Source organism: Mus caroli, unplaced genomic scaffold (assembly GCF_978045245.1).
Source record: "Mus caroli unplaced genomic scaffold, Mus_caroli_1 scaffold_20, whole genome shotgun sequence".
NCBI lineage: Eukaryota > Metazoa > Chordata > Mammalia > Rodentia > Muridae > Mus > Mus caroli.
In genome coordinates, this window is record NW_028227275.1 from 54,285,617 (window position 1) to 54,390,450 (window position 104,834).

Consider the following 104,834-nt stretch of genomic DNA (forward strand, 5'->3'; position numbering starts at 1 on the left):
ACAGAGAAACCCTGTCTCGAAAAAAAAAAAAAAAAAAGCTAAAGTAAGACCTTACTAAGTCAGGCTCCGGGTGGCACTCTGGTAATCCCAGTACTGGAGACCAGGGGAGGTGGATCAGGTGTTCAATACCTTCCTGAACTACATAGTGAGTCTCTGTCTCATTTTCGCGCGACCTCTGCTAGACTTTCTCTATTCTGAGCCATGACCCACCTTTTGTAAACTTTAGACTTCTAGGACCGTGATTCAAAGTTACTTTACAAAAGGAAGTTGTTGGGAAATGCTTTTATTCATACTTGACATATTGTGAAAATACAATTTGCCACAACTAAATACTGTTTTCTAACAAAGCCTATAGATGGAGGTAGTGTCACCCCAGTGACCTTGATTTTTCCTCATCATTGTTTCGTTCATTCAGCAAATGTTTTCTTTCTTCCTTTGGCCTACCCTGAACTTCCCTCTATCACTAGACCCTGCCAAGCCTTTCAGCTATCTTTACTTCCTGAGCAATTAAGCCAGAGGTTATGAGGTAAAAATTATTCATAGCCTACCTAAAGAAATCCTGTTTACGTGGTGGCGCACGCCTTTAATCCCAGCACTTGGGAGGCAGAGACAGGCGGATCTCTGAGTTCGAGGCCAGCCAGTTCCAGGACAGCTGGGCTACACAGAGAAACCCTGTCTCGAAAAACCAAAAAAAAAAAAAAAAACACTACCAATAATTTAGGCCGGGCGTGGTGGCGCACGCCTTTAGTCCCAGCACTCGGGAGGCAGAGGCAGGTGGATTTCTGAGTTCGAGGCCAGCCTGGTCTACAAAGTGAGTTCCAGGACAGCCAGGGCTATACAGAGAAACCCTGTCTCGAAAAACCAAAAAAAAAAAAAAAAAAAAAAAAAGAAATCCTGTTTACACTTCTTTAACCCCTCTTTGAACCCCTTTACCCCCCAAACTCTCAAGACTGTTGGGAAATTCTCTTCTAGCTTTTAGATTTAAACCAAATTAGATCTTCTAGGCTATTGTGTACTTGTTTCTTCTAAGGTGGACGTGACCCTTGCTGTCTTGAATCAGCCACAGGAGACTCATGGGAGGAAGGTGTATATCCAAGAGCAAGTTGACCAGAAGGGCTCTTCCATTACTGAAGCTGCCCATGGAACTCATCAGGAGTGCAGGTTCTTTGTGAATCACCCACGCTTCAGGTGAGATTTTTAATTTGTATAGTTGCCCATAAACTGCCCAAGGGACTTCCTGGTGATGTAACTGCCTTTGAGTCACCCGTGTACCTATAAGTGGCCTCAATAAACTCAATGGTTCACCAAGCTGAACTTGGATAGAATTTTTTCTTTGGTCTGTCAGTGCCCTTACCCCAAGAATGACTAGGCCTTTCTTTCTCTCTCCCAAGAAAAAGTAACACAGCATAGGCCAACCTGGTCCAGCAAGAAACTAGAAGTAAACATCAGGGGAAGAGATTAGTTCAGAAGACATGACACAAACCCATTTTGCTACATGCTCAAAGAGGAGAGCCAAAGGGCAATGACTTTGTCACAACTGCAAACATTATTGTGTAAGAATTTAAAATCGCCCACACATCCTAGCATTCTCCAGTCCCCTTTTCTAAAATATTGTTTTTTAATTTTTATTTTTTATTTGGTTTTTTGGGTTTTTTTGTTTGGTTGTTTGTTTTTGTTTTTGTTTTTTTCGAGACAGGGTTTCTCTGTATAGCCCTGGCTGTCCTGGAACTCACTCTGTAGACCAGGCTGGCCTCGAACTCAGAAATCCGCCTGTCTCTGCCTCCCAAGTGCTGGGATTAAAGGCGTGCGCCACCACCGCCCGGCCTATTTCTATCTTTCTTTTTTTTTATTTTTTAAATTCTTTTAATCATTTATTTATTTATTCATTGGGGTTTTGTTTGTTTTGTTTTGTCTGGTTGTGGTTGTTGTTGTTTGTTGAAACAAGGTTTCTCTGTGTATCCTCCACTGTCCTGGGAAACCACCATCAAACATGCTTTTCCTTGGCAGAAGTTGTTTTCTAAGCTGTGACCAATCCTAAAATCTACCAATAATTTGTACCATGTTGTTTCAAAAGTCAAAATCTTCAAGTGTGAGGAAGGCCAATATACTTGTATTGACTTCAGTGATTTGCACAGCTCTAACTCTAACAGGAAGTACTCACTTCCTGACAAGATATATTTCAGTACATTTTTATTGGAAGCTCTTAAAATCAAACAGGGTATTGTGTCCTGTAGCAAAACTATGTATGTAATATTAAAAGAAGCAGAAAGTTCTCCAGGGGTTAGTGTAACATACACCTTCCTCACTCCTTAATACAACCTTTTTGGTTTCTACTTACTATCTGTGTCAGGCACTGATGCTATAGCTATTTTGTTCAAAACAAAGTTCTCCATTTGGAATTTATATTATAACAGAAAGAAAGAAATGTTCACGTCTGTGATCCCTGCACACACTTGGGAGGCAGAGGCAGTACGATCCCCGTGAGTTCAAGGCCGGTCTTGTCTACACATTGAATTCCAGGATAGCCAGAACTACTTAGAGAGACCTTGTCTCAAAGAGAAATAAAAAAACAGCCAAAGTTCAAAATACCGATTCTCGTGGTAGCCTGCCTTCAGTCTTCTCACTTAGGACTAGGGCATATGGCATGACTTGTGTTTTTTTAGAAGAAAGTGACAGGTTACATGTAGACACTTTTGAGTGGTTAAGGCCATTGGATCTGGGGCCAGCCTGAGTGGCATTAAATTTGGCACTCATGCTCACTAACTGCAAACTCAGGGAAGTTAATCTCTCTGAATCTGTTTTATCGGTTACAAACTCATTCTATTGCCAACAGAGTTTTGGATTAAATGTGTTTGTCCCTGATGACTGCTCTATGGTTAGTCTGGAACTGGTCATTATATTCATTCTGGAAAAGCAAAGCAAAGTCATAAATACTCAAGGTACTTACATATGTTATGAAGCATTAAAAATAGCAAAATTGTTGTCCAAAATGACATCCACTCTGAGTCAGATTTCAAAGCTTTCCCAAAACAGGATATTGGTTATGCTTCAGACACAGTGAGAGGCAATAATGCTGCATAAGACACATTCCTGTGTTCCACAGACTCACAGTCCTATGAGGTACACAGGGTAAACAGCTAAGTATTGTTCTCTACTGATGATATATATGACAGCATTTGGCCTCTCACCTCCTACTTACAGGACTAATGGCTAAGCAACTTCAAAATGATAGACTACTACCTGCCTTGAAATCATTACAAAACAAAAATAAATAAATAAACACCTCGATTAGGCATAGAGCTCAGTGGTAAAACACTTGCCTACCATGCTCAAAGCCCTAGTTTAGATCTCATTTTGGAACACAAAAATAAGTGCCTATTCTGGGATCAAGATATAGCTTAGTGGTAGAACGTGTGTTTAACATGTAGCAGACCCTGGATTTGATTCCCAAGCACCACAAAGAGACAGAGAAAGCACGTTAGTGACTCAGCTGGCAAAAGCACTTGCTTTGAAAGACTAATGACGTGAGTTCAAATGGAACCCAGGGACCCACATTTAAAAAGTTGCATGCAGTAGCTCATGCCTTGTAATCCCAACAATACTACAGGGTGATGGGAGGCAGAGATAGGAGAAGAAGAACACAGAACACAGCTGGGAGGAGCTAGCAAAGTGTCAGGACCATTAAGCATGATCACACTTCAAAACAAAACAGAAAGTAAGAATAGACTCCCAAAAGTTGTCTACACAGGAGAGCCATGGCCTTCATATGCCCACCCTGCCATGCATAAACACACACAAAATACATAATAAAAATTATAAATAACTATAAAAAAAAACAAGAAGCAGCACTCAGAAGGAAGGCATAGCAGGATTATGGAATGTTACAGGTCAGTCTGGCCAAAGTAGCAAGTTCCAGGCCAATCAGAGTTGGCCTGACTCTAACAATAATGACATGAACAATAAATGTTGAGTAGTAGGATTTAGCATGGTAATATAGTCAAAGTTTAAGGCTTTATTGCTTCATTATTTGTAGTTCAGCAAATAATATAGCCATCAAACATTTCAAAAACAATCTACAGAAGATTCTAGAAGAGTGTCACGTGCACAGCAGTGCATAAAGCACAGTATCTCTTGTGTTAAAAAAGGAGGATGTGAGCCGGGCGTGGTGGTGCACGCCTTTGATCCCAGCACTTGGGAGGCAGAGACAGGTGGATTTCTGAGTTCTAGGCCAGCCTGGTCTACAAAGTGAGTTCCAGGACAGCCAGGGCTACACAGAGAAACCCTGTCTCGAAAAACCAAAAAGGAGGATGTGGGCCAAGTGTGGTGGTGCACGCCTTTAATTTCAGCATGGAAGCTGAAGGAGTATCTCTGAGTTTGAGGCCAGCCTGGTCTACAAAGTGAGTTCCAGGACAGCCAGGGCTATATAAAGAGACCTTGTCTCAAACAACAACAAAGGGTGGGTGTGCAAGGCTGAAGAGATGGCTCGGTGGTTAAGAGCAACTCTAGCTCTTCTAGAGGTTCCAAGCTTGGTTCCCAGCACCGCTCATGTAACTCCAGCTCCATAGGATGCAATGCCCCTGGCCTCTTAGAGCCCCTGTACTCACATGTGCGTCCCCTTCCCCCAACATATATATATAATTTAAAATGATAAAAATACTTTTGTAAACTGGGCATAGTGGTTCACACTTTAAATAATGCCAGCACTTAGGAGGCAGAGGCAGGTGGTGGATCTCTGAGTTCAAGGCCAGCCTGGTCTTATATATTGAATTCCAGGACAGCCAGAGACCTGTCCTAAGAAAGCAAACAAAAAGAAAAAAAAATGCTTGTTTAAAGGTAGATGTAAGTAAAGATTAGCCATACCTACTGTTGCTTAAGCTAGAAGACATAAGTCATGGTTACCTGCTGTGTGTAGCAATGTGGAGGAGGAGGTCAATGATGAAAGAAATTTTACAATACAGTCATGTACCACATAAGAACATTTTGGTCAACAACAGCCAAAAAATTCTTATCATTTAGTGATGTCAGCATTGTCGTCCGTAACCTCTCACGTGATTGTGTTGGAGGCCTGTCAATCACGTGAAAAGATTGTTCGTCCAAGTGTGTATAGCTAATAATGCCTGGTCCTGGCAAGCAACATGCTGATGATGCATGGCCTTACTGTATTTAACATTTCTTATAAAATGAAAGCAGTCTACATGTGATACCGGAAGCAGCTTTGCATATCTTGTGTTCTTTGAATCAGTTGATTGCATCAGAAACCACATAGACCATTCCGTGGAGATTTCTGAAAATGCACTCTCTAATGTTCTCACAAGAATGAACTTCCTAATGCCATTCTCACAGCACACCCCCATTGTCAAACAACTCATGAGCATATGTAATTTTTTCAGTTCTGGGGATAAACTCCAGGACTCAGCTCTGTTCATAGTTGGGTTTGGAGTTTGGTTTGGTTTGGTTTGGGTTTTTTTTGGTTTTTTTAGGACGGGTAGGATTTAGAGAGAGTTTCTCCTTGACTGTCCTGGAGTTCACTATGAAGACCAGATATTGGTCTCCTGTGTTGGGATTAAACGTATACACACCACCACTCTGATCCATGGTTTTTAATATGCATGTACATATATGTGTGCATAATATATACATGCATATATTAATGACAGATAGATGTTTATAACCTAGCCTGGTAGCACGGACCTGTAATTCCTGATTTTCAAGAGGCTGAGGCAGGAGGATAAAGAATTTGAGGCCAACTTGAGTAACATAGTAAGCCTCTGTTTCAACACACACAGAGACTCAAAAGTTGAGATTAATAAGGGCTGTGGAAGTGCATGACTTTCAACCCAGCACTTGAAGGCAGAGGCAGGCAGATATCCAAGTTTGAGGCCAGCCTGGTCTACAGAGTGAGTTGCAGAACAGCCAGGACTACACAGAGAAACCCTGTCTCAAAAACACCAACACTAAAACCAAAACCAAACCAAACCAACCAAACAAAAAAAGCCTGTGGAAATGGCTTAGTGGTAGAAGACCTGTATACCACGTAAGGGGCTCGGGGTTCAATTCCTAGTACCAAAAACAAACAAATGAGGGGTGTGGAGGAAGGGGAATGTGTATGCACTTGGTATAGGTGCAGCTTAGTCCAGGCATATGAAAAAAACAATATGAAGTACTTCAGAATACTCCGAGCAGAGCTACAGTATGACCCTGCAACCCCCATCAGGGTATATATCTGATGAAAGGAAAATCGTTGCATCTCAGATGCCCATATTGTGTTTTGTTCTGTTTGAGACAGGGTCTCAGTATATTTTTCAGGCTGGCCTCAAATTCTCTATCCTCCTATCTCAGCCTCTTGAGTGCAGGAGTATGTCATGACTTCTGGCTCTCCATGTTTCTTTCAGCATTATGCATAATAGCTAGAATACAAATTCAGCCACCATGTCAATCAGTGAATGAATGAATAGATAAGGAAGATGTGGTATATATGCACAATATACTTCTGGATAAAAGAATGAAATTTTGTGATTTGCAGCAGCAACTGGCAGTCATTATGTGTTGAGTAAAATCAGTCAGTCACAGAAAAGACAAATCCCACAGGATCACCTTTAAAAACAGTTGTTATTGGGCGATCGGAATGGCTCAGTGGTTAAGAGCATGTCCTGTTCCTGCAGAGGACCTGAGTTCACTTCTCAGCACACACAGGGCGGCTTACAACCACCCGCTACTTCATCTTCAGAGGATTCAGTGCCCTCCTCTGGCCTCTGCAGGCGTGTGGTGGTATGTATGAACTCACACAAGGACATACATACACATGAAAATAAGCATAATTTTTTAGTCTCTGACCTGGACAAGATGGTGTGGGCCTGTAATTTAATTGTAAGTCCAGGTATGATAGCATTTGCCTTTAATCCCAACTCTTAGAAAGGCAGATGCAGGTAGATGTCTTTGAATTCAAAGCCAGCCTCATGTACATAGGAAGTGCAGGCCAGCCAGGGCCACAGACATTTCTTCTGAGGCATTCCCCAACCAAAAAAATTTTTTACTGAATTCCTGTTAGTCCTAAAATAAGGCCTCAAGCCCCCTTCTCCTCCTTACACTTCAGCTGCCAGAATGCTGGGATGATAGGCCTGTGCTGCCACACCTGATGTTTTAGGATATCCAACACAACTGACCCCTAGTCAACTTGACACACAAATCACTGTAAAGTCACAACCTTTCCTTTCTTCCCCAAGATCACACATTAATATAAACATCACAGGATGAAACATTTTACAAACTTAAAAAGTCCCATAGGCTGGGCAGTGGTGGCAGATTTCTAAGTTCGAGGCCAGCCTGGTCTACAGAGTGAGTTCCAGGACAGCCAGGGCTATTCAGAGAAACCCTGTCCCGAAAAACAAAAACAAAAAAAAAAAGTCCCACAGCCTTACAAATTCACTCTTTAAGTTTCAGTCTTTAAAAAAAAAATACCCAGTCTCTTTTAAAATCCAAACTCTCTGTAAAACTCTAAAATCTCTTTTTTTTTTTTTTTTTTTTTTGGTTTTTCGAGACAGGGTTTCTCTTTATAGCTCTGGCTGTCCTGGAGCTCACTTTGTAGACCAGGCTGGCCTCGAACTCAGAAATCCGCCTGCCTCTGCCTCCCGAGTGCTGGGATTAAAGGCGTGCGCCACCACGCCCGGCTTAAAATCTCTTTTTTAAAACGTTTTTAAAATCTCTCAACTGTGGGCTCCTGTAACATCAAAAATAAGCACTTTCATACTCCAAGAGGGAAGAGCTAGGGCACATGATCCAGTCTGTCATAACAAGACCCCACTACACTGGTACAACTTTGTTAGGGTTCCTGTTGCTGCATCAAAACAGTGACCAAAAAAAAAAAAACAAAACAAAAAAAAAAAAAATGGGAAGGAAAAGGTTTATTCTACTTACTTCTGAAGGAAGTCAGAACTGGAACTCAAACAGGGCAGGAACTTGGAGGCAGGAGCTGATGCAGAGGCCGTGGAGAGTGCTGTTTACTGGCTTGCTCTCTAGCTTGTTCAGCCTGCTATGTTATAGAGCCCAGAATCTTCAGCCCAGGGATGCCCCTACACACAATGGGCTGGGCCCTCTCCCATTGATTACTAATTAAGAAAAATATCCTTTAGGCTTGCTCACTACCTGATCTTATGGAGTCATTTTCTTTTTCTTTTCTTTTTTTTTTTTAAGATTTATTTATTTTATTTATATGAGTACACTGTAACAGTCTTCAAACACACACCAGAAGAGTACATCAGATCCCAGTACAGATGGTTGTGAGCCACCATGTGGTTGCTGGGATTTGAACTCAGGACCTCTGGAAGAGCAGCAATCAGTGCTCTTAACCACTGAACCATCTCACCAGCCCTGGAGTCTTTTTTTTTTTTCCAGAGACAGGGTTTCTCTGTGTAGCCCTGGCTGTTCTGGAACTCACTCTGTAGACCAGGCTGGCCTTGAACTCAGAAATCCGCCTTCCTCTACCTCCCAAGTGCTGGGACCACTGCCTGGCTGGAGTCATTTTCTTAATCATGGTTCCGTCTTCTTAGAATTCAAGGTAACAGAACTATCCAGCATGCCTGACTTTAACATAGACTTTAAGAAAAAAATACTTAAGCATTCACCAAAATAAGTAATTAGATTCCTGATTACTGGCATACAGTTCCCTTTGCCATCGTTCGCTGGCACTCAACAGCATCGGGGACAGTTTGCTGCACTATCAATTGATGCCTGCCGTTGAGTGACAGAGTAAGATATTTTCCAGAGTCATTTTGGGAAATATCCTGGGTGGTTTTCAGAACACTGCAACAACCAGGATGCTATCTGAGCTTTATTTGACCTTGAAAAACTGTCTAGGACAGATGCGGTCCACAGCTTGTTCCCCATCTGCAGCAGCCTGCTTGCCTAGCTCTCGCTCCGTGAGTTAGCATCTTTACAGAATTTGCTGAATCTGCAATTGCACTTTGGGTCATAGATTGCTACTTAACATCAAATCCCACAGCTTTATCATCATTATGTACTTAAAATTTTAAAAACAAAATTTGACATAAATTGATGTTCAGTTTCAAATGTCATTTTTGGGGGGACTCATCTTAGGACATGAATAAAATTCAGTATTATGAGTATCTGTGCCTCATTTTTAATACCTCATTTCATGTCCACTCCACTCCCCCAGTCCCAACCAAGACGTTTTCTCCTGGTTTTTCTTTCCTCGGCAGCTTCTTTTTTATTTTCCAAAGTATGTTTTTTGTAGCTCAGAACATACTCAGAGAAAAGACAACCTGAAGCCTCTTTGGGAAGAAAAACAAGATAAAAATATGAAGCCAATTCTGTGCCTGCATTGCAATGTGATTGGAATGAGTAATAGTTTCTCATTCTGTTTAGCATCTTTCTCCACCTATCAAACATGGGACTGTACCATACCTGCCTCGGTGGGGCGATATTACGACACGACCAGATAATTCAAAAAGAATATTACAGAGTGTGGGGGGGTCTCTAAATATTGTACTCTTTGGAGTCACAGGCTGGTACGCATCAGGCAAAGACATCAATTAGGATTTATAATAAAAAATATTTGTAGCTTATGAAGGCATAAAGAAACAATCTGCCAGCTAGAAAACATTCATATAAACAAGAGGAAGGTGGGGAGACTGGGCACGGTTAATCTGTAGCAGGGGCTGCAGTGGCGGGCGGGTTCTAGCGCTTAGCCACGCCCCTTACGTCAGGCTTTCCCCCATCCCCCCATCCCCTACCCCTCACCCCCGAGAGGCCTGCCCCACCCGCGGGCCCAGTCACTCTGGGTCCTTTCCTGCAGGAGCGCAGAGGGACAGTTCTTGCGCCTGCGCATTGCGTCGCTGCGCGCCTCCGAGGCCGCCGCCCGCGCGCTCAGGCTCTTTGTGCGCATGCGCGCTCGTACTCCTCCTCTCCCTGCGGAGCACGGCTGAGTCAGTCAGTCTGTCGGAGTCAGTCTTCGGAACAGGCGACGCCGGGAACTTCGGAGAGCCAGCTGCTGGATTATTCTGTGTCCCCTCCCACTCTCCCGCCCTACGTCTCTCTTCATCCTTCTCCCGCCCTTGCTCGTGCAGCCATGGCGGAGTCGTCAGCGGCCACTCAGTCCCCGTCAGTCTCCTCGTCGTCCTCCGGGGCCGAGCCGTCAGCTCTCGGCGGCGGCGGCGGGAGCCCTGGAGCCTGCCCCGCCCTGGGGGCGAAGAGCTGCGGCTCCTCGTGTGCGGGTGAGGCGCGCGGGGGGCTCGGTCCCTGGGGAGCGCGAGCTACTGGGTCTCCGGGAAGGGGCGAGCGACCTGTCCGGGCCGTGGGCGGCTTTAGTCTCTTGGCGGGCATTTGAGGAACAGGCTAAGGGGGAGGGGAGCGAAAGACCGAGGTGAGGAAATAACGGGGTGTGAAGAAAACAGGTTGGGGGCGGGGTGGTGAACTAGAGTGGGCGTTGACGCTGACCCCCTGCAAGGGAGGGCACCCGCAGTGGGGTGAAACGGAGAAAGGCTGTGTGCACGCAATGGATCGAGTGCTAGAGGCCCGAGAGCCCTAGGGTGGGTCGCGGGGTGGGGGTGACTTAGAGAAGGATTAGCGAGCCTCAGGGGATTGTGACAGGTGGGAGGTAGGAGAAATGAAGTCGCTAGGATTTTGAGAGGGGTGGTGGTGGAAAAGGTGGCGTTGCAGGTTTGCAGACCGATTGACACAATCTTAAATGGGTGATACAGCCTTCCAGAAAAAAAAATTTTTTTTTTTCGCCAGAAGGATCAGGAAGTTATATTACTGTTTTTGGCTAAACTGAATGCCAGATTTTTTTTTTTTTTCTGAGACTCTGAGGTAGATGAGGCGTGATGAAAATAGCATGGGAAGATTTGGGAGGGAGCTGCTGATAGTCCAAGATGGATCCTTGGCTGCATCTGCAACACAGCCGGCTCTTCACCGGTGGTGCATCGTGGGGGTGGGGACACGCAGTCAGTTGCTATATTCTAGAAGATAATAAATAAATAGTCTTGCCAAGCCATCACCATGTTTTGATTTCTTGTTTTCGATGGCCTATTCTCAATAGCAGCATAACAAAAGGGAACGATTGCTGCAGGGGAAAGAATTCAGACAAAGCCTGGGCTGCTTGAACCCCCTTCTCTCTTGTGTATGAAAAGACTAGGAGAGACGCTGCCGGCCTCCTTTAGTTTCTTTTGTATACAAGTCTGCCTGCTGGTGGGAGCTGACTAGCAAGCTCCACTCAGATCAGAGAGATCTGCAGTGCAGATGCCTTCTTGAGGAAAAATATGCACCACTGGCAGGTGGTGGTTCTTAAAAGAACTGAGTCTTTGGCGAAAAATTCGGTTTGTCAAAGGAAGGATTTTAAGAGGTTTAGAAAATGCTTTATTGACTCCAGTGCAGTCTTGAATTATGAACACAATATTCCTGATCTTAGCATTAAATATATTCTCTCATGTTTCCTAATACTGGCCTTCCACCTGTCTGAGAGCTTTGGTGTCCTGCAGAATTCTCCAGTGTGGTAATGGCCATTTGGATAAATGGTATAAATGGGAGGAAGTTTTCTGCAGATAAAGGGAATGAGGCAGCATATTTTGTACCCTGGTTCTGTTCAAACCACCAGCATTTCTCTTCCAAATTTTTGCATTTTGGGCTAATTTCCAGATGAACGTGGCTTTTCTACAACTTAGTGACTTGGCTTTAATCACTGCTTACTGTTTGGTTGGGCCTAGTCCTAATTTCCAAAGGTTTCAGAAGTTGGCCTTTTGTGCTGAAGATCAAATGTTAAGTATTGAGGAGTCAGTCTAGCTATCACTCAGAGAATTAAATTTTTAGCTATGGTTGTGATCAAATAGTGAAAAAAAATTTTTTAATACAAAGTAGCCCAGGCTAGCCTTGAATGCAAGATGATTCTGCCTCAACCTCCATGGGAACTACAGGTGCATGCCACCACACCCATCACGAATCAACATTTTTATTCTTTTAATGCACTGTCAGAGGGATCGGCTCCCTTGGTGTGCCAGAGGAATGCAAGTATGTACTGCCACCCTGTGAATTTTATATTAGCAGTACTGATATATTAACATGCAGTATTTTTGTTTAGCTTGTGTTTCTGGTATCATTCCCTCATGTCACATGCCACATTGTCACAGTTTTATTATTGCAATTTCCCTGTGTTTTTTAATAAAGAGTCGTCTTCTGGAATTCATTACACATCCTAGCAGGCTTTGAAATCTCTCCTATCTCATCATCTCAAATCCTGAGATAATAGCTGTGAGCCACTGTGCCAAGCTACCTTACTTGGGATGTTGTTGTTGTTAACATAACTCTTTGTTTCGTTTGTTTCAATTTTTTTTGAGAGAGAGAGACAAAGCCAAAACAAAAAGAGGTAGCCCTGTGTAGCCCTGGCTGACCTGAAACTGGCTCTGTAGACCTGGCTAGTCTGGAACTCAGAGATCCACCTGTCTGTGCCTTCTGAGTGCTGGGGTTAAAGGTGTGTGCCACCACCACTGCCTTTTAAAATACCCCTTTTGGTAGTGGGAAAGATTCTAAAATGGGGCATTTTGCTAACAGAAAAATTTATATCTTGAAATAGTATTCTGTGTAGATGTGTTTGCCTTGTACTTTCCTAACAGTATAAATCGCCTAGTATAACCATTTTTCTTAATTTTTGTATAAAATTGCTTCTGTGACATCAACTGTAGACATTTTGTCACTGTTGACTCGGAGGGTTTTGTTTTTGTTTTGTTTTCTTTGTCTTACAGTGTTATAGATGGAATCTAGGGCCATTTTGCTGCTAGGTAAACTTCTGAGACACATCCCTAGCCCACTATTGGCACTTGAAACAGTGTCTATCTGTAACTACAGAAGTACTCAATGGGTTTTTGTTGAATGATTCATCAGGTTTACAAGCTGAAAAGGAATACCTGAAATACACGCTAAATGTCCTATCATAAACTACTGCTCATTGTTAATTAACTGATTATCAGAAAGTAGTAATAGGGGTGCTGGCAAGATGGCTCAGTGGGTAAGAGCGCTGACTGCTCTTCCAAAGGTCCTGAGTTCAAATCCCAGCAACCACATGGTGGCTCACAACCATCCTTAATGAGATCTGACACGTACTCTTCAGAGCCAGCTACAGTGTACTTATGTAAATAAATCTTTAAAAACAAAAAAAAAGAAAAAGAAAAGAAAGTAGTAATAGTTCAGTAGCCCCAGTGGATTCTTGTTGGTCAAGTGACTACTTGAATATAAAAGTCTGTCCGTTGTCGTATGGGGTAGCAAGATGTCCCAGTGGGTAGGACACTTGCAGTTAAGCCTAACAACCTGAGTTAGAACTCTTGGACCCACATGATAAAAGAAGAAAATTGACTCCCACCATTGTTCTGACCTCCGTAATAAGCACAACTCTCTGTCTCCCACTTAAGTTAAAAAAAAAAAAAAAAAAGTCCTATGTCCTGGTGGATTACATTTATATTCTAAACTAAACATATTATTTTAAAAGCTGAGCAGGTTGGGAAGGCAGAGGCAGGTAGATCTCTTGAGTTGGAGGCCAGCCTGGTTACAGAGTAAGTTCTGGGACGGCCATGGCTACACAGAGAAATTCTGTCTCAAACAAACAAACAAATCATTTTTTAAAAAGCTGGGTTTGGTAGCATATATCTTCAACCTCAGCACTCAGGATGCAGAGGCAGATGGATCTCTAAGTTAAGAGGCCAGCCTGCTCTATATAGAAAGCTTCAGACCAGTCAAGGCTTCATAATGAGGTACTGTCTCCAAAAAGCAACAACAGAAAACAAAGAGTCTTCATAAAGGTATTCCAATAGAGCTGAATGGGTACCTATCACCTCTGTATTTCTGACACTGAGGCAGGAGGTTCACCAGTCTGAGAAACCCTGCCTCAAAACCAAAAATACTGCAGGGAAGTCACCATTCCCCTTCTTCCATGCTTCCCTCTCTCAGAGAAGATGCTCAAGGTTTGGCAAGAGGAAAATAAGATGTATTTTATTATTCTAAAATTTAACACATTTTAAATGATCCCTAAAAATTCTGCTGTGGTTGTCAGGTCCTGATTACATGGAAATGCTAATCAGCAGATCATATGAGCTGTGGTTGTAGGAAAAACATGCAAACATTGCTGTCAGTCTTACTTCGTGTTCTTTACTAAGTTCAATTTTGACTGACCTGTCCAGTAAGTTTAGAAATAGTGATTTCTTTAGAAACAAGTAACAGCACTCTGTAGCCCAGTGTGGCAGGTGTTAAAGCAATAGTAAACTGTGCTACTCTGAGAGAAGGAGAGGGCCAGGATGCTTTCCTAGATTTCCTCCTTTGAAGGAGATGAGAGTTTCAGAGGCAGACATTTGAGGGTAAGGTTTAAAAAAAAAAAAAAAAAGGGCAGAAATATGTAATATTCTTTACAGAGTAAGAATTGCCCTATACCTATTTTGTCTGAATTTATTTTGTTTTATGTTTATGGTTGTTTGCTTGAGTGTGTGTGTGTGTACCACATGTGTGTCTAGTGTCCTTACAGGCCACACATCAGGTTGCTGATGGTCAGGGAGTGGACTCACAATTATGAACCACCATGTAGGTGCCAGGACTAGAATCCAGTCCTCTGGGAAGACATCCAGTGCTCTTAATTGATGGCCTATCTCTTCAGCACTATGTTTGAATTTTAAATATGGTTTTAATACTTATAACATTGAAATTTTACAATTTGCCAAAGACTAACTACTTTTATGAAAATCATGATGTCAAAATAAAGCTACATTTTACTTCATGATACTTGCTCAAACAATAGCAATGGGCAATTGAAAAATATTTTGCTGTAACTATTTCTTTTGTCTCTCTCTAAACTTAGTTCTGTGTTCTATTCATGGCCTCATTTCATGCTTTGTTCTAACAGTCAGTCAAACATTAACTATGTAATTTGGATTTACCGTATTAACCCTTAAATTACAAGGATCCTACCACTTGTTTTTATTAATGTCAGTATTACATTCATTCCTGACTATATCCATGGTAGCATCATACATTTACCAACAAACATGTGAGCACCAAAAATTACCTGATTTCAATTCTGGCTAACTCTTTTTAATTAATGATTAAATTTTATTTGTTTAAGACAGGGGATTGGAACTGGAGAGATGGCTCAGAGGTTAAGAGCAATGGCTGCTTTTCCAGAGGTCCTGAGTTCAATTCCCAGCAACCACATAGTGGCTCATAACCATCTGAAATGAGATCTGGTGCCCTCTTCTGGCTTGCAGGCATACATACAGGCAGGCCACTGCATACATAATACATAAATCTAAAAAAGAAAAAAAGACAAAGGGCTTCACTGGTTAGCCTTGGCTGGCCTAGAACTCACTCTGTAGATCAGACAGACCATGCTTGAACTTGCAGAGATCCTCCTACCTCTGTCTCTGGAGTGCTGGGATTAAAGGCGAGTGCCTTTTGGGTCTCTCTCTCTCTCTCTTCAGTAGTTATTTTAAGTGCATTGGGCTTTTGCCTGCATGTGTGTCTGTAGAGTGTGTCGGACCTTGAAACTGGAATCACGGATAGTTGTGAGCTGTTATGTTGGTCTGGGAATTGAACCTAGGCCCTCTCCCGCCAGTGTTCTTAACCACCGAAAGACGCCTCCAGCCCTTGCGTTTATCTCTAATAATTGCTGTTGTGCAAATTCTGTGCCTTAGTTTCCTCTTCATAAAAATGATAGTAATAGTTATGAAAATTAAGCACACATACTTTGCCTATAGTGAATGTTAGCAAGTAATAGTGATTAATGTGAAGGGCTAAAGTACACATCATCTGTATGAACTAGATGCTTTTGTTTTGTGTCCTTGAAAGCAAACTACTTCAAACTAGTTCAAAATATTTATTAACAATATTTGATGCATTGGACAGTTACAAATTATCTACACGTAGAATAGTAATTGAATTACAGGTGAAAAATCCTACTCTTCCTTAACAATAAAAGAAAATTGGTGATGTTGTTTTTTCCACTAGTACTGAAGTGTGAATATAGGGCCTGGCCTATATGGTTGACATGAAGTTCACCAATGAGCTATGTATTCCCAGCCACTCTTTTAAATACATATTTAAATTTTTTTAATTATGTGTATGTGTGTAGGTATGTGTATATACAAGTGCAGGTTCCTAGAGAAGCCAGAGGTGTCAGATTCCCCCTGGAACTAGAATTACAAGTGGTTGTGAGCCATCCAGTATGAATTCTGGGAACTGAACCCCAGTCTTCTGTAAAAGCTGTATCTTCTTAACTGCTGAGCCATCTATCCAGACATCTATTCATTTAAAAAAAAACAGTTTTAATAATTCTAGGCTTGGTGGTGCTCATTGTTAATTCCAGCACTTATAGTCAGGCAATTTTCTGTGAATTCAAGGTTAACCTGATCTATATATCAGGTTCTAGCCTGCCAAAGCTATTTTGAGAAACCCTATCTCAAAAACAAAAAAAATAAGGAGGGGGGCAACTTGTTTCCTAGGTGGCTTGGCATAACATTAGTATGTGTTAAGTATTTTTGTACCCTTCTGGCCATAGTAAATATAATTATGATACATTATAAAATGCTTGCCACAGCAGATGTGTTTAAGAGAAACACCTATTTACTCAATTTGTTTTGTTTTTGTTTTTCAAGACAGGGTTTCCTTGTAGCCCTGGCTGGCCTAGAACTTGCTCTTTAGACTAGTCTGTCCCTAGAACTCAGATTCACCTACTTCTGCTGCCCAAGTGCTGGAATTAAAGGCGTGAGCCAGCACTGTCCAGCGACTTGATTTTATTTGTGGATGCACCTTAACTCTAACTTGAGGTCACCAGGTGATTATTTACATAGTTTAAGGTAAGAATTCTAGTGTTTTTATTTTGTTGCTGTTCATTTATTCTTTGCACTGCTTTTGTGTTGAACCCTTTTTGCCTTTTAGTATTTTAAAGATGGTCTGAAAATAGTAGCAGGAAAATGTTGCTTTATTAAATTCTTCTGTGAGGAAACTGTTCTTATAATGTCAGTCATCTATTCTACTCAGGTGACTGTTGCAAGCACTTGTAAGGTGAAGTTTGGTAATGAATGAATTGTGACGTGTTGTTAGAGGAAAGAGGAAATTAAGTTTATCAGTTCTGTTTGAGCCAAGCATTATTTCTCTTGAAAGACATTTCTCTTTAAAGTAGTGATAGTCCTAGAACAAGCATTTCCTAGTTCTTGGCAGAATTACATTGTCTCCAAATAAGTGTTATGTTTGTTTGTTTGTTTGTTTGTTTGTTTTTTCCTGCCGGGCGTGGTGTGGCACGCCTTTAATCCCAGCACTTGGGAGGCAGAGGCAGGAGGATTTCTGAGTTCGAGGCCAGCCTGATCTACAAAGTGAGTTCCAGGACAGCCAGAGCTACACAGAGAAACCCTGTCTCGAAAAACCAAATAAACAAACAAACAAAACCTTTCTGGCTAGTGGAGGTGGCACACATCTTTAATCCTAGTACTTGGAGGTAAAGGTTGGTGGACTTCTGTGAGTACAAGGCCAACTGGGGCTATATACGGAGACCTTGTTTCAAAAAAAGAAAGGATGTTGCCTTAAAAATTGCCTAACAGTTATTGAGTATAATTCTACAGTTGTTTCAATTATGGCTTATTGTAGATGTTTTGAAAGACATGAGCATGCTAACTCTGCTTAAGTTATAACATTATTGCTTCTGATTGCATCATGGAAGTCTTTTTACTGTGTATCTGTAACTTACAGAAGCCAATGGCTCTCCTATTGCAGCTCCAGGGAGAGCCACCGCTGCTGCTGCTGCTGCTGCTGCTACCTCACTATACTCCTGGCTGTTCTGAACTCTCTGTGTATACCATGCTGGCCTTGAGTTTATAGATATCCACCTGCCTCTGCCTCCCACGTGCTAGGATTAAAGGCGTGTGTTACCACACCTGGCTCAGAGAGAACTTTTTTGATTGCTATGTAAGATTTTCACTCAGGGAAGGTTAGTCATTAGCAGGTGGACCATTTTAATGGTAGTTTTTTGTTGGTGATTTTTGTTTTTGTTTTTAATTTCAAAGAATATTCTTACCTCTTTTCTGAAATCAACTGACTTAATATTCCTGTAAAAACATCTTTGAAACATAACCAGGAGGGATACATGTGGGTTCTTGGCATTCATCATTAGCAGCTCTTCCTTCAGGATACATGGAAAGGTATTCTGGAAAACCTCTTAAGCAAAATTAATACATAATCTTTTTGTTCTGTTACGGCAAAGTTTTTCAACAATGGGCACTGATTTTGTACATCTTATTTTTAGTCAAGGTCTCACCAAGTTGCCCAGGCTGTTCTTGAACTCACTTGTGGCAGAGGCTGTTCTCAAACCTTCATTCCACAAGCAGCTGGGATTACAGGTGTGTGGCAACCCGGGCTGGTAATAATTTTGATACATTAATATTTGCCTATTGGTTTAAGTCATGCCCACATATAATAATTAAACGGCTGAGCATATTAAGGCTCTTTCTATTGCTATTCCTTTGGAGGCTATATTCAATAGAAGGAAGACTTGTATTGTTTATCTGTGAGTTGAGAACACACCCTAGGTGGAGACACAGGCTCAGAGAAATTAAGCCATGCCACAAAGTTAGCAATAGTTAAGTTAGGAGACTGGCTAGCATCAAGGAGTTTAAGGCTCAGATCTCTTTCACATAAACATATATACTGCCTCTATGGTTAGAATTTGAAGCAGCTTATACTAAAAATACTCCACAGTCACCCAACCAAGCAAACAAAGAAAAAATACAATAGTCAGTGTTAGCTATAGATAAATAAATAAAAAGCTCAACCTGCTGGTTTAGGGCTGGCAAAGTGGATCAGTAAAAGTGCTTGCCACAAAGCTTGATGATTTGAGTTCCATACCTGGGACTCACATAGTAGAAAGAAGGAAGTGACTTAAGTGCCTGGTGCACACAAACCCCTAGACCCACATTAGGCACCAATATGTTGTGGAAATTAACTAAATCCGACCTGGGGTTTCATTTAGTTCCCAGATAAAAATAACACACAACCTTTATATTTACAATAAGCCTTAAGCAGCACAACAAATGAGCAGATACCTACCCTCTGTATTATTAGAACCTACTTTCCTGTTGATAATCCTAAATTATTACTTACTACTTACTATTACTTCATCTGGACTGCTCTTAACTCCAATTGGTCAGCCCTCAAGTGTATGTTCTTGCCGCCTAACCTATGGCAACTTCTTCTTTCTCCTGCACCTTCCTTTCCTTGCCTTCTTTCTTCCTTTCTTTCTTTCTTTCTTTCTTTCTTTCTTTCTTTCTTTCTTTTTCCTCCTCCAAACCCAAGCCTGAGAAACCTAAACCCTACCTATGTCTCTTTTGCCCAGCTATTGGCATCTTTATTTACCAATTAGAAATAACTTGGGGCCATGGTCTACATGTAGAATCTCCTCTCTGGGACAACCAAATCGTGGGAGCCTACACTTAGCATTACAATAGATAATAAAAGACCAAACTCAATAAATAAGTAAAAATTTATTTATATATATATATGTGTGTGTGTACACACACACACACAACATGCATGTACATACATATTGAGGGAGTTGTATTTTGTTTTTGTGTTCCTAAAACTCTTTGAAGACTAGGCTAGCCTCAGATTTACAGAGTTTCACCTTTCTCTGCCTCCTGAATGTTGAGATTAAAAGAATGCTCACCACACCTGACAAGTAATACATTGTTTAAGAAAAACCTGGACTGGTGAGATGGCTTAACACAGCAGTCCTCCATCTTCCTAATGCTGTAACTCTTTAAAACAGTTCTTCAAGTTGTGATGACCTCAGACTATAAAATTATTTTCATTGCAACTTCATAACTATAATTCTGCTACTGCTAGGAATTGTGATGTAAATACCTGTTTTTGGATGGTCTTAGGTGACCCTTATGAAAGAGTCATTGTAACTCCAGAGTGTTCTCCACCTACAGGTTGAGAACCACTGGTTTAACAGGTAAAGGTACTTAATAACAAACCCATTGTCATAGTCGGGTCCCCAGAACCCATGTGGTAGAAACAACCAACTCCTGCAAGTTGTCCAACCTCCACACTTACGTGTTCGTGATTTGGATGTTGGATGGAGAGCAGAACTGTCCTGGAGAAACTTAGCAAACAGCCTAAGTTAGGCTTTCATCACCACTGCAAATCTTACTAGTACTAATCCTTCAAAGGTTAAGATAACCCTTCATCTCTGTGGTATTCTTGCTCTAAACCCATCATTTCAATCCAACCAGAAAGAAAAAAAAGTCAGACCTTAATTGGAAGATATTCTGTAAAAATGTATTGATTGGTATTCCTCAAAACTGTCAAGATCACCTTGACTCCTGTTTTCCTTCCTCCTGCACTTTTTTTGTTTTTTTGTTTGTTTTTTGTGGTCCTCCTCCAAACCCAAGCCTGGGGAATTTACAATAATCAATGTTAACAATATAGATAAATAAAATAAAAGGCCAACCTGCTGGGGAGATGACTCAGTTGGGTACAAGCACAGGAACTAGAGTCCAGATCCCTATCATTCAAGTAAAAGATGGGTTTGGCACACATTTCTGTAACCCCAGCATCTGGGAGGAAGCAGCTTTGTAGACAAGCAGATCCTGGGGTTCCTTGGAGGAAAAATAGTGGAGAACAGAGGAAGATACCTGATGTCTGCTTCTGGCCCCACAACCGTGCCTATGGGCAGGTATACCTCGAATTTGCACATTTACACATACCAACACCACACACACACACATTAAAGATCATAAAGCCAGAAAAGTCTGAGAAGCTGTCATCTTCTGCAAGTTAAAGGAGTGATAACAGCAGTATGTGATGATACCCTGCACGTCTCTGAGGCTGGTGAAAGGGCATTGGTCTGGGAATGTAGCTCAGTTGGTAAAATGCTTGGCTAGGATGACAAAGCCCTGTCTGTGTTCAGTCCCCAGCACCATATAAACCAGTAGTTGTGACACATGCCTATAATCCCAGCACTTGAGAGGCTGAGTCAGGAGGATTACTAGTTTGAATCTAGTCTTAACATACTGATTTCCGAACTAAACCAAGTCCCAGGCTAACCTGAGATGCACAGTGAGATCCTGTTCTAAACCTTGAAAGAGACAGAATATAAGCTATCCCTTGTGTTCATTACTGGCATTGAGTCCTTCAGTTTTTTTCTTTTCCTTCTTTGCTTCCTTTCTTTTTTATTTTTCCTCCTTCTCTTTCTAAACAAGGTCACATTGTGTCATCCTGGTTGGCCTCAAACTTAACAGTGATTTGCCTATTTCTGCTTTCCAGCATTACAGGTGTGTACCATTATCATTTCCTCCGTTATCTTTATTATTTCTCTAGTTTCTAGCATCCAATCAGGAGATTCCAAGTTGTCTTCATTCTGCCTTGATAAAGTAGTTATTGTCTTGGGTTTTTGTTTTTGTTTTTTTGTTTTTGTTTTTTTTTTTTTGGTACTGGAATTACAGGTATGTACTATCTTGTGTCTGACTTATGCAGGAGATTTCCAATTTAGATCTGAGTTCTTCTTCTTAAAACATGTGTGAAAATTGGGTATGGTGCACATGGTTGGGATTCCAACACTCTCAGAAGATGCATAGTGGGGCCTAGCAAACACAGGAGTGGATGCTCACAGTCAGCTATTGGATGTATCACAGGGCTCCCAATCAAGAAGCTAGAGAAAGTACCCAAGGAGCTAAAGGGATCTGCAACCCTATAGTTGGAACAACATTATGAACTAACCAGTACCCCGGAGCTCTTGTCTCTAGCTGCATATATATCGAAAGATGGCCTAGTCGGCCATCACTGGAAAGAGAGGCCCATTGGACTTGCAAACTTTATATGCCCCAATATAGGGGAATGCCAGGGCCAAAAGAATGGGAATGGGTGGGTAGGGAAGTGGAGGGGGGGAGTATGGGGGACTTTTGGGATAGCATTGGAAATGTAATTGAGGAAAATACATAATAAAAAAATTGTGATTTAAAAAAAAAAAAAAAAAAAGAAGATGCATAGTGAGACCCTGTCTCCAAACACATACACGCCCAAAAAAAAAAAAAAAAAAAAAAAACAAACAAACCATATGTGACAGTGTCCTCTATGTACAAGGTATCATTTAGATATTTAAAGGCATTCGGAATCTGTTCAGTTCCTTCCTTCCAGAAGAATGCTTGTCTCCACTCCCTCCCCTGGCCCTGGTTCACCTAATACTGTAAAGTCTCTTCTGGAGTGATCTTTTGGCTGTCCCTGCTGCATTCCAACAACTCACACTATGGAAGTTCGATGTCTCTAACTGCATTAGTCTAGCTACTGTATTTTTTTTAGCTCTGACTGGCTATTACAGGAAGTTACCCCATTAGTATCTGAGGATTAAGGTTGCATTCTCAAGTTCACTTACCTGTAGGGTAGATTTGAATAGGAATATAATGTGATTTTGTAAGTTAGAAACCTTTTGCAATATTGTTGCAGACTGCTGGTTATCTCTGTTCTCTATCAGAACAGATGTTATGCATACAAATTGGCAGGGTGGAATTTTCCACTGGGTGGGGGTTATAATAGAAATGAACCGGCATATGACTGCCAGGTTCATAGGCTTTTTATTTTTTGCATTGGGCTTACTTAAAGCTTAAAGACCTACCCCCCAGCCCCCAGCCAGGTCTATCACATTTATTTTTTGTTTGGGGTATTCTTCAAGAAATCCAGGCTGCCCTTAAGCCCACAATCTCCTACCTCAGCCTTCTGAATTCTGGGATTATAGGTGTGTTCCAACACAACTGTTTGTTTGTTTAGATTTAAACTGATCAGTTAAAATTTAATGTTAACAGTAATTGCATATAGAAATGGACCTATTTGGAAACATTGAACAAGAGATAGTAAACATTTTCCTCTAAAAAGAGGAGAGAGCCTTGAAGAAGTACATTTTGCCCTTGCAGAGTTGGTTCCCAGCACCCCACACTAGGTGGCTCACAACTGCTAAGGAATCTAATGGCCTCTTCAAGAGTCTGCAGGCTCCTGAATTCATGTGTACATGCCCATATGTAGATATACATAATTTAAAGTAACAGTAAGTTATTTAAAAAGAGAATGTATGTGATAATTTATCTTAAAGCAATTGGAAGTGAATTTCAAACTTCTGGTCTTGAATTAATGAGTAACTATCTGGTCACCACCAAATTCTGGCTTGATTTTAATACTCTCTATATTTGTTACAAAATAATTTTCCTTGATTAAAACTTACAGGTACTTCTATGGCTTAGTTATTTAAAGCAGTCTTCTGTTTTTTTGGGTTTTTTTTTTTTTTTTTTTTTTTTTTGGTTTTTTGAGACAGGGTTTCTCTGTATAGCCCTGGCTGTCCTGGAACTCACTTTGTAGACCAGGCTGGCCTTGAACTCAGAAATCCGCCTGCCTCTGCCTCCCAAGTGCTGGGATTAAAGGCGTGCGCCACCACCGCCCGGCCAGTCTTCTGTTTTTAAGTATAACTTTAATATTTGTGAAAACTTTTATAATTGAAAGAAAAAAGAATTCATGCATAATTTTTTGTATATTTAGTACATTTGCGGGGAGTGTTTTGTGTGTATGTCTGTATTTATGTGGGTGCATGTATGACCCAGAGCATATGGAGATCAGAGGACAAAAGTTATCTAGTATCATGTGAGCTCTAATGTTAAATTTGGATTGTCAAGCACCTTTACTGCTGAGCGGTTTTGGTATCTCTCTCTCTCTCTCCCTCTCTCTCTCTGTGTACCCTTGGCTGTCCTGAACCTTGCTTTGTAGACCAGGCTAGCCTCAAACTCAGAGAGATGGACTGCCTCTGCCTCCCGAGTGCTGAGATTAGTGTGTGCCACCACCATTCAGCCAGATTTTTTTTTTTTACTTTTTGCTGAAAAGATCATGTTTTCTTAAGTACCAAAAGCAAAAATCTTCCTTCTATCCCAAACAACAACTTCTCCTCTTTCACTTTTTTTTTTTTTAAATGGGGCCTCATGTAACTCCAGTGGCCTGGAACTCTATATAGATCAGACTAACCTGAACTCACAAAGATCTGCCTGCCTTTGCCTCTGCCTCTGCCTCTTGAGCACTGGGATTCAAAAGTATGTTCCATCATTCATGGTTTGTGTGAGAGAGACGCAGAGACAGAGGTGCCAGAATCTCAGGTATCCCAGTCTTTATTGAACTGATCCTCCTACATTTAGTTCCCAAGTGCTGGGGTTACAGACCTTCATACAGGTTTCACCTCAGACTTTTTTCTTTTAAAGATTTATTTATTTGCTTATTTATTTATTTAATGTATATGAGTACACACTGTAGCTGTACAGATAGTTGTGAGCCTTCATCTCGTTGTTGGGAATTGAATTTAAGACCTCTGCTTACTCTGGTCAACTCTGCTCGCTCCAGCCCAAAGATTTATTTATAAGTACACTGAAACTGTTTTCAGACAGCACTGAAGAGGGCCTCAAATCTCATTACGGATGGTTGCTGGGATTTGAACTCAGGACCTTCAGAAGAGCAGTCAGTGCTCTTACCCGCTGAGCCATCTTACAAGCCCCTCACCTCAGACTTTTAATCCCTTTTGTTGCACTGAACACATGGGAGCACAGTGAATGTATTTTTATATTTTATATGCTGGCTATATCAGTATACACAGCCTCACCTGTTTTTTTGGCAAGAGGAAACAGGGCAAACTTTTGTTTCCTGTCCTGGTCCCTGTGAACTTAGATGATCTCCATCTTAGGATCCTGTGCTCCTGAGCAGGCATCACCACATAAAGCTTGTACCTCACTCTTTTCCAGATCACTAAGTTAATTGTTTAGATGTTTTTTTTAACTAGTCATTTATTGGTGGTCATTTACATTATTTCTGCTTAAAAGTGCCCTTACTGAATGTCCCTGTACACATCTGTACTTTGTAGGAGGATTCCTGGAAGCATTCACTACTTAGTTAATGAGTATGTTTATGGAGCAGATAAAACAGATGTTATACATGTATATGTTACTTTTTTTATATGTTGACAGATTAGAGGAGTGTGATTTTCATTCTCAGCCCTATTTAACCAGTGAATTGTGGATTTTTTTTTTTTTTTTTTAAGTATTGAGGTTCAGGTTTTGCCAATTAAATATTTTTAAGTACTAATCTTAGTGATTCAATGCTTCTGGATGTGGTTGGAAGTTATGTAAAGCAAGTGGCAGCCAGTTCTTAGAAACCAGAGGACAGCAGAGGGAATCTGTTCTTGAGGTTGTGGCTGTTGTGGAATGGTAGGGCTTCCTCTTTCCTCCTGAAGGTGATAATGGTTGTCTAAAGAGATTGACTTGGTGAACTTGTAGAAGTGCATCCTGGGAGTGAAATGAGGTGCCCCTGGCAGGTGAGTGAAAACAGTCACTAGATAAAGTTTGAGTCTTCCTTGGCCAGGAAGCCCAGTTAAAATGACAATGTTTGACCCTCCAGGAAAAAGAAGGTTAGCATGAAGATTCCGGGGTGGGCTTGTCAAATTCTCATTCTCTATATTTTCTTTCAGATTCCTTTGTTTCTTCCTCTTCCTCTCAGCCTGTATCTATAGTTTCGACCTCACAAGGCAAGTCTATAACTTTTTTTGCACATTAATAAAAAGAAAAATGTTAAGAAAGAGGCTGTAGCTGAGGATGAGGTGGAAATCTTTCATTGCCCCACATTTCTTAAACTGAAAACCAACTACTAGTCCATCCTTTCTCTACTGAAGATTAATATACTTGAATGAAGCTGGGTGAACCATTTATACCGAAGGTTTAAATGTAGCATTGACTATTACTTAAAAATTAAAAACTTGACCAGTGAGATGCCTTCTCAAGTTAAGATGCCTGTCACCTAGCCTAATAAGCTTAGTTCAGTCCTTAGGACCACGGGGTAGGAGGAGGGAATCAACTCCCATAAGTTGTCCTCTGGTCTCCATCCATGAATTATCATCTCACACATACAGTTTAAAGTGTATTGGGAATGGTAGTGCAGCAATGAAGAGCTCTTGTTGCTTTTCTAGAGGCCTTAGTTTAATTACCAGCACTTATGTTAGATAACTTACTGTATTTCTAGCTTCATGGATCAGTGCCCCCTTTAGGCCTCTACAGGAACTGAATTCTACACATACATTACCCCACACACACACACACACATACACATATGCAATTAAAAATAAAATAAATCTTGTTGATTATAATGTGCTAGTAAAATGCATTCTATTTGTACTGTGGTACTAAACCCGAATACAGGTCAATGGGAAACTTACTTTTTAAAGATAAAATGATTAGACTGTAATAGCTCAATAATAGAACACTTGCCTTCCATGCACAAATCCTTGGATTTAGTCCCAGCATCACCTACGCATTGGGGGAATCACATATAATTACGGTCACTAGATAGATCTCAAAAGTTCTATGAAAAATATTCATTGTTCTAGCTGGGATTTTCTGCAGTTTGGATGCTGGTTCATAAGAAAGACTTTGAGCTTATAATAATAAAAACACAGTACTGAGGATGTAATTCAAGTTAGAGCACTTGCCTAGTATACATGAGGCCCTGAGTTAGATATCTAACAATGCAAAAATTAAAACTTAAGGTTTGAAGAGAGATAGCTCAGTGGTTAAGAGTACTAGCTGTTCTTGCAGAGGAGCTAGGTTCAGTTCCCAGTACCCGTGTGACAACTTATAACTATAAATCTAGTTTGAGGGGATCCAGTGACAATTTCTGTCCCCTTAGGCACAAAGTGCACTTAGCATGTAAAACTTGTACCCACAAAATAAATAGAAATCTTTTTAAAATTATAAAAAGAAAGGATGAAAACTTTATGAAATGGTTTCATTTAGACTGATAACTTAGCATCCCTAACTCCACTATAATATCCTTAATTGTATGATTTTAAGATTGTAAAATATCAGAATCATAACTCTGCTATCTTATGAGCCAAGTGTCTTATGTGCTTACTTTCAAAGATAGAAGCTTTGTAAGCTCATAAGTAATTCACATTTATAAAAGTAGTTATATTGTTCTGATAATTTTAAATCTAACCAGGTGGCTATTTTTAAGCTATTGCCCAATCGTTAGTTGATAATTGAAACAAATAGATGTTGAATTTATTCTAATCTGGAAGAAAAATAACTTATTATAAGTAAAACAAATAATTTTTTTCCTTCAGCTGTAAATATTTCGGATTTTGAAAAATACATCCTGCATTTGAGTCACTTTTCACCCAGAAAGGGAATAGTTGATGTCCTAGACAGTGAGTGGTGTAACTCAAGGCAGTTCCTAGTAAACAGGGTTAGAAACACAGTGTCACACTGAAATAGCTCTTTTAGCCCCTGCTTGCAAACAGCACACATGCACCACAGTAGAACAAAGATAAGGAAAAGGAATCAAAGCCTCCCTTTTAAGTAGCTTCAGTGTTAACAGTACATTCTAGTCTTCATAAGAGCATGTTGATCATTCTTACTTTTTGCTTACCAAAGCATTTTATTTTGATGCATGCAGATTCAGAGCATCCTTATGTAAAGGCAGTTAATAGTGCTTGTATCCCAGCCTCTTTGGTAGCATTTCCCTTTCAAACAACAAAAAAAGTTTTAAAAAAGGATATAGGGCTGGAGAGATGGCTCAGCAGTTAAGAGCGCACTGACTGTCCTTCCAGAGGTCCTGAGTTCAATTCCCAGCAACCACATGGTGGCTCACAACCATCTGTAATAGGATCCAATGCCCTCTTCTGCTGTGTGTGAAGACAGCTACAGTGTACATATACATAAAATAAATAATAATCCTTTTCTTTAAAAAAGGATTTAAAAGTCAGTTTAGGGAGCTCTGTAGTCTGGAAGTCAGCTCATTCATTGTGTGAAGAAACCTCTTGGCAGATGATTAATTGTACTTTAGGGTCGCCAATAATGGAAGTTTCTAGACTGCCTTTAAAAATAAGTATATTTGGTTATATTCAGTTAACAATTAAAACCCTGGGACTAAAGCAGTCAGATTTCACAGAAGCCTTTTTGGATGTTGCCACCAGCAGGGAACTTGACTCCCTATTACTACTAAGCCAACTAATCTTTTCTGTGTCCCTTAACCCTTTAGTCTTGTTGCAAACATGCTACTTTTTATCTATCCAGACCATAGCATACAATACAGAGCAGTCATTAATTAGAACATTTTTAGATTTAAAAATGATTTGTGGGCTGGGACTATAACTCAGTGGTTAAGGTTTTACCTTGTCATGCAGAAAGACCAGGCTCAGTCCATGAACAGCACAAATTATTTTATATTTTTAATGCTGAAATATAGATTATTTACCATTATCAGGTTTCAGGGAGATATGCATGTATCAAGGAAGGAAGGAAGATGTCATTAATTTGGATTGAGTAAAACTCATATTTTTACAAAATAAATTATATTAATTAACTTATTTCTATGACATATTATATAAACCAGGAATTCAAGTTTTTTTAGTAAATATATTTATAGTTAATATACCAATGGAATCCTTAGTTAACTTGTGCTTGGGAGTAGGCCCTGCCTCTGGGTTCCATTTTCCATCAAGTAGAGTTAAACTTCAGGCACTTCGTAAGTGTTTCAGAATTGAATGACTTTTGATGGTGTCTTCCGATATAAGACTCATAAAGATATTGGCGAGACATACTGTATGTAGATAATTTTTAGGGACTCTTTAGCATGCTAGTACTTGAAGATGAAGATCATTAACTCTCACAGCCAGTGGTGAAGGAAAGGCACTAGCTCAGTGGAACAACTTGGCTTTAGAATGGTGAGGTGCCTGGCTCAGAGTCACACAGACCAAAGACTCCAGAGTCCCTTCATATATAACTACGGCACCTGTGATACAGATGATCATTTAAGTAGCTCCATTTAGGACTTAGAAACTTTTTACAGGATGTAATGTTGAAGTTGATATTAGATCCATGAGAGCAAAGAGGTAGAACTTGGACCAGATTCCTATTTTATTAGTTATATAATATGCTATTATTTGGAGAAGAAGCCTTCCATTAAACACAAAATCAAATTGAAATTTGGTTTCAGCTTTAAAGAGAGTGGAGTCTGGAAAATACTTTTATTTTCTTTAGAAAACTTTTTTGTTGTTGTTGTTTTTAAGTAGATGGAAAGACAGGCTCCATCCACCATTGAGAATTAGAAGTGGAGCAGCATCAGGGGCATTCATGCTCAGTCTGACTGATGCAGTGGGTGTCTGGAATAGGAAGTTGCAACACTGAACTTTGGGGCAAAGCATTGAGAAAAACATTTTGCCAGTTACAGCCTTTTTCTTAAAAACAATTTTTTTTAAGCCAAAACATTTTTCTTTGTACAAAAGAAACTTTTTGTTTAGGACTTGCTTGGCTGCAAAGTTGTCTGCTGGCTAACTTCCTATTTGGATGCTATGGCTGAAAGTTGCTGGTACTGTTGTGCACGGTAATGTGTCTTGCCTTCTTGTTCTGTGAACATAAGAAAATTCAAGTGTAGGAAAACCTACACCTGAATATTCCACGCTCCCCTTGTATTGATATACATACTGTTTATGTGAAAGTGGCTTAATGGCATCTACAGGCTGGCACCCCTTTGCTAATGTGTGTAGTCTTCCATGTTTAGAGTGTCCCTTTAATTAAAACAGTAGAATTCCTAAGTAAAAGGAGAATTAACTAAGTGGTAATCATGTTAGTCTAAGCTAATTCATTCTTTGTAGGAAGAATGACTCTTTTCAACAGTTGAGTTAATGTGCTTCTTGGATCTAGATCACATGTTTTCAGTGATTATGGTAGGAATATTTACATAAATAGTAAGCTTTCACTCTTTCTTAGAGATTGTTTAAGTGGGAAAATGTAGAGAAGATAATTTGAAAAGTAGGGTAAACTATAAGGGATTTTACAATTCAAATATGTTCATTTGATATATATGTTTAATTCACTTGAAGTTTTTTTTTTAATTATGTCACTTTTTAATCCTCTTCTTACATAATATTCTAATTCTTGAAAACTTCCTCAGTCAATTCCCACGCCAGATTTCTAGTCAAGTGCTGCTTGGTCTTATTCCACACAAATTTAATGTTACTGTATTTTTCAAAATAGGCTTAAGATTGTCCTGGTTTGGTTTTTATTGCCATTTATTGTTGTTTGTTTGTTTGTTTGTTTGTTTAAATTATTTTTATTTTATGTAATTGGTGCTTTACCTACGTGTATATCTAAATGATGGTGTTGGGTCCCCAAGAACAGAACTTACAGACAGGTGTGAGCTGCCATATGGGTGCTGAATTGAAGAGCAGCCCGTGCTTTTAACTGATGAGCCATCTCTCCAGCTCATGGTTTGGTTTAGTTTTGTGTGTGATTGTGGGAATGGGACCCAGAGCCCCTCCCCAGCCCTATGGGAGTAAAGTAAACAGAGATCCCCCCCTGCAACTCATTGTGCTCCTGGACATGTGATGGACGGTGAAGAGAGTAGCCACCATCTGTGACTTACAAAACTAGAGCTCTGAACTGCAGCTCTGGTCATTCTGCCTTCTAAAATTTACCAGATGTGCTGAATTAGATGTGTCAGGGAAACTAGAGCCTTGAGCTCTATCCTTGGAGATTCTGAGTTAATGAACAGTAGATTCAGCTCCATAAATACAAGATGGTACACACTTTAATGCTGGTACTTTACAGGGGGCGAGGGGGTAGTGCCGAGACAAGTGGCTATTTGTTAGTTCAAGACAAGCCTTGTCTACATAGTGAGTTTCAGGCCAGCCATGTCTATGTAGAGTGAGAGACTCTGTCTCAAAAGAGGTTTAAAACATTTTTTTTAAAGCTCCTATAGCCAAGCCATGGTGGTATATGCTTTTAACCCCAGCCTAGTCTATAGAGTGAGATCCAGGGCTACATAGAAAAACCTTAAAATTAATGTGGAATTGAATCCCAGTGTTGGAAAAAAACTTAATTTAGAAACTACTTGCAGTGACTTATTTTATTTTATTTTATTTGATACAGTCTCACTTTGTTACCCTACCTTCCTGGAATTCACAGTAGACCAGGCCAGCCTTGAATTCAGAGATCTACATTCCTTTGCTTATCCCTAGATAAGCTGGGATTAAGGGTAACTGCCACCATGCCTATTACTATTTTAATGTGTGTGGATGTTTGCTTATATGTATACCTGATGCCCAGAGAAGACAGAAAAGAGCATTAGATCAAACTCCTGAAATTGGAGTTTTAGATGGCTAGCATGTGAGTGCTAGGAACTGAACCAAGTCCTCTGCCAACAAAGTGCTCTTGACCACAGAGCCATCTTTCCAGCCTCCTCTTTAGTTTTTTGTTAGCCGGGTGTGGTGGCTCACACCTTTAAATCCCAGCACTTGGGAGGCAGAGGTAGGAGGATTTCTGAGTTCGAGGCCAGCCTAGTCTACAAAGTGAATTCCAGGACAGCCAGGGCTACACAGAGAAACCCTGTCTCGGAAAAAAAAAAAAGTTTTTTGTTGTTGTTGGTTGTGGTGGTGGCAGTAATGTTTTATAGTTTTGTTGTTTGCTTGTTTTGAGACAAGGTATCATATAACACAAGCTGGCCTCAAACTTCTAATCTTACTGCTCCCAAGTACTTGCTTAATGATCTTACATCTCCCAAGTGTGGGATCACAGTTGAGTGCACCATACCCTACTCAGAGATTTTTCCATAGAGATTTAAGTACATGTGAAACATTGCAAGGTATATGTTTGTGTTTTGTTTTGTTTTTGAGACAGGGTAACTGTAGCCCTGGCTGTCCTGAACTCTCAGAGATATGCCTGCCTCTGCCTCCTGGGTGCTCTGGTCAAATACATGAGACACCATGGCTGAGTGTTTGAAAAAAGAAAGCTAGTAGACATTTTCTTATTTATACAATAACCCAAACCTGTTTGATCAGCAAGTCGTGTAGTGTATATTATTTTAGTAAGTAACAACTTTCAGGTTCTCTGGAGTTTTCTACTGTATTGTAAGGTGCTGATTTGTGAAACACTAATGGCTATTAAATGCCATGCTGTCTACTAATTGGAGAGTTCTTGTTTAGAGCTTTTGTAAAAGGCTTGTTATTTCTGCTTAATGTTTTCACACTATAAACCTTTTACTTCCAGCCTAATTTTTTTTCATTGTGTTAGTACATGTCCACTCTGCTAAAGTTTGTTAGGATTACAGTTAGCCAGAATGTCTTCATTTTCCAAAATTCTAATGGAGATCATTAAAATTAAAACACTGATGAAGATGTTGCCTTCTTTGGCTACACGAGGGAAAGTCTGTTAGTAATGAGAGCTCTAACATCCTATATCTCAGGCTCACCAAAGAATGAACAAGGCAGTGTTCTGTTTACCCTCAAAACTTCACAAAACACTGTCCTCCACAGATGGTTATGAAATTATTATTAGGGAACATGCGTGTGCCTCTGTGTGTGTGTGTGTGTGTGTGTGTGTGTGTGTGTGTACGTGTGCATGCGCTCGAGTGCACAAATTTATCAGGCTCTTGGTTTTTTAAGACAGGGTTTTTTTCTATGTAACTGGCTGTCCTGGAACTCTGTAGACCAGGCTGGTTTTGAACTCACAGAGATCTGCCTCCCAAGTACTGGGGTTAAAGGCGTGTGCTACCATGCCTGGCATATCAAGGGCTTTAATAAGGAGCTGAGGCTGTAGTTCTGTTGGTTGAGTACCTGGCATACTAGAGGAGGTAGAGGCAAGAGAATAGAGTAGTTCATGAATATTCTGATCTACATAATAAGTTTGAGGCCAGCCTGGAACACAGAAGACTTTACATCAAGAAAAGTATGTATTTAATAAAATATTTTCAGTCTGTCAGGTAGTCATAATGCTCATAAGAAAACCCACTAGCATTCTGACAGTAAGACTTCTAGCCTAACCTCACAGTTTTGCCTTAGATTGTTCTATACCCAGTTCAAAACTATTGGAGTGCTCAGAGTTCAGGGGAAATTGGAGAGAAACAGGGCATAAGAAACTGGCAAATTCACTTCCTACCAAAGCACACAGTGTCCTCACTGTTATCCTAGTAATTACATATTTTGTGATCATCTTTTCTTTCTATTGTGGTTTCTTTTTCTTTTTATGGAATATATCAGTTCCATTATTTTATTTGTTTATTGATTTTGTGTATTTTGGTCTTTCTTCCCTGTATTAGCTCCATAAAGAACAGGGTTTCTTCGTTTCGTTTACTGCATTAAATCCAGTTTCTGAAATGGTGTCTGGCATTTGATAGACATAATTAATTTACTTTGCTGACAGTCTCATCTGCGAGTCTTTCTTCTGAATCATCTGAAATTCCATGTCTATAAAATGGTAGGCTATGCTGTCTTTGTAAGGTCAGTTTTGCTTGCCTCAGGGTTACATTCCTATTGGGAAAGATTCAGCATTTTAACCTAGGTACAGGGGTTTGTTTACCTTACACCTCTTTCATGCTGAGGATCTCAGGTATGTAGTGATGGGTATACACAGTTTATGACATCTATGTCATCATTTTTTTTGGTCAGTTTTATAATCAGACTTAATTCTATGACCACCCAACCCTATCTTTGAAGGGGTTCCCACTGCCTAGGTTACAGCTTTACTGTTCTAAAGCTCAAATCCTATGACATAAAATTTATTGATGTGACAGAATAAAACAACTCCTGTTTTTCTTTTTGGAGACAGGGTCTCTCTACATAGCCCTGGCTGTCCTGGAACTTAATATGTAAACCAGGCTAGCTTCTCACTGACAGAGATCTTCCTCCCTCTGGTGCCCCCAACCCCACCCAGTGTGCTAAAGGCATGCACCACTGCTCCTGGCTAATGAGGCAACAACTCTTTTATATGGCATTTGGAAACATCTGATAATAGTATGATTTTATTTATTGTACTAAAATATTTGATTCTTATTTTAATTTTTAATGATTTGCATGATGTCATAAATTTCCTTTTATCTGCTACAACTAGAAGGAAAGAGAGCCTAGGCTGTGTGTAGAGAGAAAGAAATTTTTCTTTCATGTCTGCCCAATTACTCATTTGTGCTCAAGGCATTGCTGTCCTGAACCTACTTAGGCCTCACCTGACCCGAGTTGTGCCTTGGATTCATTTAGAACTATTTTAGGGTCTACTTTCTTCCAGCTGCAGAGATGTAGCAGTGTGTGAAAAGGGCAGTGCCTTCTTTTCTGTGTAGGACAGACAGTGCTCACTCTCAGGATGGTTCTTTTCATCCTTCCTTAGATTAGAGAGGATCAGAGTAAATGGATGGTTGCTGTGAGATTACTAACCAGTAAGATTTAGTACATTACTCCTGTTTTTAAAAGAACTCTGTTTTTACCCAAAGAAACCAACTTATACCATTTAGTATTTTTGAAAGAAGAAAGATTTATTTTAGATTATGAGTTCAGAATATTCACTAGGTTGGGAAGCAAAGAACAGGGTGCTGCTGCTCAACTGGCCACCTCATTTCTTGTTTATTTTGTTTGAGCCCCTAGAGAGTAGGCATGGGGTGATGCCAGCCACATTCAGTTAACCTCTTTGAAGCATCGTCCTAGACAGTTATTGAAGTGACAATGAAGAGGAACTACCACAAGTCTACCCTTGTCAAGTTACACCCAGATGTCTCACTATAACACTATACACCTGGCCAACTGCAAGATTGTGTCCATCTCCATGATCCCCATAGCCTTAACAGGTCCAACACTGTGTACAAGTCAAGTCCTGAGCCGCCTCTGAAGCTCAGGGAGACTCTGTTATACACTGTGTGATTGGGTTAAAATGGCCAGTTAGACAGGAGATTTGGTAGCAGGCTGAGCTTTTCAACACTCTAGAACATCAGGCAATTTGCATCCCTTTGTTGAATGATGGAATGGAATGTTTTTAGTCTGATTTTCAGACTCAAGAAAGACCTGCTGCCTTTCTAAATCAAGAACAACTTGAGTCAAGCTGCTTACTCTTCCTTCTCAGATTGTGAGGACTGTAACAGGGGATCTGTAGAGCCAGTGTGTTCTGAATTGTTCAACTTACAAAGGAAGACATAACATAACAGCAAGCTGTATTGTATAGATTACATTGTTCCTATAGAATAACTACCCCCCCTAAAAAGAAAGGAAAAACTCCCCAAATCTCCCAGTACCATCACCCCTTTATTATGGGTTGGAGGGGGGGAATAAACTAATTAAAAAATAGTTGTCCTGAAAATAAATGGTTTGTCATTCGCAATTTGTAGCATGATACTGGCTTTTGTTTTATTGTTGGCACTTTTATGCATGTTTTGTAGGATAACCATTGATCTTTGGTTTGTTATGTACTTTTGTGTGTATGCATCTGTTCATACACTCTGTGTGTGTGTGTGTGTGTGTGTGTGTGTGTGTGTGTGTGTATATGTGCGTGTGTGTGAGAGAGAGAGATTTTTAAAAATAAAAAGCATGCTGCTTGGCCTGACTAGCTAATGTGTGTACTTGCATCTGGTAAATGATCTTTTTCCTTTTAAATTCTGACCATAGCGGGATTGAGCTCTCTTTGCTCTGATGAGCCACCTTCAAAAAGTATGACTTCCTCCTTTCTTTCATCTTCTGAAATACATAACCCTGACCCTACAACACCGCTTGGAGAAAAGAGTGAAACATTAGGCAGCCAGTTTGTTCTAGCTAAAGAAAAAGACCCCTTGGTTCTTCTAGATAAGAAAAAGCTGGACTCTCCTCAGGGGACCAACTTGGACAGAGTAGACGCTCCGGTTTCTCTTGCAGCTGGCATTCCTTGCAGCCACCCTTCTATTCCAGACAGTTTCCCAGAGCAACCTGCTTTTCTGTCAAAAGAAATTGGTCCAGCAGAAGAGTGGGTAGTTAAAGACCAAGAACCCAAGAACCCAAACAAGATTCCAGATGGGGAGGACAGAAGTGCACTGGATTTTGGGCAATCTAAGGCAGAACACATTTGTACATATTCCTTGTCCCCATCTGAACTTCCAGTAGCCAGTGTAGAAAAAGATTCTCCTGAGTCACCGTTTGAAGTAATTATTGACAAAGCAACATTTGACAGAGAATATAAAGATTTGTATAAGGAAAACCCAAATGATTTGTGTGGCTGGGCAGCTCATGGTGATAGAGAATCCCCTGCAGACTTGTTGGAAATGAATGACAAACTCTTTCCACTAAGAAATAAAGAGGCAGGGCGTTACCCATCCTCTGCACTACTCGGTAGACAGTTCTCACACACTACAGCAGCACTGGAAGAGGTGTCTAGATGTGTGAATGATATGCATAACTTTACTAATGAAATACTGACTTGGGACTTAGATCCCCAAGCAAAACAACAGGCCAAAAAAACATCTTGCACCACAGAAAGTACAGGACTAGACAGGAGTGAACATCGCTCAGAAATTCCAGTTATAAATCTTAAAACAAATCCTCAACAGAAAATGCCTGTATGTTCTTTTAATGGGAGCACTCCCATTACCAAATCCACAGGTGACTGGACAGAAGAAAAACCTGTAAGAGACTACCTCAGTTCCACAAAAGAAGCTGGTGGCAACGGTGTGCCAGGCAGTTCTCAGCTTTATTCCGAGCTGCCTGGTTCTATGCCTGAGAAATGGGTCTCAGGCTCTGGAGCAGCCACAGTGGAAGTAACTTTACCTAACCTGAGGGGTGCCTGGCCTAACTCTGTGATGGGGGAAGTCACAGAGGTTGATAGTTCTGGGGAATCTGATGACACAGTAATAGAGGACATCACAGAAAATCCCTCAGTTAAGAGCATCAAAGTTTTGCCAGAAAAACCTGACTCCCTTCCAAGTGCTGCTGCAAAAACAAGTGAAAGGGAAATCAAAGAGCCTCCCAGTCTTGAAACTGTGAAGAGTGAAGTGTATGAAAACTCTGAGCAGCAGCAGGCCCAGCCAGAAACTCCTGCTCAGAGGAGTCTGGAAGGTGAGGTGTCTTCACAAGTACCTGATACCCTGAATGAAGTCACACCTGAAAAGCTTGATATGACTAACAACCCCAAAGTTTGCTCAGCAGCACCTCCAAGTGTTCTTAATGAGACAGGATTCTCACTAACTGTGCCAGCTTCTGCCAAGTTGGAATCTTTGCTTGGAAAATATGTTGAAGATACAGATGGTTCCTCCCCAGAGGACTTGATGGCTGTCCTCACAGGAGCCGAGGAGAAGGGGATAGTGGATAAAGAGGAAGGTGATGTTTTGGAAGCAGTGTTAGAGAAGATAGCAGACTTTAAAAATATTTTGCCTGTGGAACTCTTGCATGAAAGTGAGCTAAGTGGTTCTGAAACCAAAAATATTAAAAGCAAATACAGTGAAGACAGCAGAGAAACAAATGGAAGTGCCCCTACGATGTCTCCCGACTTAGAGCAGGAGCAGCTCACCATCAGAGCCATTAAAGAGTTAGGAGAAAGGCAAGCTGAGAAGGTGCAGGATGAAGGGATATCTTCTGGAGGAAAATTCAAGCAAGCCTTTGCTCCACAGTCTGGGCCACAGAGTTCATCTGACATCCTAGAACACACAGATGTCAAAACTGGATCTGATCTTGGAATTCCCAAAAATCCTACTATCATCAAAAACACTAGAATAGATTCTATTTCCAGCCTTACCAAGACTGAAATGGTTAACAAGAATGTTCTAGCAAGACTTCTCAGTGATTTCCCAGGTAACCATTTACAACAGAAATTCTGCATGTGGCTGATGCTGCTGTGATTATGAGACTACCACTTTTTCATTTTGCTTTATGGCCTGTAAGAAAAGGCAGACTTCCCACACACACTTAGTGGTCACTTAACTTGGTTTCTCTGTATCTGTAGTTCCTAAAGCCACAGACTTTGGGAACTAACCTTCTGAGTTCTCTTCTGTTTCAAGGTCCTTCTTTGTAAGTGGCCTGAATGTGGCTATTGCCTTTAAGAATATCACCACGTTCATATTTGTTTACCGATTTGTGATTTTGCTGCTGTTTGTTTTGAAACAAGGTTACCCCGAGCTGGCCTGGAACTCACTATGTAGCCCAAGCTATTGTTGAGCGCATAGTATCCTTCTTCAGCCTCTCAAGGGCTGAGATTATAGGCCCAGTCTGTATTCTTATTTATTTTCAAAGTTCAGTTTTTAAATCTCCATGATAGTGAACATTGATAGGTACTTGGATTTTTTTTTTTTTTTTAAAAGAGTGGACTTGTAAATTTTAATTAGTTATCAAAGATAAAAGAATTCCTGCAGGGAAACTCAGTAAATGTAACTTTTAATTAATTTACTGTATTCCACAGGGTTTATGCTTTGAAAGTAGGTGACCATTATTACACTGCTCTTTTGGAGTAATACTTAAGAAAAACTCATTCATTCTTATACTTCAGGCCAACTGAACAGTCTCCAGACAACAGTGCACTGAATAGCGCCAGAAGATCTTCATGTTTCTTTTTTATTTGAAATGATCTTTTTCCTAGTAGATGGCTTGCAGTAAAATGGCTTTAAATGCTGTTTATCTTGCAAAGTGTATTAGTTACTTTTTATTGCTGTGAGAAACACCATGACCAAGGCAACTTAAAAAAGAAAGTATTCACCAAAAAAAAAAAACGGGCATGGTGGCACATGCCTTTAATCCCAGCACTCGGGAAGCAGAGGCAGGCGGATTTCTGAGTTCGAGGCCAGCCTGGTCTACAAAGTGAGTTCCAGGACAACCAGGGCTACACAGACAAACCCTGTCTTGAAAAACCAAAAGAAAAGAAAAGAAAGTATTCAAAAGGGGCTTACTTAGCACCATAGTCATGGCACACACCTTTAATTCCAGCACTCAGGAAGGCAGAGGCAGATGGATCTCTGAGCCTAGTCTACAGAGGGAGTTCTAGAACAGCTGGGCTAAAGGGGTTAGGGACTCGCTTATAGTTTCAGAGAGAATGACTTCATGACAATCATGGTGGGGATCATAGCAGCAGGCAGGCAGAGCTCTGGAGCACTAACTGTGAGCTTGTATTTGATGCACAATTAGTGTACAGCCAATTGGCATGGGCTTTTGAAATTTCAAAGCCCACTCCCAGTGACACACCTTCCCCAACAGTATCTATTTGTCCTTACCAAAACTGTTCCACCGACTAGGGACCAAGCATTCAAATATATACACCTATTCGGGCCATTCTCATTCAAACCACCACAGTTAAGGGGTAAAAAAAAGATTCTTAAAGCTCTACATACAGCCAGTGTTAAATTAGATTACTACTCCAGTGATACATCAGTACCTTTTGAATTCCTGGGTTGCATTGGTTCTCATTGCAACCATTTTGAGTGATGAAGCATATAGAAATTAGGTCATAAAGCCTCCTGTCTAATTCTGGCATTTTCAGACTTCAGTGTGACCTTAGACAGCAAGCCTAGCTAGTTCATCATCTTCCTTTGGTACTGGGACAATGGTAGTTATTTTACAATGTTGTATAGTGTTATAAGTAAAGAACTTTGTAAGTAGTAATTACTAGTAATTCCCAGCTGAGCTATTTTCGCCTAGAATGAGAAATGAAAAGAGATGTAGAAGTTAAGGATATTTCACTGACCAGATTCTGTTATTGGTAAATATTTTTAGGTGGTAGTTAAGGCAGATTGACATAGTTAGAAGCTTAAAAGTCACCCTTTACACGTGGTGACTTACATCTATCTGTAGCTCCAGTTGCAGGGGATTCAGTGTCCTTTCCTGGCTTCCTCAGACACTGTACACACATAGTACACTTACATACTTGCAGGTAAAATATCAGTACACATAAAACTAATACTAAAATTTTTTAAAAGGTTATTCTTTACAAATTTCAAAATTAAAAACCTTAGCAGTTATTTTATGACCAAATCTTTAAAGATGTAAAACATTTCTGTTAAATGCATCAACTTGTTTTCACACAGTGTGGACACATGACATGTACATACACATAAGTAGAAATCTTTAAATAAAAAATTTTTAAATAAGAGCCAGGTGTGGTGACGCACGTCTTTAATCCCAGCACTTAGGAGGCAGAGGCAGGCGGATTTCTGAGTTCGAGGCCAGCCTGGTCTACAAAGTGAATTCCAGGACAGCCAGGGCTATACAGAGAAACCCAGTCTGGAAAAAATAAAATAAAATAAAATCATGAGACTGAAGAAATGGTTCAGTGCTTAGAAGCACTTGACTACTTTCAGAGGTCCTGAGTTCAAGTCCCAGCAACCACATGGCAGCTCACGAACATCTGTAATGAGATCTGACGCCCTCTCCTAGTGTGAATAATGACCAAGCCCACTCAGTCAGTCAACAGCGCAGGAGTGAGGATTAAAAGGAAAACAAGACAGACAACATTGTAGCGTGACCCCAGTCAATTCGGAGACTGAAGGCAAATTTTTATTTTCCAATCCACTTTTTATACCATTTTTAATTACATGCAAGTATTTTGGGCAAAGCAGGACAATAAGGAACTAACAAAGCAGCAAGCGATTACTCCCATGACAGTTGTTTAAAAGGGCTTGTTATACTGACCGAAATACTTGAGCCCACTTCCTCATCCAAGCCCAAAATCTTGCCTGAAGCCTAGTTCTTCTGTTCCACCCTAAGACTAAAATTCCTGCCATACCCTACTTCCCTATTACAGCCTAAAGTTAGATTCTTGCTGAAACTTACTTATTTTGCCCTAATATTAGATTTCTGCCTGAAGCCCATTTCCTTGTCCTTGACCAATGTCAGACTTCTGAAAGAGTTAACATGGAATACATTTGAACAATTAAATTTAATCTATTTTTCATGCTTTTAACCAGAAAAACAGGCTGAAGTTGGGACCTGACCAGTTGAGAAGACTAAGAGAAAAAGGTTTTTTGTTGCTTTGGGCTGTTTATTTTGAGACAGGGTTATCTATGTAGCCCCCCAAGTGTGGGTTAAAGGTGTGCTACCACCACCCATTGAAAGAAGATAAATTAAGTCATTCTCAATGAGGAGATATTAAAAGGGAGGAAGTATCCTGAAAAGGAGAGATCCAGAGGACAAAAGCCTAAATTCTATAAAATAATCTCTGTGTAAACTTTTTCTGATCCCTGACCTACATGTGTACATGAGAGAATCCAGGCAATCCAGCTAAAGATGGAAGAACTGAGCCAGTGATCTGCACCAGTGACAAGAGTTTGCAAATTGTGTTTAACAAAATGTAATGGCATGCTTAAAACAACCCCCAAAATCAATACTCTCCAAGGTTCAGTGGTTGTAAACACTTGCTGATATTGCAAGAAGGCTCAGGTTCAGCTTCTAGCCTCCTTAGGCTAGGCATCTGCACTCACTTAGTGCACATACAGACAAGCAGGCACCCACATGTACATATGAAATAAATACAATCATTTATTTGCATGTGGGAAAGTGTTGACTCAGGGTCTGTCTGTATAGCCCTGACTGTTTTGTAGCAGTCTGTGCTCAAGCTCAAAGAAATCCATCTGCCTCTGCCTCCCAAGTGCTGGGACTAAAGGAGTTAAATAATTTCTTAATGCATGCTATATGGAGAACTATAACAGAGTAGTTACATTAAGCTGTAAAAACATTTTAGTTATAGTGTCTAGAATGGAAATCAAAACTAACTTTGTTAAAACCAGAAAAATATAATTCAGTTTGGAAAAGGATCTCATATATTAGAATTAAATCAAGGCCAACCTAGTCTATATATATGAGTTCCAGGACAGCCAGTTGCATAATGAGGCCCTGGGGGTTGGGGGGGGGAGGTAATTTATTATAGTCACTCAACAAAGTGAAGGAAAAAATGTTTGTATTGAATGAAAATAAAGGGAATCTCAGCCTAAAAATAGAAACAGAAATTGCCTAGAGGAAACCCTAGAACTACAGACATCTGGAATTTGAAACTCACTAAGTGACCACAATAGCAAAATGGGAAAAAGAAAATCTGTGAGTTTGATGAGTAGGGAATTATACAACCTGAAATACAAGGGAGGAAGAAAATTACCTTCAAAACTTCAGGAATCTGTGGAATAATCAAAAGATTGTGTAATCAAAGTCCCACAGCAAACTAGAGAAGAGCTTTTTGAAGATAAAATGATCACAGACTTCCTAGTCAACGAAGTACACATGCTGGCTAAAGCTCAGCTGTCACCTACTAGGATAAATCCAAAGACAACTCTCAGGCTGAGGGACTGGCTAGGACTCGGTGGGTTCAGAAACTGATAGCATTGTTCACACAGAGGAAGATACCAGGCAAGCTTTCAGCTGTCAACACTCTCAATGCAGGGAAGTATCCAATTCTTCTACAACTATGATGACAAAACCTAAGAGTTGTCATCCAGAATTGTTTGTTAAGTCCTTGGTATCCAGGATAACAAGCAGTATGTCCTTAAGTGCTACATGACTACTCAGACTCCAGCATCACCAAGCCAAAATAGGCATTTGCCATAAATCATATTACCGGGCTATGCTTAATCTGATCATTATGAAATAGCATAGCCCTGAGGTCTCAGGCACATAAAATGTTTTTTTAAAAAATCATCATCAAATAACCAAAGGGAGATAATTTATCCTTCTCTCTTGCTTCCACCTCCAGAGTGCTGGGATGTGCTACCATGTCCAGCTTTAACCCAGATTTCTATAGTAAATAATAGGAGAATAAAAAGCAAGGGGCTGGAGAAGTGGCTTAGCAATTAAGAGCCCTAGTAGTTCTTTCAGAGGACGCTCTCTTCTGGCCTCTGGGCACTGCGTATATGCAGTACAAATACACATAGGCAAATACTCTTGTACATGGGATAAAAATGATCTTTAATATATAATAAAGGTTTCTTAAATGTGAAAAAAAGAGAATTTGTTATAGATGACCTGGACTACAAGAGATGCTAAAGGAAGTTTTCCAGATTAAAGAAGAATGACATCAATCCCATTAAGCACTAAATACAATAGGATCAAGAATTCAAGGTAAAGGCTGGCAAGATAACTCAGTGGGTAAAGACACTTGTTGGCAAGCCTGACACCCTGAGTTCAGTTCCCCAGAACCTACATGGTAGGAGAGAACCAGTTTCCACAAGTTTTATGTATGATAGCTCAATCCCAGCCTGGACTACATAAAGAAAACCTATTTAAAAAAACAAACAAGAACAGTGGACTTAAAGACCCTTGCTGCTCCTACAGAAGATCTAAGTTTGATTCCCAGTACCCACGTCAGGGAGACGGTAACAGCCTAGAGATTCAACTCCATGGGGATCCAGCTCTGGCCTCCACAGGTAACTTGCACTCACTTGGAGCACACATAGAAAATACACTTAAAATAACTCTTTTTAAAATGTGTGAAAGGAATCTATCCTCCGTAATTTATAAAACAATCACTAGCGGGCTGGTGAGATGGCTCAGTGGGTAAGAGCACCCGACTGCTCTTCCGAAGGTCCAGAGTTCAAATCCCAGCAACCACATGGTGGCTCACAACCATCTATAATGAGATCTGGCGCCCTCTTCTGGTCTGTCTTAAGACAGCTACAGTGTACTTACATATAATAATAAATAAATAAATCTTTTTTAAAAAAACAATCACTAGCACTGATTAATGAATGTAGCAAAATTTAAGAAGACATACTGGCTAATGCTCAAAACATAAGTAATAGAAAATATGTCTAATGTACATGAGGCCCTGGGTTTGAACCCCAGAACTACAATAAAATAAAGTACTCAAGGGCTGGAGAGATAAGTCAGCAATCACCTATGATTGTAGCTCCAGGAGCTCTTTTCTACCTTCTATGGGGAAATGCACACACACATAGTTTGAAAAATTTAAAAAAAAACCTGGGACTGGAAAGGTGGCTCAGTGGGTAGGAGCATTGACTGCTCTTCCGGAGGTCCTGAGTTCAATTCCCAGCCACCACATGGTGGCTCACAACCATCTGTGATCCGATGCCCTCTTCTGGTGTGTCTGAAGACAGCAACAGTGTACTTATAATAAATAAATAAATAAATACTTTTAAAAATAAATTAAATTTGAGATAAGACCTTGAAAAAAAAGAAAATACCTAAAACTGTATTGTTATACACTAATAGCAAATAATTTTTTAAAACTTTGAAGCAGGGTGGCGAGTTGCAAGTCGGGTAAGGTGGTACATGCATGAAGTCCAACACTTAGGAAGCTAAAAGAGGAAGATCTTGAGTTGAGAGGATCCTGGGCAACAGAGAACCTGCAGCCCTGTCTCCTGCCCCCTGCCTCCTCTCCCTTCCCCCCAGTACATAATACATTTTCATTTAAACATCACAATTAACAAAAAAGGGGGAGGCTGGACAGTACAGCTTGGTGGCTTAGAGACTTGTTACAGAAGACCAAGGTTTGATTCTCAACATCCACATTGTTTTTTAATTAAGATGTGCTAGAAACTACAGATGACTGCAGAGGAAAATGAAGGAAGAGCTAAGGGGAAAAAGACGTTCTATCTGGATTTGGAAGGCTGGCAGTCATTACCATGTCAGTGCTGTCCAGAATGTGGGTTCAATATAGTGTGGTCAAAGTACAAGGATTTTTGTGCCACAGAAAATTGAAAGTCCAAATGGAATTCTTCTGTGGAAATACAAAGAACTTAGCAAACCCAAAGCAGTATTGGAAAAGAAAAAAATTAAGGGACTTAGAATATTCAAGATATTATAAAACCCTAGTAATAAAGACAGCAGTGATGTTGAAAGTTAAGCAGAGCACAGGGAGCCTTACTACTAGTTCAGTGATTTAAACAGTGTTAGTTCTTATCCTGTAGATCAGAAATCTAGATGTGAGTGAGGTCTGGTTCTAAAACTGGTGTGTGTGTGTGTGTGTGTGTGTGTGGTCCAGAACTGTAACTTCATCTGAAGCTCAAGAGCTTGTCATCAGCTTCTTTGGTTGCTGACAGAATTTAGGTCATGGAGGTTGTGGGGGTGGTAAGAGTTGGTGGCTGATGGCTGGAGAGGTGGTGTCGTGCCTAAGAGCATGCATTGTTCTTGAAAAGATCCCAGTTCAGTCCTAGCACCTACACTGGGTGACTTATAACTACCTGTAACTCTGGCTTCATCGGCCACTTGGACACATGTGCACATACCCACACAGACACACATAATTAAACATTTTTAAATTTTTTTTAAAAGATTTAGATCTAGGCATGGTGGCGCACACCTTTGATCCCAGCATTCGGGAGACAGAGGCAGGCGGATTTCTGACAGCCAGGGCTACACAGAGAAACCCTGTCTCAAAAAAACAAAAAAAGACTCAGATTCAAAATATATTTACAAATACCTTGGCCATATCTAGGCTCTTCTCTGACTATAATCATAACTTAGATAACCCAATTATTTTAACCTACATTCTGCCATGAGCTGGTTATCTGTACTCAGGTACCACGTAGCCATCTCCTCACATCTTCGGAGGTGGATCTCCCTGGTCTGTCACAGAATCCTTTCTCTGGATGTTCCATCTTCAATTTCCTAACTAATCCATAGGCCATCAGATTTATTATTGATGGGTGCCACATTCATACAGACATCTTCTCTACAGGATGTAGGTGCTGGGAACTGAACTAGTCTGTAAGATAAGTACTCCTAATGGCTAAGCCATCTCTCACCCCAGATCACAACTCTTACTAGCTATCAACTGAAGTGGAAAGTGATGGTCGTGTTTAGCTTCTGGAGCTGCCCTCAGGTTCTAGTACTCTCACGTGGTTGCTTAATGCACTGACTAGCCTCTCCTAATCACAGGTTCTACTCATAATTGAGAACAAGTGGGGCATTCTATACAGGACACATAAACCAAGTGGCAAGTCTTAGGCAATGCCTTGGGATGTTGCTCACCAGTTCTAGCATCACATGGTATACAAAATTAATTGAAAATCAGTCAGTAAACATAAAAACTTTTTTAAAAATCTTACAAAGCCAGGGTGGTGGCTAAGGTTAGTTAAGAGGACTTGGGTTCAGCCCAGGCTGAGTAATGAGACTGTTGCAATGGAAGAGAAGAAAAAAGTATCTACATGGTATGGGGCTAGACAAAGGGCTCTTAGGTCATTGGATGGATATACTAATCTCAAAATAACTTAATTAGGCTTTATCAAAACCAAATTTTAATTTTTGCATAATGAAAGACATCACTAGTAAGTCACTGCCTTAAGAAAGTTCATGCCAAAATGTATTTATTGGACTTTCAAAGCCTTCAAGCCCTTACCTTTTACTCCTAACTCAACACCTCTGAATCTGCCCTCAACTTAGTTGCCCAATTACCTTCTGTGAAGCCCATAGGTCTTGTTGCCCAAGACACTTTCAAGCTGCCTTCCCTGGACCTCTTTTCCGCCTACATTTTGGAAGATCTCCCCTACAGCTCTGAGTCTGTCTCTCTTCCCCTAAATTCTCCTCCTCCTCCTAGCCTGCGGGAACCTGGAAGTCCCGCCTCTTTCTTTCCACTCAGCCATTGGCCACTGGCATCTTTATTGATAGATCAAAACCCAATTGTGGGCAAGGACCTCCAGCATCTGTAAACACAGATTCCCAATTAAATCAAAGCATCAGAACCACTCCTACATTTACCAGAAGAATTTTACTCAAACAACAGTAATACAGTGTAAATTTGTCCAATACTGAATCTCACACAGTTTAAATAGTTACCACTATCCATTCATTCTAATGGCTCAAGCTAAATACAATTCCTAGTGAAGGTGGGGTGACAGAGTCTCATGGACTGTGGCTGGGAGTATAAATGAGAAAAGCTGGACAGATTCTTGAAAAACAATACCCATTTGTCCTACAACCTAGCAACTCCACTATAGAGGAGTAAAAACTCCATATACATACATATATGTGTGTGTGTGTGTGTATATATATATATATATACATATATATATGGTAGTTTTACTAATAATGTCCTAAAGTTGAAACAGTAAGGGAACAAACATTCCTTGACATAGCTGTGTTTGTGTATAGATCACAAGGACAACTTACAGGAGTCAGTTTTCTCCTTCTACCTTGTGGATCCCAGGGATCAAGTGATCTTATCTGCTGAGCCATCTCTCCAGCTGGACATAGCTAGGTTGGATTTTTTTGTTGTTGTTCATTTGTTTTGTTTTGTTTTTGTTTTAGTGCTTGCATCAGTATAAATCTCATATATTGTGCTCAGTGAGAAGCAGCATAAAATAATTTGTACTGTGTCAGTTATGTCTATGTGATTGTAGAACAAAAGAACTGGGACAGCAGTGGTTGCTTTTGAGTTGTTGACTTTTGGGTTAGTCAGCTTTCTACTACTAAAGCAGATAGATGCCTGAAATAACTTGCCGGGCTCACAGTTGGCTTTGTTGCTCTTGGACCTTTGGCATCACCCATTGTAGGGCAAACGTGCTGAAGCAAAACTGTCAGCCTTTTGGCCAAAACACAAGGAAGAAACTCAGACCCCTCAGTACTCCATGACCTCCATTAGACAACCCAAACCTTCCCAAAACTGCCTCTCTGGGGATCAGCCTTTAACTGAATGGGCCTTTGGGAGTAGGTGTGGGGGATCGAAATACAAACTCTATAATGAAAAAGGTGCACCTTCAGGAGTGTGGTCTTTTGTACACTTTGATCGAAATTGAACGGATGTACATATTGTACATGTACCCAATGACTATGTTTATGTAATTTGCTGTAAATTTTACATTTAAAGAAAAATGTGAAAAGAATGCTCCATTTTAGTCCTGGTTCTCAAGCTGAAGTAGATGTCCTAATAACCACTGTTTATTTTGACATGTTTGTTTAAACACTGGAGTGAGCAGAAGGATACAGTGCAACATCAGTGGATAACATCAATGTGTTTGTTCTTTGGGGGTAGGGAGTGGGGTTCAAAGCAGGGAGGGATTCTTTTTGTAGCCTCAACTGTCCTGGAACTCACTCTGTAGATAGGCTGGCCTCTAACTCACAGAGAACTCTGTCTCTGGAGTGCTGGGATTAAAGGTATGTATGTGCCATCCCACCCGGCTAATGTGCATGTAATTAAATGCTACTGAGCTACTCTTAAAAAATAGTCCATGTTGCTTTATGGTATATGTATTTAAACACATTGTTTTAGATATACTATTTTGTGTGTTTGAGTCTTTTGCTTGCACATATGTGTGTGTATCATGTGCATGCCTGGTGCACTTTGAAGTTAGAGTTGGGCATTGGGGAACTAGAGTTAACTGACAGTTGTGAGCTGCCATATGGGTGCTGGGAATTGATCCTCAGTCCTGTGCAGGAACACGTGCTTTTAACAGCTGAGCCAATTCCAGCCTATTAGCACTTTTTTTTAATGTAGAAGTTGGACATGATGGCATTTAGCATTGAGGCAGGAGCAATACAGTGAGCTTGAGTCCAGCCTTTGAGACAGAGTGAGCCCCTGTCTCAAAAGCAATCAAGCAAACCAAATAGTGTAGGTGTGTAGCTCAGTGATATAGTACTCACTCTTGAGGCCCTTGGTTTCCATCCCTAGCATTGCCTGAGGGAATAAAATACAGGTGGTTGGTTAATCTGAAATGATTATCAGCTGTGCTATGCTTGGGGCAATAAAACAGAGGGGAGTATCTGTTCATTACCCAGATGCCCACTGTCTTACTTGAGGTTAGTATTGCTGTGATGAAACACCATGACCAGGGCAATTTGGCAAGGAAAGGGTTTATTTGGCTTACACTTCCACAACGCTGTTCATCACTGGAGGAAGTTGGGACAGAAACTCAAACAAGGCAGGAACCTGGAGCTAGTGCAGAAGCCATTGAGGGCTGCAGCTTACCTCTTGCTCCCTCTCAACCTGCTCTCTTATAGAACCCAGGAACACTAGGCCAGGGGAGTCCCCGCCACAGTGGACGCTCTCATATCAGTCACTAAACAAGAAAATGCCTTAATCCCAGCACTCGGGAGGCAGAGGCAGGCGGATTTCTGAGTTCGAGGCCAGCCTGGTCTACAAAGTGAGTTCCAGGACAGCCAGGGCTATACAGAGAAACCCTGTCTCGAAAAACCAAAAAAAAAGAAAAGAAAATGCCTAAGGCTTGGCTACAGCCCTGTCTCAACTGAGGCTTCCTTCTCTCTAATGACTCTAGCTTGTGTCAAGTTGACATAAAACGAGCCAGTACACCACTGTTTTCACAGGAGAGTTATTTACTAGAGCTGCTAGAAAAATTAAGACTTCAAAGGTCAGGGATATGTATGTGTATTTACCTGCTCAACTAACAGAAAGACAGACAGGCTGACTACCACTTGGGTTTGAGGCTGGCAGAGGGTGGCAGAGGGGAAAAGCAGGAGGATCGCACATTCAAGGCAGTCAGTCGCTAGAGTACTTGCCTGGCATATAGGAACCCCGGGGTTTGAACCCTGGTACTGCTTAAGTGGGGCATGGAGGCACATGCCGTAATCTCAGCACTTGGGAGGTAGAAGCTGGAGGATCAAACCTTCAAGGCTCTTCTGCTAGTTTTGAGTTTGAGGCCAGCCTTGGCTTTATGAGAACCTTTCTTTAAAATGTTTGTGTGTTTAAATTTGTTCGCACTTGAGTAGTTTTTCAGTTAGCGTGGTCCAGTGACTCTGCTCTATAAACTCTTTTCTTCTTTGTTGAGACAGACTCTCACACTGTAATTGTAGCCCAGACTGGCCTTAAATTCCCGCTAATCCTTCTGCTTCAGCCTCCCAAGGGATTTCTGGCATAATTGTTTACAGGAACGGGATTTCAGGTGTACTCTATCTACCACACCCATCTTCTATTACAGTTTCTTAGTTAAACACACCCAGATTTAGTAGGGGAAGAAAAGGAAAAAAAAAAAAAAAACAAGTCTTTGTGTCTTTAGCCATTTGTTATCTAGCTGCATCCTAAATAAGGGAGGTAAAAGAGTTTCAAAACCACCCTGCTGCACAGCTTGGGGAGGGCTAGTCTTATATTCCTGTTGTATGTGCTTTACAAATTGGAAATTGGGGGTAAAGACAATGGGAGGTTTTTGGTTTTGGTTTTTTTTGTTGTTGTTTTTTGTTTTTCGAGACAGGGTTTCTCTGTATAGCCCTGGCTGTCCTGGAACTCACTTTGTAGACCAGGCTGGCCTTGAACTCAGAAATCCGCCAGCCTCTGCCTCCTGAGTGCTGGGATTAAAGGCGTGCACCACCATGCCTGGCTGACAATGGGAGGTTTTAATGATTAAAAAATGATTTTTTTTTCTAAGAATCTAGTGGGTATCAATTTGAAAGAGGTCTCTACAAATGTCTTTGGCCTGCTGCTAGACGCTGCTGTGGACAAAACAAGCCTGTGCACATGTTTGACAGTAAGAGCTTTTCCTGTCAGTGATCTGTGCCACTTGGAGGAGTATGTGCTGAGGTAATGATAAATATGTGGTAGAGAAGAATTAAGCCTTATCAACATACACAAAATTGGAATCTGAATTTACAGATATCTAGTATCTTTTGCAACTTAAAAAGTGGTTTAATTTAATGAAAACCATACAATTTTTTAAAATTATAAGAACCTAGTCCAATGGAGAAAATGCCTTCATCATTTTCTTTTACTACAATATTTTTTTGAAACTGAACAGTCACCATCACCTTTTATTTAATTTAGCAGTGCTAGTCATGGAACTTGGGACCTTAGCATGCTTAGCAAGGAAGTCTTTGCCCATTTACTGCAAAACCCATCTGCAAGTCTTTACCCATTGCTGCAAAACAGAGCTTGGTCAGAAAATCCAGAGTTAACTTTTTAAGACAGGAAGTTAAAATTGGGAGAAGCATGCCCTGTCAGTGAGCATCCTCTTTGAGCCTTTCCCCCTCTTGTAGTCGGAAAGCCTGTCTTTAGCCAATCAGGTAACAAAACATACACAGGAAACTGAGAAAGATCATTAGTTAGTGCTACAAATGGAAAACCCTACTCTAAACAAATCAACCAGCCAGCGTGACTTTCCCCCACCTACATTTTATTACATGTATTGAGTATTAGCAAACTAAAACAAAAGACTTATGCAAAGAAAATAAAACCTTGTGTCAATCTTGAGTTGCTCTTCAAAAATAAAATTAAAGTTGGAGTTTTGTCAATTTCATTCCTTCCTTTTTCAGTATAATTATTTTCTACCCTTAACTTAAGAATGCTTGGGAGAGGGCTGGTGAGATGGCTCAGTGGGTAAGAGCACCCGACTGCTCTTCCAAAGGTCCAGAGTTCAAATCCCAGCAACCACATGGTGGCTCACAACCATCCGTAACGAGATCTGGCGCCCTCTTCTGGAGTGTCTGAAGACAGCTACAGTGTACTTACATATAATAAATAAATAAATCTTTAAAAAAAAAAATGCTTGGGAGAAGCTCCACGTGGTGGCACAAGCCTTTAACCCTCTGAGTACTAGGACAGCCAGGGCTACACAAAGAACCGTGCTAGGGAGAACAGGTTAAATCCTGTTGATCCTTGGAGATTTCTAAATTTAAAATCAAACCGAACTCTTTCCCTAAATTTGGTAATAAAGCATTGATAAGGAAGTCAGCAAAATGTCAATGCTGCTCCTGACTGAACTTGCGGAACTGGCAGCTTTCTTCTTTTGAGAATGCCATTAGGCTCCCTCTTTTGGTATATTATGGGTACTGCAGCTGGCGTCCTTAAATCTCCTAGCAAGTAATAGAAAACCTTTGTTTTCAATAATAAAGATAAAGTAGGGCCCTCCGATCAGGCCTGGGCTCCTGGAGTTGCTCCCTAGAGCCACCGCGCTGTGCTGCTGCTGCTGCTGCTCCTCGCGCGGCTCCTTTAGGCCACTGCAATAACGGCCGCCCTGGCGGAGCTCTTCAGAGCGGACAGATGCAGCTGCTGGTACCTAGGCAGCCTGCGATGGGTAACTGCTGCTGGACGCAGTACTTCGGGCTGCACCGCAAGGAAGGGGGCCTGATGCAGACAGGAGGAAGCAGTGCAGGATCCAAGGGTTTTACAGCGTGCCCGAGAGGTGAGCACTTAAACACAGAGTTTGTGCACCTACTCATAAGTGACGGCTTGAGAATGAGACACACACATTCGCCAAGCAGCCATAAACCACCTCCTAAGGAAGAAGCAGTTAACTTGTAGGAGAGGCATTATAAGTCGATTGCTGCAAAACAGATCTTGGTCATAAAATCCAGAGTTAACTGTAAGAAAGGAAGTTAAAATTGGAAGAAGAAGCAGCTGGGTACTGCCTGCCGCCGAGAAGGCAGGGCAACAAAGTAGAGAAAGCACTCGAGGCAGGAAAGGTACAGCTGTGCCATGATGTCCTACTAGCAGGGAGACCAAAGTTATTGACCAGAAGATAAGTATGGATCTTGCCAGATACACAGTATTGACATAAAGTACCAAAAGCAGCTGTAATTTAACAACCCAAACTAAGTTAGCTTATAATATGATAGCCCATCCTTAGATGGGACCAGAATGTATACAGTGTTTTTCATGAGGCAGCCTTTCAAAACAGGAAGACATTCCCTAGGCAGCACTTAGAAAACTGATGATCCCTGTGAGCAAAAGGGGGAAGGACTTTGTAGGGCTGAGATGGATGACAGTGGTGACTGAGTATTGCAGGCTTGTGAGTCCTGGCTTAAGAACTTTCTAGTATCAGTCTAAAACAGATCAACAGATTGGGCAGAATGAAATTTTGTGATCCTGCTTAGCAGTTCTGACCTAGTGCTTAAAAGTGGACTAGAATGCATTAGTGATAATGCATTGGGGGAGCAGGCACTACGTTGTAAATGCTTGTTTTACAAGGAGTGAAGATGATGGAACACAGCTAATGGCTTCAGAATGAGTGTAGATTTCACCATCTGCCTTCTGCTTCTCAAGACCAATTGAAGGGCTCATGTTACCCTTTAAATTTATTTTAACCTTTTATAGTATTCTTACCCTTGTTGGGTTTTGCATTTTAAACCTTGGCTGATTTTACTTTGTCTGAACAAACCTGTTTTACTATGTAACTGAAAATCTTTTTTTAAAAAAGAATTATTTATATATTTTATTTATATGAGCAAACTGTAGCTGTCTTCAGACACACCAGAAGAGCACAACAGATTCCATTACAGATGGTTGTGAGCCACCATGTGGTTGCTGGGAATTGAACTCAGGACCTCTGGAAGAGCAGTCAATGCTCTTAACCACTGAGCCATCTCTCCAGCCCCTGAAAATCTTCTAAAAAGTGTTCTTGCTAAGTCTTAGCTGCTATAAAGAGTGAGGATGGCCAGTTTAGGACACTGTTATTCCCACTCTCCAGCTTCATCTATTTTGATGAATTCTTTAATTTGTCTTATACTAAACACAGTTAACTTGAGAAAACCCTAAGAAATGCAGAGTATGGTTTCTTTCCACATCAATCACAAATGCATATCCTAATGTGATATTGACACATTCTGAACAGAGATACTATTTAAAAAAAAAAAAAAAAAAAAAAAAACCCAGCCGGGCAGTGGTGGCGCACACCTTTAATCCCAGCACTCGGGAGGCAGAGACAGGCGGATTTCTGAGTTCGAGGACAGCCGGGGCTATACAGAGAAACCCTGTCTTGAAAAAAACAAAAAACAAAAAAAAACAACCAAACAAACAAAAAACAAGCTACTCTACATATTATAGTGATATTAAGATTAATATATAATTACAAATTTAGATATATTGGTTTCTTGAGGTTTTTTTCCCTATTTTAAAATTCTCTTTGGGGCTGGAGAGATGACTTAGTGGTTAAGAGCACTGACTGCTCTTCCAGAGGTCCTGAGTTCAAATCCCATCAACCAAATGGTGGCTCACAGCCATCTGTAATGTGTCGGGAGACAGCTACAGTGTATTTACATGTAATAAATAAATATTTTTTTAAAAAAATTCTTTTTGAAAGATTTTACACAAAATATGTAAATGTGGATGATTGAAGAAAATGTAAATGGTAGTAATACAGGTATTTAAAAGTAAAAATCCTTTTGGTATGAAAGATTCCATTGGTTCTATTACTCTTTGATTTAATGGCATGGAACTAGTATATCAGTATATATAATTTGTGGCAAGCAGCTTTTCACTGTTTATGAAGCAGCATTCCAGTTAGAAGAATACCATTGAGATGGCTCAGAAGGAAAGGCAGCTGCTCCCCAAGCCTGACCTGAGTCCATGGCCAGAACCTACATGATTTAAGGAGAACACTGTTACTGTGTCAGGCTGGAGCTCCAAACACTCAGCAGAGATCAAAATGAGCAAGGCAAGAATTTTCAGTAATAGCCAGGCCACCTGCTCTCCTTGGGACCAGAAGTGAGCAAGTGACCCCAGCTATAGTGGACAGACTCTTGTAAAGGTATTTCATGACTTTTGCAAGCAAGCAAAGCTTAACAGAAATGGAACTTTTCGGACTAGCATTTAGCATAAACACATTGTTACATTTTTAACATCACTATGAGCTGCCAGTTTCAGAAAGCCTGTTTTTCAAGTCAGGTAGACCTAGTTTGAAGGAGTTATTTGTGGTCTAATGGTTTGAAAAACAGTCTGCACAGTAGGAACATAAATCTCATTTTACCTGAGAAATACAAATACCAAAACTTTTGGAAACAAGTCCAGAAACTGAACAGTAGGGAGAATAGAGGCCCTGTTATTATTTAACCCATATTAAAATCAGTAGTGAAGGCAGAAATGGGGGGGGGTCAGCTTCTAAAAAGCACGAACCTTTGAAAGTGTTTGGTAGCACACACACAGGTATGCCCACAAATGCATGCCCATACGTGCAGCACTAAATAAATAAACGTATGTTGGATTTTTACACAGAACAAAACAGGAATATAAAATGCTCCCTGGATTTGGTGAGGATTGAGCATGGGTTTCTGTAAGCACACTTACCTGGGCTCTCCTTGGTATGTTTTCTTTTTTGTCTTGCAGCAGCAACAGGGCAATGTCCTGAAAAGGGAAGTTCAGATAGAAAGAGGAACTCAAGGCTCCTGCTGTGCGGACATAGCATACACAGTACTTGGATTACAGTGAGATCTAGGTTCTGTTGTTGTTTTCATCTCAGAGATGAGTATCACACTTTAGCATGTGAATATACATTAAATCATACTGTTGTGTACATATCAATATAACTGAGGTTACAGCTTCATCATTGAAAATCACTTAAAGATGTTGTCTGTCCCTATTTCCTGTGCCAATGCTTTTTTTAAGCTGTATTTTGCATGAGATAAATGTTTTAGCACAAACTAGTAGTTTGTTTTAGGCTTTCATTTGTATCTGTATCTGCTATATGTATAAGTCCCTGTAGAGGCTAGAAGAAGAATCAGATCCTCTGGAGCTGGAGATACAGGCAATTGTGAACTGTCTGATGTGGGTACTGTGAATCAAACTCAGGTCCCTCAGAATTGCAGTCACTCTTAAACTGAAACCATCTCTCCAGCCCAATTGGCTTTTTGTTTATAATAAACTTTCTGAAGGAGTGGTAACTGCTCAAGATTATAAATAAGCCCATTTTTGCATGTAAGCATCTTTTTTTAAAGCTTAAATTAAAAAAAAATTTTATGACCACTGTATTAGGATCCTCTAGCAAAACAACTTATAGAATGGAAAAATATATGTATGTACATACAAATATATATGGGATTTATTAGAATGGTTTATCTGCTGTAGTCCATCTGGTCTAACAATAACAGACTATCAACAGAAGGTTCAAGAATGCAGTAGTTGTTCAGACCATGAGTCTGGATTGGATATCTTAGCTGGTCTTCAGTATTCATCAGCATCTCAAAGAAGTAGGCTCTGATGTCAGTAAAGGAATAGACTTGCCAGTGAGACCAAGCAGGCAAAGAACAAAAGCTTCCTTCTTCTGTGCCCTTTATATAGGCTGCCAGCAGAAGGTATGGCCCAGATGAAAGGTGGATCCTCCCATTTCAAAAGATCTAGAACTCAGGAGGCAGAAGCAGGTAGATCTCTGAGAGTTCAAAGCCAGCCTAGTTAGAGTGAGTTCTAGGACAGCCAGAGCTACACAGAGAAACCCTGTCCAGAAAAACAAGACAAAACAAACAAACAAAAGATCTGGATTAAAAGTGGGTCTTCTCACTTCAAATGAAAACAGTCCCTCATGGTGTACCCAGCCACTTGGGTTTTTAGCTAATTCTAGATGTAGTCAAGTTGACAACCAAGAATAGCCATCACAGCCACTTTATAGAAGACTTTGGAAGTAGGGAATAATAGCTTATAATTCACCATCAACAGTAAGTACATTAATCCCAGCACTTGGGAGGCAGAGGCAGGTGGATCTCTGAGTTCGAGGCCACCTGGTCTACAGAGTGAGTTCCAGGACAGCCAGGGCTACACAGAGAAAAAACCCTGTCTCAAAAAAAAAACAAACAAAGTACAAAGGCTTTGCATCAATTCCTAGCACCCCCATGGCCGCTAAAAAACATACAGTTCCATGAGATCCAGTGGCCTCCATGAAAACTGTATAAACAGAATATAGAAACACAGATTATACATGAAATAAAAATAATAAAATCTTTATGGATAATTTTTTTGGTTTTCAAGATAGGGTTTCTCTGTGTAGCCCTGGAACTCACTCTTGTAGACCAGGCTGGTCCAGAGATCTGCCTGCTTCTGCCAAGTGCTGGAATTAACAATGTATGCCACCACCCCTGACTCTAAATATTTATTTTTTTAAAGAAATTTAGTAGCCGGGCGTGGTGGCGCACGCCTTTGATCCCAGCACTCGGGAGGCAGAGGCAGGCGGATTTCTGAGTTCGAGGCCAGCCTGGTCTACAAAGTGAGTTCCAGGACAGCCAGGGCTACACAGGGAAACCCTGTCTCGAAAAACCAAAAAAAAAAAAAAAAAAAGAAAGAAATTTAGTTGAAAGCTCCTTTCTATCCCCCAGTCTTAATTATATATCCTATTAACAACATTGCAAAAAAGACAAGTCTTTATTGCTCTGTAACAAGTTTTTGCAGTGTTCCATTGTAACTGTGTCCTGAGACCAGCAGTGAATGAGTAATGACAGTGTTAGGCTCTGTCTGCCTACTCAACAGTGCCCTGGTGCTTCCATACTCACCCAGAAAGTCCTGCACATCCCTGTAAGGTCCTCAGGAAATCCAGCATACACAAGTTCTGCATCCAGTCCCAGTCACCCCGCTGTCAGTGGCAAATGTTGCAAACGCAAATCAGCTAAAAGAGTGGGCAAATGATGAATTCTGTTGTGACATTTTACACATGTATATCATATATTTTGATCAGATTCACACTCTTATTATCCCCTCTTGTCTCCCTTTCTATTCACTGAAAGAGATATCCCTAGTGACACAGGTTTTGTAATCCCATCCGTTCAAGAAGCTGAGTTAGGTAGGTAGTCAGAAGCCCAAGACCAACCTCAAAATTAAAAGTGAAAAACGTGGGAAGGGAAACCCAGTCCTCCCTAGCACCACGTATTCTAGGCAATTTGCTGTACACATCTAATCTCAGCTGCATCAGGAAATGGAGATAACCTTGAACTACTGACCCTCCTGCCTCCACACCTAGCAAATTTGCTGTTTTAAAAGCTGTACTGGAGAGCCGGGCGTGGTGGCGCACGCCTTTGATCCCAGCACTCGGGAGGCAGAGGCAGGCGGATTTCTGAGTTCGAGGCCAGCCTGGTCTACAAAGTGAGTGCCAGGACAGCCAGGGCTATACAGAGAAACCCTGTCTCAAAAAAAAAAAAAAAAGCTGTACTGGCAGTGGAAACAGATGAATTCCCCTCTGCCACCCACCCCCCAAAAAAGAATTATGGAAACAAAACTACTGTGGCTTCTTGCTAGATTGAACACCTATTCTAAAGGCTTCACATTAGACTTTGGCAGCTACCCTTTTGTCACATTTGTCTCCTAACTCTACCAGAGAGTCAGAGAGGTAAACATTTCCAAATGATTTGTCAGCCCCCACCCACCCACCCCACACACACACACTTTTTTTTTCTTTCTTTCTTTCTTTTTTTTTTTTTTTTTTTTTTTTTTTTTTTTTTTTTTGGTGTTCTGTACTGAATATGCTTGGCAGATTTCCATGTTGAGGAACAGTGTAAGGAAATGAAAGGAAGTTGTAGTCACACTGGCTCTGGGTTATGAGTTTGTTCTGTCACAGATCTGAAGAGTCTATAAAAAGTAAATGAGGTGGTGGTGCTCCTAGAAGAAACAAAGCTGTAAGGTCATTCAAAGTGATGGGATACAGAGGGTAGGGCAGGAAGTAACTACAGGCCAAGGCCAAATGAAGCAAAGCTACAAACTGAGGTTTGAGGTGTAGGACAATTTTGCCCTTTATCTGCCATTCCCTAATGCCCTTTTTCTGGTCTAGGCCCAAAATTCCACTGGTTGAGCCTAGGGCTTTTCTGTACTGTTATGCAGTTTATATTCTGCATGCCTCTAAGGGACACTAGTCACATGTGAATTGTACATCTGACTATCTTGTATAACAACTTTCCAGTAGGTGGCAGTAAAGTCCATGAGGACACAGTGGCTCTTTTCAACTTTGCAAATGTAGAAATCTGTTTATTTTCTTTCTGTGTAATAAAATTAGATTTATTAATTTTATTTATATAAGTGTTTGCCTATAAGTAAGAATGTATGTGTGCACCATGTGTGTCCCTGGTGCCTATGGAAGCCAAAAGAGGTCTGTTACTCCCCTGGAACTGGAGTTAGACTGTTACGAGCCAATCTGTGGATGCTAAACTCAGGTCCTCTGGAACTGCCGAGCCATCTCTCCAGCCCCCTGTTGGTTACACTGGTAATTGTTTGTTTGTTTAAATATTTATTTATTTATTTATTTATTTAATGTATATGAGTACATTGTCACTGTCAGACACATCAGAAGAGGTCACCGGATCCCATTACAGATGGTTGTGAGCCACCATGTGGTTGCTGGGAATTGAACTCAGGACCTCAGGAAGAGCAGCCAGTGCTCTTAACCACTGAGCCATCTCTCTAGCCCTACACTGGTAATTTTTAAGACTATAGATTAGTTATTTTGTAGAACATTTCTCCAGGTAAGTTTGTCTAGTTACCTTCTCTTTTTAAAACGGTACATGTTTGGGGCACATATCATCATTTTGTTTGATTGGTTGGTGACATGAAACCTTTCTGCATTCTGTATTGAAACTATACTTATAGACATGAGAACTCGACATAGGTGTGCACCTGAACTTTTGACTATAGGAATTACCCTGCTTAGAACTGGCCCTTTTAGTAAGGTAGGTCTCCTTCTATGCAGTTTTCCTGTATGTCTCAGTTCAATCATGTGCACATGAGTGGAACCCTGTTTTCTCCCTGATTTGCAAAAACCACTACCTGGAACTCAGTTTCCCATCAGGAATCTCAAAACCTCTCCTTCCTAGTAAATGACATAAGTTTGTTGCATGTAGGTAATAATACACTCTGCCTGCATTGGACTTGAAACAGCTTTAGGGAGATGGTGCCATTTTCTTCACTTTACAATGGAGAGTGGCTTAGAAAGGTGAAAAGTAGCACAGGTAGAAATGGCCAAGACTCAGACTCTCCTCTGTCCATTTTTGTAAGGCCAGACTGGACAGTTTAGCAAGACCCTGTCTTAAGAATAAAAACAGTAAGATACGTGTCACAGGCCTACAATCCCAGCTTGTAGGAGATCAGGAGTTGAAGGTTGGGCTACAAAAAATAACCCATAATAACAAAACCAAAAGTAAAGAGGTGCCAGGATACTAGGGAGATAGATGGCAGCCAGTAAAGCACAGCACAGCCAAGGTGGTCCTGGGTTCTCTAACTTCTATTCCCTCTCTCTTGGCAGTGCACGATCTGATTTTCTGGCGAGATGTGAAGAAGACTGGGTTTGTCTTTGGCACCACACTGATCATGCTGCTCTCTCTGGCAGCCTTCAGTGTTATCAGTGTGGTCTCTTACCTCATCCTGGCTCTTCTCTCTGTCACCATCAGCTTCAGAGTCTATAAGTCTGTCATTCAAGCTGTGCAGAAGTCAGAAGAAGGACATCCATTCAAGTAAGTTTGCTGAGATAGCACATGTCTGAAGTTTTAACCTGTCTCTTACAGATAGATGGCAAAAGCAGTCCCTAAATACTTGCCATCACCCTAAGAAGTAATTAGGTTAGTATCTGGGAACTTTTAATGACTAGACTCACACTTAAGGCTAATAAATCCAGAACTATAAATCCAGAGCAGGGCACAGAATAGTTTGCCCAGGGCAGCCCTCAGTCAGCCACTGTGTCCATGTTTCAGTACTATATAATAACAGCTAGAAACAGCTTTGAATTTCAAGTTCTAGAACCAGGGGTTTATTCTGTTTTATTTCTGATTTTCTTTAGCTCTAGTGCAGTTTCCCTGAGTCTAGGGGCAGTTATTTTTAACCTTTAAAATATTATTTATGTATATGGCTGTTTTACCTGTATGTATACCTGTACAACATATGCATGTGGTGCCTTTGCAAGCAAAAAGAGTGCATCTGGTCCCCTGGAACTAGAGTGCAGGTTGTAATTATAAATTAATATAGTAATTGTTGACTGAGTGAATATATTTTACAAGCTCAGATATCTTTTGGGGGGGATTTAAGAGACGGGGGGGGGGGCGTTGGAGACAGGGTTTCTCTGTGTAGCCCTGGCTGTCCTGGAACTCACTCTGTAGACCAGGCTGGCCTGGAACTCAGAAATCCGCCTGCCTCTGCCTCCTGAGTGCTGGGATTAAAGGCGTGCGCTACCACGCCCGGCTAAGCTTAGATATTTTAATAATGGTCCCTCTTCTGCATCATTTCTGTGAATTTATAAAACATTTTTGCTAAATCATATTAATCCCAACATGTAGGATTTTTTTGTTTGTTTTGTTTTGGTGGGACAAGGTCTCTGTGTGTCTCCCTAGCTGGCATAGAACTCACTGTGTTGATAAGGCTGACCTCAAACACAAAAACCCACCTGCCTCTGCTTCCATACCTGGAAACATCTCATGTTAAAACCTTTATATTTATAAACAGGAAAATGAACACATGCCTCTTACTCTTCTACTCTTCCTCAAGATGTCTTCACACCTGATAAGCAGTAGACGCTCAGTAGCTGCAGTGTGAATGAACAGGTTATAAGCACAGGGTTACCCCTCAGAACAAGAATGCCAGACATGGTCACAATGGCATGCCAAAATCGCAGCATTTGGGAGGCCAAGGCAAGCAGAGCTCTTTAAGTTCAGGCCAGCCTTATCTATATAGTAAGTTCTAGGGGCTGTGTAATTGAGACCCTTTGCCTGCCTGTACCCCTACCACCACTACCCTTTTTTTTTTAAATCTCAGCCTCTAAAAACACAGTGTGTTATATAGTTTGCAGCCCTAACACATTCATGATGTCTACCCTCCTCAGTCTTTCCTTTGCTTTTTTAAACTATGCTCCCTGCCCCCAGCTTGGGGATTGAGCCTAGGACCTTACACATACAAGGCAAGTGCTCTACCATTGAGCTCTAGTCCCAGACCTTTTTTTTTTTTTTTTTTGGTTAAGTTTTTGTTTTGATGGTGATTGCTTGATACAAGGTCTCTCTACATAGCTTTGGGTGTTCTGGAACTTGCTAAGACAAGGTCCTAGCCAGCAAGATGCTCAGCAGGTAAAAGTATTTACTCTAAGATTGACAATCTGATTTCAGTCCCTAGGACCCACATGGTGGAAGGAGAGAACCTACTGCCACAAACTGTCCCCCGACCTCTACTTGTGCACCATGGTGTGCACCCACTGTTTTAGACAATGTCCTATTGCTGGGAAGAGACAACATGACCACAGCAACTTTTATAAAGGAAAACATTTAATTGGGACTAACTTAAAGTTGAGAGGTTTAGTCCTTTACAGTCCAGAGTTTACTACAGTTTAGTCCATTGTTATGGTGGGAAGCATAACAGTGTACATGCAGACATGGTGCTGGAGCAGGAGCTGAGACCTCTCTGTCTGGATCCACAGGCAACCAAAAGAGGCAGTATGAACCACTGGGCTTGGCTTGAACTCCTAAAACGTCAAAGCACACTCCTAGTAGGCCACATTTCCTAGTAGTACCACTGCCTATGAGCCTGTGGGGTCATTTTCATTCAAACCACTACACACACACACACACACACACACACACGGACATACACATGTGCATTAAAAATAAAACAGTGTATTTGGACAGTAGGTCAGTAGGAAACTGTTAAAGAAAGAGAGAAAGAGAAGGACAGGACAGGGCCAGAGAAATGACACCCATGGTAGTTCTCTGAACTCCACATGCATATACACACAAACACACACAAATGAATTTTTGGTTTTTACTTGTTTGTTTATAATGCTGGGGATTGAGCCAAGATCTCATGCGTGCTAGGCAAGTCCTCTGCTATCTGATGTGCATCCCCACAGAGTGCATTGTGATACATCTACACCAGATAGCTCTTCATTGTACATTCATACAATTTATACATAACTGGCATATTAGCTTTTATCGAGTAAAGGACAGCTGTGTCCCCTACAGAGTTCTAGAATGCTGATTTCACACTAAAATACCACTGTGCTGTTGAAGAATTTTCCCTTGTGTGTCACATGTGCGACTGTTTTTTCTTCCTCGGAAGGGCCTACTTGGATGTGGACATTACCCTGTCTTCAGAAGCTTTCCACAACTACATGAATGCTGCAATGGTGCATGTCAACAAGGCCCTCAAACTCATTATTCGCCTCTTTCTGGTAGAAGACTTGGTTGACTCCTTGAAGGTTAGTTGCTGGGCTTTAATTTAGAGATAAGCCGGGCAGTGGTGGTTCATGCCTATAATCCCAGCACTTGGGAGGCAGAGGCAGGCGGACTTCTGAGTTTGAGGACAGCCAGGACTGCACAGAGAAACCCTGTCTGGGGGGGGCGGGGGAGGGCAGGGGGAGAGGTAAAATAGGACATATATAGGGTTTTATCAGAAAAGAGAAAATAGCTATCAACAGAAAATGCTGCCACCTCCCTCTGGAGACCAGCATTAGACCAGCAGTTATCAGCTCAGCACCCTGAAATTATGGACCCCAAAGACAGTGAGTTTTCTGACTATAAGTGCACATGGGGGAATCTGTGTCATAAAACACTGCATTGATGCAAACCTAGTTAGCTTGAACTCGGGGTATGTTTATTCTTAATTAACCCTCTGACATCGGCCTTCACAGCTGGCTGTCTTCATGTGGCTGATGACCTATGTTGGTGCTGTTTTTAATGGAATTACCCTTCTGATTCTTGGTAAGGTGACAAGGAAAGTGTGTCTGTGTGCTTATTTCTTTAAAGACTTGTATGACTAAGTGTAAATGCTGAGCTAGATGGTACAGACCAATAATCAAAGCTGTTCAAGAAGCTGAATCAGGAGAATCCAACCTTCAAGGCCAGCCTGGCTAACCTAATAAGGCCCTTGTCCAGGGCAGCCAGGCGTGATGGCGCACAACTCTGATGCCTGCACTCGGTAGACAGACACAGGAAGGTCAGGAATTCAGCATCATGTTAAGCTTCATAATATGTTCTGGGCCCACTGAGGACATAAAACCATCAATAAAGCGAACAACCACAACAGTGTGGCCCAAGACTGGAGGACTTTGCTACAAATCACGTATGCGGTGTGATCTCTTACTCCACAGAGCCAGCCTGTGTGTTTACAGTGTGTGCTAGAGATTAGGGTAGCCTGGGCTTGTGGCTGAGAGCTTATTAAATAGTGTCACAAAGGATTTCAAAGCAACTGTGAATAAAGAGCACTGTTTAAATTTGGTTTAAATATGGGGACCTTGCTTTTAGAAACCACTTGTAGTTTAGAAGTTGACACCTGTCATACAAAGAAAATAGCCTCGTAGGGGTTTTCAACACTACCCTTATCTGCTCTCTCCCAGCTATCCTCAATTTCGAGAGCTCTTATTTTTCTCTTTTTGATTGTTTCTCTGTACTTCATGAAGAAGTGTCTGTGCTGCTTGAGTCTCACATTTGCACTTGCTGTGTTTTTATTCTGTCTTACAGCCGAGCTGCTTGTCTTCAGCGTCCCAATTGTCTATGAGAAGTATAAGGTAGGCATGCATCTGTGGTAGATATGCTGAGTAATGTGTGACTGGCTTCAGTTCACTTTAAGGAAAGTAAGAAACAGATAGCAAGAGAGACTGGAGGCCTAAATAGATGTTCTGTGTCATAGGAATGAATTATATTCCAAAAAGGAAGGTAAAAACGATGCTTTATGTAAAGCTGAGCTTCTAAAAACTAAACTGCACTTCCAAGGAAATGTTAGTGTGAGCAGATGTTTCCATTATGGATGGAGTAGATTATCTCTCCATAAGAAGACATTTTGGGAGTGTCAGGGAGATGGCTCAGTTGGTAAAATGTCACACAAGCATGAGAACCTGAGTTCTTATCTCAGGCACCCACATAAAAATACCTGGTGTTAAATGTACACCTGCAACCTGAACCGGGGGGAGGATCTCTGGGGCTTATTGTCCAGCCATTCTAACGAAATCAGTGAGCTATAGGTTTAGTGAGGGACTGAACTGTCTCAAAAAATAAAGTAGATGGCTAGGGATGTAGGTTAGCTGGTGAAGTACTTGGCTAGCATGTGTAAGGCCCTGGGTTTTGTATCTAGTGATGCACATGTATCGTACGTATCAGGAGGAGAGAAGTCCATGCCCCATCCTTGGTTACATAGCAAACTGGAGGCCAGCTTAGGGACAGGAGACCTTGTCTTTAAGTTAATTAAATTAATTAGTTAATAAGATAGAGAGCAATGGAAGAGAAACCTTATGTCAAAATTTTGCCTCCAAAGACACACATGCACACTCACACACATATGCACTAATATGCAATATAAACAAAAATATTTTTGGCTCTTTATTATTAAATGAATTAATAATACCCAGGAGCCAAAAACACATCACAACTACAGAATACGGATTAAACCTGCAATTTCTAGCACTTAGAAAAGTACTTCAGTGTTGCTACAGAAAATACCACAAAAGTTCTACTTGTACAAATGATGTGTAATTTTTATTTTGAAGTGTTGTTGAAATCTGAAAACAGAACTTTCACTTCTGAAAAACTGGACATCATTTTTATTTTCTGGGATAGTGAATACTGGGATTTTTTAATAGTTGCACTAAATAAGAGAATAGTGCCTTTTGGGGGAAATGAGAATATTACCAAAATATATATTGTATGAAAATTTTCTTAGCCCCTTTATTGCCCAGCTGAGCCTTCTTTCCTTCCTTTCTTTCTTAAAGACACAGATTGACCACTATGTTGGGATTGCCCGGGATCAGACCAAGTCAATTGTTGAAAAGTAAGTGTACTTAGGGACCATGTTCACTGTTTCCCATGTGGACTCCTCTCCCATATTGTTTAGTCTCTTATATAAAATGTTACTGTCAAACGTAACTAGTTTTCATCCTGAATAAAACTGTAGCTTTGTTGTACTTAAGCAGCATCTCTGGGCTTGGTGGTGGTGGTTTGGTTTGTTGGGTTGTTCATCTGGTTTAGAGACAGGGTCTTGCTGTGTGGCCCAGGCTGGCCTCAAACTTAATATCCTACCCTCCAGCTCTCAAGATAGAAATGATCAAGGTAAATACTTTGGCTGTCATATGTTTAGTTATTTAACCCTATTTTATTTTCATATGTATCCAAGTTAAGGCAATCTTTCCTGTCTTTTCTAGTAAGTAATAAAAAGCTTAGATTCCAGCATTGTGGTGAACACCTGTAGTACTTGAAAGGCAGAAGCTGGTGAAGTTGAAGGTCCAGCCTGATTTCCAAGATAGCCAGGGCTATGTAGTAAAAGCCTACCTCAAAAAGAGCAAACAAAAATCCCTGTTTTGCTTTTTAAAGTTCTATAAGATATCATGAAATCTTTTTAATGACTTTTTAAGATATTTTTAAGATTTATTTATATAATTAAATAAACAGTATGCTGTCTTCAGACATACCAGAAGAGAGCATCAGATCCCATTACAGATGGTTGTGAGTCACCATGTGGTTGCTGCAAAATTAATTCAGGACCTCTGGAAGAACGGCCAGTGCTCTTAACCTCTGAGCCATCTCTCCAGCCCCACAATACCATGAATTCTGAATTCTTTATCTGATAGTGTGAATCAAGGAACCACTTTTCCTTTGAATGTTCACAGCAAGATGAGCCCAGCACTGACTTAGCATGTTGTCCTTTTTCTGTTTCCTTCAGCTCTTCTTTAAGAAGTAAAGTGCTACAGCTGTTCACTCTGAGCCGTCCACACCCCAGATTTTAGTGTCTTTTCATATTACCAAGAGGAAGCTGAAGGGTTAGGAGTGTAGTTAGGTGGTAAAACATTGGCTTAGCATACATGGCCCCAGATTTCCATCCACAGAACAAAAAGAAAGAAACTGAATGTAAGCCAAGCAGGTGGGTGTTGATGCCAGAATCCTCACCTGACTTATTTGCTTTATTGTACACTCACACTAACTCCAGGTTGAAGGCATACATAGATACTTGGTGCTGTTCACCAAAGCTGGACTGCTTTGTTGTTGAAAGCGTTAGCTGATGTGTATAATCCTCTGTGAGATGTCACCTCTATGGAGAGCAGCTCTAACATCACTGAAGGTTCAAATGACCACTTCACCAGGGTCAAAGGCAGCTCTGATGTCCTCCTTGCCAGACCTTGTAGTTCAAAGAACCATGAAGCTAACCAGCCATGCCCTTTTTTCACACCTCATTTTGCTGACTTGTCATTCCTTCTTGACGCTCCTTTTCTTGTACTTCACAAAGGGAAAGACATGGGCACTCACATCATCATCCCAAGACCCTAATACTCTTTGATTCTTCCTGGATCCCAGTGAAGGGCCCAGGGATCACTGTAGTGAGACAGAATCAGGCCCTGCAGTAAGGGCAGTGTGGTGGGAGCCCTCTGGCTTGTTCCAGACAGTTGAGCCTTACCTGACTTCAGCCATCCCTGAGAAACAGACCTAGAACAAATGTATGTTAAAAACAAATATTTTCAGTTTTCTTTTTCTTTCCTCAATAGGATCCAAGCAAAGCTTCCTGGAATCGCCAAAAAAAAGGCAGAATAAGCACGTGAAGCAAGAAGTGCATCAGTTACTAAAACACCATTTAATAGTTATAACATCGTCACTTGTACTATGAAGGAACTTGCTCAGTGTCAGCTAGAGTTTGGTTCCACGTTGTTTGTTCATTTTAATTTGGTGTTCTCTCCCCTCCTCTCCCTTTACCCTCAGTACCAAGCACAAGATGTGTTAGACTGAAAAAAGAACTGATCTCTTAGAACCCTAAAGAATAAAGATTGAATCAGATTCCTAGAATTAATCAGACCATAGTGGGGTGGAGCTTTACATGTACCATAAAAGGAGGAAAAGAGAAGTGTCTCTCGGGTCCTCTCTCCAGTTCCAAGGACTCGTATACAGCTCCCATTTATAATTTTGCCCTTATTTTTAAGTTAGGAAATAATGATTAACTTATGAATAAATAGTCTGGGGCAAGAGTGGGATTTCTTCCGTTGGGTTTGTATGGCCCTCCAGTCCCACCTTCCTGCCTTACACATAAGCAGCTACTCTTACTGCTCCTCTTCTTCCTTAATGAAAGAACTGTCAGCTCTGAATAACTTACAGGTGATAGAGGTAATTCCCTATTCCCAGAATGCCACCTGAGAAATGGGGGTGGGAGGACAGTGGGTGGAGCAGTCAGCAGAAGGGCAGCCACCACCCTGTCTGTGGCTCCTCGTAGGGAAGGAAGGGCTCTGCAGCTGGGAGGGCCGTGTACAGCCCTTGGTCTGGGGTCCATGTGTTGGTTGAGAAATCATTCCAGAGTGTGCTTTTCCCTCTCCCTGCCCACCTTACCTCACGTTTAATAAATATGGTTGTACTTTTCTTATTATGAAATAAATGTCTGTAACTGCTGTACACTGCTATAAACTTGTTAAAGAAAAATAATCTGCATGTGGGCTCCCAGCCATTGAGTTATTGTAATCCTATCTCAGTCTGTGGAGGAGGAGATACAAGAACATGAAAAGCCTTCCTTGTGTTTCTTCCCTACTGCTTCCTCCTGTACTTTGCAGTGCTTTAGCCTGAGGACCAAAGCCCCACTGACTGCAAGTCATGTATCTGTTGGCGTCCAGAGGCCTGGCTGCCTGAAGAGGTCCATTTCTAGAAGCAGGACATGCGGCTGCTTGGAGTCAGTGCAGTTCTGAAAGGATCTCCATTTTCAGACATACTGATGAAACAGTTCGTACCATGATCCAGTGCTCATTTGGATCATGTTTTCCAGAACTTTTAGGTTGTGGGTGGCCAAGCAAGACCAGGTGGTACTGATAGATACAACAGAATTTACAGTGGCATCAGTGGAGGGGTCCGGGATCTTAATTTCTCAGACCTTGCATCTCTCCTTCAGCATGGAAATCCAGTCAGCTTGAAAACTGGCATCCAAGAGTCCTTCATTTCTCAAACCCTGCCTGCCCTATTGTGAGGAAGTAGGAGCTGGGGATTTCAAGGTATTTGATGGTCACAAAGTTCTGTGACTGTAAAAGTAGGAATTGGCCGTCTTTCCAGTCCTTTTGGGAAACGACTCACAGACTTTGATAGATAGAATGCCTTACTCCATCTTCTCAAGTTCCTTTGCCCCTGTACATTTTGAATCTTTCATTTCCACTGTAGACAACACTCCATCACCATGCTCTGCCCTCCCAGGAAGTGAACGCACCCATGGTGTTTGGGGTCTCCTAACAAGGGACCTCGTTCTGCACTGGAAGCCTCCACAGTTTGCTCTTTTCTTTGTTGCTGCTGCTGTGTTAAAATAATTGGAAAGGTTTCTGTGTTACATGAGAGGGTTTTTTGTTTTGTTTTTTTAAACAAAGACGTAGAGATGAAAAATTACTAATGAAATCGTGTACGTGTCTGTGCGTGCAACATAAAAACAGTAGTACCAAGAAGCTCTGGTCCCTGTAAAACTGCAAATTGATGTATTAATTATAAATAAACACAGTGACTGTCTCATCAGTCTGCAACTTTATTCTTTGTACAGTTTGGGTGAAGTAAGAGCAAAGGCTTTCACTCACTCCCACCCTCATTCCAGGAATTTTGAAAAAGAACTCCCAAGATTGCAAGGATTCCCATGGCACTGAGCACAACCTGCACTACATTTGTTTTCCAAAATGAAGTTAGAGACCCTGTAAAGGATGACCTTAGAAGTGACTGGGGTGAAAGGCTCTGATCCCGCCTCGCACCTGCCTAGGGATGGGAGGGAAGGTTCCCCACTTGCCACAAGAAGCAGCTTCTAAACCACATACAGCCAAAAGCTGAAACTGAACTGGTTTCATGGATGTCTGGTCTGACATCAGAACTCCTCTGACTTGCTCTGCCCCCAAACTAAGTTGGCTGTGACTCATAAGGCTGGACTTTTAGATTTATTCAACATACCTCTGGGTTGGGGAGGGGGGGTACTTTATGACTGATGCAAACAACTTCACAAATACACATACAAATGTTTGAATAGTGTCACTAAGTAACATGGCATATAAATATGTATCCAGAGTAACATTTACATATGGGCCATAATAGCAAGCATATCATTAACAAAACAATGAAGGAACTTCACCTGTTCATGTCAGAATAGAGGGAGGAGACCCACCAGCCCCTTGAGGCCATAGGTCATTATGGCAGAATCACTGCAGAGGTACTTGACAACCGCCTTGGGAGTTGCAACTGTATGGGAAAGGCCTATGAGGAGGGCCCAAGAATGTGTCTCTAGCAAGTGTCTAAAATGATGCTACCCTGAAGACTGCTGAACTTCTGCAGTGAGCTCTGGCAACGACAATCAGCGGCTCCAATTTATGTAGAGGTGGGCGAGAATAATCACCCTCAGCTTAAAACATGCAGGTGGAAAGCAGAAGGGTAAGTGCACAGCCTGGCACTATCCATACATAGTCTCTGTTCTTAAAATTTAATACTGTCTCCAAAACCCTGGCCGGTCAAAACTGGAATTTCACTGAGCCAGCAGCTGTTCCAGAATACCTGATGGCCTCAAAACAAGCACAGAGAAGCAGCCTAATTCTGCTGGGGAACCTCGGCGGCAGGGGAAGAGGGCCCCACCTGGAGTTCTGACTGGCAAGCCCGCACTGCTGAAAGCCGCCTGCATCCTCATTCCCGGAAGTGCAGTACACAAGTGCTGTGGGCCTGCAGTGCCCAACACCCACTTTAACAGGCCTAATAGGTAAAGAAATCTTAGTAACTTGCCAGATTGGAAGCAGGGCAATATAGTGCAAAGCTCACTGAACTGGGAGTTGAGATTTGAAAGGGATCAGTTTGTGAGCTCCAGGGTCCCTTCCCAATGACAATCTTGAATTATAAAAAATGGTATAAAATCCGTGGTATAAAATCCATCTCTCGATCTAGGGAACTGGGCCTGAGGCACTTGAACCTTGAGCTCCGGCTCTGGAGGGTGAGAAGGGATTTCTTTTCTTGTTTTCTCACCACAAGGGCTGCACTGGCCCCAGAACCCAGGCCCCACGCCCTGACCACCGCACCCTGACTTTAAAGGGAGGGCACAGTGCCTGCAGTGACTTCTCTTTGTGAAGAGCAGACACTGGACCTGGAGGCAAAAAGGCCAGGGGAACATGGAGATACCTAGTATATCCCAATCCCCTCACCACACTCCCATCTCAGTTCTTCCTCCACCACCTCACAGCTTATCTCTGATACACGCATAATAAATAAGACATTTGCACCTAAGGGTGATTGGGCCAGTTCCCCTCTCCCCTTCATATAAAAAGCATTAAATACAGTTTCAAAATAAAATACAAACAGCAAAAAAGGGCCTGATCTTCGGACCACCTGTTCTCCACGGGAGAATGAAATCTACATACCCCTCGGACCTGCCTGGGAGATTGAGGGGCCCTTTTGGCACCATGGGGCCTGGCGCTGTTTCCGGCAAGAGAAAAGGAGGCAGAGACCCGGCCCCAAGCCCAGGGAGCTGAGAACCAGTAGCGTGTCCACCGAGGGCAATTCACGTTCAGAGGGGGCAGTAATAAAGCCCTACCGCCCCAGTGCCCTGAGGTGGAAAGGTACTGGCACTGGACCAAGAGTATTCCCGCAGCCTTCACCGTGTGGATAACAGAAGCCCTCTGCAACAGGAGGGCCTAAAGAAAAAGTGCTAATCCCTTTATGCCCCCGGTCCCGAAGGCGTGGCAGTGGCCCAGGATGGGTGCGCTCGCTGTCCCTGGGCCAACCGGGGAAATTGGTCCAGCAGACTGGGCCCCACCGTTCTGGCCACGCCCCGCCCCCTGCTCAGTCCTAATTCACCGCCTGGGCCTCCGAGAGGCCAAGAATTGGACCCCACAGCCTGGGAGCCGAGGGCCGCGCCCGCTGGCGTGAAGCCACACAGAACTGGGCCACTGGCCAGGGCGCGCGGCCAGCGCGTCCTTCCTGGCTTCCTTGCGCCCTGCCTTCAACCCTAATACTGACTGGCTGCGCCCCTTCCCATGCCTGGCAGCACTGCGCCCTCAGGGACGGCCAAGAGTGCTCGCTGCGAACACTGGGTAGGCGCTTTGGCTTTTCGGGAAGCGCGGAGCACCGCACAAAGAGTGCCTGGACCCCCGGGTTAGTGCGCGCCGCGCCAGAGGCGCAAGTACTAGCTGGCACAGCAAAGTGTCACGGGAGGACTGCAGCGGTGCCATCCCATCCCCAGCCCGGGCCCGGGCCCCGGCCCCAGCCTAGCCCGGCCAGCGGGGAGGTGGGGACCCCAGGGCCAGACATCAAGGTCTCTCAGCCCAAGGGCCAGGGCAGCGCAGGGTGACTGCTATGCGCGACACACCGTGCCAGGCTTGAGATCCGCGCTGCTGTCTCGTGGCGCCGGGGCGGGTGGCCCAAAGCCCTCGTGGCCGTAGCAACGCAGCGCGGCCTCCTCATAGGCCTCCAAAATGGTCTGGCGCTCCTCCGGGGTGAAGTCCATGGAGAAGGGATGCACCTGCAGAATGTGTCGCTTGATGGTGCTCACCTTGAGCGTGGCCAGCGCGCCCCCGCACACCATGCACACCAGCCCGCGCCGGCTGCCGTCGTAGTCCATCAAGTATTCGCCCCGCCAGCGCGGCTGGTAGTTGCGCCGCTGCTCCCGGCTGCGCGGCGGAGGTGGAGGTGGCGGTGGAGGTGGCGGCAGTGGCAGCGGTGGGAAGGCCAGCCCCCCGGGCTCCTGGCTGTCATCTTCGTCCTCCTCTTCCTCCGCGGGTCTCTCCGACGGTGCTCCAGGGGACAGCGGCGCGTCGCCTGGAGAAGAACAAAGGGCTGCCTTGGAGCGAGTGCCATCAATCAGGCCCAGTCCCTGTTCTCCACTGCTCCTCCGGTCCCATCCTCCCGTCTCTCTACAGCCTTCCATCCTCACCACCCTTCCCTCCGAGCCCTGCCCTCTCTCCCTTGCCAGTCGCTCCGGCCCTCCACAGGCTCACCCCACCACTCCTCCTCTGGCTCCGCCTCCTCCGCCCCTCCCCCCTCCTCAGAGGCTGAGGCTGTGCTGGGGGCGACAGGCACGCTGGGCGACTCCGGCCTGGGCAGCCCCAGGGCCAGCAGGTGTGCGGCCTTTTCGCTCCACTCCTGGGCGATGAGGGCTTTGACTGGCCCGCTGAGGCTGTTGGAGCCGGGGTGGCGCTGGCGGATGTGTCGCTTGATGGTGCTCATCTTGAGCGAGGCCAGCGCGCCCCCGCACACCATGCACACCAGGCCGCGTCGGCAGCCGTCCAGCTCCATGAGGTACTCCAGCCGCCAGCGCTCCTGGTAGTGGCGGCGATGGTCTCGGCCCCTCCGAGGCCGGTTCGGGATGCCCTCCCTCTCGCCCTCGCCCTCGCCCTCCTCCTCCTCCGCCGGCCCGGGCCTCTCAGGCACCCAGCCAGCCTCTTCCTTTACGTCTGGGGGGCTGAGATCCTGAGAGGAGGGGGCTCCAGCAGCGGGGGCGGAGTCCCGGCTCTTTCTGGTCAGGTCCTGGGGGACGAGGTCGTCGTCTGTTGGGGAAGGGGTGAAGGAGAAGGGCTCAGCCTTCTGGCTGTGTTGTCCTTACCCACACAAGAGGGTTCCATCCTTGTTCCTCACCCCAGCCCCAAGCTAGCCGGTCCCAGCCAGAGAGAGATGGGTGGAAAGTTGAATGTCTGTGTGTGAAGGGAAAATAGGCCTGCAGCCCTCAACCAAATATCCCTGCCTCCCAATTTCGTTTTCAGTTCCCATGCTGCCGCCCTAATATTGGAGGGATCTCAGCCCTGGGACAGCCTCGCACCTGGTGAGGGCTGGGTGAGCTCGGACAGAGCCTCAGGCTGGTCACCCCAGGCCTGCAGCAGGGCACTGCGCTGGGGGCCACTGAGCCCTAGGGAGCTGGGGTGCACTTCCAGCACGTGAGCACGGATGTCGTCCAAGTGCAGGCTGGGCAGTGCCCGGCCGCAGGCCATGCACACCAGCCGATTCCCCCGTGGGTCGTAGTCCATGAGACACTCAGCCCGGAACCAGTTCTGCAGTGACTCCTTCAGCCTCCGCTCCAGGCGCCGGGCCCCCAGCCCCCTGCTGCCCCCAGCCCTTCGGGAGGCTGCGAGGCGCCGGCGCCGAGGTGCCACTGAGCCCCCTCGGACCCCTCGCCGCTGGCGCCGGCAGCCCCCACCAGCTGGGGCTTTGCCTGAAAGGGTTGGAGGGAAGCAGCTGAGTCTCTGGCCCTCTGGGGAGTCCCCCACCACAGCCAGGTGCTCCACACACAGTCTCTTTCTCACTCAACTGACTCAGGTCCCATGGCTGCTCTCTGCCTGTCTTTTCCTCTCCTCTTACATCTTTTTCTGTTCTGTTTTTATAAGACAGAAACTCATACAACCTAGGCTGGGTTCAAAGGCCCTACCTACCTATGTAGCCAACGTTTATCTAATTAATGGGTCCTCCTGCCTCCACTTTCCCGGTACTAGGATGACAGGCATATGCCACCACACCCACTCCCTTTATCTTAACCCCTCTCCTTAATCCTCCTGTTCACTCACTCAAGTCCCACCCAGCCTCCCTAAACCCTGATTTCAGCCCCGTCCCTGGGCTTCTCTGTGCTAACACCACACCCACTCCCCTCACCAACTGACAACCACTTCCTCAACTTGACCCTCCCACCCATACAACTCTTGCTCCTTCTACTACAGTGTCTAGGCCTCAGGGATGCTGGAAACTACCCCACACCACTCTCTCTCCCCACTCTCAACAGCAAGGGCAGTAAACAGACTCCACCCAAAAAGAAACAGAGATTTCCTAAAAAAAAAAAAAAGATAGTAGAAAAGCTGCCCCCTCCCCGAGCCCCATATCACACAAACCCTTGCCTCTCCATATTCTGTATTACCTGATCCCTTGGGTGGGCAAGCTTGCAGGTTGGCCCCCTCCTCCTCTTCATCTTCTTCCTCCTCCTCCTCTGCCCCCTGGGCCCCCAGGCTCTCAGCCTCACCACCGGCCCCCAGCCCCAGATGGGCGTCCCAGCTGTTGCTGATCACTTCCTTCTCCCTGGGACTCCAGTGCAGGGAGTAGGGGTGTTTCTGGCGAATGTGCCTCTTGATGGTGCTGAGCTTGAGGGTGGCCAGGGAGCTGCCACACACCATACACACCATGCCGTGCCGGGAGGGGATGAAGTCCATCAGGTACTCCAGCCGCCAGTGGTCGTGGTAATAGCGCCGGTGGTCCCTGCCAGGGATTCGACTCTTTCCAGGCCTCGAGGCCCGAGCCTCACAATGATCTGAGTATTTCCTGCCTGAAGATGCTGGTCCCCTGGCCCTGGAGGAGGGTAGGGGGGTATTCCCCCAGGACCCTAAGGCACCCCCTTCCAGCTGAAGAGCTTGTCCTGAAGAAGGGAAAAGGGAGACAGGCTCTCAATCTCCTATTTCCAGAGAAAGGACCTTGGGCTTTGATTTGGAAGCATGAGAAGGGGGCAGGGGAGGTTAGGGCAAGAGAGGGGTGGCAATAGGGATGAAAGGGAAGTGGGTAATGAGGGAGTTGGAACACCCACACAGAGAGCAGGGACCTAGCTGGAGAACAAAGAGATGTGGGCACTGGGCTAGCTTGCTGAAGACTTTAAAACCAAGGTGAAGGCCATGGAGGTTTAAGGAGGGATAAAGCCAGAAGCTCAGCAGGCTGGGCAGTTATAGCCAGAATGGAGCAAGCAGTAGGGAGAGGGGAACAATAGGGGGTATTTGTCTGCACCCAGATCTATGCACAACACCCACCCACCTGAGGCCCCTCCAGGAGGGCACCCACCAAAGGTTATCTCCCTTTTCCCAATATGCCATCCTGTAAATAGCAGTTTAAGGATGAGGTGTGAACTGTCAGGTCTTCCACTGGAAGGACACCTAAGATACTGCTGTCAACACCTCCAGGGAAAGGAGTTTCTCAGACCTGGACTTCCCCAGAGTCTGGGAGGCACAATGACCCTGAAAAGAGGAGGTCGGAGGGCCAGCAGAGTGACTACAGACTGTCTCCAGACTGGGGAGCAGCCACCACCCATCACACCCATTAAGTCGTTCTAGGCATTTATCTCATTTGTGCTGGCAGGGATGTGGTTACTGCCAGCCCTCCCAACAGTGTGCACTTCTGGGGCCTCTCCAACCATTAGTGTTCTTTCACTTTGTCAAAGACACCCAGAGCCCTCCTTGCAGTGCTGGCTGACCATTTTTTATTTAGAAAACGGTCTCCTGGCCACAAAGACGAAACAAGCAGACTCTGGCATTCTCTCAGTACAGAATCCCAGAGTCAGACAAACAAATGACAGGATCGGAGCAGGCTCTTGTCCTCGTGAGGAGTTGTTTTGTTTTTGGGGGGTTTTTTGGTTTGTTTGGGGTTTTTTTGTTTTTTTGTTTTGTTTTGTTTTGTTTTTTTGTCTGTTTTGGTTTGGAGGTTTTGTTTGTTTGTCTTCCATTACTTTTTTTTAGGTAAAGGTATAGAAAAAACATTAGATTCAAGATCTGGCTTCACTGGTCCCTTGCCCAGTGACCTTTGGTAGGTCAGTCACATCCGCTCTCTGGGCCTATACCCCTTTGTCTGCAAACGCACTGACTGAATAGCTAGCATCCTACTAAGCATCCTTCCAGTGCAGGAGCACTGTTAAGTCTAGAGCAGACTGGCCCTTTAAGAGCAGAAAGAAGAAAAAAAAAAAGAAAGAAAAAGGAGGAGCTGAGATTTTTTTCAAAAAAAAAAAAAGGGGGGGGGCTTATAGGGAGGGGAGCTCGAAGAGTAGAGAACACTCTCGCTAGTACGGATGGAACCTCCGCTGATCTAAAGGCAATGAACCTTGCAGAAGGGAGACAAAAAAAGCAGTTGGTTTTAAGGGCCAACCGGCGGGTCTTGGTACAGCTGACAAACTGGGGCCAAAATCAATTCTGAAACGCGACAACGCACGGGTGGGGCATCCACCTTCGTGTGCGAACCCATCCCTCACTAAGACCTTCCCGATGTGGGGTATGACAGACGGGGGCCCCCAGGACGCAGGCTGCGCTTTGTTTCTCGTAGCGTAACCGTGAAGGGAAGAGTTCCCGTCTCCAGCAAGGCCACGCAGAAAGGGACGGCATAACCGAGAACAGCGGAATCCCGAGCTATGCTACTCTGGGGAAAGCCTCAGAAAGGGACAGAGGGACTGGGAAGCCTTTAAAAGAAAGACCACCTGGGAGTGTGAAAGAGAAAGGGCGGGAGCCGCAAGTTCTAGCACCTCGACTCCCACGTCGCTGGCCCCCCCCAAAAAAAACGAGCAACGCGGGGCCCTTTAAGGAGCAGGGATCCGCCCCAGCCCGGCGGGCAGACCCCGCCACGGGCAGGGAGCGCCCCGCGGGCCTTGTAGCTGCTCTCTGCGCCCACCAGGTGGCGCCCCGAGCCGCCCTGAGCTCGTCCCCCGCTTTGTTCGGCGGCCGAGAGGGGCCCGGAGCCGCAGCCCTCCCCTCCCCCACGCCGGGGCCCCCCACCCCCGGTCGTCGGCCCCAGATCTTACCGCCGTCGTCCTCCTCGGGCTCCGTGCCGCCGCTCGCTGCGGTGGGCGGCAGCCGTCGGCCCCGTGCCGAGGTCACTGCGGGCCCGGGGCCGCCCCTGCCGCCGCCGCTCCGGCTCCGGTGGTCCCCGCCGGGCTCCATGCGCTGCGCTGCGGAGCGGGGGCCCCGGGGCGGCGGGGCGCGGGGCCGCGGAGCCAGCGGCGGCGCACGCGGGGCGCTCGGTGCGCGGGGCCCCCGGGCGCGGGGCGCATTCACGGGCGGCCGGCCGCACGGACGGCTGACTGCTCGCTCGGCAGCGCGGGCTGGACCGGGGTGGGGATTCCTGTCTGGGGCCCCTGGGGCTCCTTTAAGGGCTCCTGGGTAAATTTAAAGGGGCCGCGCGCAATTTCCTCCTGCCAGCTCGCGGGGGGCTGGTGCGGGGAAGGCGGGAGGTGGCAAGTCCGCAACGGGCGCTTGTTACGGACGCGGGGAGCACGGTCCTCAGCGCCCTCGTGGGTCCACCCTGCCGCGTCCGCAGCTGCAGCTCCGGCTCGTAAAGAGTCGCCGAGGTGACCAGGGGCGCCCGCGTCCAGTCCGCTGCGAGGCGCTTCAGCCACCGCCCCCTCGGGGCATCTCCGAGCGCCGCTCTCCGCAGCCCGCTAGCAGGGGACCGCCCGGTGCGGCGGCACCGTTCCCCTCTCCGGGGTGCCTTGTCCTCCCGCAGGAGCTGGGCGCGGGCCCCAAGCAGACGCGCCTGGCAGGGGCCCCAGATGGCCGCGGCCCCGCGGAGAGGGTGGAGCCGTGGGGGCTGCCGCGCCCCCTCCCGCGGGAGCCTGGGGCTAGCGCTGGCAGCTCTGGCTTATACCGGGGAGGGGCGGCGGGGCGAGGTTTCCCCGGAGCCGGCCAGAGTGAGGGCGGCGGCCGCGAAAGCGCAAGCCGGGAAGAGGGGCGCGCAGAGGAGTGTAAGAGAGCTAGCACGCTGCGCCTGGCCAGCCAGCGTTGCGAAACAGAGGTGGCCCCGGGCTGGAAGCCGGAAAGAGAGGGAGACTGCGGCGGTGATTCAGGCTCCTGCCCCCGCAGGCCTATAGGTACGGGGTGAAGCACTCCGCTCAGCCCCGGGCTCCTGCACAGGACGAAGGTGCAAAGAAGGGGCTGGGATCATGGTGATGGGCAGCTGGAGATGCGCATCCCTAGGCTGGAAAACCCTGGGGCGAATTCTGGCTTCGGCCGAGGGACACCTTCAGGTCCAAGGCTCCCGGTAAGCCTGGAGAAGAACCTCGAGAGGTTGTAGGGTCGAGGCAACCTGGGGTCCTGCCAGGGCCAGCCGGAGAAACAGGTCCTCGCTTAGCCTTTGGTTAGTCCTCCACAACAAAGCAGAGGCCTGGAAGATCCAAATTGCAGGATGCCAGAGACCATGAGGGTCTAAAAGTGGGTTTTATTCTCTCCCTGTCGGGGAGGCACACCACAGTCAGTCAAAGAAGGCACCATTCATGGAGTCATTCTCACACTTAACACCTACTATGTGCTACAAGAGCTGACACTCTGGACATGCAGCAGTGAACAAGTTTGCTATTAATGCGGGTAACTTAGACATCCTCAGTTTATAAAAAGGAAACAGTTTCAGCCCCTTGGGAGTAAGGAAACTATTAAATTACCCGACCCACAGGAAACCATTCTCCGAAGTGTATATGCCAAGAGGACAAGAGTCACTGGTGGAAATCACACACACACACACACACACTCACACGTAGTCTCCGGAATGACTTGGGAGAGACTTCACCTTGGGGAAATATAAGTCCCTTTCCATAGCTCTGCTCTCCCACGGTTGGCTGCCCTTCAGTTCACCTCTTGGACTGAGCAGAGCCACATGCTCATGGGATGAATGAATGCCGGATGCACCGCAAAGTGGAAGGTTGCTAGGCCCAGGAACACAAAGAAAAGGACAGGGAAATGGCCTTTACATCTTACCATGTAAAACCTAAAAAGATGCTAGGGGTCATGGAGCACACTTCTCACCCCTGCACTGGCAGGCAGGTAGGTCTTTGTAGGCAAGGGGGAAAAAAAAAGGAAGGAAGGGCTGGATGTGGTGGCAGGAAGCTCTGACTCCAGCACTCTGGAAACTGAGGCAGGATGATTAATGTTAGCACTAGATTCTATCCCAAGAACCTATACTGAGGGAATAAAATAGTCCAAAGCAACTAGTGACCTAAGCGAAAGAAGTCTGTTTTCCTAAGGCCTCATGCTTTATCTAGTTTAGTTTCCAGGTATAAGAACCAGCCCTGCAAAACACTTTGGGATCTGTCCTTTCTGATATTATTTATAAAAGGTAATCTTGTTACCAACAGAAAGCAGTCACAGTCACCTGTCTCTATTTTAAGTTGCCAGTCCTCACCTCAAAGTTCCACAAGCATTTTCCATCCATCATTTAGTTCTCACAGCCAACCCATGAACGTGGAGCTGGCTGCTAAGATGAAAAGCAGGGGCTGGAGAGATGGCTCAGAGGTTAAAGAGCACTGACTGCTCTTCAGGAGGTCCTGAGTGCAATTCCCAGCAACCTCATGGTGGCTCACAACCATCTATAATGGAATCAGATACCCTCCTTTGGTGTGTCTGAAGACAGCAACAGTGTACTCATACATAAAATAAAAAATAAAATATTTAAGATGAAAAGCAGAGTCTCTAAGACAAACACTGGGCCAAGCCAGGCATGGTAGCATAAGACTTTAATCCCAGCACTCAGGAGGCAGAGGCAGGTGGATCTCTAAGTTGGAGGCCAGCCTGGTCTAAAGAGCAAGTTCCAGGTCTACAGAGCAAGTTCTAGCTACATAGAAAAACTGTCTTGAAAAAAACAGGGAAAAAAAAGAAATTTCTAGTGGACTCAGTGGTAGACAGGCTTGTAATTTTATTTTTTTAAACCTACTTTTAATGATGGTTTCTTAAAATATAACTTTTTTAAAAAAGATGTGTATCTATATACACACACACACACACAAGCCTAATTTTAATGATGGTTTCTTAAAATATAACTTTTTTAAAAAGATGTGTATCTATACACACACACACACACACACACACACACACCATTGCTCTCTTCAGAGATACCAGAAGAGGGCATCAGATCCCATTATAGATGGTTGTGAGCCACCATGTGGTTGCTGGGAATGGAACTCAGGACCTCTGGAAAAGCAGTCAGTGCTCTTAACTGCTGAGCCATCTCTCTAGCCTTTAGTGATGGTTCTTAAACGCTTTAACCTTCCTTGTAGCCCACCACTCACTAGAGGTAGTAGAAAAGAAAGGATGGGGAGGGCACAGTGGACCTGTTTAGAAAGGTTCTTTGGAGCAACTTCTGTCTGTGTTGTTGGAAATCGGCACTTTAGTTGACAGGTTAGCTTCAGCTGCTCGATTCACTCACAAACACTTTAGCAGTACAGTTAAGAGTTGGGATAGCATCACAAATCAGCAGAGGTGGCACTACCTAGCAGAGACAGCCAGGCTTCAGCCTTAGCAGGAGACAGCAGAAGGGACCAGGCCAATAGGAGCTCCAGGAAAACCTCGATCAGTGAAGTGAAGATCAGCAAAGATGTGAGACCAACAAGCATTGTATAGCTAGCTCTAAAGTAAGCCTAGCTCAGCCATAGCCATCGTCTGTTGAGTCTTATTTATATCCCTCTAAACATCATGTGTCCTCCACCGGTCTTGTCTTAGCATGTGACTCTGTCTCAGCTGACATTACTCTGTCAATCAGCCTGAGTCCAACGAAGCGACAAGAAAATGTAGCAGGCCACCAGAAGTTTTTTGGTGTGTTTCTCCCTATGGAATATGGACAAATGGAGCTCAACTATGCAATATAAGGTTGACCAATACATGTGTGCCATTAGCAAAGAATCCTTCATCACGTGTCTTTTCACATGCTTGCAGAACATCTTCTCCCTGTGTCTGCTTCAGTGAAGCATTCCTTCAAGAGTCTGCCTTGGCCTATTACCTGTGTCCACTTCAGGAAAACATTTCTTCATGCGTTTGCCCCAGCAAAACACCAGCTAACACCACTGGCTTCTCAAAGACCCTTAAGTTTCCACTTTACAGGCAGAATATACTGAAGCAGAATTGTTTGAGACCAGAATTATAAGGTCTTCATAGTGAGTTCCAGGCTACCCAGAGCTGTGTATATATCCTGTTGCAAAAATAAAATAAAGCCTTATGTAGTGGTGCATGGGTAGTGTCAACTGGTGAGAGCAAAGTCAAAAGGGTCCCAAGTTTGAGGCCAGCATGAAAAAGGGGAGGGGCATGAGGAGAAGGGAAGGAAGGTAGGGAAGGAGGAAAGGAAAAAGGAAGCGAGGGAGGGAGGAAAGGAATAAGAAAATTTAAAATAATACAGTTTTATAAAGAGAGGAAAAACATTATCTTGGCCTTTTTTATGTTAAAAAAGAAAGGTATAAGCCAAGTTTGGTGGCACACGCCTTTAATCCCAGCACTCGGGAGACAGAGACAGGCGAATTTCTGAGTTTGAGGCCAGCCTGGTCTACAAAGTGAGTTCCAGGACAGCCAGGGCTGCACAAAGAAACCCTATCTCTAAAAACAAAAACAAAAAAACAAAAAAAAAAAAAAAAAGAAAGGAAGGAAGGAAGGAAGACCAAATTTAAAAAAAAAAAAGAAAAGAAAAGAAAAAAGAAAGGTTTTTTTTTTCTTTCACCTACTTGCATGTCTAAATACTATGTGCATGTCTGGTACCTGAAGAAGCCAGAAAATGGCACTGGGTCCTCTGAACTGGAGCTACGTTTGTAAACCACCACCATGTGGGTGCTGGCAATTAAACCTGAGTGGTCCTCTGGAAAAGCAGCCAGTGCTTTTGCCCAGTGAGCTAGCTCTTCAATCCTTCTTTAACCCTTTAAATTTCTTCCTTTTCCTTCTGATTATCAAAATTAAATGAATATCTCATGAGCCCTGAAAAGCATAGTGAGTTCTCAACTCTGGTACCAATGGGATGCAAGAGTTGGTTGAAATATGGGGTCATATCTCCAAGAACAACCGTCAACCTGGGAAGGCATCTCAGGGACAGCATGGTTTGAACAAAGCCTGAACAGACTAGGAGGCTCTGCAGGCCAAGGCCAGGCCACTGAAGTAAGAGATGGGCAAGTGGAAGAACAGAACAAGAGAGGGACTTAAGCAAGAATTAAGCATTAGGAGCCACCTTGAAAGTCCAGTCTGTCCTAGAGACCCTGGAAGATTGAATTTCCTGAAGGTATCCCTAAGGACACCAGAGAGGGAGGTTCCAGAGTGACACACCTGGCAGCCTTTAGAGCAGGCAGCAGAAGCAAGGAGAGACTTCAGCCACCAATGCAGCAGTACCAGTGAGGGCAGGGCTTGAGCCAGCTACAGTGTGTTCTCTGTGGTGCCATTCATTGTTCCAGCATGTCGGGGTCTTCCGGAAAGAGAGGTAGCAACCTACGGCAGCCCATTCCGCCAGTTTTTTGTTTGTTTGTTTTGTTTTTTGACACAGGGTTTCTCTGTGTAGTCCTGGCTGTCCTGAAACTCACCCTGTAGACCAGGCTGGCCTTTAACTCAGAAGTCTGCCTGCCTCTGCCTCCCAAGTGCTGGGATTAAAGGTGTGCGCCACCACTGCCTGGCTCTGACTGGAAGGACAGACACTGCTGTTAAAGGTAAGGAGAAGCTCCAGGCCTACCACCAGATTCTGATGGGGGGCCTCCGAGAGCCCACAAATTTACCCAAGGTGAGCCAGGTGATGCAGGGAAAGAGTAAGAGCCCCAGGAGCATCTAGACTTTTTGAAGCCTATAGGACCTACACTGCTTTTGACCCAGAAGCCGGAGTCAGCTGTGAACATGGCTTCTGTTAACCAAGCTGCCCTTGACATTGGTTAGGAGCTTCAGCCACTGAAAAACTTTGAGGTCTGCCTCTGGCATCCAAAAGCCAGCCTCTATTTGCCTTTGAATGGCAAAATTTGGAGAGAGACTTCTGACTTGGACACGCCTGCCTCAAAGATTCAAGAACTTACCCATCATCTTTGACAAGCCACTGCATGAGGACTTGGGTGAGGACCAGCTGGCCCACCCGCAAATAACTGTGCTCCAGTATGTATTGCGGGGCCCCTGACTTGGAGACATGCCAGGAGGCCACACGAGACCTGCGACAGGAGCTGAGTCAACTTGGCTGCCTAGTGTCTGCTAAGAAGGCCCAGCTCTGTCAACTTGAAGTCACCTATCTGGGGCACATATTCAAGGGGAGGTGGCCAACTCATGCTGTCAGACTCCCACTCTGCCCTGTGCTACCAGCCATACCTGAATATACCAGTGAAGACAAATGACATCAGGCAAAATTCTAAGGAGTTTACAGAAGAAACGATGGCTGCCGACCTCTGAAGGCCGCACCATCCTACCTAAGGAGGTTGCTAAGGAACTCAGATTCATCAAGCTTCACACCTGGCCACTGAAAAGTGAAGGAAATGCTGTGAGGGGCAAGGTACAAAGTATTTGACTTAGGACACTTGGCTGACCAGGTAATTTTGGACTGCCACCTGCTAGGCTGGGAACTCCTCACACCCCAATCAAGGAGCCACTCCAGAAACCAAAATCAGGGCTCAATGGCCAGGGGCTAATTGGGAAATAGTTTATACAGAAATAAAACCAGGACCATATGGATATCAGTCTGTGCAAGTTTTTATAGATACCTTTTCAGGATGGGTAGACGTCTACCCTACAAAGTAGGAGACTGCTAACGTAGTGGCAAAGAATCTCCTGGGAGACATCATACTCAGGTGTGGTTTGCCTGCCCTGCCTGGGTCTGATAATGGACCAGCATTGACCAAAATTAACCCTTGAAACTGGCAGTGACTGGGTGTCCCTTATACCTTATACAGGGCTAGGAACACCCCCTATACATTACCACCTTTGAGATCCTATATGGGAGGCCCCCTCCCATGCTGCCTAACCTTCATTCTGGTATCATAGCTGAATATGACCAACATAAAATCGTTAGAAGCCCTCCACAGGGTTCAGAAGTAACTCTGACCTGCCATCTGCCAGATTTGTGAGTCTGCTCATCCACCTACCTCCCATTCCTTTGAACCAGGTGACAAAGTCTGGATTAAGAGACATAGCCACGCCGGGCGTGGTGGCACACGCCTTTAGTCCCAGCACTTGGGAGGCAGAGGTAGGCTGATCTCTGAGTTCCAGGCCAGTCTGGTATACAAAGTGAGTTCCAAGACAGCCAAGGCTATACAGAGAAACCCTGTCTTGAAAAAAAAAAGAAAGAAAGAAAGACATAGCCACAAGACTCTGGAGCCTTTCTGGACCTCACACCATGATCCTGACCGTGCCTATGGCTGTTAAGGTGTGCGGGATCAGGATATGGGTACACCACTCTCACGTTAGTCCTGCCAGGAGAGAGAAGATCCAGCCGTTGAGGTCCCAGCAAAGGAGACTTTCAGGTGAACTGCCACACCCTGTCGATCCACTGAACTCCAGCATTCCTGGTCCTGCTTGCTTGTGCTTTGCTTCACCAGCCACTGCCCCCTTTCTATCTGGGTAACCCCAGGGGGCAATGCAACAACCTTGTCAAGTTCACAATGGCTGGCAAGAAGGCCAATTGGACTGATGGTTCTTAACTCCTGTCTCCCTGGACTTAACACAGAACTGTTGGCTATCAGACAGGGGGATCTGTATTGGAAAGAAGGTAGCCCCAGCCTATTCCCACCTCTGCATCTCTGCAACCGCACTCTAACCCCTACTGTTGTAGGATACTTGCTGTCCCCAGAGAATGCTTGGTAGGCTTGTACCTCAGGGCTTACTCTATGCATTTATGGCCTGGTTGTAAATACAACTGAGGATTTTTATGTTCTCATACAGCTTGCACCCTGAGTGACTTATTACTCTAGGAAGGATGTCTTCAACCAGGTAGCACTTCCAAACAATCGGGTTAAAAGGGTAGCCATTACCACTGTGTTACTAGGTTCTCTCCTTGACATAGGGCTGGCTGGTGATGCTGGTGTAGGGGCCTCAGAAACATCTCCAAGGATTCAAGATGGCCCATTACTGAAAGGGAGGAATGAGAAGGTTTGGCTGATTCCATGACAGGTTGTAAGCTGGCAGTTAAGGAGACTAGCCGAAATCTCTGTTCCCAAGAACTGAGCAATTCCAAGCAAGTCCAGCCCTTAGAAGCTGCCCTGCTATCTGGTCTGAGGCAAGGATAGTGGTTCAGCAACAGTTTCCAGACCTCCCCAGCAAGTTTGCAGCTCCCACATCCAGGTAATGGAATGTCCATAGAGTTGGACCCAACAGAATAACATAGAAGTCACCTACCTCGAAATTCCCTAATGTATTTTAAATCAGGCCTGCAAGTTCACTTGGTTGTCTCTCTAGCTTGATAATGGAAGACCCCAGGATGCAGGACTTTTGCAGAATAAAACACTCTTTGCGTTTACATACTATTTGAGTCTGGGTTGTCATTCTTCAGTGAATCATGGATCCTTACAAGGTGTCTCAACAATTAAGAGCACTTGGTTTTAAAGTTATTCCTCCCAGCCCCATGCTCCCAGAAATAAGACTCAGACTCAAAATGTATTTACAAATACCTTGGGCATGTAGCTAGGCTCTTCTCTGACTAGATAATATATCATATTTATTCTAGCCTACATTCTGCCTCGTGGCTGGTTACCTCTGCTCAGGTACCATGTGTTTGCCTTGTCATAACTTCATGGTACATTTTCCCACCTCCTTCTCTACCAGAATTCTTTCTCCTCCTGATGCCCCACCTTCTATTTCCTGGCTAAGCCATAGGCTTTTAAGTTGATAGACTGTTCTCTCTCTAACTCAATGTTCTTTCAGAGGACCTGGTTTCCATCATCCAGATAGTGGCTCACAATCATGGATAGTCACTCACATGGTGCACATAGATACATGCAGGCAACACATTTATGCATATTTTAAAAAGATATTAAGAAGAAGAGGAAGAGAAGGAGGAGGAAGAGGAGAATGAAAATTTCTGCTGGAGAGACAGTTCAGTAAAGAGCATTTGGAGCCAGATTCAATTCCCAGCACCTTCACGATAGCTCACAACTGTCTGTTACTCCACTTCTAGGCAGTCTGATGCTGTATTCTGATCTCTGAGGACACTAGGCACACACGTAGTATACATACATGTAGTCAAAACACTCATACACATAAAATAAAATAATAAAAGAGAGCCAGGCATGGTGATGCATGCCTTTAATCCCAGCACTTGTGAGGCAGAGGCAGGTGAATTTCTGAGTTTGAGGCCAGCCTGGTCTACAGAGAGTTCCAGGACAGCCAAGGCTACACAGAGAAACCCTGTCTTGAAAATAAAAACAAAAAACAAAACAAAAATAAATAAATAAATAAATAAATAAATAAGAGGCTAGAATGGCTAGATGTAGTTGGACACGCCTTTAATCCCAGCACTTGTGAGGCAGAGGCAGGTAAATTTCTGAGTTTGAGGCCAGACTGGTCTACAGAGTGAGTTCCAGGACAGTCAGGGATGCATAGTGCATACCTTGTCTTTTAAAAAGATAGTTAGATAGTGTTGGAGTCCAGGAATTGCCTCACAAACCACATGGACACTGATCTCAGTCAGACAGGGATAGTTTTGTAAAATCCAAAATAAATTCAAGACCACCTAGCCCCTTCCCTTCTAAAGGGACTTTCCAAACTTGCAGTCAAAATAACCAGACTAAGCTTGTGGCTGCCAAAACAAAATTAGCAGTTCCCAGAAAATTTCCCCTACCCCACTCCACACTGAATTCTGAAAAAAACCACAAACTGCCCTGACTTTGTTGCAAGAATTCCACGTGACATTAACAGCTGTGACATTAACAGCTGACCCATAAGTTCAAAATGTACTGCTGCTTTGCTGACCAATCATAAAAACCCACCATGGGGGCAGGCAGAGCGAGTCACTAGGCCAAAGGTAGTCACCCTATGCAAACCAGCCAGTGCCTGAAAGAGTTACTTGCTACACCAATGAGAATAAGCCAGCTAACCCTGTTGCCTAAATCTGCTTCTTACAAGGTATAAAAAGTGTGTTCTTTATTTGTTCAAGATCTCTCTTGCCTGCATGCTGAGGGGGGTTCCCAATGCATTGGATCAATAATAATAAAATAATAATAATAATAAACCTCTTGCAATTTGTGGCGATGTGGATCTCTGTGGTCTTTGTGAGTGAGGGTCTTTTGGCAGACTCCAACAGTTTATTGAGCATACACCCAAAGACTGGTTGACCAGGACCATGATCCAGATTTGGGAACTGAACCATGACCCCAAGTTAGATCCTACAGGTTTTGTATGTTTGTTTGTTTGTTGTTTGTTTTGTTTTGTTTTCGAGACAGGGTTTCTCTGTATAGCCCCAGCTGTCCTGGAACTCACTTTGTAGACCAGGCTGGCCTTGAACTCAGAAATCTGCCTGCCTCTGCCTCCGGAGTGCTGGGATTAAAGGCGTGTGCCACCACGCCCGGCCCTACAGGGTTTTTTTTTTTATTTTTTTTATTTTTTTTGGTTTTTTCGAGACAGGGTTTCTCTATGTAGCCCTGGCTGTCCTGGCACTCACTTTGTAGACCAGGCTGGCCTCGAACTCAGAAATCCGCCTGCCTCTGCCTCCCAAGTGCTGGGATTAAAGGCGTGCGCCACCACGCCCGGCCCTACAGGGTTTTTAAACCCCAAATCCACAAACATCTGTGCCAAGTTACTCTACCAATCAGGATTTAGGGATAGGGGATTTCCTTAAGAACATGTCTTTGTTCTACACTTATCCTGCTCTCATTCATTGGGATATTCAACTACGGCAGGGGCCTTGCCTTGCCTATTATTCATGTCTGAAGTTGTCTACCGGGATGGGATTTATCTTGACTAACATTCATGTCTTAACTTACCAACCAGGATGTCAATTACCCACATACATGCCCCTTTCTGACAAGTAGGATGTCAGTTCCCAGGGAGGTTTTGGGAACTTACTTTATTAGACTGCTACTCAAAATGGAAGTCTTATTCTAAATGGTTTGTCTGTCTTATGTTGGGATTTATCCCAGAGGCAGCTTTTTTTTGTTTTGTTTTGTTTTGTTTTGCTTTGTTTTGGAGACAGGGTTTCTCTGTGTAGCCCTGGCTGTCCTTGAACTCACGCTGTAGACCAGGCTGGCCTCAAACTCAGAAATCCACCTGCCTCTGCCTCCCAAGTGCTGGAATTAAAGGCGTGCTCCACCATGCTCGGCCCATTTTTTGTTTTTAAGCTATGAGGATATTGAAAAATAAGTATATTTTCTGTGGGCAGTGTGGGTCCAGAGATGCTAACATATGTGCCTCTTTCAAGTCTCCCCTTGGGAACACTTTTCATAGCTCTTCTAGTTTAGTTCTCAGTTAAGTTTACCTTTTTATGGTACTGCTTAAGGAGACATTTAAGAAGCAGGAGAAAGTGGACTCTCATTTTGAGGATCTCTGGCACTCTGAAGCTGGGAGCAGAGGGCTGTGTTAGGGAGCCCACAGCCTTGGCTGGTGACATTAGCAGGCAGATTAAGCATTTGAGGCTGAGATGAAAGAGAAGAGGCAAGATGTAAGAACTGGGAGGTCTCTGGGGCTGGAGAGATGGCTCAGCAGTTAAGAGCAGTTATTGCTCTTGCAGAGGAGCAAGGTTCTGTTTCCAGCATTCACATGATGGCTTACAACCATTCAAAACTCCAGTTTCTGGAAATCAATGCCTTTTTCTAACCTCCTTGGCCGCCAGGCGTGCACATAGTGCATGTACATAACACACAGATACATAACACACAGACACTTATGCAGACAAATTACATATGGCATAAATCAATGTAAAAAACTGGGAGATTGTCGATTCAGGCTCGTTTCTCACTATGCAGTACTGGTTAGTCTAGAACTCACTAGATAGACCAAGATGGCATCATACTCAAGAGATCTGCCTCCCTAGAGCTGGGATAGCAATATGTACCACTATGCCCTGTTTCCAATAACGTTTCCATGATGCTTTGAGACAGGGTCTTTCTATTTGCTGATGGATGCTTCATACAGCAGGTTGGCCCAAGGCCTTCAGGACCCCTTTCCTCATCTTCTACCTTGCCACAGGAGTATCGGTTTACATATTTGTGCCGACCAACCTGGGTTTACAAGCACTCTGGGGAATCTAACTTGAGTCCTCACACTTGTGTGGCAAGTCACACAGAGCCACCTAAGCTTCTGTTTCTCTTGAGCCAGCTCTAGCTTTTTTTTTTTTTTTTTTTGACAACTTTTTTATTGATTCTCTGTGAATTTTGTATCATGAACCGCAATCCTATTTATCTCCCCATGTCTTCATATCTGCCCTTTGCCTGTTGTTGCCCTGTGTCATGGAGATCCCACAGCTTTGCATTGATAGGACTGGCCCCTTCACAGATTCCAGCAGTTCATAAATTGCATAGATGTTGGGGTGGGCCAACTCATAACTCTGGGTCTGGGCCTGGGTGGTCAGCCCGCCAGCTCTCCTGTACCCACACTCCTAGGTCAAGCTCTTCAGCACTGCACTGTTAGTTCACCCAGTGCCACAGCCCACAAACACACTAGCCCTGCTCCCTCTAGGTGTTGAGCTGGAGGGCATTCCTCTCTCTCCCACAGCACCTCATAGCAGCTAGTGAGGGACAGAGCCAGCTCTGTGTATCTCTTGGATGTTAAACATGGTGCCAGGTGGCTGCCCAGACCAGGGGCATCCTCATAGTCTTTGGTGGTAATATGAGCCATGGGACCCAGACATGGACATCAGTGGTAGCATGGGCTGGGACTTCACCATGGCCTCAGGTGACATGGCAGGGTATTCACATCAGGCTGTTCCTCTCCACCCCCAAGTCTCCAGTTCTACCTTTCTGTTGTGTTCCAACCGTTCGGCTTCTCTTTGCCATCTCTCCACCACATGCCAACTGGCAGGCCTCTCCAGCTCTATCACCACCTCCTCCTCCTCTTCCTCCTCCTTCTTTTGTTTTTTTGAGACAGGGTTTCTCTGTATAGCCCTGGCTGTCCTGGAACTCACTTTGTAGACCAGGCTGGCCTTGAACTCAGAAACCCGCCTGCCTCTGTCTTCCAAGTGCTGGGATTAAAGGTGTGTGCCACCACTGCCTCAGCTCTACCTTCTGAATAGGGCTCAAGCCAAAGCCACTGCTATTCTCTGGGGGAACCTTGGTAGAAACTAGGCAGAAGGATCAACCCTGAGTGTGAGCAGCTTCCAGGCTATAGTTATCTTCTTCCTGAAGCCACTACAAGGGTGAGGGCAGACACAGGAGCTTTCTCACTTTACAGCCCCCTCCTGTGTGTAGTGGTTGTACCTGGCCTCGAACTCAGAAATCTGCCTGCCTCTGCCTTCCAAGTTCTGGGATTAAAGGCATGCGCCACCACTGCCCAGCAGAAATAACTTTTTTTTTCTTTTTTTTTTCCGGGGGAGGGGTGTTTGTTTGGTTTTTTGCTTGTTTGTTTTTTTGTTTTGTTTTCAAGACAGGGTTTCTCTGTATAGCCCTGACTGTCCTGGAACTCACTCTGTAGACCAGGCTGGCCTCGAACTCAGAAATCTGCCTGCCTCTGCCTCTCCAGTGCCGGGATTAAAGGTGTGCGCCACCACTCCCAGCCAGAAATAACTTTTGTAACCTTATTTATTTAATGTATATGAGCCTATGTATGTTGGATGTCTGCACACCACATGTGTACCCTGCTGGGGGAGGCCAGAAGAGGATATCAGATCCCTTGGAATTGGAGTTTGATATGCCATGTAGGTGCCAGGACTCTAATCCTGGTCCCCTGCAAAGGTGGCCAGTTCTGAACCACTGAGCCATCTAGGGATTGATGATATAGCTCCATGAGTAAAGGCACTTGCTGCCAAGCCTGAGGATCTGTGTTCAATCCCCAGGACCCACAGGGTGGAAAGAGAAAACTGATTCCTTCAAGTTGTTATCTGACCTTCACATGGGAGCTATGGTACACACGCTTACACACACATGTACATACACATCAACTTCCATTAGCCCTCCTCTGACCTCAGTACACTGTGACACTCATGTGAGAACACACACACACACAATTTAATTAATTAATTAATTAATTAAAAATAAATTACCTAATAAAGAAACGAGCAGATCCCAGAGCCTGCGTTTTCCCGACTGTGTTGGAACTAGAGGGCCCACCAAGCTCGCACCTCGTTTGGGGCTTGGCACTAAGAATACCCTGGAGCTTATTGGTCTGGCAGGAAGCGAACATCTGTGCCCTTCCTGCTAAAGCCCGGGATCCAGCTCTAGACAACAGGATGCAGGAAGGAACCCGGAAGCAAAGCCTCCTGTGCAAAGGGGTGGGGGTCTTCCTTCAAGACCGGAAGCTCCCCTGTGAACTGATGAGTGCAGACAGATGTCATCCTTCAGAGACAACGGGCCTCTGTTGCTTCCCTCTGTGCTACAGGGGTGTGTGCACGTGAGCCAGAATTGCAACCACCGCTCCTCCTGTAATGTGCACTGCTTCTGGGAATTTAGCTAACTCCGTGTTGACAGACAGTAGCTATGCACACATATATGCTTGTTACAGATAGCAGACTCCTGAGCTATGTGTGGTGGCAATCAGGCTGGCCTGGAAGTCACTGTATATATAACCCAGGCTGGCCTTGGGCTTCCAGTGATTCTCCTGTCTCTGCACTGTTGAGTGCTGGGATTACAGGCATGCACCACCATGAAAAGGCAGCTGTTACTTGTATCTGCTCAGTATCTTCACTTCTTCTTTTAGAACCTTTTGGGGCGCTGGTGGGGAGCTGTGCTGGTACATCTTCATCATAAACTTGACTATCAACTAGACTTGGAATCAGCCAGGAGATGCGCCTCAGAGTCTGCCTGTGAGATCTTTCCGAGGGAGGTTTCCTTTTGAGGGAGATTCAGGTAGAGTGGCTGAAATAGTCTCTCTTGTAGTCCAGGCCGACCTCAGAATTGCTATGGAGAGGATGACCCTGAACTCCTGATCCCCCTAGCTCCAACTCCTGTGTACTAAGAGTGTAAGTATGGACTACCTAGCTAGAGAGCTTTAACTGATAAGAAAAGTCCCATCTTGAATGGAGAGCCACACTGCATGGACTGGGTCCTGGCCTGAATAAAAAAGGAAAAAGAAAGAAAGAAGACAGCACCTGCATTCATCTCTCAGTTCCTGACTGGTCTGCATGGCCAGTCAGCTCACACTTAAACACTCTCTTCTCCTCTTTTCTTCTTCTTCTTCTTCTTCTTCTTCTTCATCTTCTTCTTCTTCTTCTTCTTCTTCTTCTTCTTCTTCTTCTTCTTCTTCTTCTTCTTCCTCCTCCTCCTCCTTCTTCTTTCTTCTTTCTTCCTTCTCCTCCTTCTCCTTCTCCCCCTCCTCCTTCTTCCTCTTCCTCTTCTTTCCTTCTTCCTTCTTCTTCCTTCTTCTTCCTTCTTCTTCTTCTTCTTCTTCTTCTTCTTCTTCTTCTTCTTCTTCTTCTTCTTCTTCTTCTTTCTTCTTCTTCTTCTTCTTCTTCTTCTTCTTCTTCTTCTTCTTCTTCTAGAGGAGAAAGGATTTATTTCATTTACACATCCAGGTTACAGTCCATTATTGTGGAAAGTCAAGGCAGAAACTTGATGCACCATATCCACAGGCAAGAGGAGAGAGAGAGTAAATTCATGGATTCTTGTTTGTTTGTTTGTCCTCATGCATAGACCCTCTTCCAGGGCATGGTGCTGCTTACAGTGGCTAAGTAAATTAACAATCAAGGTAATCCCCTACAAACATGTCTGAAAGCTAGTCTGAGTTCTCCTTCTACCATGGCCAGGAATCAAACAACTTTTCACTCCCAAGTGACTCTAATTTGTGTCAAGTGACAGTTCAAAATGACCAGTATGCCATCCAAGCCTCCTTTCAATCATATTGAAGAAATACTATATGGCAACAGAAAACATCCCAGCATGTGGGAGGCACAGGCAGACCGAACTCTGTGAGTTCAAGACCAGCCAGAGAGTTCTGGGACAGCCAGGGCTATACTTAGAAATCCTGTCTTGAAACAAAACAAAACAAAAAATAAAACAAAACAACAACAACAACAACAAAAAAGAACTTTCAGAGAGCCATGGCTTGAGAAGGAAATGGCCAGTAAACTTCAAGAGAGCACACCTATATTTTCTGTGTATGTAATTTGTTGTCATTCCTTTTCTATTTCTCATGTGTGCGTGTGTGTGTGTGTGTTATGCCTTTGCATGTGTGTGGTTGCACATTTGTGAGGGTATGTGTGTGGGATTAGGTTTTTGTTTTTGTTTTTGTTTTTTTTCTTCCCTGAGACAGGGTTTCTCTGTATAGCCCTGGCTGTCTTGGAACTCACTTTGTAGACCAGGCTGGCCTCGAACTCAGAAATCCGCCTGCCTCTGCCTCCCGAGTGCTGGGATTAAAGGTGTGCGCCACCACGCCCATCTGGGATTAGGTTTTTAAAAACCTACTTTAATAAGGTTTCTCAAACACTTCAACCCCCTTTCTAGCTTAGCATCCAAGGTAGGGAAGAAAGGATGGTAAGCAGGACAAGGGGAAGTGGACCTGTTTAGTAGTAGTTCTTTGGGGACAATTCCAATCTCTGTTTGTCAGAATACCAGCAGTCTAGTTCAGTAGTGTCAGCAGCTGCTGCATGATCCCACAGAAACAGCCGAATCAGCATGAGACAGTGGGAGTGACCAGAACTGATCAACAGGCCAGAAGTTCTTTGTGGTGCCTCTCTCAACAAAGTGAAGATCAATGAAGACCAGAGACCAACAAACATCAAGTGTTCTCCCTTGGGCCTTGCCTCAGCAAGACACCACGTGAGTCTGCATCACATGGTATGACCATAAACTTTCACTTCAGGTATGCATGCACATGGAGGCCTGAGGTGGATGTCGGGAGCTATCCTCAGTCCCTCCTCTAACTTATTCTTTGAGGCAGGGTCTCTCCTTGCAAAGCTGGAATTATAAATAGGCAGCCATGGTTGCCGAGGATTTATGTGAGCTTCTGAAAGAACCTAGTGGGGAAACCCCCACTTGTGTCCCGAGTCAACACGCACCCAAGGAATCATGAGAGACCATCTTGATGCAAACACATGAGGTAGTTTAATGACGGAGCTCCAGGCCTACACGTATCTCACACAGGAGACAAAGGTTGTCGACCATGAGGCTCAAAAGTTAGGAGTTTATATAGGAAAAGAATGGGGGTAGGGGAAGAATTGGTGTGGCTTCACACAATTGGACAGTTTAAACATCAGCAAACTGTACATGCAGAGTGAGGTAACAGCAGAGCATCTGGTTAACATTTAACCCATGTCAGAAGGGCAGGAGATAGGGAGGCGCCGGGCCAGTCCGGACATTCTTGTTTGTCTTCCCTATCTTTATGGCTAGTTGGTTCCTGGGATGACTTTACAGCCTTTGTTCTTTGTTTTAGGACCAAAAGCCCTCCTAACTAGCAAGCCACATGAGTCATGGACCTTGAATTTTAATTTTCTTTCACTTCTGGTCCTCACACTTGGGTAGCAAGAACTTTAACCAGTCCTCTAGCCATCTCCTCAACCCCTTTGTTTTGTTTTGAAACAGAGTCCAGCGCAGTCCATGCTGTCTTCAAACTCAATATGCACTGAGGCTGCCTTTAATCTCTCCAGCTCTTGAGTGCTAGGGTTAAAGGCATGCGTTGCCATGCCTGCCTCACTCCTGAATTCCAGGTGTCCTGAGCTCCAACTAAATCCAGCCCACGGAAAGAGGATTCTGGGAGAAAGTTGTCATCGTCTTCCTACTGCAGCCAGGATTCTGATCTCCTGGCGAAGTATCACTACAATGAAGAAAACACAGTCCTCAGCAGGTAGCACTACCCACCAGGGATCTGAATACACCCTGCTCCCCTGCAGAACTTGCGTTTGCACCAGCACAAAGCCTATAACACAGTGCTGAGGGAACTTTCTGCCTAGGATGCACCCTAGCTCCTTGAGAAAGAACACCATAATTAACTGAGTAGAGATGTCTTCGTGAACAAGGAGCTTGGAAGCTGCATCTCCAAGAACACAAGCAACAAAGAGTTGAACTACATCAACATTAAAAACTTGTACTGTGGTGGCTGGGGCCTGGCTCAGTGGTTAAGAGTACCGTTAGCCGGGCGTGGTGGCGCACGCCTTTAATCCCAGCACTCGGGAGGCAGAGGCAGGCGGATTTCTGAGTTCGAGGCCAGCCTGGTCTACAAAGTGAGTTCCAGGACAGCCAGAGCTATACAGAGAAACCCTGTCTCGAAAAACCAAAAAAAAACCGGGCGTGGTGGCGCACGCCTTTAATCCCAGCACTCGGGAGGCAGAGGCAGGCGGATTTCTGAGTTCGAGGCCAGCCTGGTCTACAAAGTGAGCTCCAGGACAGCCAGAGCTATAAAGAGAAACCCTGTCTCGAAAAACCAAAAAAAAAAAAAAAAAAAAAAAAAAAAAAAAAAAGAAAAACCAAAAAAAAAAAAGAGTACCGTTGCTCTTCCAGAAGACCCAGGTTCAATTCCCAGTATGCACATGGCAGCTCACAGCCATATGTAATCCAGTTCCAAATGATCTGAGACCCTCACACAGACATAGATGTAGACAAACACTAATGAGCATATAATAAAAATAAATAAGTCATTTTTGGATTTTGGGGTTTTTTGTTTTTTCGAGACAAGGTTTCTCTGTATAGCCCTGCCTGTCCAGGAACTCACTTTGTAGACCAGGCTGGCCTTGAACTCAGAAATCCACCTGCCTCTGCCTCCCAAGTGCTGGGATTAAAGGCGTGTTCCACCACACCCAGCTAAATAAGTCATTTTTAAAACCCTTTTACTGTAAATATCACTCAGTAATATTCATTTGCTGATGTTCATCTAGTATGCACAAAACTCTCTGATCAGTCCTAGCAAGACATCAGCCACATGAAGTTCAGCACTCAGGACGTGGAGGCAGGAAAATCAAAAGTGGGAGATCATCTTCAGGTCAAAGAGATTCAAGGCCAGCCTGGGGTACATAAGAGCTGTTCTCAAAAAATAATAGATTATGGGCTAAAGAGATGGCTCAGTGGCTGTGCACAATAGTTGCTTTTACAGAGGGCTCGGATTCTGTTCCCAGCACCTACAGGGTAGCTCACAACTATCTGTAACTCCACCTCCAGGAATCTAACACCCTCCTTTGGCCTCTCTGAGCACTATACATAGAGACCACACACTCACACACATACACACCCCACTTACATACACATATTTAAACTAAAATAAATTTATTTACATACTTGTTTTGAGACAGGATCTCTCTATTATATAGCTCTGGCTATCCTGGAATCTGCTCTATAGACCTCAAGTCAGGTCCACTGAGGGCTGGGATGCAAGGGATGCATTTTACCGCACCTGAGGCCCAGATGGTTGTAGTAGTCAGGGTTCTCTAGAGTCGCAGAACTTATGGGCAGTCTCTATATGGTAAGGGAATTTGTTGATGATGTACAATCTGTTAGTCCAACTCCCCAACAATGGTCAGCAGCAGCTGTGAATGGAAGTCCAAGGATCTAGCAGTTGCTCAGTCCCACAAGGCAAGCAGGCAAACAAGAGAGAATCTTCCTTCTTCCACTGTCCTTATGTAGGTCTCCAGCAGAAGGTGTGGCCCAGATTAAAGGTGTGTACCACCTGGATCTGGGATTTGCTTTTTCCCAGATGACCTTGAACTCAGATTTCCTTGCCTTAGTCTCCTGGGATTCATAGCCTCTACACCTCAAGATCTCCAAGCCAAGATCCAGGTCAGAAACTTGTATCTCCAAGCTTCAAGATCAGGATCACAGGTGAGCCTTCCAATTCTGGTTTGTAGTTCATTCCAGATATAGTCAAGTTACAACCAGGAATAGCCACTACAATAATTTAGGAAAAAGGCAATTGCCACAAGCCTGATGACTTGAGTTCAGTTCCTACATCCCACACGGTGAAGGGTGAGAGAACCAACTCTTGTTAGTTCTCTGACCTCCACATATGTGGGGGTGACCCCTACACATACATTAAATAAATAAAACTTATTAGAAGTTTGTAAAAAACAAACAAACAAAGAAAAAAGGAAAAGAAAAAAAGAGAAAAAATATTGCTTTAAGAAAATAAACTGAGCTGGGCATGGTGGCGCACGCCTTTGGTCCCAGCACTTGGGAAGCAGAGGCAGGCGGATTTCTAAGTTCGAGGCCAGCCTGGTCTACAGAGTGAGTTCCAGGACAGCCAGGGCTACACAGAGAAACCCTGTCTCAAAAAAAAAAAAAAAAAAAAGATTAAAAAAAAAAGGAAATAAGCTGAGTAAGAGAGGGGTTGGAGCAGAGCCTGGTGCTCAGGAGCTTGCTGAGCACACACAAGGCCCTGGGTTCTATCCCAGCATTGAAGAAAAAAAGATAAAAGAGGGCTGGTGAGATGGCTCAGTGGGTAAGAGCACCCGACTGCTCTTCCGAAGGTCCAGAGTTCAAATCCCAGCAACCACATGGTGGCTCACAACCACCCACAACGAGATCTGGCACCCTCTTCTGGAGAGTCTGAAGACAGCTACAGTGTACTTACATATAATAAATAAATAAATCTTTAAAAAAAAAAAAAGATAAAAGAAAGAAAGAAAAATACTTGAACATATCAAAAGATACAAAATGTCGAAGGTGCTCACCATGGTCACCAAAGAAACATAAACCAACCCCGGGACAGACCGTAGTTGCACCCACGAGGATGGCTTTCTTTGTAAGACAGACAGTAACAAGTGTTGGCAGATTATGGAGAAACTGGACCCCACTCTGCTGCCGTGGGGAAGCGTCACTCGGCAGCTGTGGTTTCCCAGAGGTGAGGAGGACCAACCACGTCACTCAGCAACCCCCTCCAGGCACCTGGCCAAGGGCAGTGAAGACAGATGTTCAAGCAAAACTGCACACAGAGTATACACCAGCTCTGTTCACAGTGACCAAGGGTGGGGAGAACCCAAATGATCGTCACTGGAGCATGAAAGGGGGCACCACTGTGCATGTCTGGAGTCCCAGCACTCGGTGGCCAAGACTGAGGAAGTCAAGGTCAGGCTGGGCTATGTTTTATTTTCTGTGTGGGTTATTTGTCGGTATAAATGTCTGTGGTGCCTGAGAAGGCCAGAAGAGGGCACCAGATCCCCTGGACCTAGTTACAAAGGCGTGAACAAACAGCACTTGGGCACTGGGAATCAATCCTCTGAGAGAAGAGTGATCTTAACTACTGAGCCACCTAACCAGCCCCTAGCTATGTGTGGTTTTTTGTTTGTTTGCTTTTTAATGAACAAACTAAGTGAAAGAAAAATGGACAGACCTAGAAAATAGTGTGCTCATTAAAAGTCCATCATCAGACTGAAGACAGAAAGGCCACAAATTTTATGGTTCCACTTGATGAAACTTCTAGAATGCATACATGTACACACAGAGACCAGAAAGACCAATAGTTGCATGAGCCTTGGAGGGCTTCCTACTTATTAAACATGTTTCTGTGTTAAAACCCGGACAAAAGCAACTCAAGGGAGAAGGAGTTTATTTTAGCTCACAGTTTAAGATACAATCCATCCTGGCAAGGCAGCAAGAGCCTGAAGCATCTGGTCACATATTGTCCACAGTTAGGAAAGAGAGCAATGAGTCTGTGCTTCTAGAGCTCAGCTTGCTTCCTACATTTTATACAGTGCAGGATCTTCCTGATCAGGTTGTACCAAAACTAAGACTGGTTATGCTAGCTGGGCGTAGTGGTGCACATCTTTGATCCTAGCGTTCAAGAGGCAGAGGTAGGCAGATCTCTGTGAGTTCAAGGCCAGCCCGGTCTACAAAGAGAGTCTAGAACAGTAAGGTTTGCACAGAGAAACCATCTCTGGAAAAATACTGATTTCCCCACATTAAATAATGTAATCAAGATAATGTGGTATAGCTATGCCCAGAGGCCCATTTCCCAAAGGACTCTAGATTTTATCAAGGGCTGAAGAGATGCCTTCCCACACTTTCAGAGGACTCATGTTAGGTTCCTAGCAACCCACATCTGGTGACTTACAAATTGCCTGTAGCTCCAATTCCAGGGGATCTGACACTCTGGATTCTGCAGGCACCTGAATTCACATGCAGAAAATATACCTGGCTGAGTTTGAGGTTAGCCTGGTCTACCCAGCAAGTTCCAGGACACCTAGGGCTACACAGAGAAACCCTGTGATAAAACAGGACCAATGCAATAAGACCAATTTATAAAAAAAACTATTTGAGGCTGGAGAGGTAGCTCAGTGGTTAAGAGGACTGACTGCCCTTCCAAAGGTCCTGAGTTCAAATCCCAGCAACCACATGGTAGTTCATAACCATCCATAATGAGATCTGATGCCCTCTTCTGGTGTGTCTGAAAACAGCCACAGTGTACTTCCATATAATGAATAAATAAATCTTAAAAAAAAATCTACTAAAAAAAAAAGAACTATTTGATTTGTCTTGTGATTTCAGAGGGTAGAGTCCATGATGGCATGATAGCAGGCTGAAGGGGAGCTGAGAGCTCATGTCTAGATTCACCACCATGACAGAGAGAGAGAGAGAGAGAGATAATGGTGTACAATCCCCAGCAATGTATAAAATGACAAAGAGAGAGAGAGAGAGAGAGAGAGAGAGAGAGAGAACACTGGGAATGGCATGACTCTTCTGAAACAAAGCCCAAAGCCTGCCCCCAGTGGCACACCTCCTCTAACAAGGCCACTCCTCATAATTCTTGCCAGACAGCTCCCCCAACTGAGAACCAACTATTCAAGTATATGAAGCTATGGGGGGCCATTCTCACTCGAACCACCACAAACCCAGAGAGGACTCTGAGAGCACACCAAAGGAACAGTTCCATTCAAATTCACCATGGTAACCAACAAGCTTATGAGGGAATCCTAAAAGGAGTACAGATGAAGGGATACTTAGAGTAATGCAGGTGACCTCCAAAACCGTTTATGTCATAGGAAAAATCCACGCCAGCACTGGGGGATGGCCTTTGGAAAACTGCAGGGATGGACTCCCCTTTGGTTACCCATTCAACCCCGATCCACACCCTAGCTCAGCCAGAGATCACGAGACTCTGGCATAGGAATACTAGCAACTGAACGACGGTTCAGGATCAAGTTAGAGGCCTCGAGGAAGGGTCTTATGCCTGTGCGGCCGCTCTTTCTATATGGGAATGTCAAGAGGTCTGATCTTGGAAGGGCCTCCTACGAGGAAGCAAGCACAGCTGTTCTGATTTCAAGATGGTAATGGCCTTGGGGTGGAATGACACAGGTGACTAGCATGGCTGTTTGGTTCCTTTAGTGAAAGAAAATTAAAATTCAAGGTCCACGACTCATGCGGCTTGCTAGTTAAGAGGGCTTTGGGGGCCTAGAGCAAAGAACAAAGGCTGTAAAGTCATCCCAGGAACCAACTAGTCATAAAGATAGGAAAGACAAACAAAAATGTCTAGACTGGCCCTGCACCTCCCTATCTCCCGCCCTTCTGACATAGGTTAAATGTTAACCAGATGCTCTGGTGTTACCTCGATCTACACGTACAGTCTGCTGATGTTTAAATGAACCAATGATGTGGAACCGCGCCAATTCCTCCCCCAGTCCCAGACCCTTTTCTATAAAAACCCCTAGCTTTCGAGCCACGTGGCAGACATCTGTTATCTCCTGTGTGAGATACGCGTCAGTCATTAAACTACCTCGTGTGTTTGCATCAAGACAGTCTCTCGTGATTCTTTGGGTGCACGCCAAATCGAGAATTGAGTGGGGGTTTCCCCACTAGGTTCTTTCATTAGGAAATGAGAAAATGTTCTGAAATCTGATTCACAGCTCACTCTATGCTTCCTGTCGGTCAAAAGGTGAGCATCTCAGCTGGGCAGTGGTGGTGCACGCCTTTGATCCCAGTACTCAGGAGGCAGATGCAGGTGGACCTCTGTGAGTTTGAGGCCAGCCTGGTCTACAGAGTGAGTTCCGGGACAGCCAGGGCTACACAGAGAAACCTTGTCTCACCCTTTACCCCCCCCCAAAAAAAAAGTACTGCTCTACCACACTCCAACTGCCATATCCTACTTAAGTGCATGGGACCAAACAACCGTGGGCAGACTGTGAAATCACGAGTAAAATTCATATTTTATTTTATTTTTCCCAGAGAGGGTTTCTCTGTGTAGCCCTGCTTTCCTGGAACTCTTTGTAGACCAGAGATCTGCCTTTGTGATTGGTTAAGGCTCTGGGGAATTTGACTATACTTACCTCAGGCCAGGTGGCTGTGTAGCTCCTGGCTCCTGATTGGCCGCCTGCGAGAGGTGATTTTTTTTTTCCTGGTTTGTTTTGGTCTTCTTTAGTTATAGAAAACAGAAGCTCACACCTAGCTTCCGGAACTGTCAGACTGCCATGGAGTCAGCTGGGCTCTGGCTAACTCAATCCTCTCACTTATAGGAGTATGGGTGAAGAATAACCGTGGTGGTTTGTATGATATGACATTTATATTCGTAGGCATTCGAATATTTGGTTCTCAGCCACTTTCAGGGAGGTTAAGAGGTGCGACTTTTCGGGAAGAAGCACGCTACCAGGCAGGCTTTGAAGTTGCAGAGCCTCCTGCCCTCGCCAGTTTACTCTCTCTGCTTGCTGCTTGTAGCTGGAGATGTGAGCTCTCAGCTGTTCCTGCCTGCTGCCATGTTTGCCTGCTGCATCTTTGATAGACTCTTAGCCTTGTAAAAACATAAGCTTAATGTCTCTATAAGTTGTCTTGGACATGGCACTCTATCACAGCAATATGACAGTCACTGAAAACAGCAGAAATGATTACAAAAGAAAGAAAGAAGGAAAGAAAGAAAGAAAGAAAGAAAGAAAGAAAGAAAGAAAGAAAGAAAGAAAGAGAGAAAGAACCCACCCAGTATAGGTGATGGCTCACAGTCTGTAGCACATTGGCCAGCCTGCAGGCAGCTTGATGGACCGGAGAGTAAACACCAAGCAGCCTACTGGGCCTCTTCTAGACAGTGTTGCTGAGTTTTGCTTTCCCAGGCACTTTAGCTGCTGTGCAGTCTTTAGGTAGCTTGGCTCTTCTGAGAGCATTTCTCAACAGTCCTTACTCCTATAGAAGCATGAGGAGAGAAGGGCCTAGTGAATCAGGTCAGTTTTTGGAACTTTCTGGAGTTATTGAGTGTGGGGCAAGTGGATCCTGCTACCAGACAGAAGAACTGGTAAGATTGAGTGAGCCCAAACCCCATGAAACTCAGTAGTGAGACCGGTAGGAATGTGGCCAGCTCCCTGCCTGACTAACTCTTCCTGCACTGGAACACTCAACCACGACACCCCACTGAGAGGACCATGACCATCAGTCACGTAGGAAAAACACCTGCAGTCCATCCCCATGCTAACAGAGCATCACTAGCACCTCAGACTGAGCCAACAACGGGAAGCATCTGCCCCTGGATCCCACCCTCCTCCTCAATGTTTATAAATGTTTAGTCCCTGTCCACGTGCACAAGTTAGTTCACCGAGAAGCATCTGAGAGTGGCGGCTTTACTGAGCTGTAACATTTTAGAGCAGAGTCTCTTCTCACAAAGCATTCATCTCTGGACCTTAGATCTGCCTTGCAGGCTGGACCCTGCCACCCCTGTCGCTGCCACTGCTGCCACCACCACCACCATCCACCTATTGCTGCTACCCTTGCTACTAGCATTGATGCTGCCATGGTTGTGGGTGGGACATGGGACTCCGGCTACCTGCCCTGCAAGGGCTTTCCTTCTGAAAGCTATAACACTTTTACCGTTTCCGGCCAGACCAGAGACCCACAGAACCTCTGGTTCCTTGGAGGACAATTGACCTGTTTACTTCCTGGAATGGAAGTAAACTGGAAATGGAATGTTTCACCTCCCTTAAGAACAACATCTGCCTTGGTTTTGGAGTGTCCTGGTTAGGTTTCTATTGCTGTGATGAGACACCATGACCAGAGCCACTTGGTGTGAAAAGCATTAATTTGGCTTTCACTTCAAAATCACTATCACTGAAGGAAGTCAGGGCAGGAACTTAGAGCAGGAACCTGAAGGCAGGCACTGAGCAGAGGCCATGAAAGAAAACTGCTTGCTGGCTTGCTCTCCCTGACTTGCTCAGCCTGCTTTCTTATAGAATTAACCACCAGCCCAGGGATAGTCCTACCTGCAATGGATCTGATTCTCTCATCAATCACTAATTTAAAAAATGCTCTACAGTCTTATAATATATCCTGACTGTGTGTTTGTTTTGTTTTGTTTTTTGCAAGACAGGGTTTCTCTGTGAGCTCTGACTGTCCTGGAAGTCTGTAGACCAATCTGGCCTCAAATTCATATAGTTCTGCCTATGTTTGCCTCCTGAGTGCTTGGGTTAAAGGTGTGTGCCACCATCACCTGGCACCTTAACAGTCTGATCTTATAGAGGCATTTTCTTGAAACTCTCTCCTTTCAGATGACTTTAGCTTATGTCAAGGTGACACAAAACTATCCAGCACTTGGAACTTGGCTCCAAAGTGGAATATTTCACCTGGGAGGCAATTGCTACATAACAAACAGTATAAGTACAAGAAGCCCATTCTCAAAAGCTTTAGTTGCTGTGAACAGACAACATGACCAAGGCAACTCTTATAAAGACAACATTTAGTTGGGGCTGGCTTATAGGTTTTGAAATTCAGTCTAGTATCAAGGCAGAAGCATGGCAGAGTCCAGGCAGGCATGGTGCAGGAGGAGCTGAGAGGTCTACATCTTCGTGTGCAGACATCTAGAGAAGACTGGCTCCACCTGCTTAGGAGGAGGGTCTTATAGCCATGCCTACAGTGACATACTTCTTCCAAGGCCACAGCTCCAAATAGTGCCACTTCTTGGGCCAAGCATATTTAAGCTACCACATGGGGTTTAGCTTTTTCTCATGAAGTATGACATTCTACTGGCTAAGGCAAGTTGCATGGCTAAGGCCAGAGTCAAGGAGGCAGGACACTATGCACTCCCTCTCCTGATCTCCAGGTGGTAGGCTGGAGTGGGATCTACATGCAGCAAGGTGGAAGAATGCATCTGCTTTGAGGTAGTACTTACTTGGTGTTTTGTGCTTTAAGACAAACAGTGGTGGACAGGTCAAGAAGGCTGCCTTCATTTATTTCATCTAATTGCTGCAATAGGAACTGTCATTTTAAAAAAGAAAATTAGGGCTAAGGAGATGGCTCAGCAGTTAAGAGCACTTGCTGCTCTTTAAGACCTGGGTTCCGTTCCCAGCATTCACATGTTGACTCATAACTCCAATACCAGGAGATCTGCTGCCCTCTTCTGGCAAACACATGGTGCACATACATAAATGCAGGCAAACTATCATTCATATACATATATATGAATATATATAATTAAAATAGATATTCTAAATGGAAATTGGACAAGCAAAATGGCTCCATAGGTAAAGGATTTGCTGCCAAGTCTGATGTCCACAGGACTCACGTGGCAAAAGGAGAGAGCTGAGCTAGGCATGGTGGTGCACACTTTTAATACCAGCACTCGGGAGGCAGAGACAGAAGGATCTCCCCTGGTCTACACAGCCAGTTCCAGGACAGTCAGGGCTATGTGCCCAGCTGGGGGAGGGGGGGGAGGGGATTACAATAAGATGAATGTAAGGAAACCATGTATAAAGTTTTTGTTTGATTGTTGCTGGGTTTTTTTTTTTTTGGGGGGGGGGTCCCTGTATAGCCCCAGCTGTCCTGGAACTCATGCTATAGAACAGGTTAGTCTCAAACTCAGAGATCCACCAGACTCTGCCTCCTGACTGCTAGAATTAAAGATGTGTGCCGTGACTGCTTGGCTATTAACTTGTTTTTTTTTTGTTTTTTTTGGTTTTTTTTTTTTTTGGTTTTTTGAGACAGGGTTTCTCTGTGTAGCCCTGGCTGACCTGGAACTCACTCTGTAGACCAGGCTGGCCTCAAACTCAGAAATCCGCCTGCCTCTGCCTCCAGAGTGCTGGGATTGAAGGCGTGTGTGGGAAGCCACATACACCAGTACAAGATGGTGCTGACTACCGCTGGCCACCACCCATAAGTTTGGGTAAACAACTAATGTGCGCATGTGCAGTAGAGTTTTTGCTGAGTCACTGCCTGGCC

The 104,834-nt window shown here is 43.8% G+C and overlaps 2 protein-coding genes across 5 annotated transcripts; one reads left to right on the forward strand and one right to left on the reverse strand.

Moving 5' to 3' along the window:
- The first annotated feature begins 9,905 nt into the window (after nucleotides 1-9,905).
- Rtn3 (reticulon 3) lies at nucleotides 9,906-68,794 on the forward strand. Of its 4 annotated transcripts, XM_021151198.3 has the most exons (9): nucleotides 9,925-10,229; nucleotides 25,520-25,576; nucleotides 35,465-37,612; nucleotides 59,614-59,821; nucleotides 62,403-62,541; nucleotides 62,974-63,043; nucleotides 63,803-63,849; nucleotides 65,047-65,105; nucleotides 66,811-68,794. In XM_021151198.3, the coding sequence occupies exons 1-9, from the start codon at nucleotides 10,085-10,087 to the stop codon at nucleotides 66,854-66,856; spliced, it is 2,919 nt and encodes a 972-aa protein (XP_021006857.1). In that variant the 5' UTR covers nucleotides 9,925-10,084; the 3' UTR covers nucleotides 66,857-68,794. The 4 variants fall into 4 exon arrangements, with proteins under 4 accessions (XP_029328156.1, XP_021006857.1, XP_029328155.1 ...); XM_029472295.2 differs by lacking the exon at nucleotides 35,465-37,612; XM_029472296.2 differs by lacking the exons at nucleotides 25,520-25,576; nucleotides 35,465-37,612 and having other exon boundaries at nucleotides 9,906-10,229.
- On the reverse strand, nucleotides 68,753-77,490 carry Zfta (zinc finger translocation associated). Its single transcript, XM_021151200.2, has 5 exons — nucleotides 76,761-77,490; nucleotides 74,136-74,627; nucleotides 73,053-73,442; nucleotides 72,235-72,783; nucleotides 68,753-72,055 (listed from the first exon to the last, which is right to left on the reverse strand). Exons 1-5 carry the CDS (start codon nucleotides 76,897-76,899, stop codon nucleotides 71,592-71,594), a joined length of 2,034 nt encoding a protein of 677 aa, XP_021006859.1. The 5' UTR covers nucleotides 76,900-77,490; the 3' UTR covers nucleotides 68,753-71,591.
- Nucleotides 77,491-104,834: the final 27,344 nt, after the last annotated feature.

What these genes read in the sequence shown, in the direction of transcription:
- Rtn3 (XM_021151198.3), top strand. Translation starts at nt 10,085, where the DNA reads ATGGCGGAGTCGTCAGCGGCCACTCAGTCCCCGTCAGTCTCCTCGTCG. An exon ending in TATAGTTTCGACCTCACAAG is followed by an intron (nt 25,577 to 35,464) that starts GCAAGTCTATAA and finishes TTCTGACCATAG; the next exon opens with CGGGATTGAGCTCTCTTTGC. An exon ending in ACTTGGTTGACTCCTTGAAG is followed by an intron (nt 62,542 to 62,973) that starts GTTAGTTGCTGG and finishes CGGCCTTCACAG; the next exon opens with CTGGCTGTCTTCATGTGGCT.
- Zfta (XM_021151200.2), bottom strand. Translation starts at nt 76,899, where the DNA reads ATGGAGCCCGGCGGGGACCACCGGAGCCGGAGCGGCGGCGGCAGGGGC. An exon ending in GCCCGAGGAGGACGACGGCG is followed by an intron (nt 74,628 to 76,760) that starts GTAAGATCTGGG and finishes TCCCTTCTTCAG; the next exon opens with GACAAGCTCTTCAGCTGGAA. An exon ending in GCTCACCCAGCCCTCACCAG is followed by an intron (nt 72,784 to 73,052) that starts GTGCGAGGCTGT and finishes CTTCCCCAACAG; the next exon opens with ACGACGACCTCGTCCCCCAG.